The sequence below is a fragment of the Macaca nemestrina genome, chromosome 8 (assembly GCF_043159975.1).
Source record: "Macaca nemestrina isolate mMacNem1 chromosome 8, mMacNem.hap1, whole genome shotgun sequence".
Taxonomy (NCBI): domain Eukaryota; kingdom Metazoa; phylum Chordata; class Mammalia; order Primates; family Cercopithecidae; genus Macaca; species Macaca nemestrina.
In genome coordinates, this window is record NC_092132.1 from 75,877,597 (window position 1) to 76,005,707 (window position 128,111).

The 128,111-nt window shown below is 39.4% G+C and overlaps 2 long non-coding RNA genes and 1 pseudogene across 6 annotated transcripts; 1 reads left to right on the forward strand and 2 right to left on the reverse strand.

Moving 5' to 3' along the window:
- Positions 1 to 1,527: 1,527 nt before the first annotated feature.
- LOC105483612 (uncharacterized) lies at positions 1,528 to 97,542 on the forward strand. 5 transcript variants are annotated; one of them, XR_011606959.1, is made up of 6 exons: positions 1,528 to 2,031; positions 20,411 to 20,481; positions 27,113 to 27,233; positions 30,193 to 30,499; positions 32,300 to 32,395; positions 97,387 to 97,542. It is a non-coding gene; the product is annotated as an uncharacterized lncRNA (long non-coding RNA). The 5 variants fall into 5 exon arrangements; XR_011606960.1 differs by lacking the exon at positions 30,193 to 30,499; XR_011606962.1 differs by lacking the exons at positions 30,193 to 30,499; positions 32,300 to 32,395 and having other exon boundaries at positions 1,528 to 2,238.
- On the reverse strand, positions 3,800 to 4,083 carry LOC112427013 (guanine nucleotide-binding protein G(I)/G(S)/G(O) subunit gamma-5 pseudogene; annotated as a pseudogene).
- LOC105483611 (uncharacterized) lies at positions 77,077 to 97,364 on the reverse strand. The gene is made up of 4 exons (XR_988432.2): positions 96,955 to 97,364; positions 91,863 to 91,975; positions 88,107 to 88,176; positions 77,077 to 77,386 (listed from the first exon to the last, which is right to left on the reverse strand). It is a non-coding gene; the product is annotated as an uncharacterized lncRNA (long non-coding RNA).
- Positions 97,543 to 128,111: the final 30,569 nt, after the last annotated feature.

A 128,111-nucleotide genomic window follows, 5' to 3' on the forward strand; every position in this document is an offset into this window, starting at 1 on the left:
ATGAGGCACTGAAGCTAGGTGTCTGCTGGATCCTAAAAAGTATTGAGGAGGCTGGTGAGGTTGGTGGGGGCCACACAAGAGCCAGAGCATGAAGAGCAGACCTTCTCAGTCCTTATCTTGGGTAGAAACCACCCGTGATCTTGTAAAAATGAAGACTCGAATTCAGTAGGTCAGGGAACGAGTGAAGATTCTATATTTCTAATAAATTCCCAGGTGATACCAAGGACATAACCACATCGAAGTAGCAAGGACATAAAGCTCCAAAGAGCCTGCTAAGGACAATAATATTTTCTAAGAGAAAGAAAAGTTATTGAATGGTTTTATAAAGGAGAGTGACAAGATCAAGTTTTTGAAAGATCACTCTAGTTGCTCAGTGGGAAAAATACTGGAATAGGACAAACAATTGGGGGAAAGAGTTAGTAGTTGAATTGATTATGGTTAAGTAAATTAAAGTCTGTATATTCATGTGACAGAATGCTCTATAAACACAATGGTTATGAAAACATTTTCATGACATGGAAAAATATTTGTGACATAATACTAAATAAACAGAAATCAAAGTTATGTACACAAATTGGTTTCAATGTTGTAGAACAATGTGTGTATGAAGAAGCAAATGCAACAGTTTGTTAACAGAGACTCTTGGGAGGCGGGATCATGAGTGATTTTTTTTCCTTTATTTATGTTTTTTCCTGTATCATTTCTACCATTCTCACTCTGATATTTTATTTGTTTAGATTGTTTTCCAAATAGCCACTGAATATTACTAAAGTTGTCAAAAACCTGAAGATTTGTATCTGTGAATCTCAAATAAAACTCTACAAAACTGCAGCTCTAATACAGTAAATAGAAATCCCAGTTGAGCTCATTTCCTGGCCCCTCTTAGGGTGCCATGCTGTTGCTGGTTGTCAATTTCACACATGCAATTTCTATCCATTCAGAGCTGACAGCTTGGATTTCCCTCTCCATTGTAATAGCTGTTCTCTCTCCTGGCTTCCCCAGGCTTGCATTTGGTAACCTTTGCCCTTTTATTTGGTACAAGCCAAAATGGCATCTTTGGAAAACTAATGTTCCAGAGAAAATGGTAGCACGAAGCCATATAACCTACTGTTCTTTTTCTTTCTGTTTGTGAAGGTTATTATTAAAGCTCATTTTAGAGAATTTCAAATCCATTCAAAGTATCATGGGTTTAAATTTTTCTAATGGAAGCAAAGCTTTTGATGTTTGGGTTTAGAAAGCTGCCTGGTCTCTTTAGAGTTCAAATTTTCATACACTGGAACAATTGATCAAAGACTTTATTTTAGGACAGAGAGAAAAGGCAATTTACCTATAGTTGTTTTGTGTTCTCAACATTATTATTATACATTTTTTTTTTCTGAACCATCTCCCTGTTTGAAGATCTGCTTTTTAACTAACATATATTGGCTTCATCTTCTTTTTGATCAGTCTGATAAACCATCTGGAAACAATTGAGAGTGACGTCACAAAGCCAGCATTATGATTTCAATGTAGGATCAAAGAATAGAAGGGGAAAAAGTGAGGAGTGGAGAAGCGATTTAACCTTTAAGTACAAATAACTAACAGGGTACAAAAAGGCAAGAAAACATGACAAAATGAAAGGATTATTGATGGGCAATAAAGGAAGCGTAGTAGGTTTACCTTGAGAATTCACTGAGCTAATATACTGGCTCCCATTTCTATGTTTATTGTAGGAAAAAGAGAAAAACACTAACCCAGGTATAGTGCTGACTAGGGATGCCCAAGTCAAAAAGACATTGTAGCACTGGGCTTGGCAGAGTGTCCTGAAGCTAAATGCAGAAGACTGCGGGAAACGTCTTCAACTGGGGCTAAAGGTCATAAGCAAGGACAATGAACCTGGAATTTAGAGGAATTCATACTCCAGTGAAGAATTTCCAGACCCCTCATGAAAACAGCAGATTGCCAACTCACCAGATAATACTCAAGCTGAAACTAAGCCGCCCCTGGAAAGTAAGCAAATGATTAGAAGGGTGGATTTCAGGCAAGCAAAAGGTGAGAGCCCAGAATCTCCATGTGAATGATCCTAAAATTACAGCTAATATAGAAAGTGGCTTCCTTGTACCTTTAGAAATTGAACTCTCAGAACCTGACTGACAGTCTGCTCTTAAGAACATTAGCTCAATCTGGAGAGAAATGTATGTTTCCAGCTGGCTCGAAAAGTTCTTCTCCTATATGGATTTTAGGTAGAAGCAGAAGGAGGTGAGTGAATTTCAGGGAGGGCGCTGGGTCTGGCAAGCTATAAAAACTTTTCTTTGGAGAAATCGGAGAGCAGCAACTCCAGATTCTTTTTTTGTTGTTGTTGTTATTTAAATCAACAACACTGTATTTTCCAGAATTATCAGCAAATATACTGTAGTTCTATATTTTATCTATGAACGTGATTTATTTAAAACATCCTCGAATGCTATTTAACTTTAATATCTTTTAAAAATACCTTTCTACTAATCAATTTAGTTATACATTTTAAAAATTATTATGAGGTCGTATGTTCCAATTTGAGTTTGGAAAATATGATTACTGTACTAGCTCATGAATCCCTTTGGTTACCAAGCTATGCCCCCAAAATTTTCCTCTACATTAGTTACTCTTATCAAGATTGAAGTTACTCAACTATTTAAGTAATTCTTATCTAATATAACAATTCTAACATTAAAGTGAGGACATTTCCAACCCTTGAGTTTCTGTTGCCTCTCTTCATTTAACTATAATATGCCCCAAATGAGGCATCAATAAAATCTTATTGTTATTTGTTTTTTTTAGAGATGCTGTCTCACTATGTTGCCCAGGCTGGGCTCAAGCAATCTCCCAGCCTCAGCCTCCAGAGTGGCTGGTATTCCAGGTGTTACAGGTCACTATGCCCAGCCCAGGATCTTACATTTTAATATTATTGTGCAGTGGCACGATCATAGCTCATTGCAGCCCCAATCTCTCAGGCTCAAGGGATTCTCCTGTCTTCGTCTCCCAAGTAGCCAGGACTACAGGGACTACAGGCATGCACTACCACACCCAACTTTCTAAACCATTTTTTTAATTTTTATTTGTTTTAGTGGAGATGGGGTTTTGCTATGTTGCCCAGGCTGGTCTCGAACTCCTGAGCTCAAGCGATCCCCCCCAACCTCGATCTCCCAAAATGCTGGGATTACAAGGGTGAGCTATACCATACCCTGTCTCAGAATCCTATTTTTTTTTTTTTTGAGACGGAGTCTCGCTCTGCCGCCCAGGCTGGAGTGCAGTGGCCGGATCTCAGCTCACTGCAAGCTCCGCCTCCCGGGTTCACGCCATTCTCCTGCCTCAGCCTCCCGAGTAGCTGGGACTACAGGCGCCCGCCACCGCGCCCGGCTAGTTTTTTGTATTTTTTAGTAGAGACGGGGTTTCACCGTGTTAGCCAGGATGGTCTCGATTTCCTGACCTCGTGATCCGCCCGTCTCGGCCTCCCAAAGTGCTGGGATTACAGGCTTGAGCCACCGCGCCCGGCAGAATCCTATTTTTTAAAGTGAAAAAGCAAGTGGTCATATCTTTGAAAAAAAAAATGACATTAAAAAGGAACATACGCATAACCAATATTGCTGCCCTCACTTTATTGTGAGAATTGTTTTTATACTATGTATTTGGTTGTATGCTGCTGTCAGTGTACATAAAACAATTACCCCTGTGAAACAGAAATTTATGAAAATTCGGAGAGGTAGATGTGAAGGACTGAAAAGGTAGAAGTTTGTATATTATGGCACATATGCTATAGGGATAAGTTTTTGTACAGGCTTCAGATTTCTTGCTCTCTTTTGAGTATTCACTGGTTCATGAGAAGTGGTTTGGGAAACCTTTGAAAGGTCCGTTTGACCACAAAAGGGAACAGACGTTCTGGAGTCTGGAGAGATTTGAACTGGAAGATACCCCAGTCAGCAGGAAGTCATGTGGAACATTCTGCAGACAGAATTGTTTCAAGTTTGAAGATCCCTGGGATACTTTGATACAGTTGAGTCCAGCCTCCAGCCAGAGCTGCTGAAGCACTTTCTTTATAGCAGCAAGGCTGGGGGAACCAGACATGACACAGCCCAGAGCCGAGCCAATCTGTGGGTTGGTGGCTTGCGAGTCGGTGGGACCAGGCAGCGGGGCAGTGTGTGGCCTTGATGTGATAATTTTTAAAAACATTCAGTCTTTAGAATCATTTAGATCAAGGCTTTAGCATCATTTTCAACACAGTACTCTAGGAGCCACTAACAATTGACTGGAGTTTGCATTTGAGTTCAAAAAGTATTTGTCATCTTGGCCTGAGATGAAGAACATATCACTTTTGTCGAAAATTTTGGAGGATATATGTGATTTTATTTAGACATGGAATGATTTCATATTTTTGCTTAGTACAATTACAAATTTATGAACATTCCCAGGTTACAAATGTCCGATTTGTATGTTGTTTAAAACTCATAACCTATAGGCCGGGTGTGGTGGCTCACGCCTGTAATTCTAGCACTTTGGGAGGCCAAGGTGGGCGAATCATGAGGTCAAGAGTTTGAGACCTGCCTGGCCAACATGGTGAAATCCTGTCTCTACTAAAAACACAAAAAATTAGCTGGGCATAGTGGCACTCACCTGTAATCCCAGCTACTCAGGAGGCCAAGGCAGGAGAATCGCTTGAACCCAGGAAGCGGAGGTTGCAGTGAGCCGAGATCGTGCCACTACACTCCAGTCCAGGTGACAGAGTGAGACTCCGTCTCAAGAAAAAAAAAAAGAAAAAACAGCCAAAAAACCCCCTTATAACCTATGAAAACAACAGTGGGAGTGGGAGGACAAAGGAAGGAGACAGAGGACAGAGTATGTTTATCTTTATCTATCAGCACAACAAAATACTTCATAACCAAATCTCATAGAGTCTGATGCTTCTGGCTTCAACTTGTTTCTTCATCATGTATTAAAGCTGTGTGACTTTTTTTTTTTTTTTAATCTGGTTCCTTCGTTTGTGAAATGGGGTTCTTTTCAAAATTAAATATGGTAGCTTAAGCAAAACACTGCTTAGTACATAGTGCATACTAAGACCTCCATAAGAGTTAGTGTTGATTAACAGAGCTATTTCTGTTCCTGGTGAAATGAAGGAAATCCTAGCCAATTCTCAACCTTTCTTTTTTTTTTTTTTTTTAAATAGGATCCTTGGCAACTTAAATTTTTCTAATTGGACACCACCTGGATATCAGTGTGTACTAATGCAATGCAGGTGGTGCAAAAGGACGTTTACTAAGAAACAGGAACCATTGGCCCTTGGCCCAGTAGGTTTTCAACAAATTGTTGAGCAAGTTATTTACCTTTTCTGGGTTCTCAGTTGCTCATATGTAAAATTGTGATCTTATAATGTTATGATATCAGATGGTATTATTTTAGAGGGATTTGCAAATTGGGAAATTCGTGAAGTAAGTTCCATTTCCTTACTGTTATCTCTCTCTTTTGATTACCTCTCCTCTTCCTTTCCAGGAATGGACACACCCACCCAAATCATTCAGACTCAAATCTAGTCTGTATTAAGTTAAAATGTTTATGTGAACACAAGAGAAATGAAAACATACATCCATACAAGAACTCGTACACATATGTTCAAGTAGCACTTTGCATAATAACTAAATGATAGAAATGACCCAAAAGTCCATCGACTAATGAATGGATAAATAAAATGTGGTATATCCATGCAATGCCATATTCATTGGCCATAGAAGGGAATGAAGTGATGATATATGCTACAACATGGATTAACCTTGAAAACATTGTGAAAAGTGAAAGAAGACAGACTTAAAAGAACAAACATTGTGATTCTATTTATGAAAAATATCTAGAATAGACAAATCCATGGAGACAGAAACTAGATTAGTGGTTGCCAGGAACTGGTGGAGAGGGAGGTAAGGAGTTACTGTTAATGGGTATGAGACTTCTTTTGAAGGTGATGAAATATTCCAAAATTCCAAAATTGATTGTGATGACAATTGCACAACTCTATGAATATACTAAATACCTTTACATTGTACGTTTTTAAAAGATGAATTATACAATATGTGGATTATATCCCAATAAAGCTATTATTTCAAAAATAAATTCTATTTGAAAGATGCAGAAGACAAAATGGTGACTCATTCGGCTTCCAGTTGAGAATCTAAAGAACTTCTTGTGACACAAAACAAGCTTGTCTAAAAGGGTCTGTAAGTCAAAATTGAGTCAGTAGATATATCTTTGGAATCTTCTATTAAGAACAGAAGAAATAATTTCTTAGGAAATAAAGACAAAACAAAGACAGTATCTGAATTTTGTAATAAGATAGGAGGCAAATCGAAACTTTAACTGCAAAAGTTAAGGTGAATAGCCAAGCAAATTCATATCATGTGTTCTTAGATAAAAATAAATCAGCTTGGAGGATTCTGAGTGCTTACATTTGCTCCTCACTAAATTTATTTATTTATTTATTTATTTAGTTAGTTAGTTAGTTATCTTGCTCTGTTGTCCAGGCTGGATTGCAGTTGCATAATCTTGGCTCACTGCAACCTCTGTCTCTCAGGCTCGAGCTATCCTCTCACCTCAGCCTCTGGAGTAGCTGGGATTACAGGCACGCACCGCCACATCTGGCTAATTTTTGTATTTTTAATAGAGATGGGGTTTCACCATGTTGGCCAGGCTGGTCTCAAACTCCTGACCTCAAGTGATCCACTCGCCTTGGCCTCCCAAAGTGCCGGGATTACAGGTATGAACCACGGCAACCGGCCCTCACTAAATTTAAAATGTCAAAATACTTTATTGTCTATTTCTAAAGATAAAAATTTCTACTAATAAAAACAACCCAAGTAATCTATAAATTTATAAGCAATAGTCACCTTTACTCTCTCTTGCAGACACACAAACATCAAATGCTAGCACCTCAGATTTCTGTTTTAGATTTTTTTTTTTTTGAGACAGAGTCTTGCTCTGTCACCAGGAGGCTGGAGTGCAGTGGCAGAATCTCAGCTCATTGCAAGCTTCGCCTCCCAGATTCACACCATTCTCCTGCCTCAGCCTCCTGATTAGCTGGGACTACAGGTGCCCGCCACCATGCCCAGCTAATTTTTTGTATTTTTAGTAGAGACAGGGTTTCACTGTGTTTGCCAGGATGATCTCGATCTCCTGACCTCATGATTTGCCCGCCTCGGCCTCCCAAAGTGCTGGGATTACAGGCGTGAGCCACTGTGCCTGGTCGATTTTTTTTTTTTTTTTTTTTTTGAGACAAGGTTTTGCTTTGTTACCCAAGCTAGAGTGCAGTGGCACAATCGTGGCTCACTGCAGCCTGGACCTCCCAAGCTCAAGTGATCCTCCCACCTCAGCTTTCTGAGTAGCTAGGACTACAGGCGTGTGCCAGCACATCTGGCTAATTTTTAATTTTTTTCTTAGAAATGGGGTCTCACTATGTTGCCCAGGCTGGTCTTAAACTCCTGGACTCAAGGAATCTTCCCACCTTGGCCTCCCAAAGTGTTGAGATTATAGGCTTGAGCCACCGTGCCTGGCCAGACTTATTTTTGTTTGGAATCCCACCATAGAGGTTAAAATCATGTTAACATGATTTTACCTATATGGGTGTAGCAGGCAGTTAAGAATCATCTATCTACTCATTAATGTTGAGTTCCTAAAGACCCGTCTGCAATTCTTATCACTAGTTTGTTCTAATTATTAGGCACAGTCCTTGCCTGCTGTGACTAAGAAAAACAACCACAAAACTTCTTCAGAAACTAAAGAAGTCTCGCCCAGTCAGCAGAAAAAGGCAAACACTGAGAAATAGGGAGCTAACAGATTACCTTTGCTGTCACTCTTCTCAAGAAAACTGGAGATAGAGGTGGGGTGGGGAGGATTCCCAAGCCCAGTGCCAGCTATGAGGCACTGTCAGCTCCTGATGACCAAGGTAACTTGGACCTCTTCCTTCAACCTCTGCTGGCCACATGTGAGAAATCTCTCATCCTTAGGAATCTTGCCAATCGGGCCTCTGCCTCTTTGTTCATCCCAAGGAAGAGATATGTGGGCCTTGTAGCACACAGAGCCCTGTAGATAATATTCTCTTCCCAAAGTAAGAAACAGGAGAGCAGGCGGGGCTCTAAGTGCAGTATATGTGTGTGTGTGTATGTGTGTGCGCGTGCGCGCGAGTGCACTTGTGTATGTAAGGAGCCTGAAATTATTGGAATGAATTGGAATGAGATTGCAGCTATTTATATTTAAGAAGCAATTTTAATAGAAACTGTGAAAGATTTCAGCAGTTAAAGTGAAGAAAGACGTTCAGACATGGAAATGGGAATGACTGCACTGTCCACAGGGATTTTCTGCAGAATGTGTCATCCAGATAAATTCTCCTATTAGAACAAGCTGTTTTGGGCACTTTCTGTCTACAGTTTTAAGTGACACCCAAGTGCTGCTGAGAGTACAGACTTTACTAAAGACCTTACTAAAGGCGGAGAAGAGGAAGCTGCCTGGGCAAGCGAGAGATAGTGGGAGCAAAGGAAATGAGACTTCTGACAGAAGAAAAAGGGAGCATTATTATGGCAAATACACAAAACATGACATTTACTATTTTAACTATTTTAAAGTACACAATTCAGTGGCATTAAGTAGGTTGACGATGCTGTGCAATCCCAAAATTATATTTCAGAAAATTTGTCATCACCTCAAAAGGAAGCCTTGAACTTAGTAAATCAGTCTCTCCCCCTGCCCATTTCTCAAGTCCCTGGCAACTGCCAATCTGCCTCCTGGGAAGCAGGAAACTTGCAAACAAATGTCCATAGAAGCGCTATTCACAATAGCCAAAAGGTTGAAGCAATCCAGATGTTCATCAATAAATGGATGGATAGATCAAATATGATCTATCTGTGAGAGGGAATAGCACTTAGCCACAAAAAGAATACAGTACTACTGCCAATGGGTATGAGGTTTCTTTTTGGGGCAACAAAAGTGTTCTACAGTTGATTGTGGTCATGGTTGTACAACTTTGTGAATATACTTAAAATCTTTTCACTTTAAATGGTTGAATCATATGGTACATGAGTTAATATCTCAACAAAACGGCTTAAAAAGAAACTAAAAGAATGAAGTGCCAACACACGATACAACACAAATGAACCTCCAAAACACTGAGCTGCTCCATTTCTGTTCTTAGAGAGTGAAGGGATGCGCAGGGTAGTGGTGGGATATTACATAAGGGCCCACAGGCTTGGGACCTGGGAAGGGTTCTTGTCCATGGGGCAATCTATTTTGCACCATTCGGGCTGTCAGGTTATATTCCACCCAAGGAACCCAGAGGAGCCAACTAACTTCTGCATATGTTTATTTTAAGAATTTTTTTTTTCCCAGGGGCTTTAAAATTTCCTAAAAGCAGGCAATAATTTAGAAGTTAGAGGAAGTTGGGAAAAATGAAACATGAAGGGTAGTCATCCCTTCCTTCTTTGATTTTTATGACTCATCTTTCCTTGCCACCTCTCTCCTCTCCTCCCTTCCTGTCCTCCCTTCTACTCCCTCCTGTACACCAGCCCAGCCAGCTTGTCTCCTTTCTTTGGACTTGCTTTGTGATGTCTTCCTTTGCCTGTGCTCAAGTACACCTTGTATACTCAGTCCCAGTCCAGTGTCTGGTACAGAGTAGGCACTTAATACATGGCAGTTGAATGAAGGAAAGAATTATGAGTGAACAGATAAATCAAGTATGCTGCTTCTGGAAGTCAATGAACAGATAGACAATTAATCAGGTCCCACCTCTCAAACTGCACTTTCCTGAAACTCCAGATCCCTTCTCTGTAACAACTCTGTGTGTCCTCTCTCCTGAAGCTCTCTGAATTTTTATGTCAGTGCTTATTTTACTCTCTTATATTTTGGGCCGGCAGTAGAGACCATATCCTCATTCATCTTCATGTTTCCCATAGCCTTTAGTAGAGTGATCCACACAAAGATATACTCTTTAACATTCATTTTACTGAATTACCTTGAGAATCTACAAAGTAAAATAAAAACCTACATAGTCTCCTCTTTCAGGTCTTTAAAATCCCTTTGTGGAACTTTCTGAGATACTTTCAGGCAAATCTATCCCTGTCTTGTCCTCTTATGACACATTTGGTATTCTTTTCCTCTGGCAGCTGGGGGATTTGTAATTTAATGTTCCCCCTGAGGTATAGTGAGCTCCTTTAAGGCAAGGACACCTTGATATCTACTTATTATTGAATAAATAAATGAATGAATTGCACTAATGCTAATTTTGCTTTAATGAAGACAGGATAGGCTCCATCAATGATAAATGGATTTGATAAAGAAATAAATTGTGGAAATAAGCTTTGAAGAAATACCCTTTATCTCATTTGGGAAACAGAATTGTAAAACACAGTTTAGTTATCCTATTTTCATAAAAGTGATTTCAATTTTCCTTTACTTTTACTGCAATTACGGGTACACCTAGTTTGAAGAGCTAGATAGTTCTACAAGTTCTGTTACGAAATATACCAGTCCTCTCTGCCCTGCCCCACCCCCCTTCCCTTCTTGGCGGGAAACACTTTCAATTACTTTAGCTGATTCTAGAATTTACCTCCATATCTCTAAATTCCATGATTTTACTGCTGTTTCTGACTTTGAGTTGAGGTATTCCGTCTGCCTCTACAGATGTGAGAGATTTAATTCTGTTTCCTCCTATTGTCACCATACCCGTGCACTCTATGTCTTCATCCTTGCAACATTGTACTATAGTTTTGATTACATCAGAATTCAGTGTTTATATTACCATAACATGACAATTGTAAATGCTGTTCAAAGCTGAGCCATTGTACTAAGTAAGTCTTCCTTTTCCCAATCTGTATGTTTTGTTTTCTCTTAAGAAAATAATTGCCTTGTTTCTGTCCTTATCAATAATTCAATTTCAATGACAGTCCAAATTTCATGGTATGGGGAAATTAATAACCTGAACATCTAGAGAAGTCAGTGGCACGAGGGACAGCAAGAGGCATGAATCACAGTCTGAAGACCTTCCGATGGATCAGGTCTTCTCCCGTTTGCATCTTCTTGAAAAAATATCCATCATGGCCCTTGGAGCTGGGCCCATCTGGCCTGTTTGGCTTGTGTGCTAGGTCACAGCTGTCATTCTTGGTCTCCCTTCTTCATGATTCCTCCCTTGTCTCTTCAAAGTGCCATCTCCTGTTTTCTGTATTTTATTCTTCCTTTTTCCTGTGTTACTCCCTCATTTTTGTGGTATGCATCCTCCAGTAGTTTTCATAGATAGGTTGCAAGCAAGGTAAAATTTCGGAGATGTTATTTGTCTGGAAATGTCTGCCTTAGCCTTCTGACTTGATCTGTAGTTGGACTGGGGGTGGAATTCTAGGTATGAAACATGTTCCCTTCAGAAGTTTAAAGGAATTTCTTCACTGTAATCCTGCTGTAAGTGTATCTGTTAGGAAGCCTGAAGCCATTCGGGTTTATGGTTCATTTTGTGTGATCTGTTTTTCTCTCAAAAAGCTCTTATCTCTCAGTGATCAGCAGAAATCTGAGGATTTTCTTTTTTCTCAGTCATCTGGAATTTCGTAGCATCTATTTCATCCACTGTGTGGGGCGTTTAGTGGATTCTGTACTTTGAAGTCATGTGCTTCAATTTTCTGAAATTCCCTTGCGTATGTTTGTGGATGATATCCTTCTCCCTGTTTGTTGGCTCTCCTTTTAGGACCTCTTGAACTAGTCCTCTCTCTTTTTCTTCTATTTTTACTCTTATTTTCCTTGTCCTTCATTTTTGCTTTACTTTCCATGAGGCCTAGCTTCCTTCTCTCCTGTATAATAGGTATAATTTCTGCAAACAGAGTTTTAATTTCCAAGAGCTTAAGATCTATGCTTTTTGTTTTCAGAATCCCTTTTTAAAGAGCATTCCATTCTTCTCACATGGCTACAATGTTTTCTCTAATTTATTTGAGGATATCATTGATAGTGTTTGCTTTTTAATAACGGTTCTTCCCCTGCATTGTATCTGCTTCCATGGAGTTGTTCTCTTGTTAGTCTGGTTTTGTCTTTCTCTGTCAGGTTAGCGGCTTTCCTCAGATGTCTGATGATCCTCCTTGCCTTTTCGTATGGAAGGGTGGGGTGACAGAAGCTCTGGGTGCAAGGGGATTTGTCAAATGTGATGCTTACTCTTGGTGACCTGGCAGGGTCATTTCCTTGGTGGATAGCTTCTAAATGAGTATTTCCAAGCCCTCACTTTTGTGCTAGTCAAAATCCAAGAGATGACTTCCAGTCTCCTGCTGTGTTTTGGGGCCTGAGGAGGTGAGAGAATGGAAGGTCTCATTCCCCACCCATCGAGCCTGCAGCCCCCCAGGTTCCTTGGTCCCAGTGGCCCCCACAGAAGCCATAGCTCTAGCCTCCTGCCAAAGTCGGCTGAGCTGGTGGCACAGTGTGGAAGAGTGGATTAGTGGCTGAACTCCCCGGGCTTTCCATTGTCCTTCCTTATGTCAGGGCCTCCCCATCCATCTGACTTCCAGAAGTCCCCGGTGTCACCCATTCCCAAGCCTCTGGGAGATTTTCTGGTGTAAATTATATCTCTCTCTGATAAATCCTTCACTACTCACTCGTCTGCTTTCCAGCTTCTGAAATTTTGTTTTTCTTGTTTTCTTTCCTGTTCTTTACAGTTTCGTTGGTTTGTTCATTAAAGAAAATCCTTTTATTCTTATTTTAGTGAAGTTTCAGGAGGGATCAAAGTAGATACAGGTGTTCAACTCACCATCTTTTTCATGATATAATTATTGTATATTCCATAAGGCACATAATACAATACAATCCTGACACAAGTCTTTGCACAAATATGTATAGATTTAAGTTTGACTGAGAAAGGATTGAGATGGATATAATAAAAATATAAACTTGCAAAGTTAAGAATTCTAATGTTGAAAGAAAAAGCACAATAGTAGGAATGTGTGAAGAGCACATTGAAATTAATAATACTAGTTTACATTTACCTAATGCTTATTATGCACCATGTATTCTTCTGCACATTCTACACTTATTAACTTATGCTATATATATTACTTTATTGAGGTACGGTTATATGTGAAAAACTATACACATTTAATGTATACAACTTGATGAGTTTAAGAATAAGTATACATCCATGAAACCATCATCACCATCACGGCCATTAACATACTGTTTTTGTTTTTGTTTTTTGAGACGGAATTTTGCTCTTTCACCCAGGCTGGAGTGAAGTGGTATGATTTCGGCTCACTGCAACCTCCACCTCCCGGGCTCAAGCGATTCTCCTGCCTCAGCCTCCTGAGTAGCTGGGATTACAAATGCCCGCCACCATGCCCAGCTAATTTTTTATTTTTAGTAGAGATGGAGTTTCACCATGTTGGCCAGGCTGGTCTCGAGCACTTGACTTGAGGTGATCCACCCTCCTCAGCCGCCCAAAGTGCTAGGATCACAGGCATGAGCCACCGTGCCCAGCCAGCCATAAACATATTAATTGCCTCCCAATGTTTCCTCTTGCCACCTTTGTTATTATGTTATTGCTTTCTTCTTTGATGAGAACACTTCACAAAAGGTATACTCTCAGCAAATTTTAAGTGTACAATTCAGTATTGTTAGCTATAAGCAATATGCAAGAACTTACCTTGCATAAATAAAAATTTGTGCCCTTTGACCATCACCTCCCCAGTTTTCCCTCATCTCAGTCCATGGTAACCATCATTCTACTCTCTGCTTCTATGAATTTGACTATTTTGGACTCCACATATAAATGAGATCATACCTATACTATCTGTCTTTCTGTGCCTGGCTTACTTCAGTTAGCATAATGCCCTCCAGGTCCATCCATGCTGTTGCAAATGGCAAGATTTCTCTCTCTCTCTCTCTCTCTCTCTCTCTCTCTCTCTCTTTCTTTTATCTTGTGACAGAGTTTCCCTCTTGTTGTCCAGGCTGGAGTGCAATGGTATGATCTCGGCTCACTGCAACCTCCACTTTCCAGGTTCAAGCAATTATCCTGCCTCAGCCTCCCGAGTAGCTGGGATTGCAGGCATGCACCACCATGCCCAGCTAATTTATTATTTTTTCTTTTTTGGTATTTTTAGTAGAAACGGGGTTTTGCCATGTTGGCCAGGCTGGTCTCAAAGTCCTGATCTCAGGTGATCCACCCACCTGGGCCTCCCAAAGTGCTAGGATTACAGGTGTGAGCCACCGCACCTGGCCAATTTCCTTCTTTTTAAAGGCTGAATAATATTCCATTGTATGTGTATAGCACATTTTCTTTATCCATTTGTCCATCAGTGGAAATTTAGGTTGTTTGCATATCCTGTTCATGCTGCAAAACACATGGGCATGCAGGTATTTCTTCAAGATCCTGATTTAAGTTCCTCTGGATAAATACCCAGAAGTGGGGTTGATGGATCATATGGTAGTTCTATTTTTAATATTTTGAGAAACCTCCTTACTGTTTTTGTTTTTGTTTTTTTTTCCTAAAGGCTGTACCAATTTACATTCCCACTAGCAGTGTATCAGGGTTTCCTTTCTCTCATATCATCATTAAAGCTTATTATCTTTTGTTTTGTTAATATTAGTCATCCTAATAGGTGTGAGATGATATATCCTTATGGTCTGGTTTGCATTTTCCTGACGGTTAGTGATATTGAGTACCTGTTCATATATCTGCTGCTCATTCACATGTCTCATTTTGAGAAATGTCTTTTTAGATCCTTTGCCCATTTTTTAATCAGGTTGTCTGTTTTCTTACTCTGGAATTGTTTGAGGTCTTTATATATTTTGAATATTAACCCCTTATCAGATGTATAGTTTACAAATATTTTCTTCCATCCTGTTGTATTTTCTTTTCCTTTTTTAAAAAAGACAGGGTCTCACTTCTGTTGTCCAGAGTGGAGTAGAGTGGAGTGATCACAGCTCACTGCACTCTTGACTTCCCGGATCATAGGTTTGGCTCTGTGTCCCCACCCAAATCACATCTAGAATTGTAATCCCCATAATCCCATATGTCAAGGGTGGAAACTGGTGGGAGGTGATCGGATCATGGGGACAGTTTCTCTCATGCTGTATGCATGATAGTGAGTGAATTCTCACGATATCTGTTTGTTTGATAAGTGTGGGGGTCTTCCCCTTTCATGCACTCTTTCTCTCTCTCCTGTTGCCTTGTGAAGAAGTTGCTTGCTTTCCCTTCACCTTCTGCCATGATTGTAAGTTTTCTGAGGCCTCCTGGCATATGGGACTGTGAGCCAATTAAACCTCTTTACTTTATAAAGATTACCCAGTCTTGGGTATTACTTTATAGCAGCATGAAAATGGACTAACACATCAGGCTTAGGTGATTCTCCCACCTCAGCCTCCCCAGTAGCTGAGACTACAGGCAAGCACCTGACTACAGGCATGCACCACGTCTGGCTAATTTTGTGTGTTTTTAGTAGACACAGGGTTTTGCCATGTTGCCCAGGCTGTAGTCTTTTCATTTTGTTGGTTATTTCCTTTGCTACTCAGAAGCTCTCTGGTTTGATGTAATCCTACTTGTTTATTCCTGCATTTGTAGCTTGTGCTTTTGGTGTCTTTTCCAAAAATTCATTGCTAAGATGAATCAAGGAACTTTTCCCGTATGCCTTTTTCTAGAAGTTTTATTTTTGTCACACCTTACATTGAAGTCTTTAATCCATTTTGAGTTGATTTTTTGTGTATGGCATTACATAATGGCCCAGTTTTATTATTTTGCATGTGGATATCTTGTTTTCCCAATACTCTTTATTGAAGAGGTTGTCTTTTCTTCATTTTGTATTCTGGGCACCCTTGTCAAACATTAGTTGACTGTATATGTGTGGGTTTATTTTTAGGCTCTCAATTCTGTACCATTGGTCTATGTGTCTGTTTTTATGCCAATACCATGCTGTTTTTATTACTTTAGCTTTCTACTATAATTTGAAATCACTAAGTGTAATGTCTTCAGCTTTGTTCATTTTGTTCAAGACTGCTTTGGCTATTTGGGGTCTTTTGTGGTTCCACATGAATTTTAGGAGTTTTTTCTCTGTTTCTGCAAAAAATGACATTGGAATTCTGATAGAGATTGCATTGAATGTATAGATCTCTTTAGGGGGTATGGCTATTTTGACAATGAACATGGCATATCTTTTCATTTTTCTGGGTCTTTTAAAATTTTCTTTTATTGATGTTTTGTAGTTTTCAGTGTACAGATTCCTCACTTCCTTGATTAATTTATTCCTAAGTATTTTATCCTATTTCTTTTATTTTTCCTTTCCTTTCCTTTCCTTTCCTTTCCTTTCCTTTCCTTTCCTTTCCTTTCCTTTCCTTTCCTTTCCTTTCCTTTCCTTTCCTTTTCCTTTTTCTTTTTCTTTTCCTTTTCCTTTCTTTCTTTTTGCTGGAGTCTCACTCTGTTACCCAGGCTGGAGTGCAGTGGGGCGATCTCTGCTCACCACAACCTTTGCCTCCCAGGTTCAAGAGATTCTCTTGCCTCAGCCTCCCAAGTAGCTGGGACTACAGGCATGCACCACCATGCCCGGCTAATTTTTGTATTTTTAGTAGAGATGATATTTCGCTATGTTGTCCAGGCTGGTCTCTAACTCCTGACCTCATGATCTGCCCTCCTTGGCCTCCCAAAGTGCTGGGATTACAGGTGTGAACCACAGCGCCTGGCCTATACTTTTTTCCCCCTTATTGTAATCTTTGCTTTCTGATTTTTTTAAAAAAAATTTCTCAAATCTAGGGTAAATATAGAAAATTGGTTTGGATCTTTCTAATACTGGGGGACCAGCAGGGGCTCTCTTTGGTCCACTCAACCTTTGAACCTTTGATAGTGTATTAAGGCCTTTATTTTACATAATAAATTTCCATTTATCTCATTCCATTTCCTAATAATAATCTAATGATTTCCAACCTGCTGGGATGGGTCCCATGATCTGCCCCTTCTTTTTTTCTCTGAGTTTCACCCCTATCAACTTTTTTTTTTTTCTTAACTTTAAGTTCTGGGATGCATGTGCAGAACGTGCAGGTTTGTTACATAGCTATACATGTGCCATGGTGGTTTGCTGCACCCATCAACCCGTCATCTAGGTTTTAAGCCCTGCATGCATTAGGTATTTGTCCTAATGTTCTCCCTCCCCTTGCCCCACACCACCCGACAGGACCTGGTGTGTGATGTTTCCCTCCTTGTGTCCTTGTCTTCTCATTGTTCAACTCCCACTTATGAGTGAGAACATGTGGTGTTTGGTTTTCTGTTTGTTTTCTTAGTTTATTTTTTCAGATAGTTTGTTGTTAGTTTATAGAAATGTAATTGATTTGTGTATTGATTTTGTTGATCAATACAAATAAAGCTCATCCTACAGCTTTATTAAATTTATTAGTTTTGACAGTTTTAGTTTTTTTTTTGATGAAGTCTTTAGGATTTTCTAAATATAAGACCATATCACTACAAGCAGAGAAAATTTTACTTCTTTCTAATTTTTATGCTCTCTCTGTCTTCTTTCTTTCTTTGCCTAATTGCTCTGGCTAGGACTTCCAATACTGTATTCAATAGAAGTGGTGAGTGTGGGAATCCTTGTTTGTTCCTATTCTTAGAGAAAAAACTTTCTGCTTTTCACCATTGAGTGTAATATTAGCTATGGGTTCAGCATATATGTTCTTCATTATGTTGAAGTGCATTCTTTTTATACCTAATTTGTTGAGTTTTTTTTTTCTTCTTAATATTGGAAAGATATTGCATTTTGTCAAATGCCAAAGCTGGTGTAACTTGTTTTAATAAGGTAATATAGCCATCAGAGGCTATAAAAATGGGCTCAAAGAGTCTGTGGCAAAAGATGTGACTATTTAAATATCATAAAGGATAATAAACACAGTGGATTGAGACATACCAAATATGTTTACATCCATAAATTTATATTTATACTTAGAAATCATTGGATATCTTTGGAGGGTATAAGAAATCTTATTCATTAGTTTGAAAAGAGGTAAGCAAAGAGAAATATTTAAGCATTTGTTCCCTCTTTCCTATATGAACTCCTCTTCAGAGTAAGAAAGTTGTTGATAAAAGGCCTTTTCTTTTTATAGAAGTATTCCAGGTAATGAATCAAGAAAAAGTTGTATCATTAGACCACTATAATTTTGCAACCACTAATAAATTAATAGAAGTAGGCAATGATCATCAATGGCTGCTAATATCACAAAAAAAGAGACTAGCAGATATGTGCATTCTGGAGATATACACAAATCCACCTGTGAGTTATTCCTGACCAAAAAATTCCATATTGTGAGAAATTCTGTAGCACCATAAGACTTCATTTATGAGAAAACTGGACATTTGAATACTGGCTGGCTATTAATTTTTAGATTGTTAAAAAGTATTATGGTTGTACTAAAAATATTCATCATTTCTATTAATAGGTGCACCTTAAATATTTATGACTGAGGTGGGATGATGTCTAAATTTGTGTCAAAATAATTGAGTAGGGAGGGTAAGATGCAAAAAATGTTGTCTTTTAGTTGATTGTTGTTTAAGCTGGTTGATGGGTACATGGGGGTTAATTATACAAGTCTTTCTACTTTTGTGTATGTTTGAAATTTCCTGTAATAAAAAGTTAAAAAAATTAATCTTATACAAATCTTCTATGACATATTTTCAAAATAAATAACACAATTTGCAAAAAACCCATATGATATGATTATTTTTCACTAAAAGTATTACCTCCAAATCTCTATGTATGACCATAAAGAATATGTAAACATAGCAGCATAAAAGGATATATCAAAGGAGGTCAACATCAGTTAACTCAGCAGGGTGAGATGGTGGTAGATGGATGGGGTGAGGTGGAGAGTATACACAAAGTTATTTCTGCACCTCTACCTTTTTATATTACACTATTTTAATTGTAACAATTGTATAATACTGTTATCTTTGGAGAAAGATCAAATAAAGAAATGTTTTATGAATAAAAAGTATATATGTATAATACATGTAGTTGTTTTTATTTTTTAATTACAAATTTATGTTATTTGTTGAAAGATTTATTGCATTTTTTGAATTAAAAAATTTCTCAATTTCTTTTGAATGTGGTTCCCAGAACAACTAAACATAAGGAAACTAAATTGTCAGAGTGAACTTAAAAGAAAGACACAACCAGATATATATAACGAAGCTACACCACAGAAGAAGACAACAAAGAAAAATCAAACAAAAAGTTCCAAGTAACTGTCAACAATATATTTAGCAATATGCACTCAGTGTCACTAATTCTGAAATTTCTCCTCTCTGAAAAGTTACTTTAATGAATATAAAAGAGGCCATTTTCTCTTGTTGATCCACTCAGTTGATGAAACTCTGATTAGGAAATTTTCTCTTTTCCTTTTTTTTAAATCACCATGCAGCCTAAAAAATGATGAGAGAGCAACATGACCTGAAGGCTGGGGATGTCCCATCACCCTGAAATTATTTCTGTTTCATTTTTGTTTCAAAAAAGCCCTTCTCCTCATAAAAGAATAGAAGGAGCTAAATTTCTGTCTTAGCACTAAATGCATCTCAGTGCTGTGGAAACATTTCATTTTCTAGTGATTGCAAGGTCTGTATATCCCCTGCTGTTTGTAGTCTTTATTTAAAAATAAAATTAAGGAAGGAAAAAAGGACAGAAGAAAGGAAAGAAAGGAAGAAACCCTACATGACAAGAACATTAAACTGCAAGGGTGGTTCATTTCAATTTCGAAGCCTTTCTTCACTACTGCAGGGATACCACTTTGGATTCGTGTCAACGTCTTAATAGGGGAAGTAAAGCAGTTTATACGCCTCAGAGCACGGGTGCTCAAACCAGAAAATCAGCGTGAAGGGGAGAAGGCCAGTCCTGCCTTGGACGGGTGGAAGCCACATAGTCATGGCCTCTTCTGGTAAGGACCAGATGGCACAATTTGCAGAGGGCAGGTTTAATGTTGTCACTATTAAGACTGGAAGGAAAATGTCTTTGAAGAAACATTTGTTTTACACCCCCTGCTCCCAATCTTGAATTCATCTCATACATATGTTGGAAATAATTCTACCCAAACTCAATTAAATTCTATTTTTATATTGTTTGAATAACCTTACACTCTAAATTGAAAAGACGTTTCTGTAACCTAGAGTGATTTTACTGTAATGAGCACTGCTATATCAAGGCATAATATTTTAATTTTGACTATCATGAATTACTTCTATATATAAATAAATTATACGTGACATATCAACAACTTTGTCCTGTTGCATTTTGATAAACATAAAAGCAAATGGAAAATTGAGAGCCACTAGTTTGTTGGAGTTTTAAAATATTCTGTAAGTAATTTACAGATATAAAAATATTAATATTTATATCATTAATTATTTTCATTACCCCATTTTTTTCTTTATAATTTTTAGGCTTAGAGATTCTTCATCATAACTTGCCAAAATGAAAAAGAACTGTGAAAAGAAAATGGACACTTCTTCAGGTATTATAAAGTATATATTTCCTATAAAGCTTTTTGTCTTTGTTGTTTTTTTAAATTGCTAAATCTGCTTGACTGAAAGGTTCAGAAGGTTAGGGATAGCTTACTTAGGCTAATCCCTCGTGGGTCTTATCTACAGGACTCACTAATTAATGACAGTCTCTTAAACGATAGCCACCTACATATCCTTGGACAGATGATCTTCAATAGTCAAGTTCTGATACAATTTTAAAATCTATTTTATATATTAATGAAAGTTTACAAAGATCTATTAGCCAGAATTCTTTCATTTGCAAGTGACAGAAACAAGATCAAATGTACATGGCCAGGTGCAGTGGCTTGCACCTGTAATCCTAGCACTTTGTGAGGCTGAGGCGGGTGGATCACCTGAGGTCAGGAGATTAGGACAAGCCTGGCCAATATGATGAAACCCCGCCTCTACTAAAAATACAAAAAATTAACTGGGTGAGGTGGTGTGCACTTGTAATCCCAGTTACTCAGGAGGCTGAGGCAGTAGAATCGCTTGAACCTGGGAGGCAAAGGTTGTAGTGAACCGAGATCATGGCACTTTCAGCCTGGGCAACAAGAGCAAAACTTCATCTCAAAAAAAAAAAAAAATCAAGCACATTTAAGAGAAAGGAGAGACCAGTCACAAATTGAGGGAAAATATTGGCAACACATATCTGATAAAGAACTTGTATTCATGCTGGACATGGTGGCTCACGCCTGTAATCTCAGCACTTTGGGAGGCCGAGGCGGGCAGATCACAAGATCAGGAGTTTGAGACCAGCCTGGCCAACATAGTGAAACCCCATCTATACAAAAAGAAAAAAAAAATTAGCCATTGTGGTGGTGGATGCCTGTAGTCCCAGCTACTTGGGAGGCTGAGGCAGGAGAATTGCTTGAACTCAGGAGGCAGAGGTTGCAGTGAGCCAAGACTGTGCCACTGCACTCCAGCCTGGGTGACAGAGTGAGACTCTGTCTCAAAAATAACTTATATTCAAAATATACGAAGAACTATTAAAACTCATCAATAAGAAAATAAAAAAATTAAATAAGAAATTGGCATAAGATTTGAACAGGCACCTTACAAAAGAGGGCACAGCAAATAAACATAAAAAAGATGCTGAAGATCATATATCATCAGGGAAATGCAAGTTAAGACAAGAATGAGGTACCATTATACATACCTATTAGAATGGCTAAAATCCAAAGCATTGACAACAACAAAGGCTGATGAGGATATGGAACAATAGAAACTCTCATTCATTACTTGTTCAACCATTTGCAAGACAGTTTGCCAGTTTTTAAAGTTTTTAATTTTAATTTTAATTTAATTTAATTTAATTTATTTATTTATTTTGCAAGAGAGTCTCACTCTGTCACCACCAGGCTGGAGTGCAGTGGCATGGTCTCGGCTCACTGCAATCTCCACCTCCCGGGTTCAAGCAGTTCTCTTGCCTCAGCCTCCCAAGTAGCTGGGACTACAGGTGTGCACCACTATGCCCAGCCAATTTTTGTATATTTAGTAGAGACAGGGTTTCACCATGTTGGCCAGAATGGTCTCCATCTCTTGACCTCGTGATCCTCTTGCCTTGGCCTCCCAAAGTGCTGGGATTACAGTCATGAGCCACCATGTGTTGCAGGAAGTCAGGGACTCTGAATGGAGGGACTGGCTGGAGCCGTGGCAGCGGAACATAAATTGTGAAGATTTTACGGACATTTGTCAGTTCCCAAATAATACTCTTATAATTTCTTACGTCTATCTTACTTTAATCTCTTAATCCTGTTATCTTCGTAAGCTGAGGATGTACATCACCTAATGACCACTATTGTGTTAACTGTACAAATTGATTGTGAAACATGTGTGTTTGAACAATATGAAATCAGTGCACCTTGAAAAAGAACAGAGTAACAGTGATTTTCAGGGAACAAGGTAACCACAAGGTCTGACTGCTTGTGGGGTCGGGCAAAATAGAGCCATATTTTTCTTCTTGCAGAGAACCTTCAAATGGACATGAAAGTAGGGAAGATATAGCTAAATTCTTTTCCTAGCAAGGAATATTAATAATTAATACCCTGGGGAAGGAATGTATTCCTGAGGGGAGGTCTATAAACGGCTGCTCTGGGAGTATCTGTCTTAGGCTGTTGAGATAAGAACTGAAATACGCCCTGGTCTCCTGCAGTAGCCTCAGGCTTATTAGGGTGGGGAAAAAAAAACCCACCCTGGTAAATTTGAGGTCAGACCGGTTCTCTGCTCTCGAACCCTGTTTTCTGTTGTTTAAGATGTTTATCAAGACAATACATGCACTGCTGAACATAGATCCTTATCAGTAATTCTTTTGCCCTTTACCTTGTGATCTTTGCTTTTACCCCTTGCCTTGTGATCTTTGGTCTCCTTTTTGCCCTTTGAAACGTGTGATCTTTGTGACCTACTCCCTGTTCTTACACCCCCTCCCCTTTTGAAATCCTATATAAAAACTTGCTGGTTTTGCAGCTCAGGTGGGCATCACAGTCCTACCGATATGTGATGTCACCCACCCAGCTGTAAAATTCCTCTCTTTGTACTCTTTCTGTTTATTTCTCAGCTGACCAACACTTATGGAAAATAGAGAGAACCTACGTTGAAATACTGGGGGAGAGTTCTCCCAATAACTGTGCCCACCCCCTTTATTTTTATTTACTTTTTACTAAGTTTAACTTTGTCTTACCACATGATCTAGCAATCACACTTTTAGGTATTTCCCCAAATGAGTTGAAAACTTACATCCACATAAAAACCTGCACATAGATGTTTATAGCAGCTTTATTAATAGTTGCCCCAAACTGGAAGCAACCAAAATGTCTCTTAGTAGATGAATGTATAGATAAACTATGGTACACCTATACAGGTGAGTATTATTTAGCAATAAAAATCAATTGGCTTCCAAGCCATGAAAAGACATAGTGAAATCTTAAATACATATTGCAAGTGAAAGAAGGCATTATGAAAAAGGAAAAACTGTAGAGCAAGTAAAAAGATCAGTGACTGCCAGAGTTAGTGTGGAGGGAGAGGGATGAATAGGTGAGGCACAGAGGAGGTTCAGGTTGGCAACATTTTTGTGTATGGTGTATACATGACATTATGCATTTGTCAAAAGCCATAGAACTTAAACAATACAATAGTAAAAAATGTAAATTATGGACTTTAGGTCAGAATAACATACCTACATTGGTTCATCGTTTGTAACAAACATACCACATTAATGCAATGTGTTAATAACAGGAGACTGTGTAAGGGAAAGTGGAATATGGGAACTCTATACTATCTGTTCAATTTTTCTATAAACCTAAAACTGTTTTTAAAAATAGTCTATTAATATAAAAAATTTAAAAATAAAGAAAATGAGTGAAAGAAAGAAAAAAAGAGAAAGAAAGAAAGAAAGAAAGAAAGAAAGAAAGAAAGAAAGAAAGAAAGAAAGAAAGAAAGAAAGAAAGAAAATCTTCTCTACCCACCTTACCTCCTAGATTTAGTGTTACTACGAACTGAGGTCATATCCACAAAGTATGTTGCGAAAGAAAAAGTGCTGCTTTACATAGTCTGGAAGTGTTATTTAAGTAGCCGAATTGCTAAAAATAGAATCAAAATCAATGTGGGTATTTTAACACCAAAACAACACTTGGCAGATGCTGAGAAGTATCTCACAGAACAACACCCATAAAAACATGATAAGGAGGAGAATGCAATACTGGAATAAGAATCAATAAATTTATAATAAACTGTGAAGTATATGACCTGTAGAAAATAAACTGTGAAGATAAATAATGAGAAAATAAAATCAACCTACATCTGAGAACTGTTTTAAAAATCTAGTAATATATTGGATAGTGAATGTTACAGTTGAATAAAAGAAGATAAGACTAATACACTAAACTATAGACTAATAGGTAAAGAGCTATGATTTTTAGTGGAATACTAAGTTCTGACTGTATGATAGACAAAGCTATGTGAGCTGTGCAAAATTCAACCACTTATCATTTTTAGATATTTGTATAAATAGTGTTATTGAAAGATATAGAAGAGTGCATGATTCCATCAATGCAAATATTTTTTTATTTAGATGCAAAAGTCATTGTGAACCCCCTGTTACCTAAGCTTGATGGCAGGCCTCCATCATCATGTGACTAGAGCAGACCCTGAAAGCACAAATTTATTCAAAGAACAGGTGGTTCACAATGCCCAGTGCACCTACTCCTTCACTGCCATCTTTCAATGTATACTCACTCCTCATGGGATGTTTCCTAAGGCCAGTTGAGTAGTCATGCATGATCTGCCAACACTAGCTGGAAATAGACTAACTACATCCTTATAGTCCCCTTCCTCCTGCTGAAGTTTATTGAGGAAGTAAAATCTTCCAAGTAAAGGGCACGGAGAGTTGTATCTGCTTACCCATTCACCTGGAAAGAGATTTTGCTTTTGTATTGAAGCTCCACTGATTCTTAGATAACGATCAGTGGTTTGGTCAAATGGCTAGGGACTTTGAAGAGAACACAGTTGGAACTGATGAAAAGAAAGTCTGGGGAAGAGGAGTGTGGTAGTCTTCTTAAAATGACCAAATATTTGCGTTTCAAATTAATATTCAACATGAAATCTTGCAGAGAGGTTCTCAACAGTCTGGTGCACAAAATGACCTGCTCTGCAGGTGTTTGTCAGCCTAGGTAATAGCTACCTCACAGCTTGCTCCATGGGCTTATGAATAATGTGGCCATGGTGGGAAGGATGGGGGCTTAAAACCTAATTTTCTCCTCACCATAGTTGATCAAGCTACTGCTTTTTACTAATGCACAATCTATTAATAGCAAATACCAAAGCTGGTCCCTAGTAGGGCATCATACTCTGGCAGAAGGTGAATGATATTAGATATCTTCTGTCTGAAGGACTTATATTCATGGGAATAAACACTTGTTTAAGATATGCACTTGCCTTCCCTGCTTGCCAAACTTCTGACATCATTCACCGTCCTGGTAATCTCAATTAACACTGATTATGAACAAGGAATATAGTTTACAATAAAGGATCATGGAGCAAATGGAGACGGGGATATATAAAATTATAAAGTATCAGCTATGTTATCATGACTATTACATTTTCTTCTTTGGTTTGGTATACATAGATATACACACATAGACATACATGTGTGCATTTCCTTACTTACCTTTCCTTTCTCTTTTATCGGAGGTGCTCGTGATGTGATTTAGTTGATAATTCTGGCTTACAGGGTATTGAGATGGGATTGTATAACTGAAATAAACTGGATATCAGTAGAGATTTGAAAGATTTTTAAAAAATGTTCAGCTTTACTTTTTTTTCTTAAGGAACAAGTTGTTCACTCACAGAGTTGAAAAGGATAAATGAAGTGTTCAGTTCACAGAAGCAAAATATGAGTAGTTCATATATCTTTTGTAAATGTTCTGTGTATCACTGTAAACTAGACATCTTCCACGTGCTCCTATGTTTTTCCATTTTGAAATCAATATCTAGTTCAAGCTTGTTAATAGACAACAAATATTTGCAAAGTTATAGTTTCACTGAATTGGGATGTAACCTGTAGCGCACAATGAAAATGCCATTAGCTTGAGTTTAAAATTTGTGTTGTTATTTTTTTCTTTTGTCGATATTTTCCTTCTGTGATACTTATTGCACAAAGGCCTGATATCACAGCTGAGGGAAACCGCAGAACAATGGTTCTCACAATCATTCAGACCCATTTAAGCCATAGTCTTTGTTGGTTTTGCCAGATAACTGAATGCTTGAGTCTATCAGGACTGTCAAATAGTGTTGAGTACATATTGGTGGCATAAGCAAGTTAATATTTACAGGGAGTACTTTTGCATGTCTTTTAAGTCACATACTAATTTTGGAAAGTCTCTATGCTTTAATTTTGCCCTGAAAACAGATATTCTAGTTTCAAAAATGTTAACTTAGTGATTAGAAACCACTATATATATTATTACATATATTAAGTGTCTAATAATTGATGATAATTATGTTTATTAATTGTGAATAACAGGACGCATAAATAATAAACTTTAAGATCTCAAATACAATGGCTAATATTGCTGATTCCTTTTTGCCTTCTTTGACTTATTTGTTTTCATGTGTTCTCTTCCTCTACAGAAGTGTATTTTTTAGCTATGTGATATAGATTGCACATCAAATTAACAGACAAACATATCTTCCAACCTGCAGTTTAGGTAGGTTTTCTGATAACACTTCCATGTAGTGAATACTACAAAATTGTTACAAAGTTATTGTTATGTGATCATTACTTTTCTTTTTAAACTTTTATTTAATAATTTTATAAACTAGATTTTTAAAATAAAAGCAATGCATACTTACAAGAAAAATAAATTCTAACTGTATATGAAAGGTTGTATGCTAAAAGTGAAAAGTTTCCTTACCCAAATTTCTATCTCTCTCCCAAGAAGTAAGCACATTTATACTTTCTCATATATCCTCCCAAAGATTTATATGTATTTTAAAAACATATATAGGATTTCTGTTCCTGGAAATTGCAAGCTAGGTAGCTTGGACAAACCCTCCCACTTCAAACAACTACAGAAGCTGGACAAATTTTGAAAATTCTCTTTAAAGGCATTGGAAAGCTCCCAAGATGGTGAGAGATTGTGCAGCCAAGACCCTGGAGAAGAAAAATGCCATAGAATTGAACTTGACATTTGGAGACACTTCAATCCCTAGAGGTGCCATCAATTCTGTAAGTGTGCTTCAATAGATACATAGGCCAGAGGAGCACAAATTGTAGTCCAAATTGCACTCCAATTTGTGTTCCTCTGGACTATGTATCTATATGTGTTTCTTTTTCATGTTGGAGAAGAAAACCTGGTAACTCTCTGAAGCTTTGGATTGGGATTCAAAATGACTACATTGTAGGAATGACAATAAATTGAGAATCAATCAGCCCTTCCAGGGAGACGACCCAACTTTAAATTATCCTAATTCTTGATTGGATTGAGGTTATTTGTGGTTGCTAGTGACTCTACATAGCTGTCTGCCTGAAGCAAATAATTATTTCAGGACAAAGATTACAATCTCTAGAGCCTAATATTAGCACCATAATTTTTTATAAATAATCTTCAGCATTCAAAAAAGGGAGGCATACAAGGAGATATGATCATGTGAGTAGAAACCAGGGGAAAGGAACAGATAATAGAAACAAATTTAGATGGGATATAGATCATGTAGATACCAGAAACTAAATTTAAAATATCTATGTTTATGTTCAAGAAACTAAACAAGATTGGAAATTTGGCAGATTTAGAAACTGAAAAAGAAATTTTAGAAGTAAAAAATACAATAAATGAAATAAAGAACTAAATAAATAGATTTAACAGCAGATTAAATAAAAGCAAATAGAGAATTAGTGAACTGGAAGATAGATCAGAAGAAAATATTTAAATATTTACATTGAAAACAATGAAAAGTACAGAAAAGGACCAGAAGTGACAGTGAAATGTGTTGAAAATGTCTGACTCTAGAAGGATGATAAATACTTTCTGAAAAGATAATTGCTTTAAGCTTTCTCAAATTATATGACAATGTATGTGTATGTATATATACATACATATATACATACACACATATGTGAATATATGCTACTTATATATGTATGTGTGTATATATATACACATAATATGTGCACATATTGCAAAGTGTGTGTTTGTATTTACATACACACACTTTTTTAAAAAATATATACTTACTTTTTTTTTTTTTGAGATGGAGTCTTGCTCTGTGGCCAGGTTTGAGTGCTGTGGTGCGATCTCAGCTCACTGCAACCTCAGACTCCTTGGTTCAAGTGATTCTCCTGCCTCAGCCTCCTGAGTAGTTGGAATTACAGGCACGTGCCACCACACCCAGCTAATTTTTGTAGTTTTAGTAGAGTCGGGGTTTCACCATGTTGGCCAGGATGGTCTTGATCTCCTGACCCTGTGATCCACCTGCCTCAGCCTCCCAAAGTGCTGGGATTACAGGCGTGAGCCACCTTGCCCAGTCAATATATACTTACTTTTAATATATATTATAGTTAATATATACTTTAAAAAATGTACTTTTTTATGGCAATGCCTTTAGACTATACCCTCTGCTCTGCACCTTAACTTTATTTTACTTAACAATATGTATTGAACTTCTTTCAATATTAGCTGTAACATAGAGTTACCTAATTTATTTTTTATGAATTCCCAGTATTTGATTATCAGTTGGAATTGGTTCCTTGAATTTTAGGCATAGATGAGATAATAAATAGAACTTGTATAAATTCTACTTACAATCAATAAGACTATCAAATTCAGAACTCTGAAACATAGTCTTGCAAAGAGGGCCGTTTTCTCTTCTGCATGCAGAGAAATGCCAGGTTAAAGATGTGTACCAGAACACACAGGGAGCCCAAATGGTCTGTTTCAGTCTATTTCCACAGGTTATGTTAAAACATAATTTGCGCAGAGAAAGCTTAGGGTTTTATTTTTTTGTTTTATTTATTTTTATTTTATTTTTTATTTTAAATTTTTTTGTTGAGACGGAGTCTTGCGCTTTCGCCCAGGCTGGACTGCAGTGGCGCGATCTCTGCTCACCGCAAGCTCCGCCTCCCGGGTTCAAGCCATTCTCCTGCCCCAGCCTTCTGAGTATCTGGGACTGCAGGAGCCCACCACCGCGCCCCTCTGATTTTTTGTATTTTTAGTAGAGACGGGGTTTCACCGTGTTAGCCAGGATGATCTCAATCTCTTGACCTCGTGATCCGCCCGCCTTGGCCTCCCAAAGTGCTGGGATTGCAGGCGTGAGCTGCCTCACTAGGCCCGGATTTTATTTTGTAATGTGTGTGTGTGTGTGTTTTTTCCCTCTTTAGGTCTTTGCCTGCTTCTTCCTATCCACCTTATTTTCATTGAACATGAGGATTTTGGGATTTTGTAATAAAAGAAACTCAGCTGTCTTTCAAAAAACAATGCAGAAATGGGGGCCCAAATTGCCTCCATTTAGGATCACAGAGTGAGCCGTGGGTGAAGCCGGGACTGGAATCTAGGTGTTCTGCTCTTTTAATTGTCCTCACATGCATTTTCCTTTCCTTCATCACAACAGAAATACATTTTAATAATGTTTATACATCATTTGAATAAAGAGTCTAATTCATGCTGCTCTATTAGGAATATAGGGTGAATAGCATAATTCTATAGAGGGCTAAATTAATTGACAATTTAAAAAATAATGATAAGATTGTAAGTGTAGTGCTTACAGGACATACCTGTTTATGTACAGAAGCCAACATATCAATGATAATGCTGTCATTACATTATATTAGATTAACTTTGCTATGCTATTTATTTTATGTCAGTAAATTTTACACATACTAAAAGATAACTCTAAAGTAGTGAGTCTAATTTTTAACTCACAAATGAGTATCTAACATCATTTTTAATTTTTGTTTTATCATTTGGTGTCATTTCTTTATGCTCTATAATTCATGCATCTACTTAGTGAGGAAATGTAGCATAAAAATTAGGAACTTGAGTTTTGGAATTCTACAGCCATAGTTCACATATTGAGTCACTACCCTTCCTAGTTGTAAAACCTTATGCAAATCTTATTACTTCCTTAAGATTCTTATGCTAAGGCAAAGATTTCTATCTTACCAATATTCATTTTATTTTTCATTCTTACAGAATCATAATTTTATTTGAAACAGCAAGACATAGGATAAAATAAATTTTCCAGCCTCCCTTGTAGTTAAGTGAGGCAATGTGACTAAGAAAGTGAATTCATCTAGAAGAAGTATCTTTTGCTCTACTGATTGGAGTATGGCCTTGATGACTGGAACTTTAGCAGCAATTATGAACCATGAGGAGACTGCATGTAGTAGCCCTTGGATTAGGATGATGGAATAGTATGATAGAAGGAGCTTGGTTCGTTATAATTTTGTGAAGCCACTTCACTAGCACAGAATTGTGTAGTACAAAATTCCTTTTATATGTAAGCATAAACATTTATATGGTTAAACCACTCTAGTATAGTTTTCTATTATTAACAGTCAAATTAATTACCAACTTGCACAGATGCTTTATTTCTAAGGTGTTGATGACAGCACATTGTAGGGCTGTGGTGAACATCAAATGTGAAGATGCATAAAGTACTTTACATGAGTTTTACAGCTAGAGGATCCCAGATTCTGACTGTAATTCACTCACTGATAACAAGATATTGTGAATAAGATACTTCATTTTAAAAAAAACAACTGTATTAATATATTTTAAAAATTACTTTAAAATTGGTAAAATATACATACGTATATTTTTGAGGTAAAACACTTAGTTTCTTTAAACTCATTTTCCTCATCAATTAAATGAAAATTATGGCAGAGCTATATTGAGAATTAGGAATTTTAATTTTTGCTGCAGTATCTGGCAAATGGTAATTGCTCAATAAATGATTAGTGTTATTGCTCTTATTCTTGCAGTTAAGATGCTTTTTTCAAGGGAAAGAAAAACTCTACTCAAATTAGCTTAAAAATAGGAAAAGTATTATTCTTCACATCAAGAAGTTCAGAGATTTTGTGGGCACCAGCTATGTTATATGAGGATTCCAGGTCTGCTTCTCTGATATTCTCTGGACCCTGCCATTAGCTGTGTTATTCCTTTAACCTCAGGCTGGTTTCCCTCATGACTTCAGGAAAACCAACCTGTCAAAGACTGCTAGAAATGGGCAAAAACAGGCCTCTTTTTTCATGTTCAGAAAGAGGAAGAGAAAAATCTCCTGATCAGGAAATAGAAATCTTTTTTGTTAGTCTAATTGGGCCAAAATGACATGCCCAACCCTCACCCAGTAAGAGCTCCTAGGGTAATTCCATGTGTACTGATTGGCTTAGATTCATGAGGATCTAGCCTGGGATCTGGGAATAGGGTTGACTTTGCTTTGTTTTAGTTAGCAGAGGAAAAGGGAAAACAACTAAATTTGGGGTTTTAGGCAGAAAAAGAGGATTGGAAACCAGCAGTTACCATGCGGCAAGCACAGAGTAGATGCTAAACAAATGATCACTTTTTTCTCTACCATTCATCAAATTCTGATTAGCTTTATTATTCATCAGAGTTTGCTTTTAGTGGTCTTGTCATTTCTGAAATTACTCTTGGAACATAAATATTTATCACCATTTTTGCTATTAAAAATCACGTGGTCTCTGAGGCAATCCATTCACTTGTTCATTCATTCATGTTTCAGCATTTAGCATATGATAAACAACGAATACATATAAAGCAATAGCTATAAAACTATGTCAAAATATATCATTTGAAGATGTGTATAGTTTCCTAATAAGATTACATCAGTGAGACTGCATTTCTGTGGATATGTAGAATACTTTCAACATCCTTCATATTATTTTATTGTCATTTCTCATAAACGGTTATTATCTCTAACTAAAACACTTTTAATTATTAATTTAACATTTTCAGAATAAATTTAATGTAGGAAAGAAAAAGTAGTATCACTTTAAATAGATTAGTGTTTTAAAATGAATCCTTATTTGTGTGGCAAAGGCATTTTATAAAATTCATATCTTACATTTTGCAGACAAGGACTCTGTGTAGGTCCTATGAAAAACGGAAAAAAAAAATCTAAACCTCAATGGTAATAGGTGTTTCTTTGGCTTCAGTTGAAAACATAAGCCTTTATGTTACTCAAATATAAATTGACAAAGAAAGGGAAGAGAAAAATGTATTAATTTACTAAGGTACTTCTAATAGATGTCAATGAGATGTCTTGCTCTCGTTTTTCTAGGATTTTAAGAAGTCTCATTGATTTGGCAATCTTTGATCTCATCATGTGCACATAGTTTAAGTATCAGCTCTTCTTGATGACTTATTCATTTATTTGGTAGGTTATAAAATTTTATTTTTTAGGTCAAAATTATGTCTGTGAAATAAATGTTGCTATCTAATGTAGGGTGTGTGCTTTAAGAGCACTTCTGATCTGTATTAGTGAAATAATTCTGGTGACTCCGAAGAAAAGTTAAAAGAATGGAAAGGTTGAAAAATTTGTGTTTAAATTATTAAATAATAAACACTTCATACTAATTTACCAATGAATAAGTAGATGTTCTGTGTGTATACACAGCCAGCCACTAATGTGGCAGTTTGAAACACACACACACCATGAATTCTTTGTTGTAGGCTTTCATCAATGGAAACCCCGGGTTATGAAAGTAATGAAACACAATGAAAACAATAGTGCTGCTACCCAACCAGCACATCCGTTTTACTAAACTTCAAAGCTTGGTATAGATGTTAGATTATTTGGTCATCCCATCTCTATATTGTAGAGATGTAATTCCCAGCTAGAAACTGAGGAAAAGAGATTAAGTGCTTTGTATAGACCTCAGGGAGCCAAGTTAAGTCCCTGTTATTCTCCAGTAGGAAAATAATTTTCTTTGCATAGTTTCACTTAAAGTGATTTAGAACTTAATTGAAATCATACACATTTTGAGGTATGTAAAATTCTAACTGCCAATCACTGACCTTGTGGGCTTAAATACTTGCAGCACAAATCATTTCTATAGCTATGGTTTTAAGTTTTAAAGATTTTCTTGATGCCTTATTTTAAAAAAAAATCTAGGAGGTTATTTTTACTTACTTGGGTGCACATACATTTTAATGGGGAGGACTGTGAATATCATTTTCTTCAATTGAGTGTGGGTGTATGTGCATGTATGTATTAACACTTAGTTGTAAAATGTTATAGAAGATAAAAACAAATTGTAGTAAGAAAACAAGAGGTTAGTGTTAGATGCCCAGCAGGTGTGCTGTTCCTTTAATATTATATCCACTGTGTGTACTGGAGCTCTTTGGGATAGAGTTCAAGTAGATTAGAACAGTTTCTCAACATTTTTAATTAATGAATTACTTTCAAAGTAGCACATAATCTCACAGACCTTCTTTATAAAATTTTTGTAATTCATTATTTTAGTGAAGTGATTTATAAATAAGTTTAGATAAAACAATATCAGCATATTGTTAAGGTTATATTTATAAGGTTTATTTAATGTAACATTTAATAATATTCATAAGATGAAATAAATTTCAAAATTCCCCCATTTATCATGACCCATGCTATTTAATTTAATTTAAATATGAAAAAATGATTTGTCCACAAACATAATATGATATTACTTAAAATCTAGTGACTTAACATATATTAAAAAGTAAACTGGGTCTGGGAACAGTAGTTCATGCCTGTAATCCCAGCAGATTGGGAAGTCAAGGTGAGAAGATTACTTGAAGCCAGGAGTTTGAGACCAGTCTGGGCAATGAAATGAGACCCCTGTTTCTACAATAAAATAAAATAAAATAAAATAGCCAGGCATGGTGGTGTGTGCCAGTAGTCCCAGTTACTCTGGAACCTGAGACGCGAGGATTGCTTGTGCCCAGGAGTTTTGGGTTACAGTGAACTGTAAGGGCATCACTCTGGGTGACAGAGTAAGACTCTATCTCCACAACAACAACAACAAAAATCAGACAGAAATCTAATTGATATACTCAGCATCAAAAAAAGACAAAAACTGTTATGACATATTTGAAATTTCTGCTATACATTTCAAAAGAACAATTTATTTGTTTTTATATTATAATTATTTAAATAATGACATTTTTAAGAAATTTAAAAATTTTTAAATTAAGACATTTAAAAATTTTTATTTATTTATTATAAATTTAAAATGTTTTAAAAAGATGAATACCTGAGTATGGTATTTGCAAGCACCTATCCACAAATTATATTGTCCTGGTGCCAATCATAATCCTGAAAGACACAATCCTGAATGCCATAATCTTGAACGCAAAAAATGTCAAAAGATGAAAATTCCGAAAGATCAATATCACTTGATCAAAATTAAGTCTAAAATTCTGTAAATCACAGTCCCTAAAGATAAAATCCCAAATGTTGAAATCCTGGAAGTCAAATTTTGGGGAAGGGATTAGTGTGTTTTTGGTTGTACTTGGGATAGTTGCATCTTGTTAGGGGAACTAGGACCTTGTTGTTGTCTTTATTTGGAAATGTACTAAGGTTTAAAGAGGTTCATATGGCTGCCATATTGACAAACGGTAGACTTGTGGAGTTAATACTAGATATCAGCTTGACTGGATGAAAGAATACCCAGAAACCAGGGAAAGCATTATTTTGGATGTGTCCAGAGGAGGTCAGTGCTTGCGCCTGAGTGGACTAGGTGGGGAGGATCTGCCCTTTATGGTGGTGGTCATCATCCAATTGGTTAGGGGTCTGGAAAGAACAAATACAGAAAGTGAACTGATCTCTCTCTGAGAACTGGGACAGACTTTTCTTCCAGTTTCTTGGACATCAGAACTTCAGGCTCGCTAGCCTTTGGACTCCAGGACTTACACCAGTAGTGCCTTGGGTCCTGAGGCTTCATCCTGAGACTGAGGGTTACACCATTATCTGCTTCCCTGGTTCTTCCAGGGTCTCCAGCTTACAGATGTTCTGTAATTATGTGAGCAAATTTCCCTAATAAATCTCCTCTGTATAGAATCCGCTTGACATAAGTAATTCCATCTTAGAAAAAGACTCCATCTTACATTTTAAAAGACGTCCCATCAATGAGGATCAAATATTTTGCCTAATCAGTAAAGGCTACATCCAACCAGATAAGGACATAACCAGACACACTCTTTACTATCAGTCCTCACCAGAGGACTCTGTGGCCATAACTCCAGCAGCTTGAAACGGCCGTCTTAACAGATACCATCTTACTGTAACTTATAATAAACACCCAGCATCTGCTGCCAAAGGCTCTGTCCACATCAAAGACACTTCCTTACAAGACATTAACAGACTGTCCAGACTAGGCCAGGACATTTTATTTGTCTACGTCACTTTCCCTGAACTTGTTCATTAACCCATTTTTTTCTATCCCTTTTTGTCTCAATGTGATTTTGTTCGATGTGAAATATTTAATCTAAAACATTTATATTGATTAAGTATAATTTTATGCATGGTTTATGTTATTAACTAACTTGCAAGGTGGCTTGAGCCCACGTGCCCACAACTTTGACTACCAAGTAGACGGATAGTACTAAAGAAAATCGCCTCCTTGGAAACTCCATATAGTGTGTAACTTTTATAATTAAAATAACATCAATGGAATTCTAACCTTATAAAAAGACACAAATGTGCAAGGTCGTGGTTATGTTTGACTTTGAACTGCTCACGACACCCTCTCATATATCTATATAGATATCCTATTGATTCTGTCTCTCTGGAGAACCCTAATAGTCTCTCTGGAGACTAATAAAAATTTGGTATTGGAGGATGATGAATATCATTGTTTATTATTTATTTATTTTTTGAGATGGGATCTTGCTATGTCACCCAGGCTGGAGTGCAGTGGTGCGATCATAGCTTACTGCAGGCTCAAACTCCTGGGCTCAAGGGATCCTCCCACCTCAGCCTTACAAGTAACTGGGACCACAGATGCGTTTTTTTTTTAACTGTATTCCTTGTTACGTGATGGAAGAGATCTGTAAAATTGTTTCCTCACCAAAAGACTATGATAATTCAAGCACATGAGGTTACTTAATGGTGAAATATAAAGCTTAAAAGCTAATTATTATTGGTGCCTGGAAGCAGAAAATTGCTTAATTACGAGAGATGAGCAATAACCAGACTTTCAAATGGACAGCATATGCTTCCAAAATTTGTAGACAATCTCCAAATTCAAGTGCAGTGAGTGTTTTAAAGATCATAGAAAAGTGAAAATGCAGGTGAAAAACACAAGAATTCTCTCATACCAAATTATTCAATTATGTATGACTTTCATCTGTCCACACATAGCATTCATTCATTCACTATGCTATGTATTTCATCTTCACATCATTTCCAGTACTAGGTATAAATTGTGTAAAGTCTTTTAAAGACTTCTTAAAAGTCTTTAATTTGTTTTATACAGGGTTTTACAAATTTGATTCCACGAAAGTGCATTATCACAATGTTGACTTTGTGTGTAAGCATTGTATGTGTACGTAAAAATGTTGGAAACTTCCTCAATAAATGAAACGATGTTCTTTTTGTACATCTCCATTTGTGAAAAATAAAATTTCTCGTGATCTTGGCTTTTTGGGTGACTGCACGTGTGATGGTGATCCATCCAAACTTAACTGATCTCATAAAGAATTAGGTTGTCCTTCATAGTATTTCAGATGATGGCAGATATAAAGCTGGGTGCACACAATTATTCGTTTCTCTTTTTGACTGATTCCTTTCTGAATCTGGTTCATCTGCTCATAGCTGTTATACGTGTGTGACTGTTGTTAGTATACTGAGTGTTTATGCTTACAAAAATATGTGAGTTATTATTGCCTAATTAATTGTATAAAGTGGCCTATGAAATGTTCTGCTTTCATACATTTTTCAAATAAATTCCCGTTTAAAAATGTGAATATATGATTTTTTTTTTTTTGAGACAGAGTCTCTGTTGCCCAGGCTAGATTGCAGTGGTGCAATCTTGGCTGACTGCAACTTCTGCCTCCAGGGTTCAAGTGATTCTCCTGCCTCAGCCATCCGAGTAGCTGGGATTACAGGTGCCTGCACCATGTCTGGCTAATTTTTGTATTTTTGGTAGAGATAGGTTTTGCCATGTTGGCCAGGTTGGTCTAGAACTCCTGACCTCAGGTGGTGCACCCACTTCGGCCTCCAAAAGTGCTGGGATCACAGACATGAGCCACTGCACCCAGCCAAATATATGTTTTTGAAATAATTTTTTAAAATTACTGTTTCTAGAATTATATTTTCAGGATTTTTTTTTTTTTTTGAGACAAGGTCTCATTCTGTCACCCAGTCTGGAGTGCAGTAGTGTGATCATGGCTCACTGCAGCCTCAACTTTCCAAGCTCAATTAGTTCTGCTACCTCACCTTCCTGAGTAGCTGGGACTAAAGGCATGCACCACCATGCCCAGCTAATTTTTTTTTATTTTTTTTTGTAGACACAAGATCTCATTATGTTGCTCAGGCTGGACTTGAAGTCCTGGGCTCAAGCAATCTGCCCACCTCAGTCTACCAAAGTGCTGGGATTACAGACATGAACCACTATGCCTGGCCGTATTTTCAGGATTTTGATCTTTTGAGATTGCAATGTTTGGGATTGTGGCTTTTTGGATTATGGCCCAGTTCTATATTGTTCATATATATCTTGTTTATATATGATAAATGTAAAGTCAATTTAGATATATTTATCACTACCTTTGCTTTTTTAAATTCCAGCTCTGAATGACCTGGAGACAACTTGGTGTAAAATATTTGATTTACAGGTCTGATAAATAATATATTGAGGTGATTGTGCAGAATTCTTTTTTAAATCATTTTATGGTTTTTATTAATGTGCTGCATTTGAATAATACATGCCATTAATCAAAACAATTAAACTCTGCAGAATGATAAAAAACTCTACTGTAGCTAATGGCATACAAGTGGGGTGGCAAATCAAGAGACAAGTATGAACAGGTATTTTAATTCTCCTTTAATAATTCACTCTCTATTCTCACTCAATAGGACTGGACACTCAAGTTGTTCCTCCTCAAAGTATAAATTATTTAAATTTCTAAAATGTCATTTTCACGCTCTTTAAGAATACGAATCTCCTTGAACTCTTTTCCAACTTTCCATGTTTCCCAAATTATCATTCAGAGTTTACATCCAAGTCTTGGGAGGACGATGAAATGTGCTGATGTTACTTTAGTTATTCAATATTTAAGCTATTGAAAAGTAAAGATAAAATACAATAATGAAGACAAAAGGACACACAAGAACAGGAAAAGAAAAAGCTAAAAAGTTAAGTAAAAATGGGTGGCAAGCAAACCTCACTTTTTTTTCTTTTTTTTTTTTTTGACGGAGTGCTCTATCACCCAGGCTGGAGTGCCGTGTCTGCAATCTGGGCTCACTGCAAACTACGCCTCCCGGGTTCACGCCATTCGGAGTAGCTGGGACTACAAGGGCCAGCGACAGCGCCTGGCTAATTTTTTGTATTTTTAGTCGAGATGGGGTTTCACCATGTTAGCCACGATGGTCTCGATCTCCTGACCTTGTGATCCACACACCTTGGCCTCCCGAAGTGCTGGGATTACAGGCGTGAGCCACCGTGCCCCCCCAAACCTCATTTTACAGTACTTTCTCCACGATCCTCTAATCACCACCCACAGGAACCTTGCAGAGTCTTGAATGCCATGTGGTCCTCCTTCCAACATGGGTCCTCTGCCCAGACTCCTCCTTATTCTTGCTCTTGACCTTGACTCCAAGTTTACACTGATGCATCCTTCAGCTCTCAGCCCACCTCATTTAGAGAAGTTTCCCTTTATCCCTTACCCAGGTGAGGCTACATCAGCCACTCCCATGTAACAGATCATGTGCTTTTGCTTCACAGCACTTTTCAGCATTGTTTATTATTAATTTTATTTATTTATTTAAATAACTTCACTCTCTACCCTGTATTGTAATTCCCAGAGGAGAGGGAAATGACTCGTTTGTGCTAAACATTATTTTCTTTTTTAAAAAACCTTTTATGTTCAGGGGTACCTGTGTGGGTTTGTAACTTAGGTAAACTTGTGTCATGGGAGTTTGTTGTGCAGATTATTGCATCACCCAGGTATTAAGCCTCATACCCATACATTATTTATCCTGATCTCCCTCCTCCTGTCCTCCATCCTCCAGTAGGCCCCTTTGTCAGTTGTTCTCCTCTATGTGTCCATGTATTCTCATCATTTAACTCCCACTTAAAAGTGAGAACAGGTGGTATTTGGTTTTCTGTTCCTGTGTTAGTTTGCTAGGGATAATGGCCTCCAGCTCCATCCATGTCCCTGAAAAGGACACGATCTCATTCCTTTTGATGGCTGCATAGTATTCCATAATGTATATGTACCACATTTTCTTTATCCAGTCTATCATTGATGGGCATTTAGGTTGATTCCATTTCTTAGCCCTTGTGAATAATGCTGCAATGAACGTTGTTACCCCGTATGTGTTATTATAATAGAATAAGTTACATTCCTTTGGGTATATACCCAGTAATGGTATTGCTGGGACAAATGGCATTTTTGTCTTTAGGTTTTTAAGGAATCACCACATTGTCTTCCACAATAGTTGAACTAATTTACACTTCCACCAACAGTGTACAAATGTTTCTTTTTCTCCACAACCTCACCAGCATCTGTTATTTTTTGACTTTTTAATAATCACCATTCTGACTGGCATGAGATGGCATCTCATTGTGGTTTTGATTTCATTTCTCCAATGATCAGTGATGTTGAGCTATTTTTTGCATATGATTGTTGACTGCATGCATGTCTTCTTTTGAAAAATGTCTGTTTATATCCTTTGCCCAGTTTTTAATAGAGCTTTTTTTTTTTTTTTTTCTTGTGTATTTAAGTTCCTTATAGATGCTGGATACTAGACCTTTGTCAGATGCATAGTTTGCAAAGTTTTTCTCCTGTTCTGTAGGCTGTTTACTCTGTTGGTAGTTTCTTTTATGATACAGAAGCTCTTTAGTTTAATTAGATCTGATTTGTCAATTTTTGCTTTTGTTGCAATTGCTTTTGGCATCTCTGTCATGAAATTTTTGTCCATGCCTATGTCCTGAATTGAATTGCCTAGATTGCTAAACATTATATTCTTGAGGTTCAGTATGATCTCTGGCAGATAATAGGCACTCAAATAAATATATACTGAAGAAGGAAGAAAAGAAAAAGAGAAAAGGAGGAAGGAAAGAAAGAAGGAGAAAGTAAAAAATAAAAGGAAGAAAACAGTGTGATATAAGAAATGAAGATAATATGACAAATGTTAAATTTATCTGACTCAGCAAACATTTATTTGATGTGTATTATGTGGAAATTGGGGTGGGACAGTGATAGGCCCACATTTGTGGATGTAGGATTCTAGTACATCCTAGAATAAGCCAACCACATGACCACATACCTGCTCACTCAGCAATTTCACGTGGATGTCTCAGAGGCATCTTAAATTCAACATATCCCAGTGAATGCATGACCTGGTCCCTTCCCTGAATTCCTCCTCAACTTTTTTTTTTTCCTTCCTTCCTTCCTTCCTTCCTTCCTTCCTTCCTTCCTTCCTTCCTTCCTTCCTTCCTTCCTTCCTTCCTTCCTTCCTTCCTTCCTTCTTTCCCTCCCTCCCTCCCTCCCTCCCTCCCTCCCTCCCTTCCTTCCTTCCGTCCTTCCTTTCTTCTTTCCTCTCTCTCTCACACACACACACACACACACACACAATCACAGTAAATGTTACTACCTTATCGAAGTGTAGACAAATCTTTTGAGAATTGCCAGTACAAGAGTAGTGGGAGAGGGGACAGATTCTTAATGGAGATATGGGACCAAGGGTGGTTTTAGAGGGGCATTGTTGCCACTAGGAAATGGTGACCTTTCTTCCTGAACTTTTCTACTAAAATTATCAGATAAGATCAAAAGTAATAATTGTATTAATCTTGGAACGTGTGACCAGTGTGTAGTAGAAGTTGATTCAGGCAAGCGTGTTGGCCATTTGTTACATTAGGTATTTATTCATCTATTTACTCATTTAGGAACATGCTTCAGTATCTCTGTTCAAAATGCTAGCTTGATATGGTATCCAGGATACATTAATAGGTTAAGAACTTGGTCCTTAGTCTCAAGGAAATTATAAAATATGAAGGGAGATATGAAATATATACAAAAATTGAAATTCATCTTGAGATATAAGTCTCATTGGAGGTGTATCAAAAAGTGACTTAAACCTATAGTCAGCGATAATGTACTGGACACTTTAAGAGGGTAGATCTCATGTTAAGTGTTCTTACTATAATAAAATAAAAATAAGTGGATAGATTTATAAGCTGTATACAAAAAGAATTTTAAAAATTATTTGATAGTTTGGTCACTCACTTATTTTTTAAGAAATATAGGGCATCCACTGTGGGCAAGCTAGTGACTCCCGGGCCTCCCTATAGCCCTCACCCTTGGTCAGGGTCTATCTGCTGCTACAGATTTCTGCTGATGTGCTCCATCTTCATCACCTGTACCTCTATGGAGCCACAGAACCCATCTTCTAAGGCACAGAGAGCCAAGAGAGCAAGGAGTCAAAACTATCTTCTTTGGTGAGTTGTCCAGCAAGCCTCTTGTCTCCAGAAATGTCCAGGTGAGAAGCAGACTAAAGATCAGGTTCTATGGCTTAGTAAGTCTCTTGATGGGAATAGAAGCCAGTCTCCCTGCTCATAGGTTCTTCAGTCTGTTCCAGCGATTCCCCTGAGTGCCCCACCTCCCTTGGGTTCATAAATTCTGTAACTCCATGAGACTGATCACCTAAATGACCCTTCTCTTTCTGCTAGTTCTTTCCTTAGACTGACTGGTGGGAGCAGGAGGAGAAGGTGAGATTTGACAGAGGTAGGATGGAGTCTGCTACTTCTTAGTACAGGTGGTGGGAGTGGCTGTGAGCTTGTCTGGATCCAACTGTGGTAGACCATAAAACATGTGAGTACTTCGTATCATTTATTTTCAACTGAGACTGTGATCACCACCAATTCTGATGCACAAAGAAAAGTTCTACTCAACATACTTTGCAGAAGTTTTGATTCTAGTTTTTCATTTCAGTTGTTATTTTTTAGTTTAGTTGCTTTAGTTGTTTAGTTGCTTAAAAATCAGATACCTTTTTTTGTTGTTTCTAAATCTTTTTTTTTTTTGTTGTCTGTGAAAATTTTCACATGGTTTTATTTATCTATTTATTTTTCCAGATGATTTATAGTGTTAAGTTTACTGTCAGTAATCCTTTCTTAGCTTTCTCTGATTCAACATTCAGTTGTCTCTGACTTTTGTATTTTTCCCGCATGACAGAAGTGATATGTTGAAGGCAGGCATAACGTTCACTGGGAGGAGTTGTTTACCACAGGCCACTGTGTCAGTAAGATGGATAGCAGATTATGTGTGATCCCTGACACATTCAATGCAAATTCATTCCTTTCTTGCTCACAGATTTGGGACACATGATGCTGGATTTAAGAACTGCTGAACTCTTTTAAAATTATTTTTTAAAAACGCATTTATTTATTTTAAAATTTTGGTTTTTTAAAATTGACAAATAAAAATTGTATGTATTTATGTTGTATAATGTGATGTTTTAATAGATGTATACATTGTGAAATGGTTAAATGAAGCTAATTAACATATTCATCACCTCACATACTTAGCATTTATTTGTGCTGAGAATATTTTAGATCTACCCTCTTAGCAATTTTCAAATATACAATAAATTATTATTAACTACAGTCATCATGTTATACAATCAATAAATCTGAATTTATTTATCCTGTCTAACTGAAACATCGTATCCTTTAATCATCATTGCTCTATCCTTCCTACCCTCTATTGTTACCTTCCCTTCCCCCCACCCGCCCCTCACCATCTCTTGCCAACCATCATTCCACCCTCTGCTTCTCAGTTTGACTTCTTTAGATTCTACATGTTAGTGAGGTTATACACTATTTGTTTCACTTAGCAAAATGTCCTCTAGATTAATCCAGAATGCGATTTCTTTCTTTTTAAACGCTGAATAATATTCCATTGCGTGTGTGTGTGTGTATATATATATATGCAGTATATATGTGGTATTATATATATTACATCTATATGATAGTATTTCATTGCCAATATGTGGATATATGGATTGTAATTTTTTGTTCATTCATCTGTCAATGGACACTTAGGTTGATTCTGTATCTTGGCTTTTATGAGCAACCATAATGCTGCAATTGACAGGGAGGTGCAGATATTTCTTTGACATACTAATTTCAATTCCTTTGGATACATACCCAGTAGTGGGATTGTTGGATTATATTGTAATTCTATTTTTAATTTTTTGAGGAACCTTCATACATCTTCCATAATGGCTGTTCTAATTTACATTCCCACCAACAGTGGGCCAGTGTTCCCCTTTCCACATCCTTGCCAAAACTTGCTATCTTTCTTTTCTTTCTTCTTCTTTTGATAATAGTGTTTCTAGAAAAGTCTTTTGCCTATTTTTTAATTAGGTTGTTTTCTTACAATTGAATTGTTTGAGTTTCTTAGATATTTAGGATATTAACCCCTTTTTTAGATGTACGGTTCACAAATATATTATCCCATTTCATAGGTTGTCTTTTCACTCTGTTGATTGTTCTCTTTGCTCTACAGAAGATTTTCAGTTTGACATTCACTCACTTATTTATTTTTGTTTTTGTTGTCTTTGTTTTTGAGGTCATATCCAAAAAACTCATTGCTTAGACCAATGTCAAGGGAAAATATCCGCTTTTTGCCTATGTTTTCTTCAAGTAGTTTTACAGTTCAGGTCTTATCTTTAAGCCTTATCCATTCTGAGTTAATTTTTGCATATGGTATGTCATAGGGGCCCAATTTCATTCTTCTGCATATTGAGATCCAGTTTTCTTGAGACCATTTATTGAAGAGACCATCCTCTTTCCACTGTGTGCTCTTAACATCTTTGTCAAAAATCAATTTACCGTACGTGGGTCGATTTATTTATGGGCTTTCTATTTAAGAATGGCTGAACTCTTGAAGTTAATTTGCTAGTACTTAAGTTTATCAATCCATATTACATACATGCTTTCTTTGGTTGATGTTTGCTTGATTTATTTTTGCTCAAGCATTTACTGGTATTTTCAATGTAATTTGTTTAACTTGTAAATTGAATGATTAGATTTTTTTATAGAACATAATTGAGACTTTGCCTTTTTATATAGTGATTAATATATTTTTTCTTAACTTTACTGTCACATGGGAAATTACCTTTGTGCAACACTACTCCCCAAATATATTAACTAGGCAAACTCTCCCAATAGTCATGGACCAGAGTCACTCACAGACCAAATTAAAGTGTTCAAATCACATGGTTTATTAAATCATTTAAAAATACGTAGTGAGAGGCCAGGGGATAAGATGGGAGAGGTTAACTCACTTAGGATAGGATGTAGGCAGAGTGAAACGACAACACTGCCTGACCTTTGATCCTTTCTTTTTTTTGAGATGGGGTCTTGCTGTGTTGCCCAGGCTGGAGTGCAGTGGTATGATCTTGGCCCGCTGTTACCTCCAACTTCTGGGTTCAAGCAATTCTCCTGCCCCAGCCTCTTGTGTAGGTGGGATTACAGGAGCGCAGCACCACACCTGGCTAATTTTTGTTTTTTTAGTAGAGATGGGGTTTCACCATGTTGGCCAGGCTGGTCTTGAACTCCTGACCTCAGATGACCCACCTGCCTCAGCCTCACAAAGTGTCAGGATTACAGGCGTGAGTCACCGCACCTGGGGATCCTTTCTTTTTGACTCAAGTGTCCTCCCAGCTGATGGTGTGATTATGAAGAAGTCCAACAGGTGGAAGTTATCTGGTGTCAACATACTCCCTTGCTGTATTCAAGAGAAGCAGATAAATATGCCTAGCCCCTGTGGTGACTTGCCAGTTGGCCTGCTGATCAACCCTGGGTTTTTGTTTGTTTTTTAATTTCTTGAGCAAAGCACAAGTAGGGACAGAATGAGACCATGATAGGTGTTACCAGTGGGTGACCAATTTGGAGATGACATAGCCATCAGGCTAGGGGTAACATTATTTATAATTTATTACTTGGTCTTTCCATCTCTTTCTGTAAGTATCATTTTGTTTGTCCCATCATATAGTCCATTGTTTTATCTATCTTTAACATGTGTTAGTGGCTACTAACTTACTATATATTTAGTAAATCTTGGGTATTCTGTCTATGTCTTTCAAGCTGCTCACTTACTTATTATCTACAGTTAATACATCTTATGAGTTTCACTCATGTCTCATAAGCTGTTTGCTCCATAACCATCTATTCTTAACCCATTTATTTTCCCACTTGTTTTGCTAGCTTTCTAAACAATATGGGAAACACACATTACATTGGCATTTGGCAATCATATGGAAGCTAAAGAATCTTAAAATTACATTTCTTTAATAACCGAAGTTAAGAATGTACCCAAATTTTTGGAAAGTTACTTAGCTTACTCTTACTTTGTTATACTTCTTCCTAAACTTAGTAGTTTATCAGTGTTTAATTTATTAAAAATAATATGTGTTTAATTTATTAAGAGAATGGCATTTGCCCCCAAATAATTAACTTAATCTAATTATATCTTGCATTCCTTTCAAGATTTATTGCTAGCATTTGCATTTGATTTGTTTCTGCAGGCATGACATACATTTAAACCTAATACTATAAATGTTAACTTATTTTAATTACCTGAGCAAAAATACATCATCTCTTCTCACTACCATTGGATGCTCATATCATAGCAATTACTTATATGTTGTCAGTTTGGACTAATAATATTTGAGATAGTGAACAACTTTTTGAAAGTGAACCTATTCTTAAAGGGGAGCTTCTGTATTTTCAGATGATAGAATTATCTCTCAGGAAAGTTAAAAAATCAATAAAAAACTATTTAAATCATAAATTGATTTAATAATGTGCCTTTTTCAGAATAAATACACTAACATCTAATATTATAAGCAGAAAAGCGATGAAATGAAATTCCATTTAGCAATAACATCAAATTTAGAAAATGTTTGGAATAAACTTAGTAAACAAACAAGGGATTCAAATTTTCACTCACGTATAATATAAGACAGGAGAAACAATTCAGAGATATGGCAAGGTATCAAAAAATGTCTATCAGCCTGAAAAAATTACTTAGAAACATAATTTGGCCAAAGTAAAGATAGACAAAAACTCAGAATTTAAGAAGGAGGAAGTCATGTTGTGAAAGGACTGTGATGAACACATGAACTCAACTGTATCTCAAAATGATAACATGACCACCCAGGATACACTGTACCCTGACATATTACTATTAGCAGTACATATTGTAAGAGAAGAGAAAAAGAAGTGCAAAGGAATCTCGCACTTTACTTAGCAGGCTTGTTGTTGGAATTGAAATTAACTGATTTCATATTTAGAATAGGGCAAATGAATAAATAGCATTGATATCATTCGAAACCAGGGTTTCTGGAGGCTATATAAATGTGCAATGGAAAGAATAAAAATCCTGTAGTGTAGGACTTGTAGGAGGTTTAAGTACCAACTCACCTTTAAATATTCATTTCACAACTTGGTTCATTGAGTGAGCCTAAAGCAATGACACCCCAGAAGCAATTAACACACCTAGCACTTTTATCTTGGTTTCTAATACCATTCTCCATTAAAAGAAACCAGGACTCCAAGGAAAAATGGCTAATTCCAGGTCTGGAATAGGAAAGTGTAAGGTGAGCCTAGAACATTTTGTGCTAAAAACAAAGTGCTCAAAGACTAATGGGAACGTGCCAAAAAGGAACTGGCTTAATGAGTGCTTGCATCGACCAAATATGGAACAAGCATCAAAATGAATAATAGTGGTAAGGGATCATAAGATTCTATTAAAATCAATCCATGAATTTACTATGATACTTAAATTTAAAAAGATGAGGGTGTCAGGGACAAAAACCGCTTCAGAAAAATTCTAGCTAGCAAAACGTGAACTAGAATTAGAAAATTACTGTTTTGCAACCACCAATATATTAATTGATTGAAGTAAGTACTAGCAATATTGATGCTAAAGTCATTTATTAATTATGGAGACATAAATATACCTTTAAAGGGTAGAGCTGACAGAAACGACATTAACCAATGGATCAAATTTAGTAGCACCACTATGGGATAAGTTGATTTATATGCCTCCTGCTGTGATGTAGGGAGATGCACAGAGTATCACCAATCTTGTATTCTTGCCCAAAATGCTTAATCTGAATCTAAGGAAATGACCGGACAAATCTAGACTGTAGAACACTTTACAAGACAACTCTCCTGGACCGTTTAAATTTGTTAATGCTAGGAATGGCAAAACAGAGGCAGATTCAGAGATTCTTCAGTTTTTAGGGGTAAAGTTACAAGATATCTGAAACTTTCCAATGGCTTAGCATTTCCCTTACTATCTATTGAACATGAGCGAGGACAAGTGTATCATAGTGGTAACAATTGGTAAATCTAGATGAAGGGTATCGGGAATTTTTATTTTCCTATTTGTTTAACTTTCTTTAGGTTGGAAATTTGTCAAAATTAAATATTGGGATAGAAGGGAATGAGAAAAAAGTATGCTTGAGGGGCCGGGCGCGGTGGCTCAAGCCTGTAATCCCAGCACTTTGGGAGGCCGAGGCGGGCGGATCACAAGGTCAGGAGATCGAGACCACAGTGAAACCCCGTCTCTACTAAAAATACAAAAAAAATTAGCCGGGCGCGGTGGCGGGCGCCTGTAGTCCCAGCTACTCAGGAGGCTGAGGCAGGAGAAGGGAGGCGGAGCTTGCAGTGAGCCGAGATCGCGCCACTGCACTCCAGCCTGGGCAACAGCGTGAGACTCCCTCTCCAAAAAAAAAAAAAAAAAAAAAAAAAAAAAAAAGTATGCTTGATAGAAAGGGATAATGCATGGTTGGTGGTATAACACTAGACTTTGAAATAAATCCTATATTTAAATATTGATTTAAATTTAATTTTACCACTCAAGCAACCTTACCCAAATTACTAAAGCAATATCTCCTCACTAAGTAAGTCATACAAGGTAAACGTATGATTAAATGGGATATATTTTATTCTCCTCTTATTCTTCCTATTGCTGGAAAATAGAAAATTCTACATAATTGCTGATTTCTCGATCCTCACTACATGTAATACAGGAATTTGTAGGAGAGGGTAAAATGGGCTAAAATTCTTGGGGATTCTGGAATTTGCTCAGAGCTTTTTTCTATATTATTGTGATGAAGAGTAAATGAAAATGAACCATCATGTCAAGGAGTTTCAGTTTCCATTTTAATCACAGCCTTCAGGTTTTTCAAAATCTGTATTATTAGGAATTAGCATTAATTATGTTTCTTTTAGTTGAAAGTGACAGAAAGCCATCTTGAAGTAGCTTAGAGAAGAAGGAGAATTTATTGGAAGGAAGGGTTGAAGACCTAAGCCACAGGAAGGGTAAAGATATGACTGCATCTTCAGAGCAACTGGAACTAGGGACATGGATGCTGAGGTCTTTCATTCTATTTCTCACCATGTTACATTTGTAGTAATTTTATACTCTCTAATGACTGTTGAGGTTCCTTTCTGGGGCAGGGAATGTGCTCTTTAAAAATCAGAGAGTTTCTTATTGTGTATCTTCTACTACTAGAGACAGCCCAATTTTCTACTTTGGATTCAGGTCAAAAGACGTTGGAAGGAAACTGACTGGCCATTTTTGGGTCAGGTACCTACTTCTGGACCAATCAACTGTAATCTTGTGTTTGAGGGGCCTGGGTAGATGTATACAATCATGGCCACTCTCTTGGACCCACCAGTTGGAGTTGGAGAAAGAGAGCTCCTGAAGTGAAGTGCTGGCCAGGAAGTGGTGCAAGTGTTGGCAATACCAGAGTCACAGGTTTTAAGTTGTTTCTAATTTTCATCACCAAAAAATACAGATTAAAATTCAATATTTTATAAAACAAGTGCATTATTAATGCATATATTTGAGGAAAATTAAAATCTTGGGAATCTGAAGAACTCATTGAATTTCTAGAGAAAATGTAAAAGCTAAAGACATCAAGTTACCATAAAAACTAAGCAAAATAATCGGTTTATTTTATTTTTTTTTCCTGAGACAAGATCTCACTTTGTCTCCTAAGCTGGAGTGCAGTGGTGCAATCTTGGCTCACTGCAACCTCCACCTCCTGGGTTCAAGCAATTCTCCTGTCTCAGCCTCCTGAGTAGCTGAGATCATAGGCATGCGCCACCATGCCTAACTAATTTTTGTATTTTTAGTAGAGACAGGGTTTCACCATGTTGGCTAGGCTGGTCTCAAACTCCTGACCTAAGGTGATCCACCTGCCTTGGCCTCCCAAAGTGCTGGGATTACAGGCGTGAGCCACCATTCCCAGCCAATATTCAGTTTTTTATAAGTGAGATATTGTATGACTGCTTCTAGGGTGGAGAGAAAAGGTAGTACAGTTTAATTATACATTTGGGTTTAAAAATTTAGAGAGAAAATATATTGTAACATCATTATGACTAAGAAAACTGCAAGTCACATACAGAGAAGTAAAGAGAGGTTACACAGAGGAGTTACCACTTAACATTGTATCTTTAAAGACGATCTAACTTAACCACACGGTATTTGTTTTTGAACTGTGCATGACTCCTACAATTGAATATCTTTAGTATATGCTTGGAATTTTATCAAAAATTGAATTATTTCCATATTATAGGCATTCTTAACCAGTGAACACATCCATAACAAAGTGAAAATAGATTTCCCCTCTGAAGTTTTTTCATACTTTAAAGAGTTTAGCATTCCCCCACCTCCCTCATTCCCCAGATGATAGCAACAAGCAACAAAGCATGCCTCGCAGTGTCGTGGATGGCATATACTACTTTCAAAAAGATATTAAGGGTGATTGTCCAGTTATGAGGAAGTGGAGTTGTGGGTAGCAAAGCAAGCCAAATTTATTCAGTTTAAGTAGAGGATGTTAAGAGTGTAAGATTGAGTTGGCATGTTGTGTGGCAGTCTGTCCAGTTACAGAATTGCATGCCAGGAACTTGGGTGTACTTGGGTGAATGTGGTGTTTTGAATGACTCTTGACAAAGTGAATAGCTTCAATGCTATTATCTCCAGTTTGAGAGTTTAATATAAGGGAGTAAAGAGAGAAAAAGAAGAAAAATGTCTAAAAGGCATGCATTAGGAAGCTGCTTTCATGAAATAATCCATAATTTTAGATCATTAACTAGTATATGCAATGAATGCCAGCAATTGAGCAGAGGTTTAGGTGGCCAGAGCCTATGCATTTCTGTCCACAGGTGACACTCATATTGCACTGTAAAAGGAAACTGCAAGAAGTTAGTGTACTTATAGAACAGTTGATCTTCCATCTAGAGCTAGAAATATGACAAGCATATATTCTTGTAGAAATTAGAATTTAAAAAACATATTGTCTTGTTTGCTGAAAATGACCAGGGCAGAAGAAGAACAAATATTAAAAGAAATGGAAACTTGCTACTTTTTGTCCTGGTGACTTATGTGGTATTTGCCAAGTTTACCATGTTTTTAATTTGAAAAAGGAAAAAAGTGCCTTCAGCAAATTTTAAAATCACTCTCAATCATAGATTTATAGGTATGTGAAAACACCTAAATATCTGAATCATAGTTGATACAATATATGAATACAATACTTACAATATGGGCATTTGATTCAATAATAGATTTTTTACAACTTACATATAAATCCTAGCAGAATCCCTTACAATCTGCTGTTATATGGAAAACACACAAAAACAGTCTTAGCTGAGAGAGGGACTAGGAAAATTGGAGAGCTGGGGTCAGTTAACTCTAAGGGGCCACCAGTGCTCAGTCTGTACCTGATATTTGTTACTTAGTGTTTGTGTTCATTTCAAGGTGGCCACAAATTTCTCTTTCTTTGATTTATTTCCCTCAGTGAAACAGTGAGACTAACTTCTAACGTAGAGAAACATTCCCACATTGCAAGAGAGAAAGAAAGATATTTCAAAATAATGTTATATGGAATATACAATTCCAAAGGAGGGTAAGATTTTATATAACAAAAGTAATAGTCAATGAATTTTGTGTCTTTCCCTTATTTTTCCCCTCAAATCTATTTCTAAAGAGAAAGAAGTGCTTTCTGTATCCATGTGACACCATAGATACATCTTAAAATATTGATTCTTCTTCTTTGCTGTCTTGACTAGCTTCTCATAGTTTAGAAAAAGTTGAAAACAAAAAAGGGGTTAGATTCCATAACTTTTAATAGCATGAATTTCTACTTATTCAAAAAAAATCAGCTGGTACCTTTTGCAAGCTTGATAAGGTTTATTTTTAAATTTAAAGTAAATATAATAACTTTTTGAGAAAACCAATTTCTATATAATATAGTTAATATGCAAAAAGTAGTGAAGTTATCTTAGATTCAGGAAACATGCTTGACTATTTGCATGATTTTATTGTTTCCACTAGGTTTCTTACTTTCTCTTTTTTTAATCCTTTGAGGAAAAGAACAAAAAGATGGAAAACATCTTTTTTCCCCATGGCTTTAAAATTTCCAGAAATGTTAAATCTCTTTTTAAGATGTTACCGATATTGGTTGTAATCTTCTATAAGACCTGGAATTTTCCTATACTAAGGAAAACCTGGCACATGGGTAGATTTTGAGATTCTGTGTGAAAGGATTTGGACTTGCTTGTAGGAAAGTGTTGTGCTTATCTTATACTTGTTTTAACTATTTAATTCTTAAAACATCAAATTTCAAGTTTATTTCTTCTATATCACTTATTTTTGGTGAATTGTGACTTAGGCTAGCCTGTCTGTGAAGCCCCTGTTATTGGCATAATATTCATTTGGAACTCTGGTGTTCAGTCTTTAATAACTGCTGCAGAGCAACAAAAACCATTGTTGTACTGAAACACTTTGGCCTTCGTATCTCTGATGGGGAAAATAAAAACTCCATCCGGCTTTTAATTAGCATTTGGCCATATAGAGCACTACTATAAAAATACTTATTTTATTGTATCATATAAAATTTGTGCCACATTTGTGAATGCAAACACAGTGGCCACCTTTTAGTAGGTGCATGGAAATAAAATACCATTTCTTAAGTCTGTCAGTGAACATAAGGAAAGCTCTACAAAGATAAATTGAGAACTTGCTCAACCAATACAAAAAGACTAAAAAAAAACCAAAAAAAACAAAAAACCAGGTGGACCACATATGGAATTATTGTTAAAAGAAAACAGGAGTATTGAGAGTATAGTATTTTGCATTGACTCTCCATCATTCTGCTGTGAAATATTCAATAGGGTGATTTCATCAGATTTGTGGTGAATAGGTGCAAGCTAACAAACTACTGTATATGCTACATAATTTTGAAATAAAAGTCTTGGTAGAAAGAAAGATAATAATCAGCCTCGAGCCATAGGATACCATTTTCAGCAATAAAGAGAAAATAATCAGTGGAGCAACTAGTTGGTTGAAAGGAGGAAATAGGGAGGGAATAATTATCAGTTCGTAATCGCCGTGACCATTACCCTCCTCTCCAGCCTCCTCTTGAGCGAGGCTTCTGCACCTGGCACTTCAGTGCAGTTGCAGCTGAGAGAGGACACAGAGGCCAGGCCATAATGGCCAGCTTCCCGGCCCTCCAAGCAGGTCGCCATCTCAATGGCTGCAGATGTTTGCGAAGAATGATCCCTCCTAGGTACCCTCCTTCAGCCGTAATCCCAGAGTCCTTGTTGCAGCCAGCAGCTTGAGCTCTTGAACATAAAGGCCAGGCCTGAATTAAGGGGTCTTGAGAAACCTTTGATAGGCCCGGCCTCAGATGTTCTAAGCAGATTGTGAAAGTAATTTACAACAAAGGGCCAGGTTAATTTGAAAATAGTTTTGTTGTTGTTATTGTTGTTTCGTATTAAATTCATGTTTTGCTGCTTCTGGTGAGTTTCTATAAACTAACGAGTTTGTCTAATGTAGTTTTCTGACTTTTAAACACATATGCATAAACTGGCTAGGCTATAACTGCTTTTTTATTAAACTATTAAAAAGGAATACCGAAAAGGAGCTTAAAATCAGGTGCATTCAATAAAACTATTTGCGTTGGCACCGAGGCAGTTGCATATGTTTCTAGTTGAGCTGGTGCTGGAAGTTTATCGCTTGTATTACCTATGGTTAAATGTTATTTCGCTTCAATAAAAGTCCCATTTGTAATTTCTATCAACTACCATTAGAGTATATTCATAGTTGGTGAATTAACTTTCTGTTAAGAGGCAAGTAATACACCCATTTGATTTACTGTATTTTAATAATGATTTGTGCTTTTTGATTAGGCATAACTTTCAGAAGAAAGGAGAAGAGTTCAAAGAGGGCTTCTTAGGGCAGAATAAGTGCTTCATTTAAACTAATAGATTAAACATGTTTATTACCATTATCAATATTGTCCAGCCGAGAGAAGAAACAATTCTTAGTAAAGAAGGCAGTTAACATACTATTTTAAGAGCCAAATTATTGTTTTCTCTGTATGCTTCTAACTGAAAGGAAATGTTTTCTTCATTTTTCACAGAATGTTTTTAAACTTTTGGCTTAAGCTGGAATCATTGACCCTTTTTTGTCTGCCCTTCTATGCAATCTGTCTTCCGCTGGGAAAACACTTGTCCTCCTTCCTGGAATTTGTTAACACTATTTGGGTTGGCCCAAAGGAGTTGCCCAAGAGGCAAACTGGGCTGTGTAAGACTTTAGGATCCAAAGAATGGGACTGTGGTTTCATAAACACACACATTCCATTCCCTGGACTGACAAAACAGCATATACTATGAGCTGTTTCCTAGGTATAGCTCAGATATTTTTAAATTCAACATAATATGGATTCTGTCTAGGTTATACATGCTTACTTCCTGGAGTGACTTCCTAACTAAATAGGATACCTGATGCCTACTGGATATTAATTCTGTACAGTAAGTACTAGTTTTTAAGGTTAACAACCTCCTGTCCCTGCATTTTTTGAGACACATAGTAGCTATGGTGTTTTCTTCTGCTATCCAGTGACAGTACTGTAGTAATGCATTACCAGACACACATTCCTTATGGCCACTTCTGAAATAATGAAATTAAACTAGATCTCAAAATCGTGTTCATTATTTGGAAAAGACTGTTAAGAGGTTTTAATTAGAAGGTATGTCCACTGAGAGATTTATGGCTGTAAATTTCCCCATACACATGTTTTTCATTATGCTGGCAGTGAACCAATAACTTTTACGTGATTCCCATCGCCCACTCCTCCCTCCACCCCCTATGAAATTGAAATCATATTAGAGGTCACTCAGGCTTTTGAAAAAGAAAAGTGGGCATTTATAGATTTTCTTGAAACAGGAATCCTTCTGTTTAATAAATAAGCCAGAATTTGTCCTGTAAGTGTGGGAAAACAGAAACTATCTGAAACTAAGATTTGTTTTAACAGTTATACTTTGTTCTGTTTTTCAAAATGTGTATTTTCTATGAAGAATATCTTGATTAAACCAGGATTGGGGTGTTGGTCACAGACTGATTAAGGTGTCCCAGTCATTTCACTATCGTTTATATATTGTTATATCTGAGATCAGTGAAAAACACAGCCTTCACCCTCTATGAAACACGCACGCTCACGCGTGCACGCTCACACACACACACGAACACACACACACACACACAAGTTTGATTGCTATATTATAATGTGATTCTGTGGTCTAAAATAACTGCTGTTTCCCTTGGTGAAAATTATAAATTTTATGCGTAGTTAAGCAATCTTTGCCTTAGATGTATTTTGGAAATCTTCCTTAGTTCCTTAGGGTGGTCATCTAAATATATTATCTTCAAACCAGAAGACAGGAAATAATGAAAAAATGACATTTGAACTTTTTAAAGCAGAAAGATGTTTTTAACACTGAAAATATTTTCTGTATTCTCGTATCATAATGATCATACTTTCAATAGTCATTGAGAAAATAAATCTTGTTGAAACTACTACGAATGAATTCAGTATGATTTTAAATAAATTCACAATTACAATAGTATCTATGTACATTTCAGCAATAACAAAAAAGCAGTTTGAAATATACTATTTACTCAATCTAAAAGCCCAATGAACCTCTATATTCAATAATATTCCTGACTTGGCCCTTCTAGGGTTAGTGACCCACAGAGTTGAAAATACTGTTTTAAAATTAAATGTAAATAGTGTTTGGTCCATTTCAAAAAAAATCCAACAATAGCAATTTTGTCAGACCCTTGGGAGATGCCTGTGAAATTCTTTTTTGTTTTTTTGAGACAGAGTCTCACTCTGTTGCCCAGGCTGGAGTGTAGTGGTGTGATCTTAGCTCACTGCAAGCTCCGCCTCCCAGGTTCACACCATTCTCCTGCCTCAGCCTCCGGAGTAGCTGGGACTATAGGCGCCCACCACCAGGCTTGGCTATTTTTTTTTTTTTTTTGTATTTTTAGTAGAGGCAGGGTTTCACTGTGTTAGCCAGGATGGTCTTGATCTCCTGACTTTGTGATCCGCCCGCCTCGGCCTCCCAAAGTGCTGGGATTACAGGCTTGAGCCACTGCGCCCAGCTAAGATGCCTGTGAACTTCTTGACCCTTATTGGAGAAATACCATCTGAATAAATTTAAACTAAATGTATGAATATTTCTAAGAATTTGCATTAATACTGCAAAAGAGTTTTACTTATAAAATCATCAGAGTGCTGAAAATGCACTATTTGAAAATATTGGTAGACTTGTAGACTTGTAGTTTCCTGGAAAATATGTCTGAAGACCTTCCAGATTAAAAATAATCCAGGTTGAATACTAGTGACAGAGCATAACAATATTTTTGCTCCAAAAATGGACTTTGAACATCGGATATTTCTCAGACTGGAAACAAGGATCTACCAAAATATCCTGTGGGGACTTAAGACTCTTTGATAGAGAGGATGTATCAAGGAAAATTTTTATGGATTGAGTACTTACACTGTACTGGCCAATGTTATAGATGATATGTGTTCTATTGAGCCCTCAAAATACCCCTCTAATGTAGTTGTAAGTATCCCCCAAGGGTGGCCAAAGAAGGGCAGTGAGACAGGAGCTGCAGAGGAGGCGACATGCTGGACAAATAAACTCCTGGAAAAAGAGTTTTACCATCTGGACCAAATGGCAACTAGGAAGCCTTGGCCTAGACATTAACTGAGAATAATAGGTGAAGAATCCCAGCATCACTGAAGGGTGGACCCAGCCTTAGCAACCACATAGCTATTGTGCTGCAGACAAACAACACATTGTACAGAGAGAACCGGGCCAAGGGAAAGGCTTTCTGAGGACTGAAGCCAAGTAGAGTTATAGGAAGAGTAGAAGAGGCAGCTGCAAGTACTCTGAAGACCAGGAAGAGAACATTTCAGATTTCAATAGGAAAGACCAGTAGTCCTGGGTAGGGGCTGAGAAAGCTAGTTTGTCTAACAAATATTTGGAATTCAGTAATTTTTTTTTTAAAAAGATGAATGGTTGTTGTAACTACTGTTACATTATAACCACCACCATCTCCAATTTAGTGGCATAAAATGGTCATTTTATTAACATTCGTGGATTATGAAGATTGGGAATTTGAATAGGCTATAGGGGGCTGGCTTGTCAAAGCCTGGAATCATCTGAAGTTGTTTTACCTACATGCCTGGAAATGGCTGTTGGCTGAAACCTCACCGGGGGCTGTCCGCTGGAATATTCCACCTGGCATCTTCGCCATGTGGTTTCTACATTGGGCTGCCTCACAGCATGGTTTCCCAGAGCAGGCAACCCAAGAGACGCAAGCAGAAATTGCATCACCTTTTTTGAGCTAGCTCCTGAAGTCATATGGCATTACTCTCACCATTATCACAAATTCAAGGGGAGGAAACAGACCACACTGGAGCAAAATGTCAGAATCACTTTGTAAGAAGAGCATGTAGAAACCAGACACACTGGTTCATGCTTGGAGTCCCAGCTACTCCAGAGGCTGAGGCAGGAGGATCACTTGAGCCCAGGAAGGAGTTCCTGCCTGTAGTACCCTATGATCTTGCCTGTGAGTAGACACTGCACTCCAGCCTGGGCAGCATAGCAAGACCCTGTCTCTAAACAGAAAAATAAAAACAAAAGAAGAGCATGTAGGATGGGAAGTATTGTTGCAGCCGTTGTTAGAAAATAATCTGCCACAAAGATAGTAGCTCCGGCTGGGGATTTTTTTGGGGATGCAGGGGTGGGTGAGATAGGAGTCTCTAAAGTTGGTTGGGGAAGGTCTGAAGTATAGGGAAGACTCTGGAGTGAAGAATAAAAGTGCCTTCATCATCCAGGTTCTCACTGCCAGCCTTAACATTGACACCAGTCCTGCTATGCTTCAGGCTGGACATGAGTCTAAGCAGCTTAGCCTAAAAGCTACAATCAATTGACATGAGCCTCTGGCTGACAGGGTTCCTGGGTATCAGCTAACATAGGAAGTTTCAGAAACTAGAGAATAGGGTCAATTATGGGGCCAACTTATTAAGAGCCTAGAACCTTGTCCTTTTCTTATATTTGTTATAAGGGCAAGAGGCACGGATCTCTTAGTGTGTTCAATTTTGAAGACTGCAAAGAAATGTGAGGCTGGAGAGACTGTTCTCTTCGTTCACTCCTTAATTAATTAATTCAACAAATATTTGAGTGTCAGCTATGTGCCAGTCTAGGGGGAGGGGAGACTGAAAGGTGAAAGAAAGTGGCTGAATCCCAGGAGGTCAATGGGAGCAGGAAGAGAGCTCCAGCCTCTTATAATGAAAGAGCCCCGGGGGTTTGACTGGCAGGAGGCCTACCACCTGCCTTATTTCTGGCTGGTCAAAATGACCAGCCGAGGCTCACTAAAAAGCAAAGATAGGCTAGATCCCACTCGGCTGAGGCTGTTTGGCTGGAACTCAAATTAGGTCCATTGCAAACATTTGAAATAAAATACTGTGATTCGGATTAAAATATCCCCTCATGGCCCTTTGGCCCTCACTTTTTTCTCTGTGCTTTAACATGTCTATTTAAAATTCTCTTTTGAACTTTTCTGTTCAAAAGCCTCAACATTTTTAATTGTTTGCACATCTTTTTGTCTGTATTCTTAAATGTTGTATCGTTGGTGTAAACGTCACAGTGTGGAAACATCAGCCAATGCTCAATTTTTCCGTGGCTGATTATCCGATGAATTAGTGATCTAAGCATTTTGTTTTTCTTCTTGACAGCTGTCTTCCTTCCAGCTTTTACTACTTATTAGTGCACTGTGGGAAGAGTCATGTAGAAGTCAAAATTAAACTCAAAACATTTTGTCACTTATCACCGTTTCCACTAAAATGGTCAGAGAGTGGAGGAGATTGCAAATGCTGGTGAAAATAATTTCCCTCCATTACCTATAGATTTCAGTTATCCATGCTACATTCTTCTAGCTTCTGAACACAAATAAACAAGATGCTTTTGTAATAGCTATAAATTTGCAAATCATGTCGTTTACACAGGAGTTCTCATTTTATGTACTCCAAGTTCCTTCCAGGCCCTCTTCTGCTAGGACCCTGGATATCATTTAGGTTTGTTAATCAGATGCTCAGATGCTCTTTTAAAGTTGGAAGCAAGGGAAAACCTCAATTTCCATAGTTTCTGCTCTTTTCTCTTAGGCAACACTGTTGTGGCACTGACTGGCAGCTTCCTGATTGTGGCAGTGGTGGTGTGGTTCTAGAGTTTCCCAGTCTTGTGGGTGGCTTCTTGATTGTAGAGGACAGCCTCTTTTTCTTTGCAGCACAATTCCTAGGGATGTCTGTCTATCTGGACCTATGTCTCTTTGGCCTTTTCAATAATTCTCTAAGCCATTTGATAACCATTGATTAATCTTTCAGTCAAGATTTAATAAACTAGCTAGAATAGATTCTGTTCTCTGAAACAGATCCCTGATTGAAACACGTGGGAAGTTTTGCTGGCCAAGGTAGGGAAATAAACTTCCTATATTGTCTTGGCTATGCAATACTATTAAGACAGGTTTACATCTGGTTTTCAGAAAACTGATTTAAATGCTAGTTTTCTAGGAAATATCAGTATATACACCAATCTACAGTGGCTTATGGTCCTTAAGAATCTGTGATGGGCTTGACTCCAATAATCCGTTCTATTTCAAAGTGAAAGAAACCTTACTTGTTTTCAGGAAATCATGTGGCCCACATTTCTCAGCCTCCCTTGGAGCTAAACATGGACATGTGACTAAGTCCCACTCAATGAGAAGTTGTTTTGCATGTCCTCTGGAAAATCATTTTAAAAAGATAACTTTCTTCTAGCTACCTGTAGAGCAGATAAAGCCAACAGGACATGCTAACAGATTTGTTGTAGGATGTGAGAAAAAGAGAAGAACCAAGACAAACTTCAGGGAGTTTGGTCAGAGCTACTGGAGGGATAGATATGTCATCAACTGAAATGGAGAAAGCTGTGGGTGAAGGTTTGGAGAAACATCAGGAGTTCAGTTTCGGACGTGGCGAGTTAGAGATGTGTATTTGAGATCCAGGATGGAAATAGCAAGTAGGAAATTTGACATAGAAGCCTGGTGTTCAGGAGAGGTCTGGGCTAGAGAAGTAATTTCTAGAGTCTTTAAAGCTAAGAAATCAAATGAGATCTTTATGGGAACGAGTATAAAGACCATAAAGGGGATCAAGAACTGAGTCCTGGGTACTACAAAATTAAGAGGTCAGGGAAAAGGGGAGAACCCTGCAAAGGAGACAAAGAAGGTGAACATAGTGACCTACGAAGGAAGTCAAGAATATATGGCATCCTTGAAGCCAAGTGGAGAAAAAAAAAAAGAGTGTTCGTTTGAACCAAGTGTTGCTGATAGGCCAAGTGAGGTAAATATTGAGCACTGACCATTGGATTCACCAATGCAGAGGCAAGTCATGGTGGAATAGTGAGGATGAACCCTGGTTGGAATTGGCTTAATACTATAAGAAACCCCTACCCTCGCTTCATGGACTTTTCCATTGACTTGTGTTTATTTAAATGTGAGAGGAGGGCAGAGGTAAGTAATGCATGACTTTGTCTTTTCTTTCCAGCTCCCACCCATTATATTTATTTGTTATAAGTATTTTTCTATGATACTGTTATTGTGCAGGGCACTCTATTTTTCAGAGCTCACTCTGTCTTTGTCGAACCCTATGTAAGTGCTTTTGCTATCTCCATTTAAGATGAAAAATCTGGAACTCAAAACTTCAGTCAATATGAGACAACTAAGAAGTGGCAGAGTTAACACTTGAAATTAGTCAGTTTGGGTCCAGAGCAAATGCTGTTAAACTCTACCCTCAGATACTCCTCTGATGATGAATATGACATGTTCTTAATCATCAGAGATCAGTTTAGAAGATAATTCAGAGCAGTAAACGGGTAACTTAAATGCAGTTGACAAGGGAATTTAGGCAGGAGCTCCTAAATCAGCCTTGAGTGTTCTAAATGACCTTCCTGAAGAAGGAGGAGCTTAACTGGGTCCTGAAGAGCAGGTAAGAATTAGCTGGATGAAGAGGGGACAATGAAGGAAGAAGATTCCAGTAGAACAGTCAATATCACAAAGCTCCATGAGTATGAGAGAATACAGCACTTTCAGACAACACTCTTATCATAAAAGATTTCTTTTAAAGATTCTGGATTATATCTGAAGGCAATGGAGAGTCATTAGATAATCGAAGTAGGAGAATGATGTGTTCAGATTTGTATATCTGAAAGATCATACTAAGCTTCTGCTTTTGAATAGGATGTATTAGTTTGTTGCATTCCAACGTTTCTCCTACAATAACTAGAGGAAACAAGCAAATATAAATACAAGTTTAAAGACAGCAGAGAGCTGAAGAAGTAACCAGATGAACTGGGATTCCTCAGAGTTACAGTCCTTCTGCAATTAACTGAAAATGACTAGGCATTCTCTTTCCTGGGGACATTTGCTAATTCTGGGTTCACACTGAGCACTTGGCTTGGCTCATCCGAAAGAATGCTACTAAAGGAAATAGAAGGCATTTCCGCTTTTGGCAGCCATGTTGGGCCATGTGACAGACTGGAAACTTATAGAGAGTTGTAAATGCATGGAATGCACATGGGAGGCTGGGGAACCAGGCTAAGTTTTCTGAAAGTTAAAGTAAAATTTCCCATAATCTAGTGGTGCTTAAGAAACAAAGTCAAACTAGAGGGAGTGGGCCTGCCTCAGACTCATAGTAGGTCTCTCCTTGATGAATCTGCCAGATTTTGAGGCCAAAAATCAGGACCAAAGAGCCGGACTAAATCTCCTTGCCTTTCAGGGATATGAAAAGGGAGACAGCAGGCTGTGGGTCATACTTAAGGAAAGAAAAGTGCGGCAAAACACCTTACTAAGACTGCCCCATTTCAAACTTAGTTCAATCCTTGATTATAATTAAGTTGATTAGCTATCTGAAGTCTCTACAGTTCTTCTATACACAATGTCTGCTATAGAACTACTTGACATGCAAAGAAATGGAAATATTTGCCTAATAATCATGAAAAAATTAGAAGATCAACAGATGATATAGACCTTGAAATTAGCAGACAAGAACTTTAAAATAATTGTGGGAAATTTTTACATATTTCTATAGTTTGGATGTTTGTCCCCGCAAACCTCTTGCTGACATTTGATCCTCAGTGTTGGAGAACAGGCCTAAAAGGAGGTGTTTGGGTCATGGGGGCAAATCCCTCATGAATGTCTTGGTGCCATCCTTGCAGTAATGTGCGAGTTATATTAGTTTCTGCTAGAGTTGGTTGTTAAAAAAAGAGCCTGCATTGCCCCATCTCTCCTTTGCTTCCTCGCTTGCCATGTGATCTCTGCACATGCTGACTCCTCTCCACCTTCCACAATGAGTGGAAGAGGTCTGAGGCCCTCACTGGATGCAGATGCCAGCACCATGCTTCTTGTGCAGCCTGCAGAACTGTAAGCCAAATAAATCTCCTTTTAAAATAAATTACTCAGCCTCAGGTATTCCATTACAGCAACACTAAGTAGACTAAGACACACACCTCTCACAGTAATTGATACAGCAACTGGTAAAATCTGCAAGAATACAGAAATTATGAACATTATGAATCAACTTGACATAATCAACATATACAATACTAGACTTGCAGCTGCAAAGGGCACATTCTCTTCAAATATGTATAAGACATTACCAAAAGAGATTTCATACAGCACCATAATGCAAGTCTCAGTGAATTAAATCATGAAAAGTGTGTTCTCTGACCACAGTGGAACTAAGTTAGATCACTTACATAAAAATCCCCAAATGTTGGAAATTAACCAATATACTTCTAAATTGGACAGGACACAGAAGAAAACAATAGAAATGAGAAATCTTTCGAACTGAATGATGATGACAATATCATACTCATGGAATGTAGCTACAACAGTGCTGAGAACATTTATAATTCCAAATGCATGTATTAGAAAAGAAGCAAGTTAAACCCAAAGAAAGTGGAAAGCAGAAAGTAATAAAAACAATGATTAATAAAATAGTAGAAATACAATTTAAAAAATCAACAAAGCTAAGAATTGGTTTTTAAAAAAGATTTTACAAATTGATAAGCCCCTAGCAAGACTGATCAAGAAAATGAGAAAATACAAATTGCCTATGTTAAGAATGGAAGATGGACAAAACTATTGATATTATAGACATTATGAAAACATCAAAAGGATATCGTGTGAACTTTTATGTAAAGTGGGGGAAAAGGCTGAGCATCCTCAGCTTTGGCATGTAAAAATTCATGTAACCCCCTCTTTTCAGTATGATATCCTTGCAGTCAATTGTGTTCAGTGTTTTCCAGTCTCTTTTCCCAAAGAATAAACCTCTAGTAATCTGCTATGGTGAGAAAAAGACTAATACTCACTCTCCAAAAGAAGGAAGAGATATATGACTTAGGTTTAAAGCACACTGTCAACAGATCTTGCTGTTTTTAGTCTCAGTTAATCACTGATTCTAGAAGAACATGGTGTTTTATTTTTAAGACTTTCTGGGATTGTTTCTGTGGTAAAAATTGGCTTACATCTTGACTTTCTCCTGCTGGTTAAGGATTTAATTTTCTCAGAACAACTAATTTAATTTAATTGCCATTCTTCTGCTTTCTAGCTTCTAGAATTGGGTATCCCTCAACTGCCCTTGCATTTCTCTATTCCTGTGAATATATGCCTTTTTCAAAATTTGGTAGAGAAGTTTCTGGAAGGAAGAGCCTTAAGTGCTCGCGTTCAAAATTCCATCTTTCACTGGAAGTTCCCCTTGGTATCTCTTGCACTATGCTTTGTGTAGTCAGAAAATTGGACTCAGTGTCTTAGGTAGAATGGGGGCTACTCATTTTTATAATACATCTTGTAGAATTATGTGATTTTTAAATATGTTCTTGTGTAGCTTTGATAGAGTAAAAAAATAGAACCACTATAAATACCAAACCAAAACAAAAGGAGGTATAAGGCAACAAAGAAGTAAGAATATTTCACTGGATAGGATTGCTGTAAGGATGAAATGAGATCACATGTATAAACACTAGGACGGTGCTCCATAAACAGCAGTAGCTGTTTCTCTCTGCTTCCTTAAAATTTTTGTAAAAAATATTTTAAGTTCAGGGGTACATGTGTAGGTTGTGCAGGTTTGTTACATAGGTTAATATGTCCAATGATGGTTTGCTATACAGATCATCCCATCACCTAGGTATTAAGACTAGCATCCATTAGCTATTCTTCCTGCTGCTCTCCCTACCCCCCACAACCCTCCAACAGGCCTGATGCATTGCTTCCTCCCATACGTGCATGTGTTCTCATCATTCAGCTCCCATTTATAAGTGAGAAGTTATAGTATTCAGTTTTCTGTTCCTGCGTTAGTTTGCTGAGGATAATGGCATCCAGCTCTATCCATGTCCCTGAAGAAGACATGATCTCTTTCTCTTTTATGGCTGCATAGTATTCCATAGTGTATATTTACCACATTTTCTTTATCCAGTCTATGACTGATGGACATTTAAGTTGATTTTATATCTTTGCTGTTGTGAATAGTGCTGCAAGTGCATGCCTGTATCTTGATAATAGAATGATTTATATTTTGGGGGGTATATATCCAATAATGGGATTGCTAGGTCAAATGGTATTTCTGCCTCTATGTCTTTGAGGAATTGCCACACTGTCTTCCACAATGGATTGAACTAATTTACACTGGCACCAACAGTGTAAAAGCATTCTTTTTTTTTTTTTCACAACCTTGCCAACATGTGTTGTTTTTTGACTTCTTAATAATAGCCATTACGATTAGTGTGAGATGATATATCATTGTGATTTTGATTTGCATTTCTCTAATGATCAGTGATGTTGAGCTTTCTTGTCCTGTTTGTTGGCTACATGTATGCCTTCTTTTGCTAATTGTCTATTCATGTTTTTTGTCCACCTTTAATGGGTTTTTTTTCTTGTAATTTGTTTAAATTCCTTATAGATGCTGGATATTAGACCTTTGTCAGATGTATAGATTGCAAATATTTTCTCCCATCCTGTAGGTTGTTGTTTTACTCTGTTGATAATTTCTTTGGCAGTGCAGAAGCTGTTTAGTTTAATTAGGCTTATGTGTCAGCTTTTGTTGCAATTACCTTTGGTGTCTTCCTCATGAAATCTTTGCCCATGCCTATGTACTGAATGGTATTGCCTAGGTTGCTTTCTAGGGTTTTTATAGTTTTGGGCTTTATATTTAAGTCTCTAATCCACCTTGAGTTGATTTTTGTATATAGTGTAAGAAAGGGATCCACTTTCAGTCTTTTGCATATGGCTAGCCAGTTCTCCCAGCACAATTTATTGAATAGGGAATCCATTCCCCATTGCTTGTTCTTGTCAGGTTTGTCCAACATCAGATGGTTGTAGGTGTGCAGTCATATTTCTGGGATTTCTATTCTGTTCCATTGGTCTATGTGTCTGTTTTTGTACCAGTACCATGCTGTTTTGGTTAATGTAGACTTGTAATATAGTTTGATGTCAGGAAGTGAGGCTTCTAGTTTTGTTCTTTTTGCTTAGGATTTTCTTGGCTATTCAGGCTCTGTTTTGGTTTCATATGAATTTTAAAATAGTGTTTTTCTAATTCTGTGAAGAACGTCAATGGTAGTTTAATGAGAATAGCATTGAATCTGTAAATTGCTTTGGGCAGTATGGCCATTTTCATGATATTGAGTCTTCCTATCCATGAGCATTGAATGTTTTTCCATTTGTTTGTGTTACCTCTGATTTCTTTGAGTAATGGTTTGTAGTTCTACTGGAAGAGGTCCATCACTTCTCCTGTTAGCTGTATTCCTAGGTATTTTATTCTTTTTGTGGCAATTGTGAATGCAGTTCATTCATAATTTGGCTCTTGGCTTGCCTGTTGTTGGTGTATAGAAATGCCAACGATTTTTGCACATTGATTGTGTATCCTGAGACTTTTCTGAAGTTGCTTATCAGCTTAAGAAATTTTGGGCTGAGACAGTGGGGTTTTCTAGATACAGGATTATGTCATCTGCCAAAAAAAAAAAAAATAGTTTAACTTCCTGTCTTTCTGTTTGAATACACTTTATTTCTCTCTCTTGTCTGATTGCCCTGGCCAGAAATTCTAACACCATGTTGAATAGGAGTGGGAAGAGAGGGCATCCTTGTCTTGTGCCAGTGTATTAGTCTGTTCTCACTTTGCTAATGAAGACATACCCAAGGCTGGGTAATTTGTAAAGAAAAAGAGGTTTAATGGACTCATAGTTCCATGGGGCTGGGGAGGCATCACAATCATGATGGAAGGCAAAGGAGGAGCAATGTCATGTCTTATATGGCAGCAGACAAAAGAGAGGGCATGTGCAGGGGAACTCCCCTTTATGAAACCATCAGATCTCGTGAGACTTACTCACTATCAGAGAACAGCATGGGAAAGACCTGCCCCCATGATTCACTTACCTCCCACTGGGTCCCTCCCGTGACACATAAGAATTATGGGAGCTAAAATTCAAGATTTAGATTGGGACACAGCCAAACCCTATCAGCTGGTTTTCAAGGGGAATGTTTTCAGCTTTTGCCCATTTGGTGTGATATTGGCTGTGGGTTTCTTATATATGGTTCTTATTATTTTGAGGTATATTCCTTCAGTACCTAGTTTATTGAGAGCTTTTAACATGAGGGGATGTTGATTTTATTGGAGGTCTTTTCTGCATCTATTGAGATAATCATGTGTTTTTTTGTCTTTAGGTCTGTTTATGTGATGAATCACATTTACTGATTTTCGTATGTCAAACCAACCTTGAATCCCAGGGATGAAGCCTACTTGCTTGTGGTGGGTAGGCTTTTTGATGTGCTGCTGAATTTGGTTTGCCAGTATTTTGTTGAGGATTTCTGCATCAATGTTCATCAAGGATATTGGCCTAAAGTTTTCTTTCTTTTTTTTTTTTGAGACGGAGTCTCACTCTGTTGCCCAGGCTGGAGTGCAGTGGCCAGATCTCGGCTCACTGCAAGCTCCCCCTCCAGGGTTTACGCCATTCTCCTGCCTCAGCCTCCTGAGTAGCTGGGCCTACAGGTGCCCGCCACCTTGCCCGGCTAGTTTTTTTGTATTTTTTAGTAGAGACGGGGTCTTTTTAAAAAAAAAAATCTGTCAGGTTTTAGTATCAGGATGATGCTGCCTTCATAGAATAAGTTAGGGAGGAGTCTTTCTTTTTCAATTTGTACCTGTGGTAGAATTCATCAGTATATCCATCTGGTCCTGGGCTTTTTTTGGTTGGTAGGCTGTTCCTGCCTCAATTTCAGAACTCGTTATTAATCTATTCAGGGATTTAAATTTTTTCTGATTCAGTCTTGGCAGAGTGTATGTGTCCAGGAATTTATCCATTTCTTCTAGATTTTCTAGTTTATTTGCATAGAGGTGTTCATATTATTCTCTGATGGTTGTTTGTATTTCCATGAAGTCAGCGGTAATATCCCCCTTATTATTTCTGATTGTGTCTATTTGAATCTTCTCTCTTTTCTTCTTTATCAGTCTAGCTAGCAGTCTATCTATTTTACTAATTTTTTCAAAAAATCAGCTCCTGGATTCATTGATTTTTTTTTTTGAAGGGTTTTTTATGTCTTTATCTCCTTCAGTTCTGCTCTGATCTTGGTTATGTCATGTGTTCTGCTAGATTTGGGGTTTGTTTGCTCTTGCTTCCTTAGTTCTTTTACTTGTGATGTTAGGTTATTAATTTGAGATCTTTCTAGCTCTTTGATGTGGGCATTTAGTTCTATAAATTTCCCTCTTAACACTGCATTAGCTGTGTCCCAGAGATTCTGATACATTGTCTCTTTTTTCTCATTAGTTTCAAAGAATGTCTTGATTTATGCCTTAATTTCATTACTTACACAGGAGTAATTCAGGAGCAGGTTGGTCAATTTCCATGTAGTTGTGTGGTTTTTTTGAGTGAGCTTCTTAATCTTGAGTTCCAATTTGATTGCGCTGTAGTGTGAGATATTGTTTGTTATGATTTCAGTTATTTTGCACTTGCTGAGGAGTGTTTTACTTCTGATTCTGTGATCAATTTTAGAATAGGTGCCATGTGGCAATGAGAAGAACATATATTCTGTTGTTTTGGGGTGGAGAGTTCTGTAGATACCTATTAGGTCCACTTGATCCAAAACCTGAGTTCAGGTCCTGAATATCTTTGTTAATTTTCTGTCTTAAGGAGCTAATGTTGTCAGTTGGGTGTTAAAGTCTCAACATTATTAGTGTGGGAGTTAAGTATTCTTGTAGGTCTTTAAGAACTTGCTTTGTAACTCTGAGTGCTCCGGTATTGGGTGTATATATTTTTAGGATAGTTATCCCTTCTTGTTGAATTGAATGCTTTACTATTGTGTAATGCCCTTCTTTGTCTTTTTAAAATCTTTGTTGGTTTAAAGTATGTTTTGTCAGAGACTAGGATTGTAATCCTGCTTTTTTCTGTATTCCATTTGCTTGAATTTTTCTCCATGCCTTTATTTTGAACCTACATGTGTCTTTGCATGTGAGATGGGTCTTTTGAAGACAGCATACCAATGGATCTTGCCCCATTTATATTTAAGATTAGTATTATTATGTGTGGATTTGATCCTGTCATCATGATGTTGGCTGGTTGTTTTACAGACTTGTTTATGTGGTTGCTTCACTGGTCTATGTACTTTAACATATTTGTAGTGGCTGCTAATGGTTTTTCCTTTCCATATTTAGTGCTTCCTTCAGGATCACTTGCAAAGTAGACCTGATAGTAACAAATTCCCTCAGCATTTGCTTGTCTGAAAATGATCATATTTCTCCTTTGCTTATGAAGCTTAGATTGGTTTGATATGAAATTCTGGTTTGAAACTATTTTTCTTTAAGAATATTGGATATTGGCTCCCTATCTCTTCTAGCTTGTAGGGTTTCTGCCGAGAGGTACACCGTTAGTCTGATGGACTTCCCTTTGTAGGTGACCTGGCCTTTCTCTCTGGCTGCCTTTGACATTTTTTCTTTCATTTTGACCTTGGAGAATCTGAAGATTATGTGTTTTGGGGATGATCTTCTCATGGAGTATCTTACTGGGGTTCTCTGCATTTCCTGAATTTGAATGTGCCTGTCTTGCTAGTTTGGGGAAGTTCTTTTGGATGATATCCCAGAGTATGTTTTCCAATTTGGTTCTATTCTTCCGTTCTTTTTCAGGTACCCCAATCAGTCGTAGATTTGGTCTGTTTACATGATCCCATATTTCTTGGAGATTTTGTTCATCCCTTTTCATTCTTTTTTTTTTCTATTCTTGTCTGCCTGTCTTATTTCAGAAAGATAGTCTTCAGGCTCTGAGATTCTTTCCTCCACTTAGTCTATTCTGCTATTAATACTTTTGGTTGCATTATGAAGTTCTTGTAGTGTGTTTTCCAGCTCTAACAGGTGAGTTATGTTCCTCTCTGAACTGGCTGTTTTGGCTGTCAGCTCCTGTATTGCTTTATCCTAATTCTTAGCTTCCTTGCATTGGGTTACAACATGCTCCTTTAGCTTAGCGAAGTTTGTTATTACCCACCTTATGAAGTTTACTTCTGTCATTTCAGCCTCAGCCCAGTTCTGTGCCCACGCTGGAGACGTGTTCTTGGCATTTGGAGGAAAAGGGACACTCTGGCTTTTTGAGTTTTCAGGATTTTTACATTGATTCATTCTCATCTCTGTGGGCTTCTCTTTCTTTGATCTTTGAGGTTACTGACCTCTGGATGGAGTTTTTGTGTTTGTGTTGTTGTTGTTTGTTTTTCTTTTAACAGTCTGTCCACTCTTCTGTAGGGCTGCTTGGTTTGTTGGGGGTCTGCTCAAGATCCTAGTTGCCTCAGTTTTTCCCATACCTGAAGGTATCACCAGCGAAGGCTGCGAAACATCAAAGATGGCAGCCAGCTCTTCCTCTGTGGGCGGGGTGGTACTGACCTACTGCCATCCCAAATGCACCTGTATCAGGTGGCTGAAGACCCTGGTTTGGAGGTCTCACCTAATCAGGAGGAATGGGATCAGTGACCTGCTTAAAGAAGCTCTCTGGCTGCTTTCTGGTAGAGTAGCTGTTCCGTGTTGGAGATCTCTTCAGCTCCCAATTGATTTGGGCTCTCCACAGGCCCACAGTCTGGACTGGCTGAGAAGCCCCAAGGCCAAGGTGGTAGCCTGCCTCTCCCCTCAGGCACTCCATCCCAGGGAGAACATGGGCAGGGGTGGCTGGAGGCCCCAGCTTGGAGGACCCCACTGGCAGGACCCACCCTGTGAGGAAAGTGGATCTCACTTAAGCAGTCTGGCCAGGCCTCAACAAAACAGCTGTGATACGGTAGGGACCCGCCTCTGCCCCTGTCAGCTTGGACTCTCCAAAGCCGGCAGGCTGGAACAGCTGAGTTGTCCAACCAACCCAGGTGGCAGCCCTCCCCTCCCTTAGGCACTCAGCCGCAGGGAGCAATCAGAGAGCTCTGTTATTAACACATGCTGGTGGGTGTGGCTAGGGGGTCTGGCCAGGAGGTCCTGCTCAGTGAGGAAGAATGGATTGGGGCCTCACTTAAAGAAGCAGTCTGCCCACGATCTGGCAAAGAGACCGTGTTGCTCTGCTGGGTGGACCCTTTCTCCTCCAGACCATTTGGACGCCCCAAAGCCCGCAGGCTGGAATGGCTGAGTCGATCTAACAGGAGAGGTGGCTACCGCCCTTTCCCACCACCGCCCCCTCCAGGCTCCGCCTCATCTCAGGCAGGCTGCATCCTGTTGCTGGGGGTTGGCTGGAATTCCAAGCCAGTGGGTCTTATCTTTGCAGGTGTGAAAGTGGGGCTTGCAGAATGAGGCTGCTTGTGTCACCGGATCCTGCCACCTTCTTAAGGGTATGTATGGACCTCCCGCCTTGCTTGAGTTGCAGACACATTTGTTTGGGATCTCAGGGCTGAAGTATGCAAAGCTCCTGGGTCTCTGTGCATGCCTGAGCAGCTGCTCTGCCGAGACTCCACACAGCTGTGTGTGTCAGACCCAAGGCCCTGGTGGGATGGGCTCACGAGGGGATCTCCTGATCTCTTGCTTGCAAAGATCCATGGGAGAAACATAGTTTCCCTTGGCTCTCTGTCGCTCCCAGGTGGACCGTTGCCCCTCGTGCCTCTCTTCATTTTCTGTGGGTCGAGTTGTTTTCATAATCAGTCCTAATGCAAGAACCTGGATATTTCAGTTGAAGGTGCTGTGTTCACTTGCCCCTTTCATTCCTCTCCATGAGTGCCCCGGACCTCAGTTGCTTCTAATGGACCATCTTGGCCCCTCCCCCTACTTCCTTTCAATGCTTCCGTTCTCACTCTGTGAAGTCAGTAGGTTCCAGCCTTGCTTGTACATTGAATTCACTGGGGAACTTTAGAAAATCCGAATGCCAAGCCACACCGCAAATCAATTGCATCAGGTTTCCTCAGGGTAGGGTCCAGGCATCAGCATTTTCCAAATTCCCAGGGAGCTGATCTATCTGCTGAGGTCAATGAGTGAAACCAGGGCTGAAAGAGAGATCTCAAATGCGTTGTCAACAGTACCTACTGACTGCTGTTCCTTCCACTTTGGGAGCAGAAAATGTTACTGTCTTTGCAGTGATTATTAATATTTATGTCAACTCCAGTGTTGGTGAGCAATTTTTCAATTCGATATTCCTCTACCACAAATTCTAGGAACTCTAGTTATGGTTGGGACAACATAGGGACTTGGGAAAGTATTTGCCCAAAGTTCCTAAAATGGGGTTTAAAAAACAAAATAGACCAGGCACGGTGGCCCACGCCTGTAATCCCAGCACTTTGGGAGGCTGAGGCGGGCAGATCACATGAGATCAGGAGTTTAAGACCAGCCTGGGCAATGTGGTGAAACCCTGTCTCTACTAAAAACACAAAAATTAGCTGGGCGTGGTGGTGGGCACCTATACTCCCAGCTGTTTGGGAGGCTGAGGCAGGGGAATCACTTGAATCCGGGCAGAGGTTGCAGTGAGCTGAGATAGCACTACTGCACTCCAGCCTGGTGACAGTGAGACTCTGTTTCAAAAAACAAAAACAAAAAATGTGTTAGGTATTTGCTTATTTTTTTTAACAGTTGTGATGGGTGAATGGCCCTCCTCAGCCATCCTTCTACTAGATGAGCCCTGCCAGCCCCAGTTGCCATGGATCTTCCAAAAAAAGAACCTGCCATGCTGCCATGGCTACCAACACAGACCTTCAGTGGAAGGAGGGAGTAAGGACTGTGAATGGAGAAAAGAGGAAAGAAGGAAAAGGAAGGAAGATGAAGAGACAAAGAGTAGAAGGAGGGGCAGAAGCAGGATGAGCAGGCCAGTGGGATATGTGTTGCTGGGAAATTTGGGGTCTTGCTGCCCCAGTGCCTATGTTGGCTAAGGGTAGAGGAGAAGCCAGAAGGACCCTCTATGGGTCCACCACTGAGGGACCCATTCTCCTCCCCTAAGCCCCACCAGTTTCAGTAGTCTCATGCAGGTCTAGATAGAGACCAATCTGAATTTTTTTAAAACCTTGAAGAATTAAATCAGGAGTAGCATTTGGGGTGGAAAAGTTCCACTGAGGCCAGGTACTATGATAAAATGCCACATATTGAGACAGAATTGGATCTTGTAAAACAATAAAAGTTGCAATATGCCACTTACTTAGTTTAACCCACTTTGTGATTCAGAATTTTGGTAGTCTAGAATGTTAAATTTAAGGAATTTGACATAAGTATTTTCCGAAAATGACTGAACTCCACCATAAGAACTAAATATGCTTTAGTACTGAGTTAGCCTAAACACATACATACATACCATCAACTCTAAATAATAGATATTGAAGGCTTGTTTACACTTCTAGCTTGCTTCTGTATAGATGGATCTGTTCTTAATTAAGGATTTGAAAATTCCTCACAAACTGAACAGCTGAGAGAAGATAGATTCATATATTCGTTACTCCATTCCTCAAAACATTTATTAACCACCTATTATGCCTTAGGTCTTGGAAAACAAAAAAAGAGAAAGACACCATGCCTACCCTCAGTAAAGAGAAAATCATAGCCATGTGACCCCAGGGAGCTATAGGACCCCCTGGGAATTGTGTCTTTTCTGGTCTAGTCTAAACTTCTTTTACTATATAGTCAAAGCCTGCAGATCGTTCTTTGCAAATTGTTGCAAATTGTCTTGTTCCTGATGGATTAAATGCAGATATGGAATTCTGCTTTGGGCAGTGCAATTTTGTAAAATATATATTTGGTTTTCATCCCCATTTCCTGATGTACAGCTCCTAAAACCCCTGGAATCTCTGGAGTGATAAGAATGTCTTTTGTATGCTAATGAGATGACTGGTGGCTGGGGCCTCCAGGTAGCTTCAGGATAGGGTCTAGTCACCAGAAAGATTAAGGCGTGATTAGAGGATTGGAGCTTTCCAGCCCCACCTCCCAAATTGCAAGGAGGTGCGAGAGCTGAAGGTTGAGTTGATCACCAATAGCCAGTGATGTAATCAAGCATGCCAATGTAATGAAGCCTCCATATAAACCCAAAAAGACTGAGTTCTGGAAACTTCTGGATAGCTGAACTTATGGAAGTTCCTGGAGGGTGGTGTGCCTGATAAGGGCATGGAAACTCCATACCCCTTCCCTCATGCCTCGCCCTATCTATCCCTTCATCTGGCTATTTATATGTATCCTTTGTAATATCCTTTATAATCTGGTAAACACAAGTTAAGTGTTTCCTTGAGTTTTATGAACATGTCTAGCACATAAATCTAACCTAAGGAAGGGTGGTGGGAACCCCAATTTATAGCTGGTCAGTTAGAAGCACAGGTCACAATCTGGGGATTGTGACTGGCATCTGAAATGGAGGGGGAAGTGTTGTGGGACTGAGACCTCAACCTATGGGATCTGATGCTACCTGATAGATAGTGTCAGAATTAAATCGAATTACAGGACACCTAGCTGGTCTGCTGCAGAATTGATTGCTTGGTTGGTGTGTAGGGAAATCCAACCCCACACCTCTGGTGTCAGAAGTATTGTACTGAATGGTGAGAGACAGTAGGAAAACACATTGGTTTTTCCTGTATCTTTCTTGTAGGCTTTTAGTGCCATTTTCAGATAGTCCTAAGCCTCTTCCATGCTTGCTTTTGCAGGGCAGTTTTTATCAATAACATTGCTAAGGCTTTTGCTTTTCTCTAGTATGCCCTGGAAAAAGTGTGCTGCTGGGCTTCCTTTCCTCTCTAGAGGAGTGATTTCTTTCAGTCCATGTCCTTGTGTCTGCACACAGCAAGTGATACAATCTGAGCACTCTATGTCCTCTTTCTCAGGAAGAAATATGGGATGTTTTAAATTGCTTTGGGTGGAATTAAATTGTAGCTAATTGAGATGGGACTAAGGGTGAGATGAGTAGATTATGGGCGAGAAGACCATAGCAAGGAATGAGGGCCTGAGAAGCACATGGCAGTGTTGAGGATATTTATTCCTTCCCTCCCTGAGTAAGGACAATCTGGTTGGCAGAACCAAATCACAAATCAGAGTTTGATTAACACTCCTGTGTTAGGCCATTCTCACGTTGCTATGAAGGAATATCTGAGACTAGGTAATTTGTAAAGAAAAAAGGTTTAATTGTCGCACAGTTCTGCGGGCTGTATAGGAAGCATGGTGTTGACATCTTCTTGGCTTCTGAGGAGGCCTCAGGAAACTTACACTCAAGGAGGAAGGCAAAGGGGGAGCAGATTTGTCATATGGGCAAAGCACGAACAAGAGGGGGGTGGGGGGAGGTGTCACACACTTTTAAACAGCCAGCTCTCGTGAGACAGCATGAAGAGAGTGGTGGTGACCCGTTCATGAGAAATCCACCCATGATCCAATCACCTGCCACCAGGCCCTACCTCCAATACTGGGGATTACAATTCAATAGGAGCTTTGAACGGGGACACAGATCCAGACCATATCAACTATTAATAAAATGATAGCAGACATGCTGTCCAACGAGATGGAAGGGCAGGAACCACCACTCACACAGTGAGGCCCATTCAGCTATTGTGTTTTCCAAAATAAATTTGGAGATAGCTGCTGCAATGGAGGGCTATCAACTGGCCTTCTACATCCCCTAATGAAAGAGACGTTTTGCTGAAATATTATGGTGGTTTAATAACACAAACTTGGATTTGTCCAGGCAGAGTTACAGGGTCACAACCAAGTGGTGGAGTCTTAGAGGGTTAGCTAGCCTATTCAGTGAGGAATTAGTAGTGTGTCTTCTGTAATCTTCAATTTACAAATCCTCAGTGATGTACCATTGTTTAACATAAATAAAGTATTCCTCTGGCCCAGGGCAGGAAGACCATTTTCAGTTGTTTTATTCATAATGGTAATGAGTTTATAGTAAGCCATCCGTGCTGGATCAGTCCACTTTGTGATTTAAAAAATCCCTTCTGGAAGAGAGGTATCCACGACTGGCACGCTGCCAACGTACTGGAACGTTGTTTTACTTTGCGCGAAGCTCACCAGTTTGAGTGAACCAAAGCTGTGAACTTGCCTTCAGAATAACCACCAAGGTGAAAAGCCCAGGCTTGCCCACGGAGGTGCTAAAAAAAAAACTGCTTATAAAGGCTTATAAAGGTCTAAACTACTTACAGAGTTTTGAAAACATCATTTACTGGAACTTCAATTTGAATTACTGCCTTAAGCTTGGTGCGGTAGTATAAAATTAATTCTCATTTCATATGGAAAAAAGGAGGAAAATACCGTTTTTTAGAATTGCTTCCTCATATTTAATTACATAAAATTTAAAAACATACTTATTATTTATTTACTTTTTCAAGACAGGGTCTCACTCTGTTGCCCAGACTGGAGTGCAGTGGTACCATCACAGCTCACTGCAGTCTCGACCTTCACAGGCTCAGGTGATCCTCCCAGCTCAGCCTGCCAAGTAGCTGGGACTATAGGCATGTGCCACCACACCCGGCTAATTTTTATACTCTTTTGTGGAGCGGGTGTTTCGCCATATTGCCCAGGCTGGTCTCCAACTCCTGGGGGTCAAGTGATCCGCTGGCCTTGGTCTCCCAAAGTGCTGAGATTATAGGTGTGCACCACTGTCCCAACCTAAAAACATATTTCATAAAAATTATTTTAAATTAATTCATTTATTTTTGAGTCAGAGTCTCGCTCTGTTGCCCAGGCTGGAGTGCAATGGCGCAATCTTGGCTCACTGCAACCTCCGTCTCCCGGGTTCAAGCAATTCTCCTGCCTCAGCCTCCCAAGTAGCTGAGACTACAGGCGCCTGCTACCATGCCCAGCTAATTTTTTTGTATTTTTAGTAGAGACGAGGTTTCACCATGTTAGCTAGGATGGTCTCAATCTCCTGACCTCGTGATCCGCTTGCCTTGGCCTCCCGAAGTGCGGGGATTACAGGCGTGAGCCACCACACCTGGCCAATAAACATTATTTCTTACGGCAGTTTTAGTTTCATAGCAAACTTGAACAGAAATACAGAGCAGAAATGTGATCTCATATATTTAAACACTTTGCGTTTATTTATTTATGTAATTGGGTTGTTTATCTTATAAGTTTTGAGAGTTCTTTGTACAGTCTGGACATAAAGTCTTTGTTATGTTTGTGAATTGCAATATTTTTTTCCCATTCTGTGAATTATCTTTTCATTTTCTTAGCAGTTTATTCTGATGAGCAGGTGTTTTAAATTTCAATTAAGTCCAATTTGTCAATTTGTTTCTTTCATGATTTTTGAGTTATACTTTTTGTGTCCTATCTAAGAAATCTTGCCTAACCCCAGGTCATAGCTATTTTCTTCTGTTTTGTTTTGTTTTTTTCCTACAAATTTTATAGTCTTAGGTTTGTCTGTTAGGCCTATGATCTATTTTGAATTAATTTTGTATATGATGTTAGATGAGTTAAAAAAAAAAATGTGTGTAGCTAATTAGTCCAGCACCATTTGTTGAAACGACTATCTTCTTTCCATTGAATTACCTTGGCGCCTTTGTCAAAAAAATCAATTGACTATACATGTGTGTGTCTAGACTCCATTCTGTTCCATTGATCTATATATCTTTGTTTTCTTGTTTGTTTTGCTAATATCACACTATCTTGATTATTGTAGCTTTATAGTAAGTCCTGAAATCAGACATTATAAGCTCTCCAACATTTTTTTCAAAACTGTTTTGGTTATTTCTACTTTTAAAAAAAGGCATGAGAAAGAGCATAATTTGGAAATTAAGAAGGACTTTTATGCAGAGCAACTATAAACAGTTTATGTTTCTCTTTTTAGTAGATAAGCAGGTTATCTCTGAGAAAGGAAACAGATTATGAAATAACTTGCTTAGAGATAAAAGACACTATCTGTTGAAATCCTATCTGTTCGTTTGGGAAGGAGGACTTATGCCTGGTGGTGTCAGGCGTGCTGGGATCCCAGTGGGGCTGGGGTGATTTGTTTCCTACAGGGCTTCTGTGACCATTCTGTCAGCCATTCTTTGACCATCCCTGACTCACAGTCTTTGCCCTCACACATGGATTTTCTACTTAGAATGTCTTCCCTCCTTACATACCCACTGATCTTTTCTGACCAAGTAAGCGTTGACCCCTACCGTGGACCCACATGGCTCCCTGTGAAGCTTTCTCCCGGTAGCTCCCATCTGGGATTATAATTAAATGTACGTCCCCATTCCTTCATCCATTCACTCAACATGAAGCATCTACTTACTATGTACTAGTCAGGTCCTGTGCCAGTGCTGGAGACACGAGAATAAACAGGTCCCAGTGCTTGGTCCCAGTGCAGTGGTGTCTAATGGAAGAAGCCTGCCATGGAGACAGATATGTGTATGCAAGAAAGTGTTACCCATCAAGGGCTATCAAGGGCAGTTCTGGTAGAGACAAAAGGGGAATGGTGAGGAGATGAATCAAGAAACAATATCAGGTGGACAGTTGTTTACATTTGCTTTGGATTACTTGAAAAAGAGTTCACTTATTTAAGGTATGTTTAATTTAGATGTTTCTGTAATTAGATTGCCTCTTATCCCTTCATTGGTCTGAATGTTTAACGTTTTTACCATACTTGTATAGTAGTGGGGGATATGCAGTTAGGAGTTTTGTAACTGTCAGTTTTAATCGACAAAATAGAGCTAAAATAATATGAAAGATCTGTCAAGCCCCTAATAATTTTGAGATGTTCTCCAAAGCACTATGAGAAATACAGTAAAACGTATTAAAAAAAAGCTTGCTGTGTACTTGATGTGATCAACCACAAATACAGATGAACATGTAAGAATTTATAACCTATTTCATTGATAAAGGGATCTCACAAAGTGGCATTCATCAATTAAATTGCCTAATGAATAATTGCCCTGGAAGTTCAAAGGACAGAGGTGGTCAGCAAGTTTTCACGAAGGAAGTGGAATCTGAGCCTGGTGCTGAAGTACAGGTAGCATTTGTATAGGCCAAGAGAATGAAGAGATTAGGAAAGTGAATAATGCAAATAGCTTTGGCTTTGGAATCAGAAAACTGGGCTCCTCCTCATCTTACAGGGCTCGACTCCTGTTATCTTTTTCAGGAAGGCTTTACTCTCTCCCTTTCTCTCCCACCAGGTAGAATGGACCACCCTCTTCGCACTCCTACCATATAGTATATATACAAAAACGACAGTGCTTTATTGCTTTAAAAAAGTTATTCTGTCACTTATTTGCTCTGTGACTTTGGGCAAGTAGACAAATCTTTCTGTGTCTGTGTGTGGCTTTTTTTTTTTTTTTTTTTTTTTTTGTAAAATAGAGATGTCTACCTCATGGGGATGGTTTGAAAGTTGAATAGAATGATATTTATAATGTAACTCATATAGGTAAGGTGCACACAAAGTCTTGGCAAAATATTATGTTTCTGTTCTTTGAAAGCAGCAAAAGCACGCAGAGGGAAAGGCAGAATGTGTCTTAGGGTAAGGGAGTGGGGCGGACAGGCACATCCCAGAGGCTCTGTAGAGGAGTGTGGGGAGCTCATGCTGGAAGGTAGCGAGGCCTTTGTCCTGTTGGCAACTGAACGTCTTTTCCCATGTGGCACATTGTTAGTTTCTAAAATCAGTATCTTCCTTTTTCCCCCTTCAGTTTAGTCAATAAAAATGTGAAAGTTGTACCAAACATAAGAGGCTTAGGTTAGACTTATGAAATTCCAGTTTAGCCACTTCACGGTTTAAGTCATGCAAGTAAAAAGAAAAACAATAGAGATTTTATTTTTTATGTGAATACTTTCTATTGAATATCTACAAATGATTTGTGTCAAGTTTAAAAGAATCAGACACTCATTTTCTGACCATAAATTTTACCATTTGTAAATGTAGTTGTAAATAAGAAAATAAAATGTAGTTGCTTAAGAATCAAAAAACATTGGGGAACAAAATCAATGTGTTTAGAAGACTGTCCAGGAATGAAGTAGTCTAAAATTAGTCTATTACTGATTTTGGTCAGTGTTAGAGCATTTAAATTTAATGTTTAACTTCTTCAAAGTCTATGTGAAATGTTTATTTCTAGCTAGAGATGCTCATGAATGAAAAACAGTTAATACATTTGCAGTTGTGAAAACCATAAACCAGCATAAGGAGTTCTCTGTTCAGGTCTGGTAGATGTAGGCATTGTAATGCAGGGAATATACAGTGAGTCACTGAAATTGAAATTGCTGGGAACCCACAGATATCCTGCAATCAGAAAAACGTCAGTTGATGTCGGTTCAGCAACCTCCGTATACTTGTAACTTCACTCATTATTTTCACTCTTTTATCAAAAAAGAAAAAGAATGGGGTGGGGAGGAAGGAAAACAAACCACCCTTTTCCCATGCTGAAAGCACAGGAAAGTTCCTGCTCTCAGCCTTGGAAGACAGTGGGTGCAACCTCTTGAGAAGACGCAGTGGATTAGAAAAAAACCCCTATAACAGAAGAGAACAATACAGTTAGATCACCTCTCTCTAAGTCTCTTAACCATCCTCTTTAGATTGAAATCCAGCCCTTTCGTCAAAGACCATGCTTTTGTGATATATTTTGACCCACAGTCATTAAATACGCACTTGTACACAAACAGAACAGGGGATCTTTTTCCTTATCCTTCATGAAACCTTCCTGCATTGAAGTAAAAAGTCGTCATTCAAAAAGGGGGCAAAGAAAAAGAACTTCGTTAAGGCCTATTGTTCTTACTCTGGCAGTCTAAGCCAAAAGCCTCCTGCCTTTTTTATTTCCCTAAAGAGGATCGCAGTAAGGATCCTAAGTCTGCAACGGAATTAATCTGTAAACCTCACAGGACTCCTGGAAAAAGGCAGAAACTCGATTTGGGGCATTAATTACAGTAGCATATTCACAAATGCTACATGTCAGTCAGTGTTTCTATTGGGTTTAAAACACTCACATGAAAATTCAACCCCCTGAGAGCTCCTAATTCTTGCCTTAAAGTATATATCAAAGAAAAACTTAAAATCAATTTCTTTGGGAACCAACCAGACCCTGGAGCAGCTAGGCTGGAGACCACAGCATTGCTCTGTTATGATGTTTTATCCTAGGGATGCAGAGAAAGTGGAAAGTTTTTCTTGCTTTTTTTAAATTTATAACCTCCAATTCAGGCTGTTGTGGCCAAGTGAGGGCCCTAAGTAGCAGCTGATGTAATGAAGGCAAGAGGAAAGCTGTGGAGGAGGGGCACCCACCCCCATGGTGAATCCGCCTTTGAATGCGGCAACCTTGACAATCCTGAAATTGCCAGAAGATTGTTCATCAAGAAAACCAGGAAAATAAAAACAGTGAACAGTTGTGATGCTTCTTTTACTGTATTGCCAATCTTTTCATCTGGCAAAAGACATAAAATATGTATGCAAGCCAAGAAAAATAGTATCTGTGCTTTTCCACTGATTGCAGCTAGGGTTGTAATTCGTATCGTTTTCGCCACTCAAATCCCCTAAAAGGGTGGGGAGTTGGGCAGGCCAAGAGCCTGGCAGGGAGAAGAGCAAACGTGAGTCTGTCTCTTTACACCTGCCACATAACCAAAAATACCTTAGAGTGAAATGCTTGTCTATCAAATGCTACACACTTCTTCATAAGATGCCTGAAAACATGGCAAATAATAACCTAAATATTGTTCATTCCTAACTAAGAAAGCACCACAAAGCTATTCCATTTGGAAAACTAATTGGTACTACATGCTAAATCTCTTTCCCAGAGTACTGATGAGAATAAGAAAAAATAATATATATTTTTGTTAACAACTGTATGTGGCTCACACAGTTTATAGAAGGGTAAAAAGATCTCACTGGATCTGAAAAAGGCATTCCCCTCTTACCTTATTATAGTTTTAATAAACCACTAAATGTTAATAAAACAAAGTTATCACAAAACACACTTTTTGAAAAACATATTCTGCCAATTTAAGCGTTTAGCCCGTAAACATTTTCAAGAGGTTTATCTAAGTTTTGTAGTTAGAAAAAACAAATACTCATTAAAAACAAAACAAACAAAACAAAACAAAAACACCCAGAGTGAGCAAGGCCTTTGTTCTGCAGGGAATCCTAGTGCCAGGCTCGGAGATGGCCCCAGCGACAGAGCTGCAGCAACAAGGCGACTGCACCCCCAGTCACCTCTGCTTGCCAGGAGGTACCCACAGGCTCCCTCCAGCAATGGCAAAACTGACCCTTCCCCTACATGGGAGCTCCAGAAGATGTGAGACCAATCTGAAGGTTAATACTGGGATCCCCTGTTACAAATTGCAACGAGATTAATGCAGAAAATGCAAACAAGAAGAAACACAGGGTCTGGTTCAATCCCCTGAGATAGCAGAGGGGAAATTTCTAGGGAGATCAGGTTTCATTTTTGTATAATTACATACTCCATTGAATTTAATTATTTCATAGTTAAATTCCTGGAAGACAAATGTCTCCTCGGTATATACCTTCATTTTCTTTGTGGTGAAGTCAATTTTTTTCTGAACTTTTTTTCAATGAGAAATTGTGTTTTAGGTAATGTTCAAAATATGGTATGGAATGAGAGCTCTCTTTTCCAAGTGCTTTTGTTTTTTGTTTTGCCAAGCTCATTTTATGTGAGAAATTAAGCCCTGGTTAGGGCTCTTTATGGTCATACTACATGCCTGGATCCTCATCTCATCTGGCTTTCTGAGGTTGCTGCTGGACTTTTCAAGGTCTGATTATTAGGCCATTTAAAGGGTCAGCTCCTGCCTGAGCCACCCCGCTGGGCTGGAAGTAACCTGCAAGATGAGGTTTTGAAAGATTTAACTCAGAGGCTGGAGAGTTCAACATAAGGCCAGACCTTCTGTAACTTTTCTTGGTGTGAGTTTGACAACTTTGTCTGTCTAAATTGGGTCCAAGGTAGATTGCTGCCAAGTGTGGTCATGGGAAGAACACTGGTGGGACACCTGGTTTCTTTCTACGTTCAGCTCTGCCACTAATTTGCTACGTGACTTGAACATTCATTCAGCATTTATCCAACATTCGTGAATGACTCTCAGGTGGCAGACTGATGGTGTGTTGCTGGTTTTCTTCCTCAATGTTGGAAAGAACTATAGCATAGTAGCTAAGGGATGGTCTTTGGAAATCACATAGACATGGTTTTGTGTCCCTAGTGTAGGGGCCAAGGGAGAACTTCCCATTTACTTGCTGAAGTTTCACTGAAAAATAACTCACTAAAGGCATATTAATAGGAGAAAAGATATATAAATTTATTTAACGCATACTCATGGGAGCCTTCAGAATGAAGACCTAAAGATACAGAGGGAATGGTTCATTTTTATGGTCAGGTTCAATAAGGTATGGACAACCATACAGAAATATGATTGAATAAAAATGGTCTGATAGGACAATTTGTTGATGCCTTTATTCCAGAATAAACAAATGGCCTCTGGATTTTGACCAATATATATATTGATTGTGTTCTATTCAGCTTTGCATCCCAAGATGCTAAAACAAAGCCTAGCATGCCTTTGGCATTCAGTACATTATTTTTGAGCAAAAGAAAGAAGGAAAGACAGAAAGCATGCAAGTTATTATTGTTGAAATCATTTTTATGTAACAAACCAACTCACCATTTTTTAAGTTAAAAAAAGAAAAGTCCACTGGCCCTTGGAACACATTGCTCCATAGATTCATTCTCAGCTGATCTGGTACTTTAGGCAAGAAAACACTCTCTAAAGTCAACTGCTTGTAACAATTGAAATTTCAACAGTTATTGGTATTAAAACAACAAAGTGGTGAATTTTTTCTTTCTTCTAGTACATATCAATAATACAGAGCTGTTCCTAAGGAAAAATCATTAACTAATTAAAAAATGAATTAAGTGTGTGTGTGTGTGTGTGTGTGATCAATACAAGGATTTCTCTTGGTTTAGGTCTTAATGAAAACGCCTTAACTGATCGTTATAACGACTTGAAAACAAACCCTGGTCAGCTGTCATAAAATTTCAATGTAAAAAGTAATTACCAACTCAAGATGAAAAAACACGTGGTGGGAAGGGAGGAAAGTAGGTATGATGAGAAAGGAACACAATTTTAGAGCCTTGAAGCTTTCCCCTGTATCGCGGCCAATAGTGTCCAGGCCTGACTTTCTGACTCCTCCACAAGACATCCATCTCCATGTAAAATACTGGGATAAGATAAGTTTGACTTGGGTCTATTTCCAGTTCCTTTTCTTGTCTTCTCTTTCACATCCAGCAGTACAAAATATTTTTGCTGCTTGGTACCCCCTACTCTCCCCATGTCTCAACTGGTCTGTGACTCTCTGAAGTGACCCAGGCCCCTAAGTTCCCTTTCCTCTGCATTTTCTTCTAAAAAACCATGGGGCTTTTCAGCAGGACTCAAGTAAAGCAAACTGTTAAGCAAAGCCACCCTAGGGTGCAGCTGTCCCAGGGGGTTTAAAGTTTGAAAAGAGGTCAGTAAGTTAACCAAAATGCATTTCTAAGGGATAGAATTTCAAGGGGTGTGAGAAAGTCAAGTGTGGAATTTCATGCCTCTTGAGAAAGATGCTTTTAGCCCTGGAAGCCTTTTCAGTACCTTGTTACTCAGGCACTTATCAGCCATAGATTGTTGCCACTGGGTTTCCTGTGGCGCAGGAAAGTGGAAAAATGGGAGGAAATGTTGCTGCTAGGGCTGGTGGGGCAAGAGCTGGTGGTAAATGGTCATTGCAAGTAATAGGAAATGGTAATGTACAGGGTGTTTTAACTTGCTCAGTGAGTGCACCTAAGCTTTTTGCCTACAGTCACGAACAGCATTTCCTGAAGCCCAGTATTATTAGTAATATGTACTTTAAAAGTTCACTGTTTTTCAGAGACAGGTATAATAAAACGGAGACACAGAGCAGTTGGCTTCTGATTGTTGGTCTGGAGCAGAGGACATAATTAGGGAAATGGTTTCATGTGTTCATTAAGCCATTAGCTTTGACTTTAACCAGAGAATGAACTATGCCATTTTAAACCCCAAGTGAGTCTCCTTTTAGAAGGACGCAAAATCACTATAAAAACTCTAGATGTTGACTAGCATAAAATCACAGAATCCAGAAATGGGAGAAATTTAAAAATCGTCCTTCCTCGATCTTCTACAAGTTGCTATCACTTGAAGAAATGGGAGTCTAGGGTAGAGGAAATAATTGCCTTCAGATCCAAAAAAACCCTTCAGTTATTCCTTCAGTGTTGCTCCTCGCTCTTTGCATGATCTTAGATAAGTCTTTTATATAAGGAGGTGGAAAACTCGCAGGCAGAGGCCAAGATTCACTCCAAAAATATGTTATATTTTTCTTATAGTATATAGAAAATTAGAAAATGACACCTAAAAATATGGATTTCCAGTTCCTCTTGAAACAAGTGGGGCAATCAGTTGATACTGGGCCTGCATATTTCCAACCACATTTTGATCTGAGCTGAATGTGGCTATCCCTTGGCCCTGGAGCTTTTGCTGTCTTGGCCACTATCCTCACCACTCCCTATTGTCTTATCCTGGCACAGTACCTCATTTACCATCTGTCTCTTACAGCACTAAGCTTGCAATCTTGCAGCTACATATCCATGTAACCAATTTTATTATCTATAAAATGGGCAGTGGGGAGGGTGATAGGCAATTCTAGGGAAGTAGTTTCCAAATTTAGTTGATTATAAAAAAATTAGCATATAAATCCTTGGGTTCTATTCATGCTGATTCTGCTTCATCAGATATGGAATCAGCTTTCTTTTTTTTTAAATTATCCAGCTTATTCCACCAATAAATGAGGATTACAATCCTGACTTAAATGATCTCTCAAATTCTAGCTCTAAAATTCAATCAAGCCAACCCATTTCTTCAAATTCTAGTTTGACAATTCTTTTCCAGGTCAATGAACCTGATGCACTTAAGGCTGTGGTGTAATTATTAAATCCAATTAGCCACTGAGTTAAATTATTTTCAGTCAGACTCTGGCTATTTAACATAGCATCCCCAACCTGTGATCTGAATAAGAGCAAAAGGACATGGGGAGTGAATAATACTCATCCATCACTTCCACATTAAAGTGACGTATTCACACAGCAGGTGAATATTCCCACAGTCTGCTCTCACTCTTCTGAGGATATCCATATAAAAAAAAAAGTTAGGGAAGAGAGGAAATTCTTATCAATGCACCATTTGAGTGTAAATAACAGAAAGGGACATTTAGGATGTTCAGGATTAAGGGCACTCTGATAAGAGGCCCATTTCACATGGGCCTATTAAACTTATGTTAAGAACAGTTTCTTAGAAACATGAAAAAGACCAGGAAGGATTTAAATTTGATGCAGTGAGGTCTTTAAAAATTTGGCACAAGTCTTTCTGTTTCCTAAACTCACCCTTCAAGGTATCACAATGTGAAGGAATGCAGGATTCTGGCTCTGACTGCCTAATATCAGAAAACCCTGTTGACTGATGGATGTGGACAAGGGGCTTGGGAGCTGAGTGGTTTCTATGGAGATGGGAATTAGTGAGGAAGTGCTTTCCTTTTGATTATTCTCCATCCTAATAGGGACAATTGCAACCATTTATCTTTTTCTGAAGGAATAAGGACATCTTTGGGAACAATAGCAAGGAGTTGAGTGAGACTAGACCTGTTAAATATCCTAACATACAAACCTACTGCTTTTTGCAGTGTAAACCCTGAGTTCTTTGGATGGTGGCCTTTGCCTAAGAGGCATGACTTTGATTTTGTTGGAGAACAAAATCAGGAAACCCATATTAGTTTTAGATTTGTTTTGTAATATTTTATATGTGATTATAATATTTTAAAGTGAAGATGTATACTAAATATTTATAATAGTAACAGACAGAATTCATATTTGACCCATAGACAACACATAATACTTTCACTCATATCCGAGAAGAGATTTGTAACCATCATTCCTATTTTTATGATAAACTAAAGCATTTGTTTTTCATAATTTGTGGAAAACGAATGTGTGGATACAAATAATGTTTTTGGAATACAAATCTAGTGACTTTTCCTGCTGTATTCCCACTTATGTTTTCTGTCTTATTCTTTGCTAATACATAATTGTAATACATAATTGAATGAAATAAAAATGTACAAAGAAAAAAAATGAAAGTTATACAAATTCCACTACCCATAGCTGACAACAGTTATCTTTTTAGTTGCTATCCTTCCAGATTTTTTTTTCTTAGCCTACGCACACACACACTCACACACACTCTCTCTCTCACACACACATGCACGCACACACACACACACATCATAGGTATAAGGATGATTTATTTACATATATTTTATAAGAATAAGACTCTATAAGTTACATAGTTCTGAAACTTTTTTCTTGACAATATATCATGGACTTTTTTTCTAGGTCAGCATATTTAGTTCTACATCTTAAAAACTGACTGCATAGTAATCTTTACATAGACATACACTAATTTATTTAATAATTTTCTTATTTTGGACATTTAAGTTGTCTCCACTCTCCTCCCTCCCTTCTCTCCTCTCCCTCCTCCCCTCCCCTCCCCTTCCCTCTCCTCCTCTTGTCCCTTTTCTGCTACTTCTTCCTCTCTCTCTTCCCCCTCCCCACTCCTCTTCCTTCTCCTTCTCAAACAATGCTGCTGTAATGAACGCTAATTAGAAGTTTGGTAAGTACTATTAATATGTCCTCTAAACAGGGACCAGTTTTTATTTTAGCAAAACTTGAGAAGGCTCATTATTAACACGCTGACAAACCCTGGACGGTTTTAATGAAAAAATAGATAACATCCTTCTAATGGTGTGGTATAAAGTGGTAACTTATGTCCTAATACGTACTTCTTTGATTATTACTGAGTTCTTTAATTCACTTTGAAAAATAACGTTAGATTCCTCTAACCCCAGTGTTTCCCAACCTTGCTTACACGTAGAATCTTTTGAGAGTTTGTAAAATTTCTGATGATCAAACCTAGGCTACAATTAAATCACAACTTATGCAGATGAGTCTCAGGCCTCAATAGTTTTAAAGCTCCTCAGATGAATCCAGTGTTCATGGTTGGCTTCATGGACTGGTTCTTAGAGGGAACCCACACTTACTTTAAGGCTCTGCTGTCACTATCTTGAAGTTAATAATCATTTTATTTTTGAAACTGGGTTTTTTACATGTGAAGTTTTTGTTTGTTTATTTGTTTTTTGATACAGAGTCTTGCTCTGTTACCCAGGCTGGAGTGCAGTGGTGTGATCTTGGCCCATTGTAACCTCTGCTTCCTGAGTTCAAGTGATTCTCCTGACTCAGCCTCCTGAGTAGCTGGGATTACAGATGCCCACCGCCATGCCCAGCTAATTTTTGTATTTTTAGTAGAGACGGGGGTTTTACCATGTTGGCCAGGCTGGTCTCAAACTTGTGACCTCAGATGATCCACCCACCTCAGCGTCCCAAAGTGCTAGGATTACAGGTGTGAGCCATTATGACCGGCCACATGTGAAGTTTGATGGAACAATGAAGCCTGCCTGTGAGCATAGGGGATGCACATTATGTTTGTGTCTGATGTTTCTTTCTTTCTTTCTTTTTTTTTTTTTGAGACGAGTCTTGCTCTGTTGCCCAGGCTGGAGTGCAGTGGTGCGATCTCAGCTCACTGCAACCTCTGCCTCCCAGGTTCAAGCAATTCTCTGCCTCAGCCTCCCAAGTGGCTGGGATTACAGGCGCGTGCCACCACGCCCAGCTAATTTTTTTGCATTTTTAGTAGAGATGGGGTTTCACCATCTTACATCATTCACATATTGCCTTCACCTATGGCCCCAGGAGCACTGAATTCTGCTGGGCCCAGGATGTGTAGGAGTTCAGTGACACTCACAGTGTGCACAAGTTAAGCAGGTTACATCTGCAGTTGAGTAAGTGGAGCGATGACAGTCCAGAGAGGCTATGCTTTCCATTCAAACCAGAAAGTGCAATGATGTGTTAAGGACTACAAATGACCAAGGAGCCCCATTGAATCCTTTTATACTATGCCCCTTGTCATATCAGCCATTTCATTTACACTGAGCCTTTCTCTTACATAGAAAGAAAGGGAAAGAGAGAGCAACTCATAGTACCTTTTCCTCTTGGAGCTTCCTTAATCATCTGTAAACCACAGGTAGAGAGTGTTGGTAGAATGTGTGTGAACTGAAAAGTGAAATAAAGACAATTAGGTTAGTTTTGTGTGGTATGTCCACTGTTTTTGTGACAAAAAAATACACAGTGTATTCCTACATGAGGTATGAAAAGCAAATTGGGTAATTTGGTGTTTTGCACATGAGTTACATGCTCTTATATTTGCTTTTAAAACTGGCATTGTGTAATATAAAGGAAAAAGATAATTAATGGTAATAATTAGAGATTTTATCTTTTCTTAAACCATGATCAAATAGTGTAGGGTCAAAAAGGTGTGGTATCTTTCCTCACCCGTCACCAGTTAACAAAAGAGAGGCTTAAAAAAAAGGAAAGCATAACAAATTTATTTAATAAAAATTTTACATGCCATGAGAAGTTTCAGAAAGGAAGACCCAAAGACTTAGGAAAAACTGTCTAATTTTATGTTTAGGTTTGGTGAAGAATGGACGGCCATGTAGAAAGAGATGGGACCAAAAGATCTGATACCATGGTAATAGACTGATGGGGAAATCAAGCAAGGCCCATCTGCTCAGATTCTTTTTGGCCTCTCTATGTAGCATTCCTCTGTTTGGGCTCAGAAAACAATGCTCTGAAGTCAAGTCCTAGGAAGCAGCCTCAGAAGCAGAATTTTTTGTTTTACCTTCTCCTGCCTCTTGGTACCATTCTCCTCTAAGGCAGGCCATAGAAAATAGAACGCCTTTTTTCCAAAGCCAGCCATAAAGTTGAAAAATGTTACTCTCCCCCTTCCCTACCCCTGCTTTTCTGTGTAACAACTGGTCATAAAGAAATGAAGACCCTCATTCCAGAGGCATCCTACCCTATAACCGGGAGGAAGAAATGCTGCACAAAGTCAACAGGAATATGGACAGGCCTCACTGGTTTCCCCACACAGTCTACTGGCATATAGATCATAACCTTTTTGTCCAGTCACATTTCTACATGGCTGTCCATTCTTTGCTAAACCTAAGCATAAAAATGGATAGTTTTCCCTGTATCTTTGGGTGTTCACTCTGAAGACTCCTGTGTTTCATAAAACAGTGATCCAATAAATTTGTTATGTTTTTCTCATTAATCTTTGTTATAGAGGGTTGGGCCGTGACCTTTATGATAGGGAAGAAGGAGATCACCACTGTTCTGCTTCTACTCCTTCTACCTGGGTATGGGACAAGATCGCTCTGGAATGAGGGTATTCGAGGGAGAAGGGAGAGGGAGGAGGTGACCTTTTTAGGTTTTATGACATGCTTTGGGTGACAGGAGTTCTAGTTTCCATGGATCACCATGGGGAAGAGGAATTCTGATTTCTGTGGCTCCCTTCAGAGGGGGAAGAGGGTCAGGAGACAGGAAGGTAGGCAAAGATCAGAGAGACCTTGGCTATGAGGCCTTTCCAATGTCCTTCAGATCAAAGTACTCAGAATGCCAAGTTGCCATATGACAATAGAAAATAAAAACACCGTTACTAGTCAAGAGAGAGAATGTGGAAGAAAGAAAAGAAAATTTCACACTTTAGTACACTTTTTTCCCCCCTGTGTTTGAACAAGGGGCCCTACATTTTATTTTGCACTGGCCCCACAAATTAGGTAGCCAGCCCTTAACCAAGTTTGAGAATCACTGGCTTACTCCTTATGCTACACAACTTAAGGGTTTCTCCTTCGAGTTGGTCTCCGGTATTACTGTGTGTTATTGTACTCCAGTTGCTTATGGTTTATTTTGAGAGAAATTAACATGTTTTTCCCCCTGGAAGACAGTTAGAAATCGAGGAGCTGTGAAGAATATAGAAGCATATGTGCACAATTGCTCTTCTGACATGAGGATAAGTGGTAGAATTCAAAGTAATTAAGATTATGTTTTTAAATATAATTATAGGATATATTGTACCATTCTCAGTGGATTATAAACTCCACAGAGACATGATTTTTGTACTCTTCCCAAGAACTAGTAGGATGCCAACTGTACAGCAGATGTTCCATAAATATTGCTGAATTACTCACAAAGTTTGCAAAGATCTAGTATTTTAATATTTAAGGTTGTTCCTCTCACACAGATATGTATTCAAGTGCAATATTAGCAACCGTCTAACTAACAATTCATTTTTGTTTTGCTGGTTCTTAGTTCTGCTCTGCATCTTGGAATAGCTCTATCATCTCTTGGTAGACCTTAGGAAGTTCCATGGCTCACATTATTGTCTTTTGTGACTGTGATAAAACCACCTTTGAGGAGCATATCTAGACATAAAAATCTTGTTGGTTAAATGGAGTTATCTGGACATTTATGATGAGCCTGGAAATCCCCAAAACACTTGGAGGTACTCACTGAGTCCTAGGAATGAGATCCTGGAGAGGACTCATGGCTGTCCACGTGACCTTGCCCCGACCTGGCTTCCTTGTCTGTGAGACCTGGAGTGGCCACAGATGGGTAGCTCTCCCTACTACTAGATCCAAACCTGAGCCTTGGTTCAATAGGTCTGTAGCCAGTGAAAATGGGGGTAGTGGAAATGCTACCCTTGGAAAAGAGGATAAGGATCTAAAGTGAGGAAGATTGGTGGGAAGCATGTGGACCTATAAGACAAAATTACAGACTTCTTTTGTGAAAGAAATAAATCTGAGTAATTTCCAAAATTCGGAGGCAACAAAATTAAAATGTTTCTACATTCAGATTTCTTGGACTGCCTGCCCCTGAGTGTATGTTGTGAATCTCCTTGAAGAGATAGAAGTTTAATTAATTGCTGAAGGCTCTTGTTAGCACTAGAACAGAGGCACGCTATGCACTCTGCCAGTAAAACTTGAGTTTTTTGTCATTACATAATAAGATCAAGTGGTGCTGGCCCCATGGAAATTAAAGAGAAGAGGATTATATTTAGCTTATTTTCAAACTAGGCTTAGTGGGAATCACAGACACGGATATTAATTTTATAAATGAAAAGTAGACTGTTAACCATGCACAAAGGATCACTTGTGCCACCCAAATCTGTGCTAATCTCTATTCCAAATCCCTTAGCAACTGTTACTTGGCTAGAAAGGTTCAATTTCCATGAAAGGAAGAAAACTTTCTGAACATGTTGCAGTGAAATTTGGTTTTGGGATATCAAGTTATTAAAAATATAAAATATTACATTATGTAATAAAATGATTTTCTAAAATGAGTTTGAATTATCCTTTAAATGCAGCAAAGTTCTCATAAATTACTTGCTTTAGCTTCTGCATTGTAATAAAAAGTAGTAAATAAGAGAACGACAAAAATGTACAAAAACAACTTATGAGCTGAAGATTAAAAAAAGGGCTTCATATTGTTTTCTTTAAGAGGACATTCATTCATTCATTCATACATTTGCACACTCAATAATTTGTACATGAGTGTCTGCCATGTGCTAAGTTCTAAGGCATATACAGAATTTATCTAGTGCCTGGCCTAAAGAAGTTTATAATCCAGTAGGAATGTGAATTTAAAAATTATAATTGTAAGAAATACAAATATTGTTATGATGGAGTTATGAAGAACCTTATTCACACATTTAAAAACTAAGGTGTATATATATCAAAAACATCATGTTGTACACCGTAAATATGTAAATTTTTGTCAATAAAAAATAAATAACATTAATGACTTTGCTGCAATGAAGTTAAGAAAAAATAAATTGTATAAAATATGTAATAATTTTAAGAACAAGTGAAATGGAAAATTTCTAGGAAAATGTAACTTACTAATATTTACTGGCACATGCCTGGAGTCCTAGCTACTCAGAAGTTTGAGGTGGGAGGATCTCTTGAGTCCAAGAGTTTGAGTCCACCTTGGGCAACACATCAAGACCTTATCTCTAAAATATAAATAAAACAAGGAAAAATAAACCAGTAAACATATTATAAGATATTGTAGCAGCAGTTAAAAGTGTAACAACAACCATAACAAAAAAACAGCTAAAGAAAAAACCCACACAAAGCCTAGATTGTTCATAGGCACATTCTCCCCAACATTTAAGGAATAGATAATCCATATATTTCACAGCATGTTATAAATAAGTGTTTGTTAAATATATTAATTACTGAATACTGAATAAGGAGAATGAGCAAAGAGGGAATGCTTTCCACCTCTTTTTATGAAGCTGGTATAACTTTGATAACAATATCAGACAAGAACAGCACAAGAAAGAAAAACTATGGTTTAGTAACAATTATGAAATAGACATTCATATTATATTCACATGTATGTATATATTTGTATATTTTTCTATGGGTGTGCATGTCACTATTTGTGTACAATATTATAACACATCATGGTCAAATTGGGCATAGCTCAGGAATATATAGAGGCTTAAAATTATAGACTCTATTGATGTAATTCTTTTTATTAAATATTAAATGACATAAAACATTTATTGCAATAGATGCAGAAAAATCATCTGATAAAACTTCATATTCTTTCACTATAGAAACTCTCAGCAATGTAGCAACAGCAGTGAATTTCTTTTACTTCATAAAAAGAATTTATCAAAATGCTATATAGCAAATAGCATCCTTAATGATGAACAGAATAATTCCCATTGAAGTCAGGAACAACAGCAGGAAGCTCACTAATTATTGTATTGGAGATATAAACAAGTTGTAGCACAACCAGAAAAAAGTCATAAAGATTGGAAAAATAGCAAAAATGCTGTCAATGTTTATATATAATATTTATAAATTTGTGATTAAAGCCAAGAGGATCTTATTAGAACTAATAAGAGAATTCAGCAATCTGAATATCTGTATGCAAAAATTCGATATATTAACATACTACAACAACAAATAATTAATTTGAAAGGTTATATTTTACAATAGCAATACAAATTCTATGTTGAGAAATCTAATAAAAACAGAGCAGTTTCAGCTGTTTGAAAAAGAAAAGTGGGCTTAAATAATGAGGGCGTTTATTATTTAGTTAAACAAATATCTGAAGGTAGTTTGTTCTGGCAACTCAACAATGTCGGCAGTGGTCTAGGATTTGCCCGTTTTTGTTCTGCCATTAAGAGTGGCTTCGTGGGCGTGTGACCTGTAAAGTCATACAGGGTTCATACTCAGAAGGGTCTCTTGCTTGGTTTAAAGCTTGCTATTGCTGTTTGAATGCCTTGAAAATTTTATCTTTGAACTTGTGTTGAGTAAATGAACTCTGATGGGACAGTGGAACATGTGTGTAATGAGAGGAAATACATACAATATGAGTGTCTGTCATTCCTTGCCCCTCCATTTGCATATAGTCTTTGTGATGTCTCATAAGGAATGGATTCCAGTGGACCCAGGAAGCATGGAAGTTCATTGAGACTCAAAGTGAGCACAAGTTAAACATGTTACATCTATCACTAAGTAGGGGAGATGATATTCCAGAGAGGCTACACTTTTCATTTAAACCAAAACTTGCTTCAAATATAAAAGGGAGGCAGTGCCATTCTAAGGACCATAAATAACCAAGGAGTCATATATCCTTTCACTTTCATGTCACTTCCCTATATTGGCCATTTCATTTATACCAAAAATGATGGCATCAAAGGAAAGGGAAAAATAGGGCAAATGCATTGTACCTTTTCTTTTCAGTCCTTTCCTTACTCATCAGTAAGTGGAAAGTAGAGAGTTTTGGGACTATGTGTGTGAATCAAAACATGAAATAAAGACAACTGAGTTTTTCTTGTGCAGTGTCCTCAGTGTTTGGTAAGAAAGCAATACACACGCATGCATATACGAGCTAAGAAATGCAAGTAGCATAATTTTGGTGATTCTGCATATAAATCAAATGCTCTTGCATTTAATATTGGCATTAAACAATATAAACTGCAATGATAAAATTCATGCTAATAAATTAAAGTTTATTTTTTCTTTACTGATAATATCGTCAAGTAGTAAATAAAAAATACTATGGAGCCAGACGCAGTGGCTCATGCCTATAATCTTAGCACTTTGGAAGGCCAAGGGGGGCGGATCTCTTGAGCTCACGAGTTTGAGACCAGCCTGGGCAACATGGCAAACCAGATCTCGATAAAAAATACAAAAATTCACCCATCGTGGTGGCACGCATCTGTAGTCCCAGCTACTTGGGAGGCTGAGGTTGGAGAATGGTTTGAGCCTGGGACGCAAAGGTTGCAGTGAGGCGAGATAGTGCTACTGCACTCCAGCTTGGGCTATAGAGCCAGACCTTGTCTCAAAAAAAAATTTAAAAATGCTATGGCAAGTTGAGAAAGAGTCCATGGAAGAAAGGAAAATGCTTTATATTTTAGTACCTTTAATGACACTTCTTTCTGCTCTTTGGGTGAGGCCCTGCATTTTAATTTTTTTTGGGATTTGCAAATTATACAGCTAGCTCTGCCTGCCATCTTTAGCTTCTTGCTTGCCCTCTAGCTCCTCCCCGCATAAGAGTTGCCCCATAGTTGCAAAGTAGCTCTCAAAGTTCCAGGCATCAAGTCTGTTTGAGGCAGGAAATAGATGGAAGAGTTGGTGATAGCAAGCTTTTCTTTTATGGTCATTACATTTCTCAGGAATTTAAAAGTATTTCCAGAAACATTCAGCCAACATTGGGCCCCACGGACACTTAGTTGCAGCAACGTATGGAACAATAAGCATCTGGCATAGAGGAATAGAACCGTCCAAACCAATATCTGGCAAAGAATACCGTCTAAGGCAGGGATTGGCCAACTTCGTCTGTGAAAGGGCCAGATAGGCTCTGGTGGCTATACATAGTCTCTGTTGCAGTCATTCAACTTTGCTGCTATAGTGTGGATGCAGAGATAGACAACATGTAAACAAATGGGCCTGGCTGTGTTCCAGAAAAACTTCTTTATAAAAATTGTAAGTGGATCAGACTAACTGCGGGCTGTAGTTTGCTGACCCCTGCTTAGAACTTTATTTTGCTTTGGTTACCAAATGGTAGACCAGGGGGATGATGATAATTAAGTAGTTGCTATTTATTGAATGCCTACTGTGTATTCATCACCTGAAGCTGAACACATTGCCATCTCTGAAACATATTTATATGTTCTTACCAAGGAAGAAAGCAGTTTGTTGAGAAGGCAAGTAGCAGAATCTGCCATAACACAAATTCAGACTTGATTAAAAGAGATACAAATGCATAGATGGAAAGCCTTGATATTGTAAAGATACCACTTTTCTCCAAATTAATCCACAAATTCCATGCAATTCCAATCAACATTTCTGTAGATTTTTTATGGAACTTGAGCAGTGGATCTGCTCAGTGGATTTTTTATGGAACACACACATATAAAAAGTAAAACATCAATACTTTTGGTAGAAATTTAAACTTGAAGCAGGAAAGAGCTTAAAAAGTAAGACACAAAAAGCATAAGCAAAAAAGCAACATTTTGATGAATCTGTTTTCATTAAAATGAAAAACTTTCATAGAATAAAAGACATCAAAATCAAAGTGAACAGACATTCCAGGGAGTGGTGGACATTAGTAAAGCATGTAAGAAAAAATGGTTAGGTCTGGAATATATAAAAACAACTGGAGAAAAGTGGGTGAATGATGTGAACCAGAAATTCACAGAAGAACCCTGAGAGGCCCACAAACATATGAAATTTATTCTCAATCCTGCTCGTATCAGGGAAATGGAAATTGAACAACAATCAGGTTTTATGTCATACGCATTAGATAGGCAGAACTTAAAAAAAGTGAAAATTCAGGAGTTGGCAAGCATGTGAAACAATTAAAATTCTCAACCACTGTTGGTGAGATATGTAATAGCAAATAATTGGAAATAACCTAAATATCCATTAATGGAAGAATAGTTTATCTATCTATCTATCTATCTATCTATCTATCTATCTATCTATCTATCTATCTTCTGTCTATTCACCTGTCTTTTTTTCTGTCTATATTATCTATTTATCTGTGTGTGTACCATATATAGTGGTATGTTTAATATAATGAAATGAAAACCATTGAAATAATAAATTGGCTACATGCATCAAAATAGATATATCTGAAAAATAAATCTAATGTGATAAGAAAAATGGCAGCATACTGTAAGCATTATGACACTATTTAAACTGAGTTTTAAAGCATAATAATGTTTTTGAATATATACATACATATTTAGCAAAAACATAAAAAGTGTGCATGTGAATGAGAAACAGTGAATTCAGAATAGTGGTTACATCTGGGGAGGAAGGAAGATAAATGAGATGGGATTGGGGGAGGAAACTTAGCTGCATTCTATAATATTTTGCTTCTTAAAAACAATATTTGAAACAAATGTTGCAAAATATTTGGGTTTGGCAAAGCTGATTGGTAAGTACACTGGTGTTTATTTTCTCTCTTTTATATGTGTTTGAAAATATTTCATAATATACATTCTAACTGCCTTGTGATGGTAACCTTTGAAATGTTTAAGAATTTTATAGAATTTATCCCAGGTCTTGCCTCTACTTGTATAAAATGATGTAGATTGCACATCCCCTTCAGACGTTATTCTTTATTGAGGCTGCTGCAGCCTTCTCAAAGCTCATTTAGGCAAGGCAAGGAGAATACTAAGAATCTTACTACCCCCAACAACATGGTAAGTTTGGGATAGGCTAGTTGTCTTACGTCATATGAGGGCTCCTCGTGGGACTGAGGGCTGGTGACTGGGACTAGACTTCCACTCTAGTGACTGTTACTTGGATGACAGCCTTATCCAAAATCTTAGCTTTCTTGACCAGACTTTTATAATCTCTGTTTCCATTCTTCATACTCGACCCTGTACTATGCCACCAGAGACTGTATGGTTCTCCTAGAACCATACCATCTTCATTGCCTCTGCCTAGAAACTCTTACCATCATGTCCTGCCATTAAATTAGACCATCTTGTGCTGTAAACCCAGCGCGAATCAGGTCTGCTTTTGTCACATCCCTCAGGCTTCTGCAGCAGATCATGCTGACTACACAGAGCTGGTGGCTATGTCTGTTGCCAAGACGCTCCACAACTAGAAAGCCTAGGACAGTCCTGTACATGCCCATTATTACAGCAACAATGATTATAACACCCCTTTCACACCCAAAAATACCTTAGTGTGGATGATGAATTATATGGTCACCCCAGTCATAGCTCATGTCTGAATATACATCTTTACAAAATGGGGGTTATGTGTTCTCCAAAGCAGTTTCCAGTTAAAGCAATAGCCTAAGGTAGGCTTTCATTTGAGGAACAAAGGAAGCTCATTTATTATTTTTAAAATTTTGTTTAAATATTTAATGTTTTTCTTTTAGAGATGGGTATCCTTATCTTGCCCAGCTTGGCCTTCAACTCTGAAACTCAAGTGATTCTCCTGTCTCAGCCTCCCAAGTAGTTGGGACTACAGGTTGCACCACTACACCTGGCTCTGATTTATTCTTGAAGACTCCAAATAAAGAACTGACAGAAACTCTAAATGTGGTGTTATGTACTGAGTCACAACTATGCTGAAGTATGTTACATGTATTTTATTATTATGGTGATTATTATTTTGAGACAAGGTCTCACTCTGTCATCCAGGCTGTAGGGCAATGGTGTGATCATAGCTCACTGTAGCCTTGAACTGCTGAGTTCAAGGGCTCCTCCTGCCTCAGCCTCCTGAGTAGCTGGGACTACAGTCACATGCCATGGTACCTAGCTAATTAAAAAAATTTTTTTTTAGAGACAGGGTCTCACTTTGTTGCCCAGGCTGGTTTTGAACTCCTGGGATCAAGTGATCCTCCCAAAGTGCTGGGATTACAGGTATGAACCACCACACCTGGCCTCTTTTTCTATTTAATGGTCAAGAAAACTAATGTTTTAAAATGTTCCTTTATTTTATAAATTAGAACAAATTGCAGGTTGTCCTTTGTCACTACAGCAAAAGCTTACTTGCATTGCAATGTACTTTCCTAATAAAGGAAGAAAAGTGTAAAATTACAGCTGGCAATTTTATTCTTCCAGTTGTGTGGGCTAAAAACTTGGAGTCATCCTTGACAGTGCTTTTTCATCCACACCCTAAATCTAATTCATTAGAAAATGTATCAGATTATATCCCAAACCTGACCACACCTCTCCATCTCCACCACTTTCACTTTGGGGGCTGCCACCACCATCTTTCTCCTGGATCATTGCATTACGTTCTCCTAAGTGGTTTACCTGCCTCAGCGCTTGGTCTTTTGGATCTTGTCAGCACACAGCAGCTGGGGTGGACAGATCACACCACCCCTTACTACAAATGTGCCAACAGATATTTATCTTAAAATTAAAATGAATTTCAAATATCATCTCCTGCTGTCCTCTACGTACACTGGCTTTGTCCTCTTCCTCAAACAAATGAAGCTCCTGCCTTTGCTCTTTTTCTTTCTGAACCCATTTCTTCCAGGTATCTGGGTGCTTCCGCCGTTCCAGTCTCTTCTCAAATGTCACCCCATCAGAAAGGATGTCCATGGTGACCCTACTTAATATAGCACACCACCTCCCATGACCCTCCTACTGAATTCTCTTATTCCCAACTCTGTTTAAATTTTTATAACACTTCCGTCTCCTGATATGTTATATATTTATATGTTTATTGTGTATCTTGCCTCATGAGAAAGAGCAGAGTCCAGTATATTGGAGATAGGGTCCGTGAATTGATGATAATCTTGGTTATATCCTTGAGTGAGTGTCTCCTACATGAATAACATCTAGTGTGTGTGTGTGTGTGTGTGCATGCACACATGTGCTCCAATAGTATAAAGTAGTACACAGCACTTGCTTTATTTCACCCTAGAAAATCCATGGCTCTTTCACTGCTGTTAAATGACAATATAGCAGGTGGATTTATTGGCTCTGATGGCAGCTGGCTGATTTGCCCTTCCTGACCCTCCTATTGAAAACTCTTGGAAGCATAAAAATTGCTGCAGAGATCCAACAACATTGAAAACTAGAAATATCAAATAATGCACTGCCAGTCCTTGGGAAGAATTTCAGTAACCACAACACAAATGGAACTGGATTGACAAGCCATTGGTGGCTGACACATACATTGAAATTGCTGAAACAGAACAGCAGAGCCAAACAACAAAAAAAAGAGCTAGGGGGCCCATGTCTCCAGCTTGGAAGCTGATTGTCTATATGAGCTTTCTGCTGTTGAAATAAAGATGGGATATAAAGATGGTCGTTGAAAAAATCACGACCATTTTATTATGTCATAACATGACTTACATTCAGTGCCATGCAATATATTGTTTTATTTTATTAAATATTTATGTCTATAAGATGTACTTATATAATCTGCAGTACTTAATGTAGCAGCTATAATAGGGGTTACTATTAACATACATTGTAGATTGTCTATTTTTCTCTATACATTCTTATCAGGTGTATCTGATATTTTTGCTGAAAACACATGGCAATCCTAAGAAAGATGATAAATTATTTCCAACTATGTCACATCTATGGGCAAACTCAGAGGTGAGGCTAAGCAGAGAAGGCTTACCTGGCCACAAGGTCAACACTTCTGTGGGTGGCCACATCTATTTTCAAGATCGGCTTCATGGGCATCCAACTGTGAGGTACATGGGGCCTCATGCTTAGAAGCACTTGGTTTGATGCCTTGCTATTGCCATCTTGAAATTTTTAATAATTTTGCATTTGAACTTGTGTTTTATAAGTGAAGTCTGACAGGACAATGAGGCACATATGTGAATAGAGGAGATCCAGGTAATATGCGTGTCCATAGCCCCTTGCTGCTTCATTCACATATAGCATTTGTTATTCCCACTAAGTGGATTCTATAACATGCTCACCTTACTCTTGGGGCCTTGCTCCTAGAAGGACTCTCACTTGGCTTAACGTTCTACTGTCACCATCTCCAAATTCTTAATAATTCAGTCTTTAATCTCGTGTTCTGTTTGTGAAGTCTGATGGACAATGGAGCATGTGCATGAGCAGAGGAGATGCATGCAAGATACCTGCTGCTGTCTACCACACAATTCTCACACAGCCTTAGAATCCCCATGAACACAGAGCTCCAGGAGACCCACGTTGTGGGAAAGTTCAGTGGGCCTCAAAGAGTTTACAAATGAGTGTGCTGTGTTTACAGCTGAGCAACTGGAGAAGATGACAGCCCAAAAGGCCATGCTATCCATTAGATCCAGAACTTTCCTTGAATGCAGGAAGAGGCAATGCCACTCTAAGAAACATGAACAACCTGGGAAGATGATCATATCCTGGAGACTGAACTGTGTCTCCCTGCAAACTCACATATTGAAGTCCTAACCCTCCAGTACTTCAGAAGACAGTATTGGAATAGAGTGTCTTTAAAGAGGTAATTAAGTTGAATGAGGTTATTAGGTTGGGCCTTAATCCAGTGGTTGTTATCCTTGTAAGAAGAGAAAATTTGGACACAGATACCCACAAAGGGAAAACCATTGAATGCTCAGGGAGAAGGGAGATATTTGCAAGGCAAGGAGAGAGGCCTCAAAATAAACGAACTCTTGTCGACACCTTGATCTTGAACTTCCAGCCTCCAGAAGTATGAGAAAGATACATTTCTGTTGCGTAAGCCACCCAGTCTGTGGTACTCTGTTTTGGCAGCCTTAGCAGACCAATACACTTAATGTGTTACTTCCCTATATTAGCCAGTAACTTATGCTGAAAATTATGACAGAGGAAAGGGAAAGATATGGCAAGGCACAGATTCTTCTCAGTCCTTCCTTACTCGTTGGTAAGCTGAAGGTAGAAAGTGCTGGTAGAATGGCTGTGAATCAAGAAGCAAAATAAAAACAGCTAAGTTCATTTTGTACACTGTTCCACTATTCTGCTAAGAACAAAATACATACGCATTTATTTCTTTGTTGAGTTTAAGTGTTAAATGATATAACGAATGTAAAGTTCTTCCTTCAGTGTCTATACAAAATTGGTGATAACTGAGATGATTTTAATGTTGGGTTCGGTCTGCACAATAAAAATAAATGAAAAAAGAAAAAGTTTCTCTTAAAAATAAATGAAAATATAATGTGAAGTGATGCAATATTAGGTTAATATTAATAATAATTAATAAATATAAATAATATATTAATAATTTAATATAGTATATTAATAAAGATTTGGAAGTTAATTGAAATGAGGCTGAGGAAAGGGTCTAACATTTCTCATCTGTGTTGGGACTATTTTACTTTTTCAGAGTCAGGTGTGGTGGCTTGTGCCTGTCATCCCGGCTAATTAGGAGGCTGAGGCAGGAGGATTGTTTGAGCCCAGAAGTTTGAGACACCCCCACTCAATTCACTGTGCCCATCCTGCTCCCAGGGCCAGGTGTTTTCAAGTCTAGAATCACGAATAGAAGCCAATTCAATCTTTAAACTAGATTTGTTGTAATTTTGCCTCTGACGCTATAACAGCCTGGGGCCTCGTCCACAAGGCTGGTCAATGGTGTGTTGGACCAAGGGCGCCTGTGGGTCCTGTGTGGAGGTGACGCTGGGTGTGGAGAGGTCGGTTGACCATCTACCTGATTTTTCATATTCATGGGCCACAAAAAAGGTTGCAGCTATTTCTGACTCCAAGTCAGTCCTGGGTTAGTGACCCCCCCACCCCGACACGGAGTGTGTGTCAGGAAGGAAGATTCCCGAAGGAAGCTCAGCTCCTGCGAAGGATGAGCTCAGCTTTCCATGTCTGGGCTGGGGGGCCCACAGGTTACCCTGCACCCCTCTGCGGGACCTTCCTGCGGGAAGGTCCAGGCTCCTTGCATCCCCACTCACCTGCCCTGATGGTGGAGAAGGCTCAAAGTGAAGGCCCAGCCAGATGTCTATGGAGGCCCCTGTCCTACTCCTGGCAGCTCTGGGGGGCCCCTGCTTCTAGGAGGAACAAGGTGGCCAGATGAGGCAGACCTCGGCGAGTGTGTCTGATGAGCACATTCATTCGGCCTGGCTGTCTTCTCCTTTCCAGTTGTTTGTTTCCCATTCCCCAGAATTGCACGTTCATCAGCCCTTGCCTTGTGAAGGATCTCTCTAATCGTTACAGCGTGAGGCGAAAATGCATTCTGGGATGTGCAGGCTGAGAACAAACGTGAGCATCTCTGAACCTGCATGCCTGCCCCAGTTCCCCGTGTGCCTACCCCAGTTCCCCGTGTGCCCGCCCCAGTTCCCCGCGGACCCACCCCAGTTCCCCCCGGGCCCGCCCTAGCTCTCCTAACAGAGGCTCTCTTTGTCTTAAAGTCTCATAGAATGGCATCAAATCACTGGATATAAAAACTATTTCAAAGCAATGCTTCCCACAAAATCAGATCTTCTTGTATTAAGCAATGTTTCATATAAGATGGGTGTGCCTTTTGGAAACAGTTTTCCTTCCTTGATGAATGCTGGTCTTTAAAATTAATTATGAGTAAGGAAATTTGCATAAAATCACTCCATGAAGAGGCAAGCTAAGTGTTTTGATGACATTTATGGGAAAGGAAAGCCAAGGAAATGGGTGGAATTTGATCAGAGGAGGCACTGGGGTTGTGAGGGCATTGCCGACCAAAATGCCCCACGTCAGAGTATAAAAGGAGCCAGAACTGTACATTTGGGAAAGGTGATGAATAACTTGAATTTGTGTGAGCAGCTGGGGTTTCTCAGATGTTGGTGTTGGGGAGGGAGGAGACCCCTTTTAGGGGAGCTTTAAGGAAGTCTGATTAAATAGTGTCCGGAGAAGCTCCATAGGAGATGCTATGATAGATTGCCTTCATCCAAAGCAAAGCAATAAAACCTCCACAAGTGTCAGTAAAATGTGTCTAATTTGGCAAATGAAATTGTGACGATGGCGGGTATATTTCTAAATGTGAAGCCTGTCAATTCAAGGACTGCTCTATTCACTGTGTTCTCTTCTCTGATGCGGAGCTGCACTTAGTTCATGGGTAACAGCCACACCTGCTCCATCCTGGTTTCCTTTCTGCATGGCTCCTCATTTAATTTTCTGTTCTTTTTCTCCTTTTCTATTTCTGTTGCTCTGTTGCCTACCAGGATGTTTGGACTTCCATTTTGGGGCCTTCCTTACCTTCCTATCAAGTGGCTCCATGTTCCAAATACCACACCGGAGACTTCAGTTCTCTCACAAAAAATTAGCTTTTACTTTTAATGGGGCACACAGTGACAGCTTCTTGCCTTATTTCTTAGAGTCACAAATGTGTGTATGTCCAACTCTATGATCAAAAGCCCATCAGTCATCTTCCAAGCCAGAATTGGAATTGGAAACCCCGGTGAGTCTGTGGCAGCGAACCCAGGCTTCCCCAGTGGCTCAGCAGTCACAACTGGCCCTCACCAGAGGGAGTTTGTATTAGTCCATTTTCGTGCTGCTGATAAAGATACACCCAAGACTGAGCAATTTACAAAAGAAAGAGGCTTACTGGACTTACAGTTTCACGTGACTGGGGAGGCCTTGCAATCATGGTAGAAGGTGAAAGGCACGTCTTACATGGTGGCAGACAAGAAGGGAGGTTGTGCAGGGAAACTCCCCTTTTTAAAACCATCAGATCTCATGAGACTTATTCAGCATCACAAGAACAGCACAGGAAAGACCTGCCCCCATGATTCAATCGCCTCCCACTGGGTCCCTCCCATGACACATGGGAATTGTGGGAGCTACAATTCAAGACGAGGTTTGGGTGGGGACACAGCCAAACCATATCAGGGTTTAAATGGGACCCAGGTTTCTGCAGCAGCAGGGGTGGCAACAGCAGCTGGGGGCTGGAAAGACCCTGCAATGCAGCATGGTGGGGGCCAGGGGACCTCAGGGGTGAGGATCCTGATGTGGCCATTCTCTTAATCCCTAAATCACTTCTGGAGCTCAGCCTAGAATCCACCCTCTCATATTGTGGGTTCTCAGCCCCTTGTGTGACTTTCTGCCTAGATGCCTGGAGGGGTTACTGCCCCAGCTGCCCTACCCAGCAGGATGCTGCCCCCACAAGGTGACCCGCTGTCTCAGGTGGGTTTCTTTACCCTTTCCCTTCATCCCCATTTTCCGTGTCCCTTGCTGTCACCTCTCTGGCCCTAGAAAATGTTCTGATGTGATTTATGGGCATCTCTACCCGGGGTGCAGACAGGTACATGTGTGCACATCTGTTATTCTCGTTTATATTAATCATACTCTTCTTTTAGGTGCCATTCCATTTACTATTATTTTTAAATTTTGTTGGTGTTGCTTTATTCCTGAGTGTTGAGCAGATGCTTCTAGGGTAACTCTGAAACTCTCTGTGCACACCCTGGTGACGAATGCAGGTGGGCTTCAGGACCCTATCTCCACCCACAGGGTGGGTACAGCCACTCCTATGCAGGGTCTCTTATGAGAACAAGTAATTGTTCTCATCAGATGGTTTTAAACCAGCAAGAAAGGCTTTACTCAAGACGTTTACAGTAGGGGAGAGCACCCAGCTCCTCTGCAGCACACAAGGAGGGCTGAGGGGCCTGAGGGGCCGGCGAGCAGGTGGGAGAGCCCTGGAGGCCTCAGCAAGGGGCCGGCCCCCTAATCCTCCTCAATGGAGTCAGGCTCCTGCCCTCCCACAGGGCCTAGGGGGCTGGGCCCTTTCTTTCTCGATGCCTCATTTTCCAAGGCAGCTCCCAGGCCTGGAGAAGGACATTTCCTGAACTGTGGAACTGGCAAGCAGCTAGAAGAAGAATTTACACCTTGAAGGGGCAGAGAGAGTTTACAATTTTGTATTTTCCAAAGTCAATGCTCTGGACAGGGGAGGTGGAGGCCCGAGTTGGGAAGAAATCTGGAGTGAGCAAGCCTGGGTGAGTGAAGGCCTGCTCAGCCCAGGTGTGGTCTGCAGCCTAGCTGCTGGCGCAGAGGTGTCCTGACCATGGTGCTCCAGCATTGCTGCTCTAGGCCCACTGGCAGGGTCCAGGGCTCCTGTGTCACCACCCAGGGCCCCGACAGCCAGCTGAAGCCCTCACTTTCCTCTGCATGCCTGGCTTGGCCGGGAGGCCACACCCTAGAGGCCACTGTTTGAGCTCTTCATCCATGCTGTCCTTACTGAGCAGTGGAGGCTCAGTGGCTGTGTCTAGAAGCGAGCACCGCCCTGGTGACCCTCACGATGCTCCACACATGCACAGGCGAGTCTACAGGGCGGCCGGGCCCTCCACAGGCATGACCCGCAGGAGCTAACATCTCTGCTCTCTCCAGGTACACCCGGGACAATGCTTTTCAGCCTGATGACAGTGCACCCAGCCTGCTGTTGACATGATGTGAGGAAGCTTCAGTCCAGAGGCTGAGGGACCCATGCCAGGGCTCCAGCAGCTCACAGTGGGTGGACAGGTCACTGCTGCAGCACCTGAGAGTGGGCAGGTAAGCCTGGGGCACGCTTGATAGTAAGACCCTGCTGGGCAGGTGTGGAGTGGACATCACCTGCCTGTGTCCACCAGGATGGGCAGAGAGCAGCCAGCACATGGTCAGCTGGGTCTGGGCCATGGAAAGTTGAGTCCTCCTCTCCATCGATTCCCGCTGAGCTCTCCCTCCTGTGGGCTCTGCGCCTCTCTCCTCCTAGCATTGGGTCACACGTGTGTGTGTGTCTAACTGTACATGTGTTGCATAGACACAGATGTCCCTTTGGCGAGGGCCATTGTCTGGGGTGCAAACTGCTGGCTGTCATCCAAGTGGGGAAGGGCTTCTTGGGTCCATCCTCCCCGGGAAGAAAACTCAACAGTGGTGTTTCAAGTTTTGCTGCATCAGAGAAGCATCAGCCCTGCAGGCTGGATTCACTTTCTGCAGACGCAGCGGCACTGGGCATCTGCAGCCCCTCCGTCCTCTGTGGGCCTCACTTTTCTGCATGACATGCTCCTCGTTTGCACCCTCTCTGCTTTAGTTGGCTGGTGGAACGAACCCCATTGACTTTTATTCTCTAAAAGGTTGGATTCATCTTTGCTGAGTCGACAACTGAGGAGAACGAAACTCCAGAGAGAAAGAGGAAAAAGAGCTGGGCATGTGGCCGGGAGTGGTGGCTCACACCTGTAATCTCAGCACTTTGGGAGGCCGAGGCAGGCGGATCATGAGGTCAAGAGATTGAGACCATCCTGGCCAACATGGTGAAAACAAAATACAAAAATTAGCCTGGCATGGTGGCGTACACCCGTAGTCCCAGCTACTCGGCAAACTGAGGCAGGAGAATTGCTTGAACCCAGGAGGCAGAGGTTGCAGTGAGCCGAGATTGTGCCACTGCACTCCAGCCTCGGTGATAGAGTGAGACTCTAAAAAAAAAAAAAAAAAAAAAAAAAGAAAAAGAAAAACAGAGCTAGGAGTGCACTGCCCTGGTGCCTCCAGGCTGTAATTAGGACGCCTGGCAGGGGTAAATGTCAGTCTCCAAAGCTCCAGCCAATGTATCTGTAAGGAGCCAGGGTCCCAGAGCCACAGTGACCATCTGAGGTGGTGACAGTGGCCGGGCTGGGGCCAACAGGGCTCCCCATCCCCACCATGAACTTTTACCTTTTCCTCCCCTTTTCAAATAGGCCTTAGAGCACTTCTGGAGGTTAAAGGTTGATTTAGGACATCGACTGAGGGAATCCCAGTGTCCTCTACCCGACTTCCACAGCTGAGCAAAGCCTTCCCCGTAGGGTGCTGTGAACTCAGGCCGTCTGAGCACCTGCAGGCCCTGGGGGTCACATGTCAGGGGAGGAGGGAGGCCTCAGAACCCAGCGTGAAAGGCCACACCCACTCACCCTGGTCTCCAAAATTCTTCCCTCTGTCTGTCTCCAGGGTGGAGAGGCAGCAAGTCGGGGCTATGGTGGCGGAAGATGGAGGCGACAGCCCTCTGGGATTCAAATCCAGCCCTCCCACCTGGCAGTCATGGAGCCTCACTGAGCAGTTTAACTCCCAAGTCCCAGATCCCATCTGTGAAGCCAGGTGGTAAGAACTGTGAGTCACTGGGTCTCCTGGGTTCCCAGAGGCCCCCATGGCCATCTCTAGAACAGCAGCTCCCAATGGGTGGTACCTGTATTCCCAAGCACACTCCCACCTGGACACCTCCAGCCCACCCTGGAGCTTCGAGTGGACCAGCTCCCTCTCCTGCCTCCTTCCAGGCCTTGGGCCATGGCCTCTCACAAGACCCCTGGGAATCACCCACATCTATCACTGTTTCCCCACCAAGATCCACCTCAGAGGCTGCCTGGGAAAAGCCACGGGATTTATGTGTACCTGGGGAGGCAGCTCCACCCTCCTCACATGAATGGTCGTTAATGATTTGACTTTGTCAGCTTACAAGGTGGGAAGGAGATTTGCTGTCCGCAGACTGGACAGTCCTTAGCTTTGCACTTATCACATAAATGGCATTTAATAAATGCTCCCTGGACTCAGCACCGCTCCTGAAGGCCTGTATTGTGGTCAGACAATTATTGTTTCTTCCACAGATGAGCTCATTCTTTTCTCAGGATTAACCCTTTCCCCTTCACTGAGGCATCTGACACCAGCATTCGGAGAAACACCCACTCCTTCCCCTTCTGTCAGCTGCCTGTGGAAATTCCCGTCCCAAACATGTGACTCCCCACAGAGTGGCACTCACTGATCACGAGTCTTAACTTTAAAAGGTTAAAAGTAAGTTAAGGCTTATGGTAAAGTAATGGGAGGCGTGGATGTCTGAGCAATGTGGTGAACTGAGTCACAGGGCCACGGAGAGGTTCACAGCTGGGACTTTCCAGGCCTCCCGAGCACAGAGCACCTGAAGCCCTCAGTGGGCCACAGAGTGTGTTTCAGGTGTGATTTGGGGTCATTTATGTCAATTTTATTCTACTTTTATTTTCATCTGGTTTTCTTTCTATATATTGCATATGTCATGCATGCTACGTTTTATAGTCAATCTGTGCGATGTCTGTCTCACATAGCGAGTAAAGGAGGACGTTGCCCTATAGCTGTACTTTTCACTCAGCAAAATAAGAAAGAATAAAGATGAGCTCAAAATTCCTTTGGAATCACTACATTATCTGATACTTAGCAAAGGCAATCCATGAATAACACACACATGTACACACATACATATTCATACACAGACACATAAACACATCTGTGCATATGTGTATACATACATATATAGACACAGGCACATACGCCCTGAAGGTCTGCATGGTGGAAAATTCTAGAAGTGTTTTCTAATTCCTGCCAAGCGCTGAAAACTTGTGTGCCTGAAAAATCACTTGGCTTCTGTAACCAGAGTTACCAAATTAAAAAATTAAAACTGTCCAAGTGTAGAGGCACTAGAATTTTGTGTCAACATTATTTTTTGGACCACCAAACTTTTATGATTTAGTTGCATTTTTAACAATGCTTGAGTCAAATATCTCAAGTAGAAAAAAAATCTTCTAAAAAGAAAAAAACAACTAAAATCATGATTTTTTTTTTTTTTTTTTTTTGAGATGGAGTCTCAATGTGTCGCTCAGGCTGGAGTGCAGTGGCGTGATCTCGGCTCACTGCAAACTCCGCTTCCTGGGTTCACACTACTCTCCTGGCCCAGCCTCCTGAGTAGCTGGAACTACAGGTGCCTGCCGCAACATAATCTGCTGTCTCTCCCTCCCCAAAACTGTGTGAATTTGTATGTCATGCATTGATTTCTTATAGTAGTTCCAAGTCCTCTGAAAAAATATCAAAATGTCAGCCAAATACCACAAAACACATGTGTTTCCAGAGCCTCCCCTGAAGCTGGGAGTGGTTAGAAATCGTGGGAGCTTGTCCGGGACAGACTCCTGGTGCCCACAATACCAGTGAGGAAGATACATCTTTGAAAACAAAAGCACAAAAGAGAAGCTGCATGAAATGCAGGGACCTTCACTTTTATCCTTAGATAAATGATTTTTTAAAATTTTGTGGACACATAGATGTATACATTTACGGGGTACGTGAGATGTTTGAAATAAGCACATCACGGAGAACTGGGCATCTGTCCCCTCAAGCACTTATCCACTGGGTTACAAACAACCCAGCTACACTCCTGATGTTATTTTAAAATGCACAGTCAAGTTCTTATTGACTGTAGTTCCCCTGTTGTGCTATCAAACACCAGATCTTACTCATTCTTCTATTTTTGCAACCATTTTTGTCCTTGCCTCTCCGGCAACCCGCTACCCTTCCCAGCCTCTGGCAACCGTCCTTCCATGCCCATGTCCATGAATTCAGTTGTTTCAATGTTTAAATTTGACAAATAAGTGAGAGAGAGCAATGTTTGTCTTTCTGTGCCTGGCTTAGAGAAATCATTTAAAAATTTCTGGCGTGCTTGATGGTGACACCTAACAGCCTGTGAGTCGGGGTTGCTCTGGTGAGGGGGGTGATGAGGGGGAGGCTTCAGCTAGGTGGGTGACCAGGTCCCAACAATGGCCCAGCAGCCACGGGGAGCCTGACTAATGCACCGCAGGAAGTCAAGGCTGCACGTCGATGTCCTCACAGCTGAGTGAATGGGTGTGAGACAGAGACGTGCGGATTCCAGTTGTGACTGATGAGAAAAATCACAGATACCACAATTTTCCTAGCCACAAAATGGGGGAGCAGCAGAGAGACGACGTGGCGTGGAGGAGCGACAGACACACCTGCACACGCACGGTGGGACGGGCAACGCACCCCGGGACCCAGTGCGGAGGAGAGACACTCGTGGCAGGACAGGCAGCCACGTGTGCTCACCCCAGGACCTGGCGCGGAGGCGGGAACAGACACACCTGCACACGGCACGGCGGGACAGGCAGCCACACACTCACCCCAGGACCTGGCGCAGAGGAGAGACACCTGGCGCGCAGGCGGGAACAGACACACCTGCACACGCACGGTGGGGCGGACAGCCGCATGCTCACCCTTGCAGCCTCATATTCTCTGCTGGAACACAAGGATTTTGCATCTGTCATGTGAGTGTGCATGAGTGTGAATGAGGTGTAACTTGCACAAGTGCTTGTGTGTGTGAATGTGTGTGTGCAGTGAGCATGGCTGTGAATGTGGGTGTGTGTTGCTGTCCAGCTGAGAGGATGGGGAGAGGTGCCCATGAGGACCTGAGAGCAGCGAGGCCAGGGAGGAATCCTAATCCCTCACCTGCAGGTGAGTTGGGCCTGCCAGAGCCCCATAGATCTTGGAAAGGAGCTGGGGAGAAGAGTCTGCCAGGCTTCCCTTCCCCTCCTTCTGCCCACTGGGATTGCTCCTGAAGGGAGAAGAGCCCATCAAGTCCCCTTGTAAATGTGCTGGGGAGAGAAACCCTGACAATGCCTGGTACTCACTCCTGGGGAGCCACAGTCTACTGTCTGCCCTCTCTCTCTCAGGTGACCCTGGCTCTCGGGTGGTCCTGGTACTGTGAAGTTTCTGGGCTCGGGTCCATGGCACCTGGAAAATGTCGCATTTAAGTGAAATGATCTTCAAAGACCAAGAGGAAGTGTTCCAGGCACCCCTCAGAGACCCTATGAGGCAGGAAGGACAGTGGGGCTACGAGGGTCCCCAGCTTCTCCAGCTCAACTTCTGTCTGGAAATTACTCCCTGAAATCATTAGCAGAGCTGGACACTGGGTCAGTTCTGTGATCTGTGGGACTCTACCCTTAATAGCTTCATTTATTTACATGGGTGTAACCTTATATTTATCTATGTAAAGAAATAAATTTGTCATTTGTTAGATTCACCTGCAGATGAGACATCGTTTTAAGAATATTTTCCTAGCCATTACAGAACATAAGTGGATTTTCTTTTTTCATTTCCCTATTGCTATGTGACAAAAGATAATATTCTCTACTTTTTGTATTAAAGGACTTCAAATTACTGATACTTTAGATGACTTCTAAAGTCTTTGACGTATTCTGAATGAAGAATGTGAGGCCCAGGTTAAAGAGATCAACAGTTAATTCACAGGGTGTGTGTTCATAAGGCAACCCAGTGTTATTTTCTTGTTGCCCATTTGCGATTGTCTGAGAGGGAAGATCTCATGCTGTGTTCTCACCGTGGGCACACGCACAAGGAAGCCTCCAGGAGTGTAGAAATCCTGGATTGCTTTGATTTAGTGATGGTTTCATGGGTGTTTGCGCATGTCAAGCCTCACCAAAGTGTGCACATTAAATGTCTGCAGCTCTTGGCATATCAATTACACCTCAAAAAAGCTGAAACACTTTTACCCTTGAAATAATTGAGCTGACATTTCAATCTAAAGGTATACAAAGTCATTGCCTACATCGCTGATTTTTCCATGACAGTCTCATTTAGAAGAGAAACAAAATTATGAAGTCAATACCCTTTAATTTTAAAGGGTAACTGAAGAAGTGTAAGGTTCTGTTAGGTCAGCGCTCAGACTCTTCCCCCATGTTTATTCTGTGGTTAACTGCATGGTAGATCTGTAGTGATTCAGGAAGATGAATTATCTTCAACACATGAAAGTCAGTCCTCTGACATATACGAATCCTGGTGTGGTTTTTACACAGTGTTCTGCTGGGGATGCATGGGGAGAAGCTGTGATAACAGGATCGGGATTTATTCATGCTTCATCTGTGAGGCCTGCGATGGCCCAGCCCAGTGTGGGCTGAGCCTCGAGCGCTGAGCACCAGACACTCCACCCTCCCTGAGGCACTTGTGTGGATGGAGGTGAGACACCCAGACCAGGAGGCTGTGCGTGGGAGGTCGGGCCCCAGGGAACCTGAGATAAGACTGTGCAGACCGGGCTGTTGGAGGTGGTACCTCCCAGGCTGGGGAGGCGTAAAGACAAATCCCAATGACCCTGGTCCCGAAAAGCTGCCATGTACATTTTGTGGAAGACTGTCCATGAAAACAGAGTCTCAGAAGCAAAGAGGGGCCTTGACAAGCCCCCCCAACTCACGTGCAATGCCAGGTCTTACTCTCTCCACCCCCGAAGGGAGTATCCTCCTCACCTCTCTGGTCCTCCTTCCCTTGCCTTGTTTGCAACTGTACATCAATTCCTGCAGCCCCAGTCTTTTTGACGTGGACTATTATGAGCTCAACAGAACTGAGTTAATTAGTAGCATGTGTTTTTGCTGCCTCATCCACTCACACACTGTCTGAGACCCATTCACGTGTCTGGAGGTCCCTCACTCACCTTGCGCTGGCTGACTCCACTGAGGGACTTGCTGGGATGTCCTCAGCTGTCTGCGGTGAACATGCATGTGGATCTCTTCCCACTTGCGTTTGTGCGAACACGACACCAGGTGCATCTGAAATATGCCATGTGCCCAGGTGCATGCAGGCCATGTACAGCTCCCTGACCCCTCTGAAACCGGAGAGCAATGAGGCCCAGGGTGCAGTGGGGAGGTGTGGGTGTGGGGCCAGGCTGGGGTGGGGGAGAGAACATTGGATTCTGGGCTTTATCTGAGGACTGAGCAGCAGGCATCGTGGCAGATCAGATCTAGTGTTGAATTGGCCCAATTTTCCCATAGAACTGATGTTGACGGTTATTCTGAGTAACACAGAAATGGATCCTTGTGTCTTTGAAACTTAGGAAACTGACATTTGTCTTATTTGAGTTCCTTTCTCAGGAAACTGACCATCAGACCTCCTGGGTAGTGTGAAGGAACACAGACTCACCAGATCACGGCATCTGGACAGTGAGACACCAGACCCCTCAGCCGTCATGAGTGCCTGACCAGCCACCTGCCTCCTCCTGACCAACTCTTCTTCCTCACTCTCCCTAATTCTTGTTTTCCTTATACACAGTCACATTTCTTCCCTGCTACATAGCCAGTCAGGAAGATGGATTTGAGGCTGATCTCCCATCTCCTGGGCTGCAGCTCCTGATGAATGCCTTCTTCATTGGCAGTAACCATTGTCTCAGTGATTGGCTTTTTGTGTGGTGAGCAGCGGGATCTGGACCAAACCCCTGTGTTTCGGTAACAGGGAGAGCAGCCTCAGCAGGCCCCCTGCCCTGAGTGCAGTCATGACCACCAGGAATCCACACTGGTCACCCTGGGTGGTGAGTGTGGATGGGAAGAAAAGACTCCTGAGGACCCAGCCAGGAGAATTCCTGCAACATCACGTAGAATCACTGTCACCTGGCGCACACCCCCCTTGAAGGGCAGCTGCAAGATTCATCTGATTTGTCTTCCTTTTCTGGATGTCTTCAAATTTCCTTCACCGCAACTTTGTGATCCTGAGATTCCATCAAGATGTGCATTGTTTTACTATATTGCTTTAATTTACTCTGCCAGCTATCTGGAGAAACGCAACCTCATTAGCAGAAATTATTTCCTCCCTGCCGCTTTTTAATTCTGTTATTTCTGATAGCCAGGTACTGAGCCCCTTCAGTTGATGTTCCGTTCCATGCTCCCAGGTAGATTATATCAATTAAAAGTCCAACACTCCTAGGAAATATTTTTGTATTTTTTTTTCTTAGTTTTAGGAGGTTTTTAAAATGTGTTTTTGTTTTGTGGAGGTGACACCCTCTGTCTTTGACTTGTGGGATCCTTCCTCCTTCAGTCTGCATGTACTGAAGCCAGTGTTTGCTGTACAGCCTCTCAGCCGCAGCAACCCACAGTGAGGTGCCGGCCCTCATGCCATCACCCCAGAGAGCTCCTCCATTCGCCCCTCCACCCCTAGTACCTCAAAACCACTGCCCTGCTCCCCGGCATGGTAGCACCATCTTCTCCAAGATGTCACATGGCGGCATCCTTCGGCCTGTGCCCACTGAAACTAGCTTCCTTCATCGGGTTTGTGGCCTGGGAGATCTGGTGCATCGTGGGCGCATCTTTCCACTGCTGGTTGGTGTCCCCTGTGTGGAAGCATCCATGTTGGTTCACACCTTCTCCTGCCGATGGACATTTTGTTTTCTTCCAGTTATTGGTAGCGAGGAATAAGGTCGGCCTAAGCACTTGTGTGCAGGTTTATGTGTGCACATTTAAGTTTTCTCTTGGGGGGAATTCCAGGAGTGGGGTTGCTGGATGACGTGGTAAGGATGTGCTTAACTTAATAAGAAACTCCCGGACCACTTTCCAGCATGGCGGGAACCCTCCCATTCCCACTGCAGCTTATGAGGGTCCCAGGTCCTCTGCATCATCACTAGAACCTGGGTTGGCCCATGGTTTTTATCTGTTTTTAGCCATCTTAATAGATTTGCAGAGGTACTGTTGATTAGCATTTCTCCAATATCTCTATGATGCTGAGCGTCTTTCTTGGGCAATATGCCCTCCTTACACATTCTTTGATGAGGCCTCCATTCAAATATTTGCCCTCTCTTTAATATTGGGGTTTTTACTTTCTTATGGTTAAGTTTTGATGGTTCTTCATATATTCGGCATGCCAGTCTTTGTGAGATGTGTGATTCATAAGTATTTTTTTTCTAGACCATAGTTTGTGGTTTCATTCTCTTATTTAGATTCTTATATTGCTTTATAGAATTATATTTTTAAATTTATGACTAAACTTAATTTGTCAGTCTTTTCTTTTATGAATCATGCTTTTGGTGTCTTGTCTAAGAACTTTTCACCTAACCCGAGGCCACACAAATTTTCCCCTGTGTTTTTATCTAAAGGTTTTATAGCGTTCTGTTTTCCTTTTAGGCCTGTGATAAATGTTGAGTACATTTTGTGTCAGCCATGGCCATAACTTTTTTCATCTCTGATAGTATCGTGGGTGTTTGCAGCTCCCCATGCCCTGTGCTGTTCCCATCTTCTTAGTCCGGTCTTCCTGTGAGTTTCAGGAGATGTCTTAGTGCTGGCACTGTCTTAGTCCATTGGGGATTCCCGTGGGCTTGTCCGTGTGGGAAAGTCAGGACTGTGATGTTGACGGGATGCCCTGTGAGTTAGCGGGAGGTGCTGATGAGGGTTTCCATGTAGGAGAGAGAGGTATTTGATTTTCCGGATGGGGCAGACTTGAGAGGGGACAAACTTGAGAAATGCCAACAATGAAAGGCCCAAGCAGAGCAGGTCTTGGGGCTGCCCAGCCATGTGGGCACCAAATGTGGATGTGTCAGTGGCCATGCCAGGAGGTAAACCCTCAACCATGGACCTCTGGGTGTCCAAGGCCAAGTCTCATTCAAGAGGTGCATTCAGCTGAGCCAACCGTGGCAGAAATATATAAAGGAGATCCCATGGTTCCTTTGTTTAAATCCTCTGCTAATCCCACCCAACTTAGAGAAGGAGCCAAGTCCTCACAGCAGCCTGCAACTCCTGCCTGACTCTGCCTCCTCTCAGCTCTGATTCTCCATGCTCTTCTATCCTCTCTGTCTCCTCTCCCACCAGAGAGGAGATCCTGCATGTTCATCCTGTGGATTCAAACCCATCTTTGCCACACAGTCACCGGAATGAATAGGCATAATCTATAAAGAGTCCTCTTGAAAAAGATAAAGGCAGGCTGAGCATGGTGGCTCACGCCTGTAATCCCAGCACTTTGGGAGGCTGAGGCAGGAGAATCACCTGAGTTCAGGAGTTTGAGACCAGCCCGGCCAACATGGTGAAACTCCATCTCTAGTAAAATTACAAAAATTAGCCGGGTGTTGTAGCATGCGACTGTAATCCCAGCTACTTAGGAGGCCGAGGCAGGAGAATCACTTCAACCCAGAAGGTGGAGGTTGCAGTTAGCTGAGATCGTGCCACTGTACTCTAGCCTGGGCGACAGAGTGAGACTCCGTCACAAAAACATAGTAATAGTAATAATGAAAGAAAAAGGCAAAAATTCAAACAATTTTACAGAAACTGGGCAAAAGAGTTGAACCACCCCTCCACGGAAAATGAAATGTGGAAGAATGGTTAATCAAAACATGAAGAAGGTCTCAGCCTAACAGAAGGAGATATCACGTGACACCCACCAGACTGGCAAAAATCCCACAACCCAATCAATGCAAGTGTTGGAGAGAATGGAGAGTAGCAGGAACATCAGGCACTACTGAGATTGGTTGTGAAATATATTTTTGTTATGCTTGTATATGAAAGGGTGTGTGTTGTGAGTTATGAGGAAAATTACGTTTCTTACCTGGGATGACATTTTAAAAATTGAAAGCTACTGACCAGAAAAAAATTGCACTTGTGTACAAAAGAAATGCCCAAGAATGTTCCTAGCAAAACACAGTCCTAAGGGCCTCAACCTGGCCAAACACTCATCAACAGGAAAATGAAGGCATTTCCCATGGTCCTCTCATACGACAAGAGGTCACGCAGCAATGAAAATGAATCATGTCCATGTGGGTGGGTCTCAGAAAGAGAATGGAGGACAAAAATAGACATTGAGCGGATACTCAGAACCATACAGTGTAGAAGCAGCTACACAGGCGAATTTCTTCACATCAAAGTTCAAAACTACAGCCAAGGCAACAGAGAAAGACCCTGTCTCAAAAAGACAACAGAAAGTTCAAAAAATGGCATATTTTTTAGGGATGTACACATATGTGGTGAACGAAACATACTATGAAGAAAAGTATGAGAATAATAGAGACTAAAGCAGGAAGTGATTCCCTCTGTAGGAGAAGTGAAGGGACTGGGACTCAGTCAGGGCCTCGAGGGAGCATCTAAATGTATGTGTCTTCAGATTCTATTCCCTAAACTTGGTGGAGGTCCTCTGTGTCCAATGTGTGTCGATATTCTTTATACCTTACCCATATTGTACAAATGCTTCATTTCTATTCAATATTTAGAAGACAGTTATAAACAAGATGCATTAAATAGCAAGATGGCAGATGAACGTCGGGAAGGAACATCAGGAACATCCATAAGGTTCCATCCACGGAACCTCGCCATGGATACGCTTGTGATCAAAGGCCTGGTCTCCCCTCAAGACGCAGTCAGAGATCAGAGGCTGCACTCATCATAGCAGTGGAGCAGGATCAGCTGGGACAAGGTCCTTCTGTGACACCTGCTACATCACCAGGCTATGTGAACGAACTCAGCTGCCAGAACTCACAGAATATCAGTATCAGCACTGAAACCTCACAAGAAAAAATGGTAAGTTCTACGTTTACCCATTAATAGCAACTCTCAGATTAATCTCTGAGATTGCTTCTCCCTGAAATAACTTTTTATAGCTTTGCATGGGTCTATTTTTCAATTTATATTTTATTTTACTAACTAATTGAAAAGATACATATTGTGTGTGGTGTGTGATTTTGTCTCTGTCAGTCAGGATAATCATAGTTTAATATCTATTATTATTATACCAATATCATTTAGATTTTTTTAAGCTTTTCAGTTTCTGAGGGTATTAACAGGGTCTTTCTGTCTTGTGAGACAGAAAACAAATCTATACTGGGTAAAAGAAAAAACGATGCATTGATCACTGAGAAGTTCTCAGGATTAACTTGCTGGGGATTCAGCCACATCTATAGTTTCAAGTAGCATCTTGTAACTCTCTCTCTCTCTCTCTACTTCCCCAACCGTGGCTCCATGTTTAGCTCCACAAACTTCAGACTTAAACAGCATCACTGGATCCTGACCAGGATTCCAGCTCCAGGAACCTCAAAGTAGAACACCAGCCCAGCTTCTCCACGTGTCTACAGTTCCAAAACCTAAGACATCAGTGTCAGCACCGGCTTCTCCTGGGTGCTGCAGCTCCAGGACCCTCAGATTGAACCACAGCACCAACTCTTCCCTGGATCTCCAGCTCCACGACCCTCAGACTTAAACAACAGCAGCACCAGCTCATCCGTGGGTCTCCAGCTCCACGACCCTCAAATTAGAACTACACAGCTCCTCCCCAGGTCTACAGCTTCACATCCCTCAAAATAGAACAAATCAGCTACTCCTAGGGTCTCCAGCTGCACGACCCTCAAACTAGAACAACATCAATTAGATAAAATTTAAAATTTAATAAAAATCTTTAATAAAATTAAAGAAAACATAGTCAACATAGCAAACTACAGGAAATAAAGGCAAGGATAAGTGAGAATAAAAATCAAGAAGCATAAAGGAATCTGACACCTTTGTAAGTAAACATATTAGTTATTGCAATGAGCAAAAATGGGTCAAATTACCTATGTGAAAGTTGACTCAGAATGAATTTTAAAAGTTTCCAGTTACATTTTGATTGTTAAAGATACATGTCAAACTAAATGACATGTGATTATTTCCTTTTATTCAGATTATAAAGTTTTACTTCATAAGTATTTTGAAAGGCCCAAAGAATAATTTCCCTTTGGAGTTATGACCCCCAAATAGATATTTTTTATTACAGAATTTTCTTCCTTTATGATCAAACTATTTCCTAATGTATTTGAACCCATTAGGCTTTAAGCAGGGTGGGTTATAGGAAGTTTCTACTCGGACTCAAGTATTTCTGATATGCAAGGGATGGACTGACTTTCAGGTGTGTAATTTCAAAGGTTTGGTAGCTACCTGTGAATGGGCAGCCCATCATTCTTTTCTGGCCTCTCAAGTAGCTCTGAAGCACCTCCCATAAACGTCCAGCCCATAAGATGACAAGGCAGGACCTCTCGCCCGTGCAGTTGTGCTACCTTTGCTTGTACTCACAAGGCATATTTCTATCCATCCCTCGGACAATAAATGGACCCACGAATCTTTTAGGATTTAGGCTGCCTCCCTCACCCACCTTCTTTCTAACTGAATGGGACCTGTAACCCTTTACTCTCCCCTGGGCTGGAGAATCTATTCTTCTTCCACTGCCAGATCTGTGGTTAGGAGGTGGCTTTGATCTTGCATTTCTTTTATTCACAAATTGGTGAGTCCATGTTCTTTGTGTCGGGAGATACTCAGAGGAGATGGTATTTTTAGTTGCTATTTTAGAAATAGTAGGCAGAATAATGTTCACCACCCATATCCCAAAGATGTCCATATGCTAATCCTGGAGCCTGTGAATATGTTGGGTTAGATGGTAAAAGAAAACTGAGGTTGTTATTTGACTGACCATAAAATAGATTATCCTGGATTATCTGGGTAGGCCCAATGTAATCATAACGGGTCCTTCAAAGTAGAAGAGGGAGAAGGAAAAGGGGACAGTGTGAGAGACAGGTGTGACTACAGAAGGTTGGAGTGATGCAATGTGAGAAGAACTCGACTCAAAGTTGCTTTGAATATGCTGAAAAGGGGCCACAAACAAAAGAGTTAAAGGCAAGGACATGGATTCTCCTGTAGAGCCTTCAGGGAGGAAGGCAGCCATGCCAACACCTTGGTTTTAGCTGTGCTTGACTCGTAACCTACAGAACTGTTAAATAATATGTTTATTGTCTCAAACCACTAAGTTCATGGTTCCTTGTTACTACAGCAACAGGAAATGAATATAACCTAGATTAGATAATGCTAACTTTCATTGGGAAACATTCCCAGACTCAATGCTTAACTTTTCACAGTGTAAACTACCATTTGGTTTTTACTTGCATTTCATAGAAATATAATTGTTTTACAAAAACCGATGCTATCTTTTTGTAAGAAAACATGATTTTTATGGAAGGCTTTCTTTTTAAATTTTGGATTTTGTATACTGTGATAAGATGTGCAAGTGGAAGTATTAAGTTGAGGTAGTTATCTACAGGTTTCAATTTTCACCTGAGTCTCTTGAAAATTGAGAAAAAAAGTTATTTCCTGTGAATGGTACACATTAAACGCTATTGCTTTAATTCCTTATTTTATCTTTCTAAGTAAATAGTCTTCTACAGAATAGGAAGAAATGAAGAGAACAGATGTTATGCAGATAGTTTCCAGAGAACATATTCTATGTATGTAATTTTAGGTGCAACAGGGGAAACTGGAAAGCCCATCCCCACAGGATCACACCTGCCCCGTGGAGCAGCTGTAATTCTGTATTTGAAAAGCTCCACAGAAAAAGGTCATGTAGCTCCTCTTGGTAACTGAAGGGAGTCTATCCTCATGTGCCCTTTCTTCTCCAGTGTGCATGAGTAAGCATGTTTCAAATTGTTCTCGGTACCATTACTTGCACCCCAGGGAATCTATTATGTAAGAGGCCATGCTTAATTAAAGTAGTAAAGGCATGGTATTAGTTGTGGTTACTGGGGAAAAAAAGAGGTAAAATAAGTCACCTACAATTTTTCACAAACAAGCAATATGTTGTGTATATAGTGGCACATTGCACTCTAAAACTGCAAATTACCCATTGGAACCTATCTACCTGTAGTCTTAGGTTCCTCTCTTCCTGAGAAATTAATATCTGGATCTACCAACAGGTACTCATCTCGAACACTTGAAAGTGGTGACTTTTTCCCAGCTTCACCCTGAATTCAGAGCTACCTTTTTCTGTCATACCAGGTCCTGCCCAGGCAGCAAGTCTAGAAGACTATACAATGAAACAGGCTTTACTTTAGCGCCAGGCTCACATCACTGCTGTGGGGCCATCGATCCTTCACTCAGGCTTCACTAATTCCCAGCATCCAGCCTCATTCTTACTGCCTAAGCCTGGTGACTACTCACTCTCTGTTTCCTGACCACTAGCGATAATTTTGTCTCTTGCCTTTATCTCCTGGATAACTTGGTTTGTCCTGCGTTCCACAGCCTTGATGCTATCTGGGTCTTATGTTCCTGATTGCTACTCTAGAGGTGACCATGTACTTGAATGACAATGTCACAGCTCCAGAATGACCCTCTCACCTTCTCCTGGTAACGAGAATATCGCATGGTAATTATGAATATTACTAGGTGTATTAATCTGCCAGAGCTGCTATAACAGAATGCCAGATACGGGGCAGTATAAACAATAGAAATGAATTTTCTCACAGTTCTAGAGGCTGGAAAGTCCAACATCAAGGTTCCAGCAAATTCAGTTTCTGGTGAGATCCTTCTTCCTGGCTTACAGGTGGCTGCTTTTTACTCACATGGTTCATGCTCTGAGCACTCATGGAAAGAGAGAAAGGGAGCTCTCTGGTGTCGCCTTTTATAAGAACACAACTCCTATTGGATTGGTAGCACATAATTACAACCTCATTTTACCTCATTTACCTACCAAGAAATCTATCTCCAATACAGTCACATTGGGGGTTAAGACTTCAATATAGGACTCGTGGGAGAACAAAATTCAGTTCGTAGCACTAATCAGTGTTTTGGTCACCTGTATGAAGAATCGTGAAAAGCGTAGGCCTTTTAAAACAAAGCCAGAAATTTTTACTGGCTTCTAGCAAATAACAATTTGAAACCATTAAGAAGCAGTTATTTTCCACACATGTATAACTTTTTGTTGTTTAATGCTGCAATAAAACTAAGTTCCTTTTCTAGGCTACATCCGTGCAGAAGCATTTATCTGCTTTGGTTCTGATATTGTATGAACAAACTCTGTAAATATGAGATAACCCATGTCCCTTGTCCCTAGCATGTACCAAAGGGAATCATTGCTTATTGATCAGGGTATTCTTCTCAATACGGAACAGATATAGCTTCATATCTTCACTCAGCATTGTAGGCAATCACTGCCAAATAATTGGAACTGGCACTCTTCTGAGGAGAAAGTATTATGGACTTTGTAAGATAATATATTTTATTCATACAGTGCTTTATAGCTTATAAAGTGTTTTCATAGCTATGTTATTTGAGCTTCACAAAAACAATGAAATGAAACATTGATTACTAACTCCATTTTGCTGGTGGAAATTGAGGCTCAAAAGCTACTTTTCCAAGCCAGTTAGTACACTTCAGAATTGGGACTGGACACTAATATTTATAAACTCTGACTTCAGTGTTCTATCTACGACACCACTACCCTCATAAATATACTTACGTAAATACGTCCTGGTGGAAAAAAAACCATAAGCACAGTGATGTCTACTTCAAAGAAAGGAATGTTTGTCTTCCAGGAGGCCTTTTATGACCTTGACATGAGAAAGCTGGCTCTGCCATCTGTAATACCCGTGGGATCTTTATGGAATCCACACCTACAACACAAGATTGCATACATTGGTCTGTTTCTTCTGGCTAGACTATATTCTTCCTGAAGATTATGATCATATTTCTTTAGGATTTGACACTCAGATGCTCAATAAATACACGATAGCAGCTAACACTTATGGAGGGCTTCATATGTGCTGCGCCCTGTTTTAAGTGCTTTTACTTACTTAATCCAATCTTCACAAACACTCCATGAGTATGTGTACATTCCTCTGTACAAGGGAGGACAGTGAGTCCCAGAAAGGTAAATTACTGTCCCAGAGACACAGCTAAGGGTGCAGTATTACTCCAGAGTCTCTCTTCTTAATCATGACTCAATGTTGCCAGTCAATAAAGTTTTGCTGAGCGCATCATGAGTGGTCTGGAAGGCCTCTTAGGCATAATGAGGTCTGTTTTCTGGGAGGCACATTTACATGACAATCTTCTAAGATTCTCTTGTAATCCCCTTTGTTGATGTCTCCACCAAAGAACAAAATCTCCTGGCAGTGAGACTGAATGCAAGCAAATCCCGCTTGCTGGAAAAGGTGAGTATAGATGAGGACAGAATTTGGCTACCAGATATGGAGTAATGTTGAATTTTCTAACTAAATCTCATCACTGCAGCTGCAGGTAGTCAAATTAACCTAGGAGCTGAGTACGAACATGACTAAAAGCTTGTTCTGCTCAGGGGGCAATTCAGTGAGGGAGACTTGCACACAAAGATGGTTCTTATGTCTCCTTCCCTGTTAAGCTACCCTCGTGCTGACTTCGTGCCACAGCTTCACAAGTATCTGAGCTGCCTGGCTCGACTCTATCTTCCTGTTTGGGCAAGCCCCAGTATTCTCACTCCTCACAGATTCAGAAATGCTCTTCTGAGACACAAATGTACTTCACTTTATCTTTTTCTGTCCCAAAGTTTCTTGCATTGATATCAGATTTCTTGTTTGTAAAATCAAGGTAATAGCAGTACCTGCCTTTATTAATGAGGCCATGGGCTAAGCTGCTATCACAAAGAAACTCCCTCAAATATATCAATCAGCTCCAATATAGTAAGGCTTACTTCTTTCTCATTTAGCAAGTGAGAGGGAGGTAGTCCAGGATAGGTAGAGAGCGTTGCTCTTCAAGGTCATCTCAGGGAACCAGGTTTCTCTTCTTTCATTATTTTACCACCATCATGAATGTTGTCCTTATTCCACCAACTGTGGCCATGTCATACTGCAGCTCATTGGAGGTGGGGGAAGTGGAAGTAGAGGGCAAATAATTTCTCCATGAAGGATAAGACCAATAAGCTGCACATGTCACTTCCACTTATGTTCCCTCGGTTGAAGTTTAGTTAGATGCACATACCTAGCAGCAAGGGAGCCTGGGAAATGTGCTGGGCATCCACATCTCAAGACAAAACTTGAGGTAGGGGAGTTCTTATTAGATGAATGAAAGGAAAATGGCTATTGGGGAACAATGAGCAGTATATTCTATGACAACTTGGAAGGTTGTTTTCTGAGGATTAATTGAGCTAATATACTTAAATTCCTTAGCATAGTACTTGATACAAAGTGAATGTTTTCAATATTTGTATAAACACAACAGTAGTTATTATCATGGAATGCCTACTGTGTGCCTGGCATTTATTCTAATGCTCAGAGCAACTTAGTACAGTTAATGTCCTGATTTTATAGAAGGTACACACACACACACACACACACACACACACACACACACACACACACACACACACAGAGATATATATGAAGATCCAGGCTTGTCTAGCTTCAAACCTTAATGCTCTTTTTAGTCTGCCACATTGTCTTCACTCTGCTGTTAATTTCATCTCTCTTTGCTCACTCCCACCTATAGTCTTCCTTTTCTAATTATTTCAACCCAAGAGGAATCATGTTAGGGATAAATGAGGAAGTGGTTAGATAAGCAAGGAAAGAACAGTTGTTAGGTTGGAGGGTCAAAAATTTAGATTTGGGCTGGTCATGGTGGTGCACGCCTGGAATCCCAGCACTTTGGGAGGCTGAGGCAGGTGGATCACCTGAGGTCAGGAGTTCGCCACCAGCCTGCCTAACATGGTGAAATCCTCTCTCTACTAAATACAAAAAAATTAGCTGGATGTAGTGTTGCATGCCTGTAATCTGAGCTAGTTGGGAGGCTGATACAGGAGAATCCCTTGAACTTGGGAGGTGGAGGTTGCAGTGAGCCGAGATTGCGCCATTGCACTCCAGCCTGGGCAACAAGAGCAAAACTTCATCTAAAAAAAAAAAAAAAAAAGAAAGAAAAAATTAGATTTGATCTCATGGTCAAAAGGTAGCCAGAGGAAGTTCTTGAATGAAGGGGTAATATAATAAGAAACTTTAAGGATAATTATCTCATGTGTTAGGTATTGGTCTAAAGGAAAAGAGACCAGAGAACATTTCCCATAAATTAGACATAAACATCTGAAAAAGAAAAGGCAGTAATCGTGAGAATGGGAAGAAAGGGTTGAATCTGAAAGGCATTATGGAAAACTTTTTGGAAAGAACTTATGGATTTATTTTGTGGTATGTGGGAACCCATTTTCAATTTTTTGGTACATTATTATTTATAACGTAACATTTTGAAGATTACACATATCTTAACTGTGGGGATACATTTCAAGACTCCCAGGGGATGCCTGAAACCACAGAGAGTACCAGATCCTGTTTACACTATATATATATATATATTTTTTTGGCTGTACAGTAATGGGAGGGATGAAGTGGCATTCTGTGAGATTTCATCATGCTACTCAGAACGATGCACAATTTAAAACTTATGAATCATTTATATCTGAAACTTTTCATTTCATATTTTCAGATCTTGGTTGGCTGCAGATAACTGAAACCTCAGGAAGCAAAACCTTGGCTAACAGGGGGACTATTGTATTTACCAACTTAACTCATGCTACAGTTCCCCAAATAGCATCATTTTTTAAGTTCTCCAAGTTGTCAATTTAAGGGGCTAGGGAAGTATTGATAAAATTAGCAGTAAAATATGGTAGGAAGGAATGTTGATTTGGGGAGTAAAATAATGCTCTCAGTTTTCCCCATACTAAGTTCCATGAATTGGTATTGTTATATTATTTTTATTTTTATTTTTGAGACAGGGTCTTGCTCTCAAAAAAGGTCTTGCTATTTTTGAGACAGGGTCCAGCCCAGGTTGGACTGCAGTGGCATGATCTTAGCTCACTGCAGCCTCTGCCTTCTGGGTTCAAGGGATTCCCGTGCCTCAGCCTCCCAAGTAGCTAGGATTACAGGTGCCCATGACCACGCCAGGCTAATTTTTGTATTTTTAGTACAGATGGGGTTTTGCCATGTTGGCCAGGCTGGTCTCAAACTCCTGGCCTCAAGTGATCCACCCACCTCGACCTCCCAAATTGCTGGGATTACAGTCGTGAGCCATTGTGCCCAGCTGTTATTGTTATGCTTTGAATATGCTCCCCAGTTCATGTGTTGGAAACTTGATCCCCAGTGTGGCAATGTCGGGAGGTGGGGTCTAAGCAGGAAGTGTTTGGGTCATGGGTACACCACCTCCATAAATGGATTAATGCCATCATTGTGGGAGTGGGTTCATGATGAGAGGATACGTTTGGCCTTCTCTTGCTCTTTCTCTCACCCTCTCTTTGCCCTTCCACCTTACACAGTGGGATGACATAGCACAAAGGCCCTTGTGAGGTGCTGACAACTCAATTTTGGTCTTCCCAGACTCGTGAACTTTGAGAAATACATTTTTGCTCCTTGTAAATTACCCAGTCTGTGGCATTCTATTATAGCAGCACAAGATGAACTAAAATGGTATAGACCATTCAGCTGAAGTATGGTTTAGGTGTGAAAAGGCATGAGAAGTATAGATTTGGAGTGAATGCACACATTTGATAAATTGAAGACTCAGAGTATGTAATCATCTTTGAAGAAAAGACTTGAAAGTCAGATTTTTCAGACTAGCCTCAGTTAGGCAGTATGAAGTTGAGGAGAAGCCAGTAATGGAAAAAGAGGCAGATTAATCACAGAAAGACAGTGTAGTGGAAAGAAGATTGGATTTGGAGTTAATTCTAGTTTTTCCTTTCCTGTTTGACTTTGGGCAGTTGAAGAGAACTACCAGTGGTAAGTTTTTTCACAAGTCTAAGGAGTTAAGACATGATGAACTCTGAGTTCCTTTAGTGTAGGAAGAGTTGATGTTCCTAATTAGAAAGTGTGGGAGAGTTTTAAGAATGAAATGGTCAAATACAGTGACACTCTACCCATATTACCACTCTACCCTCCAGCCTCGCCTTTGCCACAGTGCTTCAAAATTCTAGTACCACACACAAAAAACGTGATAAACATATCAGTAAAACTAACTGCATAATAAATAATGTTGGATACTTCATCAGAATTGAAAGAATTGTTAAATATTAGAGTCTGACACATTTATTTCTTTTACTTCCTAAGTCTAAAATGTGTAAGTCACAGACTGGCAGGCATAATATTCCAAGGGCAATAAAAATAGGGAAACCATATTTTCTTCATTCGGGGTACTGCTCACGTGGAATGTAGGGGAAAACACTTGATACAATAGACACTTTGAGGATTTAAAATGTTATCTTTTGGTTATAGAGAATTTCATTTTCATTGGAATGTATTTGACTTTGCTGGGCTATATCTATCTACAGGAGTTTCCAGATTATAGTGCCTTAGATTTTATTCTCTTTTACAAAAAAAAAGAAAAAAGAAATTCAAGGACCTAGTATGTAAACATGATATTGAATCCACCTACTGCCAAATCCTAGGGCTCTAAAACATTAATCCAATTTCCTTGCCAAAGGAAAACTCCAAACCCAGCTAGCATTAGTGTTTGATAGAAAAATTAAATTGTTCTCAGCTGAATTAAAAAAAATCTTGTAAGCCATCAATTTAGCAATATATTAATATTATAAGATAACATTATATGTAATATAATAATACGTTCTTATGAGTCATTTTGTTCTTAATTTTTTATAGAAGAACAATTTTTCAATTTAATTCCTTTTTTATGGGGGAAGAAAAATTTGACTTCAATTCCTCTGTTTAGTAAAAGGATCTTGCTAATTAAAACAAATGTTTCCCTCACAATTTATAAATATCAAATGGTTTAATATTTTTTAGGAGCCAAGAATGCTATCTTTGAAACAGTAGAAAGTAAAGTAAGCTTAATGAATTCTTCTTTAAAAGATCATTTTAAATGTCTCACCATTGATACTTGAATCAATATAAAAATAATATTTGTTAGGGTTTACGGTTATATGCATGGGGTCAGAGATTTAATCACTGGCTCCATAATTTTTAAACTGGATACTTTGACAAAGCTACTTAAATTCTCATAGCTTCATCTTTTGTATCTATAAAATAAAGACAATAATAACATCTATCTCATAGAATTGTTTTGAGGATTAAATGAAAGAATACACGTAATGCAATCATCACAAAGTACTACAACTCTAATACCACTCCCCGATTATTATTATTATCTTAAGTAAGCAGAAAATTAAATCAAAAAATTATAAAATCCAGAAAGTCAAAGCACAAAATAATCTCTTCAAGCTAAACTGAACATAAGCAAATATCTGAATTGGCCACAAATGAGTAAATGTTTCACATTTAGATTTCTTGTTATGTTTGTCATTATACAAACATAATTTCTAGAGAAAGTCTCAAAAGATGCTATCATATATCTGAGAAAGAGAGTGCAAGTGTAATTGCACAATTCATTGGAAAATGTTTTAATAAGAAAAATATTTAAGAATGTTTACCTGTTCTGTTTATTTGTCTATTTATGTCTAGCCTCATTCTAAAAATGACATGAGGTGGTAATTAGAAGATTCAAGTGTGGTTAGTTAAACTTAATAGCTCTTGGAAATAGAAATAATATACTACATAAAAAGGGATTGGACAGGAAAATATATTATAAATATAAAAAGTTCTAATTCACTTGGGATGGCATATATTAAATTGCTCAACAGAAAAATAAAACTTAACAAAAACTAAAGAGGTATCTATCTTAATAGAGTTTTCTTAGCTTTGCAGCTGGAAAGATTAATTTAGAACAAGATAGTTTTCCTGGGCCCCAAGGAAAGTCAGTTATTGAAAACTAAAATACCCCATTATAAGTTATATACCAGCAAAGACCCTCAAATAAGTGAGATATCCATATAATAAATATTTGTGAAAGACAAATTTTCTTTACCAAATGAATAAAAACTAACCTAATAGGAAGGAGGACTTGAGGACTTAGTTGTACACATATTGAAAATTCATGTCATC